This window comes from Motacilla alba, chromosome 2 (assembly GCF_015832195.1).
Source record: "Motacilla alba alba isolate MOTALB_02 chromosome 2, Motacilla_alba_V1.0_pri, whole genome shotgun sequence".
Lineage (NCBI taxonomy): Eukaryota > Metazoa > Chordata > Aves > Passeriformes > Motacillidae > Motacilla > Motacilla alba.
The window spans coordinates 3,475,273-3,619,451 of record NC_052017.1 but is presented as its reverse complement, the minus strand read 5'-3'; the positions used below and the strand labels follow the sequence as shown (position 1 = coordinate 3,619,451).

The 144,179-nt window shown below is 42.1% G+C and overlaps 1 protein-coding gene across 2 annotated transcripts; it reads left to right on the top strand.

The window, feature by feature from the left end:
- The first annotated feature begins 53,965 nt into the window (after nt 1-53,965).
- MINDY4 (MINDY lysine 48 deubiquitinase 4) lies at nt 53,966-125,731 on the top strand. Of its 2 annotated transcripts, none has more exons than XM_038128738.1 (18): nt 53,966-54,115; nt 55,661-55,780; nt 56,804-57,006; nt 59,858-60,116; nt 61,514-61,932; nt 75,223-75,281; nt 75,621-75,730; nt 76,717-76,833; nt 80,134-80,222; nt 83,863-83,964; nt 84,928-84,991; nt 85,999-86,064; nt 86,348-86,415; nt 103,356-103,419; nt 106,027-106,188; nt 116,014-116,194; nt 119,775-119,847; nt 124,587-125,731. In XM_038128738.1, the coding sequence occupies exons 1-18, from the start codon at nt 54,077-54,079 to the stop codon at nt 124,633-124,635; spliced, it is 2,244 nt and encodes a 747-aa protein (XP_037984666.1). In that variant the 5' UTR covers nt 53,966-54,076; the 3' UTR covers nt 124,636-125,731. The 2 variants fall into 2 exon arrangements, with proteins under 2 accessions (XP_037984666.1, XP_037984665.1); XM_038128737.1 differs by having other exon boundaries at nt 53,966-54,139.
- The last annotated feature ends 18,448 nt before the right edge of the window (nt 125,732-144,179 follow it).

The following is a 144,179-nucleotide window of genomic DNA, read 5'->3' as shown; positions in this document are numbered from 1 at the left end:
GATTTGAAGACTTTTTAGCAAAACTGCAGCTGCTGCCAAGCCATGGTGTCACTGGGGTTCGTTATCCACAATATTGGATCACAAATCTAATCACAAACCAAAGATGGCAAAGGCCCGCAGAAGAGCAGTCCTATGCAACAAAAAATAATCAATCCTTGGACAAAAAAGCAATCTGGATCATATTTTTATGATACAGCAAGAGCCTTGGATGCAAAGAAGTAGGAATAAATTAAATAAATCAATAAAAAATGGGAGCTCCAGTGATTTTGTTCTGGCCCACTTTGAATTTGCATTATGAGCAGAGGGAGTGGGGATGAGAGAGATGAAAGGATAATTACACAACCCCTTCCTAATTCTCTGAGCCACTCCACTTAAGTGACAGAGTGGGACCACTTGTGCAATTCAACCAGAAGCCATTTGGGTCACTGAGCTGTGTTGTCTCATGGCACCTCCCAATTACTGTGATCCCAATGGTACATTAATTGTGATGGTCACCAGCAGGGCACTTCTTTCTGACACCTTCCATTGAACATTGCTCCAGCATTTCCCAGTCTATAGGAAATATGATTACAAAATGGTTCTTTGCCATGAAACATTTGATTTCTTCCTAAATCCACTGCAAGGGCAGGTGACAAACTGTGCACCATGCAAGCCCAGAGCAGGGGGAAGGAGAACAGAGGTCATTGCAAGATGGGAGAGGCAGTTTCAGGTGGAAAGAGATGCTTTTTGGGGTTTTTCGCTGCCCCTGTGGGTTACTTGAAAACCATTGTGGTTGCATGCGTTGGTATTTTTGCATCCAATGGGATGATTTACTGGTCTAATTAATTAATAAGTAATCTGAGCTGAGAAATGAAGACTGGGTCGTATTTCAGTTTCAATGGGTGAAGCAGTCAGGGGCTCAGATTTGCCATGTGCAGGAGGTGAAGCAGTTTGGAGCTGCAGCTACTGGCAGTGGGAAAATTCTGGATCTTTCTCCATAGGGTGATTCGGGATCATGAAAAAATAAGGTTAATGGGAAGATAACACAAAGTCAAGGGCTGTGGGTGGGAAAAAAACCCTGTTATTTCTGATTCAGTATATTCCAGCATCAAATGATGCCTCAGATTTCAGCTTTTCTACTTTTCAGGTTCTGTGCTGCTTTAGTGTGTGGGGCTGGGTTCACATCAGGGGATGCTGAGCTCTCTGCACAGAGCAGGGAGACAAAACAATTCCTGCTCCAGCTGGGCACCAAGGACAAATGATCCAAAGCTCAGCCCAGGAGCACAAACAGCGTGGGCTGCAGAGAGAAAAACAAGCAGGGTGGGAGTGCCTGGGCTAAAGCTGGAATGGGACAATGAACTGCAAGGTGCAACTGGAGCAGAACTGAGCCAAGGGAGAGACCCCGGGAGCGCTCGTGCATTTTGGGACCATTTTTAAGTTATACCGCCCAAGAAAAATGTATTAAAACCTCTTAATAAATCCCTACTTTATGCTTTAACTCCATCTAGTCTCTGTTCTAGGTCAGCCTTCACAAGGCATCAAAAATAACCCCAAAAATTAATTCCCAGAGGAAGCAGGGCTGGATTGCAACATCCCCTCAGAGGGGACACAGATCTGTGCAGGTGTCCCCCTTCATGAAGAGCACACAGGGGTGGTGGCAGCTCATTTCCTTCCCCCTGAGCGTTCCTGGCTGCATTTTATTGCTGTCCCTCCACCTGAAGCTTTTGCAAATGCAAATGAGTGGCTCGGGAAGCTCCAGCCCTGGGGCGGGTGAACTCATTTCACCCGGACATCAGGAAGCAATGAGGATGGTTCTCTCCAAGCACAGGAACAGATTTCTTTCACCAGAAAGGCCTCACCCCCTCTAGAGAGAGATGCCTTCATTAGCTGGCTCTGCTCAGCTTGACACTCACATTTCTAACAGCCCAGAAAAAGCCAAAAGGAGAAGGAGCTTCCAGCTACAGGGTCTCAGCTGGTGTTTGACACTCAAGCATGCAAGTAATAATCAAGCTGTGCTAATTTCCAGCAGCCAAAGAGTTGACCTTAACAAGACGTTTTTAGGACTACTTGCTGTTCCTCATATGGACAGGACTCTTTGCCTGATGGCCAGGAACTGCAATTAGGTCTTTGTTGCTTAGAAGTGGTGAGAATTTGGACTGGACGTGGTGAAACCTTTCTTACTGTGTGAAGCCTCTGCAGAGCTTCAAAGACAGTTTGCAAAAATCCCACCAGGCATCAATAAAGGTCCAGGGCAACATCTCCCACACAACTTCCAGAGCAGCTCACAGCCTTCCTAGGGTGCTGCAACTTTCTCCACAGGTCTGGGGAGAGGTTTATCCCAACAGGAAGGACTTGATGGTCTTGGAGGTCTTTGCCAACACTAATGAGCCTATTTCTAAGATTCTATCCTATGAGCCTAGATACTTAAGCCTGAACTAGTAGCAGGAATTTAATTAGTAATTTAAGCATGAAGCAGAGCCCTTCTTCCTCCAGGGCTGCTCTCATAGTGGTTCACCTCAAGGTACCATTCCCAAATCTGGTCACTGAGGGATGAAGAGCAATGAGCTGATCAGTGTAAAACCCACTGGGTATTAGAGGCTGGTGTCCCACATGTCTGGGGAAGTTTAATTTGATTTAATGGGTCTGAAGAAGGGCAGGTTTACTTTAGAGATTGGGAAGAAATTGTTCCTTGTGAGAGTAGGGACCTGGCACAGGGTGCCCAGAGCAGCTGTGGCTGCCCCTGGATCCCTGGAATTGTCCAAAGCCAGGGACAGGGCTTAGAACAACCTGGGATAGTGGAAGGTGTCCCTGCACATGGCAGGGAGTGGAACTGAATGATCTTTAAGGTCTTTTCCAACCCAAACCATTCTGGGATTCTATAATTCTGTAATTTAAAAATTAAGCCATGAATTCTACAAGTGAAAAGGGACAACTCTGCTATCCCAGTATCCAACATGTGACAATATCCAGCAGCTGACAATATCCATTAGAGCTGAGCTGGGCTGCAGGGCCACTGTGGGAGAACTGCAGCAAGGAACAAAATTGATCCTTTGCCTGCCTTACAGCTTTGATAAATCACCTTAACATTGACTCTTGCTTAACCAGACACGATTAAGAAGGTGTGAATGTCACCTTTGAGGAATGAGGGGATAACTGAGAGAGTTTAAATTGAAAGAGTCAGCCCAGAAATGAGTCTGAGTGCACATTTAAATGTGCTAATCACACCATCCTCAGTGCCTGGCTGTGACGTTTCACTCTGAATTAGTTTTGTGTTTCAGATGAACAACAGGATCCTTTACTCAATTACAGCAGGACTCCTGATGAGTTTGTTGACATATTTGCTAATTTTCCCGTGGCAGTGTGTTTTGGAGGGTGCACATACATTATTAATGAACTGAAATTGGCTGCTATTCCATCAGTTGTCTTTTACCCAGGTGTTGATACCACAGAGAATCAGACTCCATTCCTGAATGGAATTTCCCCTTTGTTTTGCCACTTGTTTCCATTCAATGATCCTGGCTTGTTAAAAAATACATAAATAATTAAATCAATAAATTAATAGAGAAATAAACCCCCAACCTCCTCTCTAATTTTCACTCTCCAGACTAAAATTGCCATGGCAAAGATCTTTCTAAGAGTTTTGATCATGCTCTGTGTACAAGTTATGCTGATTTCAAGCAGAAATAAAGTGCATTGGATTGCACGAGGCAAGAGTTTCACTCCTTCTCCTGCCACTGCCTCCCTGGAAAACCCTGGTCAAGTCACTTAAAAGATATTTATCTACCCTAAGTTTAGACTTAGGCCCAAATGAGTTTCCCAGGCAATGGAAAGAGGCAGCTTTCTCCCAGCAGAGGTTCAGTTGATGCTAAAATGGGAGGGAGAAGAATTAATCACCCACTGGAAGAATCTCTCTGCCTCTGATTAACACTCACAACAAATAAAAGAAATAAGACAAACAAGCTGGGTGAGGTAAAACAGGTGGCAGAGCTGCCACCTCACTTGCTCTTCACTTCCAGAGAATTACCGATGAGTCACACAGTTATGAGTGAAAACCAGATTTGGTCAAGTTTTAACCATGAAATATCCTCATTCTGGGTTTTGATTTGATCCTGCTGGTAATTTAAAAAAGACAGACCCAAAAACAAACGTGGAAAAAAACTCTCCAGTGTAAACTGGAGATATTTAAAATTTGCTCCCAAACATCTTTGTTCCCAGCCAGATCCAGTTACAGGCTCTGAAAATAAATCTCACTGTTAGGAGATGCAGGAAGGAAAATGTGGCTACACGAGCTCTGCAAGAGCAAATAAAGAGAAAAGATGAGATGGGAGGGAAAAGACCTTTTCAGAAAGGTTTTAACAGGAAGATGTGGGCATGTGCAGCTCCCAGTTTAGCACCTATTGTAATCTCAGGCACTGTGGGTGGATCCTGCCCAGCCTCAGGAGCCTCTGCTGCTGCTCCTAAATCCTGTCACCTCTCTGGTGGCCACCCACAGGTCCCCATGTGAGGCAGTGCCACCAGATTTCTCCATTCAGGCAACGGAGTCCAGCCCTGGAGCTCATGGAATTCAGCTCCTTGAGTTAAATGGGGATTATTTAAGGACTGCCTGAGCATTCTGGGATACCTAGATCTCAACTTTTAGCAAGTTGCAAGAGTCTGTGGGAACATGGGAAGTATTTTAAGCAGGAGAAGGAATTCTCGGTGCCAAAGGCAGAGGGAAGCATCTGGGCCCCAGAGCAGATTGTGAATTTTCACTCCGAGCTGAATCGAGGCTGAGAGTTGTGCAAATCTCACAACATTTTGGTCCAAAGTGATGGAAACAGGCATTGCAAAGCTATCTCTAATTGGCACACTGATAAATTGTTAAATCTTTCCCTGGGCTCAAACACATCCAAGTGCAGTCCAGGTGGAATAGACCAAATTAGGTCAGCGCCTTGAATTCTCTGCTTCTCTCTGGCACATTTAAGACACTGATCAGACTAAGCCCAGATAAGCCTATCAGCACTAACAGAACTTGGCTAGACTTCAGCATTTATCATACTCTCCCCGGAGTGACTAATAAAATCAGATTATTCCATCATGGCATTCAAATACATTCATATTCACCAGGTAAATAGAGATCTTGTATGTAGGGCTTGTTGCAACATTCTAATTTTCATTCAAGTTATCATTAAAAAGCGTGAATGAGGTTGCTGAAAATTAGGATTTTTCATCCTAAGGAAAACATTTTAAAATTCCTTTTCAGGCTGCACTGGTGCCAGCTATTTCACTCTGACAAAACCCAGTCTTGTTGTTTGGATTTTGCTATTAGCCAGCAGGAAATGTCAGTGTCAAAGAAAAGCTGTTAATTTATTTTTGGAGTGCTTCATCCAAGAGATACATTTCTGCTGGCTACCAGAGTCCACTGAATCAACATGTTTAACTTAACTGATGTTGTCTCAGGTGTAAAACACACAAATTATGAATAACAAGGCATCTTCAGCACAGTGAGCACACTCATCACCACCCTTTGACATCAGCCCATTAACTGCGGGCTTGCAAACAGTTGGGGCGCATTTAAATTGGGGATTTGAACTGCAGCAGGCATTTCCTTTGCTGTCACTTTGCCTCGGATCCACATTTGGTGCTGGCAGCAAACATTTCCACCTGAGACAGGTGAAATTCAGGGTTTGTTTCCTAAGTGGAACAAAAGCCAAATGTGCACACCATGGCACTGGGATGGGCAGCCCACCTGCAGTGTGGGTTCATACCTCCTTTAGGACAAACCAGAGAGCCTGCCCTATAAAAACCTTATTAGAGAGAGCGGTGAACATCTCTGGAAAGGCCACAGAAGGTGACAGGGTGCCAAGATCACCTGTGCCAGGGCCAGATTCCCTTGGAGCACAACCAGTGCCACACGAAATAGACACAATGGCTCTTAACAGAGTGAGGGTCATCATCAGAAACTGGGTTCCGTCACCACCTTCCTCTTGTCCAGCTGGATGAAGCTTTTTGGATCCATGGACCCAGCAAGATGTGGAGATTGCCTTCACCTCCCCTGGTTTGGTTTGAGACAGACCTGGAGCACCTGGGAGCACTGCCAACACAGGAGTGGCTGTGACAAGGACTCTGTGACAAACACAACAGGATCCCCAAAGAACTCAGAATTTGGTAGTTTGTATCAGCATCCAGGGTCAGTTCATAATTCCAATAGAAAAATATTTTGATTTCTTTCCCCTCTTTCTGACTCTAAACACATTTGTGTTCCTGTTGGAACCCTGGCTGCTGAGAATTTCAGACTGTCTGTGCTGCCAGGCACTGACCCCCAAGAGAACACTGCATTGACCTGAGGCCATGGAGAAGATTTCCAAAATGGAATGACAGAACTGGGATTGTGGGGGTGGAGTTTGGATAGAAGTGTGTGATATCACAGGGTGGGAAACTCAGAGTTTAAGGGTTTAGAATACAGTAATAGATATAAAGCAAGATGGAGGTTTTAGGGTGGAGGCTGCTCCTTCTTCACCTTCTCCTTCTCCTCCTTCTCCTTCTTCTCCATGGGTTTGGGTGGTTTTGTGTAATTGGATAAAAAGTCCCCATTGTGGGCCACGAGTGGTTGGTTATTGGGTTAAAAGTAAAAATAATTTAGGTGTCATTTCTTAATTGGACAGTTGAACCTTAAAAGGCCTTGTAGAGAGAGATGGGGCTCCATTTTGAGTTTGTTAGAGTGAAGTGCTGCAGAACTCAGGGTTTGTGAGACTGTGACATGGATAAGAACTGATAAACATCTGAGTCCCAACAAGAAATACCATCTCACAGATTTAATCCTGACCCTGGCAGAGAAAAGAAGCAAAAGAATTGATTTGTTCCTAAGCCAGGTGATATTCTAGATGGGGAGAAGGGGAGTCAGCTTCACTCATATTTGCCAATATATCCCAACTCTAATGTTAACAACAGCAATTTCAGTTTTGGTAGACTTACAATTCTATCCAAGCTCCATCATTATGCATTTGTTGAGTGATTTCCTCATTGCAAGCACTTTGAGCTGGAACTTACCCATATTTATGGAGTTTTTTACCAGAATCACCACAAGCCATTTTGTTCAAGCTCTTTGATCTTGTGATGGGTTTCACATCTATAAAATCTGACTGTAATAAATTGACTGGAAGATGCATGTGCAAAGCACAGAACTTCAGAGAGGTCAGAAAGTGAGAAAGGACCCATATGGCATCTTTTTATGCCTCTACAGAGCACAGATTTCAGGCATAATGGGTGCTGGATTAAATTATCTCTTGGTCAAGTCAGTGGAATAATAAGAAGAAAAACAGCAAACAGTATCAAGTCACCATTTGTCCCTTTGGGTGTTAACTCCAGAAAGCCACAGTGGGAGGATCAGAGTGTTTGAATGCTCTAACCCCTCAAGACAACACCTTTAATTTTAAATGCAAAGCCCTTTTTACTCTGGCATCCAACACACAGTTACATTGTACTTACCCAGATGGGAAATTCACTTACCATCAGCTCTCTGAAAACAACCTGCCTTTTTCCTCCCAAGTGTGTCCTGCAGGAAAATAACATTTGTACTCCTAGATTTATCATCATGAACCACAGCTGAAGTTCTTTTGGAATTTTCTTATCAGGACATGCCAGCATCGTAAATCTCTTGTGAAAATGAAGAGTTAATTAGTTAATTAGTTTACCCCATTAAAAAGGAGTGTTTCTTGTGGAGGTACCACTGCTCCAGCTTGAGTTGTGTTTTTATTCCTTCCTGTCCCAAAGCTGTGTTACCCTGAGATTCCTTAATATCTGCCACATAATTACTGCAGCTGGAATAACAAGGAACCAACTCAACAGTGCAAAAGGAAGAGAATCTGGGAGAGAAACAGCTTTTAGAGCACAAACAAAACACTGCCCAGCCCCATCACAGCCACATCAAGGGGCAAACCCAGCATTAGGAGAGGTGACCATAAAACAGCACTGTGAATTCACAGGATTCACAGAATTCCCAGAATGACCAGGTTGGGAGAGACCTTCAAGGTCCTCAAGTCCAACCCAGCCCCAACAGCTCAACTCAACCCTGGCACTCAGTGCCACATCCAGGCTTTGTTAAACACACCCAGGGATGGTGACTGCACCACCTCCCCGGGCAGCCACTCCAGAACTTTATCACTCTTTCTGGGAAAAGCTTTTTCCTGCTATCCAGCCTGTATTTGCCTTGGTGCAGCTCGAGGCTGTGTGCTCTGGTTGTGTCAGTGCTGCCTGGAGAAAGAGCCCAGCCCCAGCTGAGCACAGGCACCTTTCAGGAGCTGCAGAGAGTGATGAGGGCAGCCCTGAGTCTCCTTTTCTCCAGGCTGAGCACCCCCAGCTCCCTCAGGGGTTGCTCTCAGGGTTTGTGTTCCCAGCCCCTCTCCAGCCTCGTTGCCTCCTCTGGCCTCTCTTGAGCGTCTCAACGTCCTTCCTGAGGGGTGTTACAGGGCACTGCTCGGCTCCCTTCCACAGCCAGTGCTTTCCCCCAGAGTTTTGGCACACAGCAGGTGAGAAAGGGCAGAGATCAATCAATCTTCATGTGCAGTGAGAGCTCAGGGAATTTAGGAGTGGCAGTACTGAGAGGAGCAAAAATCAATCCAAGAATCGAAGCAGTTCAGCTCCCTGCCGCTGCTCAGATCTTTCAGTTTTCACTTGGACAAGCACAGGGCTGCCTCATCCTCATCCTCCCTTACCCCCACGAGTGGAAGGTGATGCCTTCTTCTCATACAAATGGGCATTTGTATGAGAGCTGGACCAGAGGCACCAGTGAGCTCAGACTTGAATTTAGGAGGTTTTGACCTGCTAAAAGGGACGTGTTGGACTGCTAAAAGGCATCCCTGACCCTCAAGTGGTCCTTATGCAGCCCTCTGAGATCCCTTAAGGAGGTTTGCTTCAAGATTAAAAGGTATTAGGCATGTAGATTAGAGAGAAGTGTTTGATCCATTTCCTCTTTATCTCCACTTCACTCCTAAGGATTTTTCAGTGCCACTCAGGTTGCCTTAACTCGTGTTTGAGCTCAGGTTGTGCTGGCTGTAATGGAATTGATCTCACTGCAACCTGCAGCCCTGTTCAGCTCACCCTAAACCAGATCTTTAAATCTGATCAGCTGAACTGCCAAACCATGGCAGGGAGGGGTGGAACTGGATGATCTTTAAGGTACTTCCTGACCCAAAACTTTCCACGGATTCCCTGACACCCTTCCCAGAGTTCTTATGGACTGTGGGGCTTGTGCTGAACCTGGAGTTGCTGTGATGGGAAAAGGCTCTGCTGCAGCCCTGAGGCTGCTGAGATCCCCCTGCAGCACTCCTGGAAGGGCCAGGGACAGAGCAAAGCCCCCAGAGGCTGCTGGATTTGCTGGTGTGAAGTCAAGCCCAGCACTTTTCTGCCTGCCAGTCTCCAACACTGCCTGGAGACAAGGAGAGAGGGCTGTGAGCAAGAGGACGAGGCTGCTGTCTTTGTCTCTGAGAGCTGAGCTCCCCAGCCAGGGCCTGGCAAAGGGCTGTTCAAAAACACAGCACAAAACCAATTAAAGAGAAGCGTCCCAGCTGATCAGTCCTTGAAGTACCTCAGCACTGAGAGCTCTGACAGCTTCAAGTACTCTGAATTGCAGCATCCACTGGCAATGGCAGGTGGAGCAGCAGGGAACACAGATGAGATGCTGCATGTGGCTGCTATTGTTACCTCCTGCAACATCTTTGCTTCAGCAAACAAAGACCCTCAAGGTTTGAGGGGCCCTGATCAAGGCCAGGTTTCACTGGAGATGCCCTGAGTTTCTTCCTGGGCTTTTTGGCTGAATGGAATGTGAGGCTTTGTCACAGCTGAGGATTTGTGGATGCTCAGTGCAACCAGAAATGTTGGATCTGTCTACGCCAGGTGAGAATTAAACCAAATCCTTCCTGAAAATGTCAGACTTCCCACATTACGTGTTGGCCTGCCACAAACACTCCAGCTGACACCAACCCAGTGGATTTAACACACCAGACTCAAAATTAACTCCCAAACCTAACACAGATTTTTGTGTGAGACCCTGGGAGGCTTCACTTCATCTCTGCATGCCCTTTATCTCAACAGAGGAAATGCCACCTCTGGAGCCTTGAACCATCTGGAAATAGTTGTCAGCTCTCTGTATTGCCCAGAATATCATTTCCTTGAACTGTTAAACACATGTTACTGTAGTGGATTCATAAATAATATTATGAAATAGTCAAACCACCAAAAACTTTTGGATCCCAAAGTTAAAAGCAGGAAGTCTGGACTATGTAAGTTATAGTTACACTCACTTGTTTTGGTGTTATCATTTTCTTTGATTTTCAGCACAAAGAAATTTACTAGGATTTTCTTTAGAGATAGGTTTCCAAAAAAATAATGCTAATAAGAATCATGAACTTTCTGTTGAGCTCCAGCTTCTTGCAAACCTGTTGAACAGCCCAGGTGTGCTTCAAATTGGATGCAGCTTTCTCAGGAAAGGTCACGAACCTTGGTAATACCTTTATAACCATCCCAGCTTTAGAAAGATTTCTGGGGAGAATTAAGTGCCTAAAGGCTAAACTATATCCTGTCTCAGAGCTCCCACGTTAAGGTCATATTTAGAGGGTATAAATTAGCTGTGTCTGTTAGTAGCTCTCTGACCTTAAGCCTTCAATGCAGAATCCTGTAGTTTTTGGCTTAAAGTGAATTAGAAAAACACAAAGCAGGTAGTTAAGTGGATAAAATGACAGAGCAGCAACGGCACACAGATGTTGTTATGTTCCTGCAAAGACTGTCCTTTGCACCCTCCAAGCTGTCTTTTCTGCTCATTCTCCAGAATATGCATTATATTTAACATTAAAATGAGAGTTGGTAGCGCTGGGTATCTTTGCCCATCTGTTTCTCCTCTGAAGTGCTCAGTATTTTAGGAAACTAATAAAAATAACAGAGTGGTAAGAGCCAAGTTTTTGCCGAAGGGACTCGTTGTTTTGGAGCTGTGCTGGGAGAACTGGCCCCTTCCCAACGAGGTGCACACAAAAGTCCACCCTGGGCTGGGCTGAGACAATGCCCCAGCCTTGCCTGTGGGCTATAGAGGCACTCAAGCTGCTGGGTCAGCCTGCAGAGAGCTGGGGCTGTGTGCAGCGAGCTCCTCCTGAACGCTGCTCTTTGAAGTCTTTGCAGATGATGTGTCTCTGAGACTGCCTCTGGGACTGATCCACTGAAATCACTCTGAGCTTTTTCCATTTCCTCCACCCTCTTTTTACAGCTGTAAACACATGGCCCAGTGTCTCCTTGGGGGATGGAGGGAAGGGTTTGGCCTCTTCTGAACTGTTATTGTCCTCTCACCTCCACACTTGAAGGTGCCTGTGCCAGAGGGCTCAGCTGCTGGCTGAGGTTGTTCAGCTCCAGGCTGAAACCTTGGATGTTCCCATTTGTGGTTCTTCTCTCTGGCTTCTCCCTGAACTTCTGATCCTGGCTCTGCTGCTTCCCTCCCCTCTCCACTCACCTTCTCTCCACCCAAAGCTGTGGTATCACCTCACTGACTTCTTCCCAACCCTGGCAATCTTGTCCTCTAAGTCCCAAGAGGAGGAGAGCAGATGAGGAGGATGGAGGTGATGACAGGATGGCATCAACTGGCTCCCTGGATGCCTGTGAGGAGCAGCAGGCACCATCAAGAATGTCCTGCTCATGCTCCTCTTGCAATTCTCTCCAAATCCATGTTTGAGAGACCTTGACCCTCAGCCCTGTCTGTAATTTCCTCCTGAGGAGGAGGAGGAGGAGCAGGCACTGATCTCTTCCTTCTGGTGACAGTGACAGGACCAAGGGAATGGCCTGGAGCTGTGTCAGGGCAGTTTTGGGTTGGATATCTTCTCCCAGAGGGTGATGGGCACTGAAGAGGCTCCCCAGGGAACAGTCACAGCCCCAAGGCTGCCAGAGCTCCAAGAGCACTTGGACAACGCTCCCAGGGATGCCCAGGGCAGGATTATTGGAGTGTCCTGGGCAGGGCCAGGAGCTGGACTTGACCTTCTGGCCCCCTTCCAGTCAGGATTCCATGATTCTGTGCTATCTCCAGCTCAAAAGAGCACAGCCTTTACACTCCATGACCTGGAGCAGGTTATGTTTGGTGGGTGAAGCTGTTCCCAGTGGCCCTTCAGGGGAGCAGAGGTGCACTTGAATGGATGCTTCAAATACCTGATTAACCTGCAGGAATGTAGGACTCAACCTCAGCACAGTCTTATCCTAAGGTCACCAGAGCCACTGGAAAGTCTGACCTGAACCACAGCTGAGGGAATTTTGCCAAAAGCCAGAGCTGTGCAGCAAATAAAGATGGCTTGTGCTGATTTCTGCCATTCCCATCTTGCTGCTTCCATTAACACCATTTCCTCCCCTCCTTTCCGCACTCCTTCCTCTCCTCTTTCAGGGTAAAAACGAGCCTGCCAGACAATGCATTCACAAGTTAACACAGTGCAACAGACTGTGACTACATTAAGAGCAGCTCACAGGCAGGTTTTACATCCAGGCTCCGGGGAAGGAGCAATGAAATAGGAGGATGGAGCTTGGCACTGCTCTGAAGCTGAGCAGCTTCAGCTATAAAAAGAAGCCTTTTACACAGATATATAAAATGAAACAGCATCTGAAAGCCTCTCTGCTTTTGGAGAGAAGATGAAGCAGCAGCACACGAGCACCAAGCTGGGGAGAGAGCACCTGGGTTGGACATGTGCAGGAGAAAGCTGTCCAAAGGCCAGGGCTGCAGTGCTGTGCCTCAAAGCAGCCCTGCAGAGGGTGCACTCAGGCCCCTTGGGGGTTTGTCTGGGCAAGAGGGGTCCCAGGTCTGCTTTGCTCCTTGTGGGCAGATGCTTCACACATGGCTTTCCCCCTCTGTGGGTTTGGAAGCTGTTTCAGGATGCAATGTGAGCATATAACTGTTTACTGCACTCCTCTAAGCAATTTAATGACCCATGGAAACTCTTTGTACAAGCTCCAGCTCCAGCACTGTGACATTGCCCAAAACCACTCATTTTGTCTTAGGATTCTGGGCCAGGACTTCAAGCGCAGAGGCTCTGGAAGTGTGAGCAGCAGACAGGGCTTGTCACCCATCACCCATCACCCGTCACTTGTGAGCATCTGTCAGTTCCCTGCTGCCCTGGGTCACAGCCCAGCAGCTCCTGGGAGCAGCATCCCTCACCCAGAGTGTCTGGAGTTTGTTTTGAGACTTCAGGAGTTCAGTCCTTCAGCTCCTTGGCTGCAGTGATGATTTTTTTGTTCTGGGGTAAAAAACCAGGGGCCTTGCTGCCTGTGTTTTTCTCTGCCATCCTACACTGGATATTGCTATTTTGTGTTGGTTTAAATAACCTCTTAAAGACTTTGCTCTTTCTTTTGGAACTTGTAGTTCTGGGTTGCAATCAGGTCACCTCTCAATCATCTTTCTGACAAACTGAAGAGACTGAGCTCATTAAATCACTTACCAAAAGTGATTTCCCCAGCCTCTAATAATCCCATATATTGCTTCTCCTCCCTGATTGATTTATCCATATGCTGACACCAAAAGATATCATGTGGGTCTCACCAGTGCTCCCAGTTAAGGGTTTTTTTACCCAACTGCTCCTCTCCCAAAACACCTAAAAACTTGATCAGACACCTTCTCCAAACCCAGGCTGTGACCACCAGGGCACACTGAACTGCTCAGATTTATACCCACAAGATTGTCTTCAGAGTCATTGTTTTCAAAACACTTTGTGTTCTCCAAGAATTACCTGCATTCTTAGAGGCAGCAGATTGCATTTGTCTGCAATAAAAAGACCATTTGCACAAGCCTCCCTGACAAGCAGTCAGAATTGCCCCCCTCTAAATGTCTTGTCTTCATTATTATTTATAGGTGCTTCATCATTTTGACACCCAGAAATTTTATAGGCTGTGATTGCATATTTACTTTGGGATCATTAATGACCCTGTTGATAGTGCTGGGCGAGGAGCCAATCTTGTAAAGTGCCAGTAAAGCATCTCAAAAAGTCATTTCATTAGCTACAGGAATGCTGTTGCCCTTGTTCTTAATCATTTGAGAGTGTTTCTATGGATAAGAATATCTATTCACATGATCTATTGCTCATTATTGCCCCAAATATTGTTCAATATTAATTAAAAGCATTTGAAAGATGCTTTGGAGTATTTATACACAAATTTTTCCAATTTCCCTTGATCAAGTGTCCAACAGACCCATGTTCAGTAGAGCCATGCTGGCACATGGGATAATTGCATTGTGCCTTCATTAATCAAATCCCATATCAGCTTTTCCATAATTCTGCCCAGGGCTGGAAATCCAATAAACTGGCATGTAGTTAACCAGATTATTTGATACTTAAACTTCTAAAATTAGGTCCTTGCTGAGTTCTCAAAAAATCCTGTGATACATCCCACTGAATCCCCCAAAAATGTGACATTTCCAATTGTTTGGGCTTAATCCACTCTCAGAGATGCTCTGACACAGGGGCTCTGTCCAACTGAGCTGCAGTGGAGCTGCTGAGATTGAATAAATAATGAAAAATTGAATAAACTATGCTCCCAGCTCCACTTAAACACCTTAACACAAACCAAACTTTGTTTATCTACCTATATAATTCTATAATCTGCTCATCACCACAGCAACCAGAATAGGATCCCCTCAGAATACCACAAGTAACTGCATTTGGAAGGAACTTTTCCTCCAGAAATGTCCCTGCTTAGCTTTGCATTAATCCCCAAGGCCACTCACTTCACTCTAACACTGCAAGCTCAAGGAAGCACAAATGTGTGAACTCACAGCCACAGAAGAGGTTTCAAGAGATATCTGATGCTTACCACTTGAATTTATGGATGAGTTAGCCTGCTTCTCTCAGTGTGAACAGTTTTGTCTCACAGCTTTAGGGAGCTCTGCTCACAGCCCAGGATTTACACACTCCCTCTCATGAGAGCAGAAACACGTCTTGGGAAATTAAAAGTGTTTGTGACCTCCTTTCTTGATTGGTTTTTTGGTGGGCTGGGTTTTTTTTTTTGGTTTTTCTTGTGTGTTTTTTGGGGGTTTTTTTGAGTGTTTTTTTTTTTTTAACAGAAAAATTTCAGCTCTGTAGATAATGTCCAGAGCTAGAGACAGTACACAAAAAGAGTTACACTAGTATGACTGAATTCCACTCTCCTTGAATCCAGGGTTTCTAGTGTGCTCTATTAGGGTCCTGGACTCTTCTATTTCATGGCCATTATTGCCTAGATTGTCACAGAATAATTTGGGTTGAAAGGGACCTGAAAAATCATCCAGTTCCCAATCCCTTCCATGTGGGTCAGTTCACTATCCCAAGTGGCTCCAAACCCTGTCCAACCTGACCTTGGACATTTCCAGGGATGAGACAGCCACAGCTTCTCTGGGCACCTCTGCCAGGGCCTCCCCATCCTCTGGGTAAAGAACTTTTTCTCCCTAAAATCCAACCTAAATCTCTCCTCTTTTAGTTTAAAACTGTTCCCCCTCATCCTATCATTATCCTCTCTGTAAAAAGCTGCTCTCCTGCTTTTTTTATGAGCCCCTTTCAGGTACTGGAAGGCCACAATAATCTCTCCCAGGAGCCTTCTCTTCTCCAGGCTGAACATCCCCAACTCCCTCAGCCTGTCCCCAGAGCAGAGGTGCTCCAGCTCTCAGAGCATCACAAGGACTGAGCATCCTCAGAAGCCACTACCCCCCAAAACCCAGATGGAAACCAAGAGCGGCTAAAATTAAAGGCTTAGGAAAAAAGAAAGAGGAAAAAAAAATTTTGGAACAGATTATTTCTAAAATTCTTGATTCAAACTGTAGATTTTAATGTGGCATCAGACTAATTTGAGAGGAAAGTGCAAAAATCAGCAGGTACCCTTTCAGTGCCTCTAAAGGGAGGCAAACAGCACACACATTGCTGGAGTCACAACCAGGATGGGAATCCAGGAAAGGCTCATTTAGGCCCTACACTCCTCTCTATCAAACATTAGGAAATGCATTTGATCCTGCTTAAAGAGGCAGAACTGGAAGTCATCCTCTCATCTCTCCCCAGTCTAGACACGGCTGGCACAGCCACATCCACCAGGAGGAGAAGACAAATCCTCAGCTAAGCCCAAACACTGGACCAGGAGTTCTCAGACAAGGTACTTAATGGTAGAATTTCAATCTCTGACATCTGTAAAATGTGGATAAAGAGCCTTACACACTGTGTGCCAAAGCTGTGAGGGTTAGGCAAGCTCTGAGCCATGCCCTGCAGACACCATGCCCTTGCTCCAGAGCTCACTGTTCACAGCCTTTGATCCTGCTTTCAGAACCTCTCCAGCAAGCAGTCATATAAATAAATGTCAGGCTGCATGACTGCATAATTATACAGAGCAGGAAGAAGGCACAAAAGCTCTCAGTAAAAGGAACAGACACTTTAAATAATTTGTATTAGCTGGAGTGCAGTGAAATATTAAGCTGAAAGAAATGGCCTTCAGAAGTTGTAATCTTGCCCTTTGTGTCATTCCCTGTGGGTAAGAACACGCTGTGCCCTGGTCTGGAGTTTGATTTCTGGGCAAACTGCTGGTTCTTCAACCCAACCCAGGGCAGTGACTTCCTCTCAAAGGTGGTCCTGGAAACAGCAGGTCTTGGAAAAGGGCAGATCGTTGTGCAGTTCAGGAATCCAGATTAACAGCTGGCTTAAAGCTTGGTTCATAGAAGCACAGAACGGCTTGGGTTGGGGATGACCTTAAAGATCATCTCATTCCAACCCCCCAACTGAACACGTGACCCCAACATTGTTCTGTAGGTTTTGAACAACTGTGAACATGGCTTATAGTTCTGAGCTCTGTAACTGTGGCCAAAAATGAGACATCCACCACCACGTGCCATCATTTGGTCAGGAAAAATACTTCAGGTTCTTATTCCTCAGCTTGGAAAGAGAGTTCCACACCTGCCATGTTGTGACTCCATTTTTTTTCCAGCATTTTTTTTCCTCAACAACATCTATAATCCCTTTTTGATAAAACAGTTCTACACTACAAAGAGCCCCACAAAGAGAAATAGTGGGAAAATAAGAGAAGTTTAGGGAATAAAGGATTAAAAAGATGGCTATTAAAGAAGAGGGCTTTCAAGAAGAATTCCAGATGAAATAAGCATAGGAAACAGAGGGATAAGGTGAGGACAGGAGGTCAGAGCTGCTATGGGGAGGGGACCAGCTGAGGCCCTGGCACAAGAGCGACTGCTGACATGTGTCAGCATTAACAACCACTTTGTAGAACAAACACCAAAGGGCATCTCCTGGGTTCTGACTCGCTCATTCCCATCAGCAGGGCACTTTTCCTGTCAGTGTTTCTGTCTATAACAGCCAAAGCCTCCTGCTTAATTAGTTCCATGTGGCACCACCATGGACAGAGCCACCTGCCCCCCTGGCTGTGGCCCAGCTGGGTGAGAGCTGATTTCACTGTGGGCACATTTCCATGCCAGCACTGACACCCTCCTCCTGACGCTGTTTTCCACCCAGAGACTGCCAGCTTCCTCTGCCAGTGGTCATTCCCATCACCAGCAGCCACAGGCTGATGTCCCCTCTCTCTCCTTTGGGACAGGTGGTTCCATCAGAGCAGCTCTCCATCCCAAAATAACACATTGGATGGTGATGTGAGCAGCTTGGCACAGGAGACACTTGGAGGCTGTTCATCGAAGCTGACAGCCACTGTCCACTCCCCCAAACCTGCTCCTGCAGGCAGACACCCACCCCTGTCCAAACCAGCTCGGGGGCTGTCCCCAGCAGTGCCACAGTGTCACACGTGGCTGGGATGGCCGAGCACCTCTTTCCCCTGTAGCAACAGCAGGGTCTATTTTGTGTTTATTTCCTGGCTCAAATCACTCAGTTTGTTAGGTTTGGCTTGATGCCACGCTCAGCTGAAGAGCCAAAAAGCCAAGGGCAGAGGGCTGCTGTTTCACCTCTGATAGATGGGAACTGAAGTTACTCTTGGCAGCTGACTTGAGGCTGCTGGAAAGAAAAAAAAGGGACCTGGTTGCCACAAGGCAGTGCTCTGCAGGTTCTGGTGGCAGGGTTAATTGGGATTACTTGAGCTTGGCTTAATCAGCACCAGGAACATATTGTTTTCAGGATTATTTTGCTGAAGAGTGTTTAGAAATGTCGTGGTGGGTTTTGATTATGGTCAGAGCAGCTATGGGCTCCATGAATGAGTAAAAAAAACACCCAAACAACAATGAAACAATCTGATCTCTTCAATGTCATTCCAAATGTTCACTGGAAGTACAGAACTGCACAAAATGCACAAGTCTGATGTAAGACAAAAGTCTGACAAAGCCAGGGATTTTAAATCTTTTGGAGTTTTTTTTTTAATTCCAAGAGCTCTAGTCCCCAAAGTTGATCAGTCTCTCCCTGCCTTTTGTATAAATTTCAGAAACACAGCAAGTGTTTAAGGCACACATGCAATAGTCACATGTTGAAGTTTTGTAGGTGTTCACATGCTATGAGAAAGAATTGATAATATCATTTAACTTTTATAAGCTGTCTTTTTATCAGGAGACCTCAAAGACAGCCCTCAAGCAAAGGGCACCAGCTTTTGATTCACACAGTCAGAAACTGCAGCACCATTGATTCGTGCAGCATCTGCCCCCTTGCTCCTGGAAGAGCCACCACCACAAAAGGTGACTGTGGGGTTGAATTTATTGCTTTAACCTTCACCCAACGTGGCCTCTCAGACACCTCCTGCTACAAAACCTGTACCCCAGCCTCTATCAAACCTGATTTGGATCTCAGCTGATGGAAGCAGCTCCCCAAAACCCAGTGGAGCCGTATCTAGGTTTGCCAGATGAAGATCAGCTCCTCTATATTTCATGTAAATGTATCCCTGCAATTCACCATGTCTCTTCTAAGTGTTTCTTAATCTTTTATTATTTCTGCGTCAAGGACTGAAGAATTTTCTGGCTTTGTATAATTTCTCAGACGTCTGAGAACACCAAAACATTCAGTTTTAATTCCTCTTTCTAATGGATAAGTATTTAAACCCGTTCCTAATCAGTCAGCCTTACTTTGAGGGCCAATCTCTGAACAAGGAGACTGTGACAGGAACGAGCTCTGCCATCTAAGTGCCACAGATGCCTCTGGGCAGATTTAGACTTAATGACAGACAAACCCAGCTCCAGCCAAATCCGTGGCAGCCTGTTTTCATCTCAGCAGGCAGCAGGACTGAAATCTCACTGGAATCTGGGGTGGGGGTGGGACTGGATTTTTTTCACTCTTGAAGAAGAAAGAGGTGAAAAGTCAAGAATATTGAAGTCAGTTGGGAGTTAAGGTCTACCTTCCAGCAGATATCTTTATGATCTTTCCCCCACAAGTTCTAGGTCTAAAACTGTTGTGTGGAAGTGGCAGACCCTGGGACAGGTGGCAGGGACTTGTGTCAGTATGCAGTGGAGATGTGGGGGGACAAGAAATGATCTTTAGTCACTCAGATACCTTGTTAATCCTGGGCTCCACATTAATGTTGGAAATGAGCCACTGACCCCAGCAGGCCCTTAAGTGTTAGAAAATCCTCGTGTGACCCCAAGAGCCTGAACCACGCAGGCAGCCCTGTCAGAACCTGCTTGCCCACAGCTCCAGACTGTCCATAATTCAGGGGTTTGTTTTCTGGGTTATCTTTTGCAATGGTGTTCTGGTTTATTGGCTCAGAGGGCTGCTCTAACTTCTCCTACTTGGATACCCTGAAGGAAGCACAGTCCTGAGGGGACACATACACAAAACAGGCTTTAAAATGTGAATTTCATGAGGTCCTCATTTCCCCTGCATATAGCAAATTATGCAGTATTGCAGCATTACTCACATTTCAAAATTCAACAAATTTGATGAATTTTGAACTTGTCAATCTTCTCCTCAGTGCTTTGATTTATGATTAACGGCATTAAAGCCCATGGTATGGAGGTTGGAACCAGATCCACCCTGTCTAATGAAACTGTACCATGATCCACTGGGTTTTAGCATCTTTATTTATTCTCCAGGTTGGTTTGATCACTCCACAAATTCCATGTTCAGTCAAGGCACTGGGCAGCAGTTGCCAGAGGAAGCCTGTGCTTATCAACTCACTCCTCCATGAGCTCGGCAGATATTGTTTCCAGCTGGAAAAATCTGAATTGTTTCCAAACGTTTTCCTTCCTGAAATACCAGGAGCAATAAAAAGTTTACTTTGCTGGGCAAGCTTGGCTTTCTCAAATCTATCCATTTCCCTTCTGCAGGCCTTCCCTCTGTCTCACAGGACAAGAAAGCTTAACCCAGAAAGCAGATTCACCCTAGGCAAAGTGGGCTGTGGGAGCATCTGGGAGGTGTAGGTGAAAAATGATGAGTGGTTCAGGTCTGCACAGTAGAAATGAGCATTGTGATACGGCCAAATAAATGACAGTAACAGTAGAAATGATAACAACAGCAATAATAATAATAACAACAATGAGATAATGAAATAAATTACTCTTCCTTCTCCTCCAGATGTTCTACAAATGAGCTTGCCTGTAGCTGGAAGCAATTTCCCTCCATCTCTGATTCCTCATGCCAATATTACATCCGAGTTTTGCGGATATATTGGATTTTCTACCAGCTGTCACAGGACAGCATCAGGATTTTGCCTTGGGGTGTGCATGTGTGTTAGGTAAACCCTGCACACCCAGAGAGATGCCAGAGTGATGGAGGAGAAGCTGGACCCAGCCCAGCATCAATTATTCCTTTGGAGATGGAGATGGATTTCACCTCTCTTCAGCCACCTTTGAACTCACGTCTCAGGATTTCACAGGTACAGTGACAGCAAATGATGCTCAGGTAAAATGCTGCCTGCTTTGGGAAGGCTGTGCAAAGTTATTATTCCTTTCCACGTGGAACACAACTTCTGGAACGTTCCTCCTGCACAAGGAAGATGTTGAGAAATTTGAGTGAGGGACATGAAGGTGGTTTGGGGTCTACCAACCTTGGGGATGTGATGCATGAGGAGAGCCTGGAAGAGTTTTTTCAGCCTGGAGAAGGCCAAGGGGGATCTAAATTACTTCCTTTAACTATCAAGTCAGGGAAAATAGAGATGAGGAGCCGGACTGCTGAGAAGGGCACAGCAGATGGACATGAAACAGCAGCTACAGGGTGAAGGGAGGCAAACTCCCAGCTGAAAAATGAAAACTGGTTTTGCCATGACAGTGGTGGAGCATGGGAACAGAGCCTCTGAGAGGCTGTGAAACCCCACAGAATCATGGATTGGTTGGGATCAGCAGGGATTTCTCAAGACCTTCTAGCCCAACCCCTTTTTTTTTAAACAGTGACAACAGGTTTCCCAGGACCATGTCCAGATGGGTTTTGAATATTTGCAAAGACAGAGGCTCCACAACCTCTTGAGCCAATGGGTTCCAATGTTCAACCACAATGTTCAACCAACAATCCATCAGAGGAGATTTTCAGGACTGCACTGAAACCTTGAGCAGCCTGGTGTGTGATAGAAGCCAGCACTGCTCTGGGCAAGATTTTGGGAACAGACCCTCTAAGGGTCACTTCCAACCCAAAGAGTTTCATGATTTTCCAAATGATGCCCACAGAGTTGTCAAGGCTCCAGCTTTATGAATTCAAAAATCCATTAGATAAGACAGACTCCAGATAAAATAAAATAAGGCTATTTTTATTGGTATGAAAAACCACAAAATGCAGCATTAGGGGGTTCCTCTACACTCATTCCTGGCAGCAACAGAGCAAGAATTAGCTCAGTTTCCCAAATTTCACTCCAGCAACTTCCCCATCACCACCTTGATTCTTAACTTTCCATCCTACTTTTTGTATCAGCTTAAGTTCATGAACTCCAACTTCCCATGTGCCTTTCAGCCATAAGTGCACAGTATTATTCTTTTAAAACCAGAAATGGATGAGAAACATGTGCAAAGTAAAAGAATAATGCAGAGCAGGCAGCTGGGGTCCTGCATCTGACGTGTGTCCCACTGTGAGGAACCACCTGGAGGGGAGCATGACCTTAAATTTGTGCATCTAACCAGGGTAAGGCTGGGTGAGCATCTTGATTAGGACTCACCATGACCCAAAAACGCTGTAAAATGGGATTGCTGGGAAAGATTGTGGTGAGTCTGAACCATGAAAAAGCTTAACTGCTGCTTGAAAGCTGTTAATTTTGTCCCTGCTGCCAGCTGCTCTTGGAAGAGTGGCCCAAGTGGCCCACAGCTGTCTTGTTTGTGTCAGTCCCAGGGCATTGCCCTAGGAACACTGATAGAGCCAGTCCTTGAATTATTGACTGTTTCCCTCCAGAACAGTTTGGGTTGGAAGGTTAATGACTCACTTGTTCCACCCCCTGCCACGGGCAGGGACACCTCCCACTGTCCCAGGCTGCTCCAAACCCCATCCAGCCTGGCCTTGGACACTTCCAGGGATCCAGGGGCAGCCACAGCTTCTCTGGGCACCCTGTGCCAGGGTCCCACCACCCTCACACTGAGGAATTTCCTCCTAAGACCTCATCTAAACCTCTCCTCTTTTAGTGTAAAGCCATTCCCCCTTGTCCCATCACTCCGTGCCCTTGTCCCAGGTCCCTCTCCATCTCTCCTGGAGCCCCTTTAGGCACTGAAAAGAGCTCCAAGGTCTCCCTGGAGCCTTCTCTTCCTCAGGCTGAACCACCCCAGCCTCTCTCAGCCTGTCCTTGTAGAAAGGTAGAGCTGATATTCCATTTTTTTCTGAGTTATTTTAAAACAAGGACAAGAAATTACACTGACCCCACATGTTGTTAGAGTCATGAATGCACTCACTCCCCAAGAATAAGCAATTTTAAAAAGACATATTTAGGTAGCTACTTAGGAGAGAATAGAAGTGAAATTCAGAGAAGCTCATTATCACAAGTATATTGACACTAAGGCAGAATTATACACATCTGCTGAAGACAAAGCCACTGCATTGATTCCTTTTCCATTTTCTAGGTATTTAGCAGCTATTTAACCTTCCTTGCTGAGAGGATGATACCTGGAATTTGCATCATTTCTGTGTCTGTCCAGTACAGTTTGTGGTAGGACTGATTTTTCAGCACCAAGAGCACTGAGGTACCACTGGGCCTTCAATAAGTGCTTCAACAGCTGCTCTTAGAGCTACTTAGAAATTTCTGTGCAATAAATAGCACATTTTCCCTGAAAGCAAAAGCCTCATCATTTCCATGCTCATTCAGCCTGAAGGTTTTCCACCCATGCTGGTCAGTTTTACACCCAGCACTGGTGCCCTGAGTCACCTGGCAAAAACCTCTTTTGAAGCAAAAAAGTTGGTAACAACTGATTTAATTAAAAAGATACAAAAAAACCCCCAAACCAAACCAAAACAAACCAAAACAAAACAAACCCAACCAAAAAAACCCAACAACAACAACAAAAAAAAACCAACAAAAAAACAAAAACAAAAAGAAAAAAAACCAAAAAAAACCCAAACCAAAAAAACAACCAATGCTGCTGCAAAATGAAACACTTCCAGGAAAGGATGAAAATATCCATTAATTCTCTTAATTATGTCAGCATCAGGGGTCCTGCTGAGATGGGGCTTTGTTGCTCAGGTTGCTGTAGCATCCTTTGGAGATGGTGCCAAAAGAAAAGAGTGGATAAGAGCAAGACAAGGACATTTATTCTTGTTTTATACTGGGAGACTCAAGGGGCAAAATGATTAAAAGGCTTCTGCAAAGGGTCACCAGAAAATCTTTCAGGCTGAGAACAGAGTCCAGACGCCTTTGGTCTCTTCAGGGCACAGCTACAGGCTGTTTGTCCTTGGCACCAACCTGGTAAAGCTCTTTTTACTCTATTTTTGCTCAAGTCAGACAGAAAATTCCCCCTTTTACAGCCTGAAGCCTCCATATAATAGGTGGAAGTGTCTGACAACAGCCACAACACACAGACTGCTCCCCATCAGCGCCATCATCACCCCAGTTCTGCTTCACACACCAGCCACAGCCTCATCGCCAAGTCCTCTGCAGGAAAAATCAGCTTTGCACCCACCCTGTGACCCTCTGAGTTTTAAAGAATAGCAGAGGAAGGGTTTGTAACCGGTTTGGTGCTAATCCCACCCTTAAATGGGAGCTGCAATTGAATTAGTGCTGGTGATTTCCTCTCCTCTTTGTGGTCATTGTTCTCCACACAGCCTGGAATTTGATCTTCCAAATTCAATCAGAAATTGGCCACCAATTCATACTTGCAAAAATTACTGGGTTCCCTCCAAATCCTTTTTTTTTTTTTCTTTTGATGCAACCTGAGAGCTATCTCATCTCACAGCATCAAAATTGTGCGCTGAAATTTGAGTTGTAACAACCAATTTCCTCAGAACTGTACTAAAAATCTGATTATTTTCTCCTTCATCAGAATGGCTTGAGCAACTATATTCAGAAAAACACCTAATGTGCCCCTCAATGCAAACCCAGGCATTCATATTCTACATCTGCTCAAACGTGACACAGCAGCCCTAGGGCAGAATGAGGGCTCATGTGGCATCAAGAAAACTCTGTTTGGCCAACTCACTTGAGCACATCCCACCATAAACAGGATTGTTTGAAAGTGATACCACAAGTAGTTCCTATTTATTATGTGCGTATGATAACACTCAAAGCAAGATATAAAATATTCAGAAAACACGTGTTGCTCAAACAGAAATGCCAGACTTGGGGATGAAACAGATGAAGGAATTGAAGAAATGAGACGTGTTAAGGAGCCTGTGAAAAACACCAATCACTTGTTTTAAAATTTGAAAAGTTTAATAGTAATAAAATAGTTATAAAAATAGGAATAAAAATGAGAGCAATAAGAATTTGGACAATCAGAGTTAGGACACTAAAGGACAATAAAAAGCAAAGAATTGCAGATGTCGGGGTGCTGGGCACTCTGCCACAGAAACACATTTTGCTAACAAAGGGTTAACCCTTAAAAGCAACAGCCTGTTGCATATTCATATATCATACAGGATGCAAACCTTCCTTTCAAACTAGGGATTTTTCTGTTTATTGTCAACTTCCCCCCCTCATCTTGTAAATCCTTGGTCCCCACAAAGTCTGGGTTTTCCCAATAAGGAGGCAATAATTCTTCTCTTGGGTCTTGTTGTCTTGTTGCTGTTATCTCTCTGTGAAGAATTTCTTGATTATCTTATCCATTCCTTGAGCTAGTTACAAAAAGTATCTTACATCACATAGTTTCTATTTTAATATTATCCTACAGCCTAAAAACTATATTCACCACGCTACTTAAAAGAGATTAATACAGGATAACTTTCTAACATAACACATATAGTTTTCATTTTAATATTTGTGAAGAGCCAATCATATAGTATGCATTTTTCACAGACCCTAACCCCAATACCCCTCATTTTTTAAAAAAGTCATTCCTCCCTCTCAAAACAACATTGAACATAAATAGCATTGAAAGAAAAACAGTACAGCCAAAGAAAATTGCAGCAGGGGTAAGGAAGCCTGATGTTTCAAAACAATAAAGAAACATGATTTCCCTAATTCCTAAGTTCCCAGGTACAAGCTTTTTACATTTATGACAAAATTGATGGCAGTCATGCCTCACACAAAGGAAATAATTGAGAGGATGAAATGGTTCCACTCCAAGTGGCTGCTTTCAGTGCAGTGCTTGAAAACAAAACGAGATCCATCGAGACAAAGCAGCAAAATTACTACACGGTGATGGAAGAGCATCCAAGTGGTTGTTTGCTGCTAAAATCTCCAGTGCCAATAATGCAATGAAAACATGACATTCTGAGGGAGCTTTCCAGACTCCACAGCAGCATTCCCACTGCCAGGCCCTTTCCCTGTGTGTGGGTTGAGGTGCTGCTGTTCTGGTTGTTGGGAGGCTGGGATGCACAGTGGGTTTTTTAAAGGGGGAACAGCAGGAGAGGGGGGCACCACAGCTGATGCCTTAGAATTTTTTTTTTTTTTGGTTGTTTTTTGTTTGGTTGGGTTTTTTTGTTTGTTTTTTGTATTGAATTTTTTTTGTATTTTTCAGATCCTGTACTGCTTTAGGGTACAGCTCTAAAACTCCATAGCCTGTCAGCTGCTGTTCTCCCATTTTGTTCAGACAAAACAATTCCTCTCTGGGCCTGAAACTCAGGGACTGTCTCAGGCCCTGAGAGATGTAAACAGCAGTGAATTGAGGGGAGAAAACACAGAGTAAATTTTGGGGATTTGTGAAGGAGTTTTGAATGAGTTAGAGATGGAACCTCTGAGTTGTTTTTGATGATGTGGTTTATTGTTCTTATCTTCTACATAGGCAGGAAGGGTGAATTTGGCTCACACCATTGCAGCATGTTTCAGAAGGACACAAGACTCCTAGTTATGAGACCTTTTAAGGATTTATTCACCAATAAAACACTGCCAACAAGGATATTTGTGTGTTTGACCCAATTCTTAAATATTCTGCCTTATGGACTTGTGCTGCAGTGTAAGCTCTCTTAGCCAATCATGTTATGACACACAAACCCACAGTACCTCTGTAACTACTTGTTTACCTCTGTAACTACTTGTTTACCTCTGTAACTACTTTTATTTTTTTCCATATCTTAAATTCTAAAACTCAAAACTTTCCTCTTCTTAACGTGTCTCTGCTTTAGACTATAAGTCCACATTCTCCATTCTAGCACCTCAGTTTGGAAGCCTTTTCCAAGGTCTCAGATCAAATCCTGGGTTTAATTCTAAGCTTTGGCTTATAGACCCAAAGTTCTACATTTGGGATTCCAACCGTAAACGACTTCATTACCTGAAGCTGTAATTGGAGGATTAACCCCAGGTATGTAAATGGGCCAAACTTATAATTGTGTGAAAAACTTGTGACCATTGCCCATCCAGGGTAAAGCCCCTCTTGGGACTGCCCAAGGTGAACCTATTGAAGGCCCTCAATAAATACTCACCTTTATTCTCCTGGCCTAGCTTCTATTTTAGGCAACCACTCCAAGGCATCACAGCCCCCCAGACACCTCTGCCAGGGTACTGTGGGGCACAACCACCCACCCCAGAGACCACCCACCCTCCCCAAGGGTGCAGCTCAGTCTTGGCACCACGTCCAGCTTGCCACAGCCCACCCAAGAATGCCCTCCTGGCAGGCACATCCCCAAGGGCATAACCCAGAGGGACAATTGCTCCAGACCCACAGCCCCCAGTGTCAAGGGCAGCATGGAGATGGGTTATTTTGGGCACACAGAGGCCAGCTCAGGTGATTAATTCTTCTCCCACACTTGCACATGGGTGCATTCACACTCCTGTTAGTGTGAAAACCAACCTCATGCTGCCACTGGAGAGGAACAGCTCCTTTGTGAAGCCTGCCCAGGCTCCCAGAGACTGGAGAGCGCAGAAAACTGATGGGTTTGGGGAAATGGAGGCACCCACACTTCCTTTCCCAGGTGGTGCCTGGATGAGAGCACAGCAAGGTGGAAGAGCTCAAAAAATCCCCATGCTAGGGCAGGATGGCAAACAGAGGGAGAAAGAGGCCAACAGGCTGTGCTGGGGTAACCTGTGATCCTTACAGCTCCTCAGCAGGGCTGATCTTCCTGCATCCTGCCCAGGCTCCAGGGAAGGAAATGGTGCAGTGTCCATTCCATTCTGCTCCAGCAAGCTGCAGAAACTTAATTTAATAGATTTCTATTTCCGCACCTGCCTTTCCCTCTTTGTTCCCACTGAGAAGTTATCACAAGGGCAAGGGAGGGTTATCCACAGAATGATGCTCTCATGCAGCCTTGAGAACTGCTCCACCAGGGAGCCCAAATCTCACAATTTCTAGTCCACTGTGCCATGCCACATTTTGAGAGGGTGATAAAGAAGTCCAGATCTCAAGGAGAGAGATTTTGTGTTTCAGTTAATGCGTCTGAGGCTGATTTATCCTTATTTTTATTTTTCCTTTTCAATTGACTCACTTTCTACCTCGTCCAGCTCCCCTTGTGCTCTCTGTGCTCAGCTGCCACTGCATGGGGCAGGCAATCCCAGTCTGGGCAGTTTTCACAGCAAATAACCACACACCAAGAATGAGAACACAGTTCCTGAGGCTCATTCTGGTTTTTGTGTCAGGCAGCTCCTGCAGCTTCTCACCAGGGCACAGATTGGAAATTCTCCATTGTCCCAGTCTCAATTATTATAAAAAAGTAGTAGAGAGAAGGCAAATTCTGCTAACGGAGTCAGGAGAGCAGAAAAATTACCTGCTCGGAGTGATTCATCATCTCAGACCACTGATGTAATTCTTTCCCAAATTCAATTACAGCTAATTAAAAATAATTCTCTCATCTGAGTTGATCACTTGTGGTTCCAGGTTCCAGTTAAATCCTGCTGTAACAGCGACCAAAAAATCAAACACTCCAAGGGAAACTGCAAGGTCTGCTCCTGATGCAGCCAGGGTTAAACCAGAACACCCTGAGCTGGCAGCCTGCTGGCACATGGGCTGCAGCAAAGAAAGATGGAATTACAGTCCTGAGCATCCTTTTGCTCTCCTTGTGCCCCCAGCTGAGGTCAGATTGTCTGGGAGAAGCAGCACTCCAGAAACTGCTGCTGCACTTCACACACAGCATCACACGGACTCACATCATCCCATTTGTAAAAGGGTTTAAAAGCCAAGAATTCCTCTCTCCTGCATTCAGTAGGATCATGTTGGAACCCTGGCTGCTGAGAATTTTAGACTTTCTGTGCTGACAGGCACTGACCCCCAAGAGAACACTGCATTTGACCTGAGGCTGTAGAGAAAGCTTCCAAAATTGAGTGATAGAACTGAAATTATGGGTGTGTAGTTTGAATGGAAGTGTGTAATATCACATAGTAGAAAACTTAAAAGTTTTAAAATATAGTAATATATATAGAACAAGATAAAAGTTTTACAGCAGAAGCTAGTCCTTCTTCTTCATGAGTTTAAGTAGTATTGTGTAATTAAATAAAAAAATCCACATTACGAGTCACAAGTAGTTAGTTATTGAGTTAAAGTTAAAATCATTTAAGTGTTATTTCTTAATTTCTTAATTAAACAGTTTATCCTAAATAAGCTTTGTAAAGAAAGAAATACAACTCCATTTTTAATTTATTTGAGTGAAGTACTGTAGAACTCACAGTTTGTGAGACTGTAATATAAACAAACACTAATAAACATCTAAATCCAAACAAGAAATACCGTCTCATGTGGCTGTCATATTTTCTGGAAAAATCCCTTCGCCCAGGATTTTGCTCCTGGGAAGCTGAGAAGCCTCAGAGAAAAAGGAAAACAGTATTATCTGATTTGCTTCTCCTGGGTTTTGCTGCTTTGGAATGTGTTTGGAGATTGTTTACCCACAGGTGATTGTTTCATTGGTTTTATGTGAATTGTTTTAACTTAATGACCAATCACAGTCAAGCTGTGTCAGGACTCTGGAAGGAGTCACGAGTTTTTCATTGGTATCTTTCTGGCCTTCTGTAAGTATCCTTTCTGCATTCTTTAATACAGTTTAGTATAGTATTCTTTAATATAATATAGTATCATAAAAATAAATTAGCCTTCTGAGAACATGGAGTCAGATTCATTATTCCTGCCTTCATCTGGGGAACGTCACAAATACAACAGTCTCACACATTTAATCCCAACCTTAACAAAAAAAGAACGAAAGAATCCACAGGATCAGATCCCACCCAGGAATTAGGCATCCACATTCTGCACAGCAACTCAGGGAGCAGCTACAAGTCATAAAACACCTTCCTCTGCTTCCTGCCTGTGGCCATAAGTGTTTAACTCCTGGGAGTCTCTATTAGCAATTCTTTTATTGTGTTATGTGGGTAATAAACCAACTACTCACTGGCTTTTACTGACAAGAGCAGCTACAGGACTTGCAGCAGCAAAACAAAGCTGGTGTTGGCTTTCAAGCTGCCAAGATCAACACAAGGCAGAATGGCAGTGACAGGACATAAATCATGGAAGGACATGGTTCAGGAGGAAAAACAATATTGTGGTGTTTTCACCCTCAAGCCAGGCAAGACATGCTAATGACTGACCTTATTAAAATATTGGAATATGTTTCATCCCACAGGCTGCAGGACAGAAGCCACTGATTGTTTTCTGGGTGTATCAGGGCACAGAAATGCTTCTCAAAAATGTGATTTTCCCAGGAGGAGTCACTGTTCTCTGACGTCCCTTCTTGAAGGGATCAGAATATGCTGCTAGGAAGACAACCAGAGTGGATCTCCAATGCAAGGAAATAACACTTCACAGGGGGAATTTCCTCTGGCTCTTGCAGAGAACAATTAAGCCATGTTGCACATGATGTAATTATACACATTTTTACCACCTTTTGTGTCTTAATCACAATTACAGTGTGCTTGGCAAGGCATCACTCAGCAGCTCACAATCACAGCCTTTGACTGCATTATTTCATTCATTAAAAGATGAAAGCAGCCAAGGAAAGCTGCAAACACAGGCTCTGGTTTCTGGTTTCCAAGCACACCCAGCTGACTGGAGGGGCAGAACTCTTTACTCATTTTAAATGAATTACTCTCTATTAGGCTACACAGCATCTTTTTTGGCACACTTCTACTACAGCTGAGAAAATGCAAGAATCAGTCCCTGGGTAGATGCTTTCTTCGTCTTTATGAGGTGCTTTTTTTGGTGTTTTGAGATGGGAAGAGGAGGTTCCTGCCCACTCTCAACATGCTGCGTTGACTCCATCCCGAAGGAGAAACAGAAGTAGTTTGCAAGGTTATTAAAAAATAAATAAATAAAATATTCATTGTGATTTTTACATCTTCCATCCATGTTGTCCTGCTCCAAGCAAGGCTCAGCTTTGAGCCTCTCTCAGCTCTGGCAGAGTTCTGCTGTCAGGGTCTCTGTGGGGTTCCTCTCCCACACAGGATCTGCTGAGGCTGGAAATGGAGTCGGTCTTCTGCACCCACACTGGGGACAGCATTTCTCACAGATTTTCACAGAACTTGGAGGAATGCTAAAGATTTCAGGTCTCTTTCCTGCATCATCTTCCAGATCATGTCTTCCTAATAAGGATATTAAGGATTAACAGATAGGAAATGGAAAAAAAAAATAACCCCACAAAAAACGTTAACAAGACAGACGGAGAAGGACTTTTAACTAGGGCATGGAGAAATGGCTTTAAACTGAAGTGGGCAGGTTTAGATTTTGGCAAAAAAATTCTTCCCTGTCAGGGTGGGAAGGCCCTGGCACAGCCACAAACTGTGGCTGCCCAATCCCTGGAAGTGTCCAAGGCCAGGATGGACAGGGCTTGGAGAAACCTGGGATAGTGGAAGGTGTCCCTGCCCATGGCAGGGGAGTGGAACTGGGTGAATTTAAGGTCTTTTCCAACCCAAGCCATTCTGTGATTAAGAAAACATTACCTTTCCCAAATTGTATTTAAATATTGTTGTATAAATTATAGAATAGAACAGAACAGAACAGAATAGAATAATCTCAGATGAAGGTGATTTACAATTATCATCTAATCCAACTGCCTGACCAAAATGCATGTTAAGGTCATTGTCCAAATGCTTCTTAAACCCTGACAGTCTTGGAGCACCAACCACCTCTCTAGGAAGCCTGTTCCAGTGTTTGACAACCCTCTCAGTAAAGAAATTCTTCCTCTTGTTCCGTCTAAGCCTCCCCTGGCACAGCCTTCCATGAGAAATTGTTACTTTTTCACTAAAGGAATCATAATTCTCTCAAGCACTTGACAGTCCCTGGCACATAAGGCCAGATCAGCTTTTCTCCTGGAATCAGACTCATTCCTCCATCTTCACTTTGCTGTCAATTTATTGCGGTGATGAAAAAAAGGCAATGGAGAGGAATTCAGTCGATGGCAGTGCAATACATAAAGCATCCAAAAAACGAGTCTGAGCCAGAAATATTTTAGTTCTGGAGCACAGTGAAGGAGAAGGTGGCACCTGGCTGCATCTTGCCTACAAAGAAGATACAATCGTCTTACCAAGAGCCCTGGCAGTGGTGAGGTTAGAGGAGATACAACCAGAATTTGGCAACACATTAATATTCTATGGCTAAACTTTTCACCAGCTTGGTGATATTTCAAATATCAAAATGACATCTTTTCATGTTTTAGGGAGCAACCTCAGCCGACAGCTGATTTGTGACCCAGGAAACAGGAATTACAAAAGAGCCTACACCTTTTGTAATAGTATTTTACACCTCTCCACCATTTTGTAGTAGTTTCACCTTTCCCTGTTTTTGCAGCCAGGTCCTCTCGTTTTATATTGCACCCCAAAACCAGCTGCTTCTCTCACTTTCCACATCCTCAAGTCTTCATGGAAAGCTTCCTCTGCTCCTCCCAGAAGATATTTTCATAGCAGAAAATCGAGTCACAAAATTATTCCACTCTTGGTTCCAAAGTGTGCTTCAGTATGGTATAAATTCACTTCCCAGTAAACACAGAGGGCACCATCACTGATGTAAACTACAAATGTTTAGACTCAGTTTGATTCTGAGATTGATTGCCAAAACAGAGAGATGCTTGTAAATAAGGAAATTTAACAAATGCTTCTTAATAAATAGTTGGGGGAAAAAATATCTGCAGTTACTGGTCTGTTAACACTCTGCAAGTGATTGATTATGGACTTATGATAATGGTAGTTCATTTTAAGAGCCTCCACAGGGATGTAAATCAGCTTTAATTAAAAGATGATATGAAAAATCACTTGTTGAAATATGAGTTTGTGAATAAAATTCAGTGATAAATTACATGGCTGATTTAATTGGAAAGAAAGCTCTGCCACACTTAATTCAGCTCTGTTTATTTTCACACAAATGTATGCACTGAAAGCATTTTAAGGGTAACTCTGGTATGATTTAAGGAAAGAGAAGCTGCAGTCTGTGGCTCAGTAGTGGCACTCAGACAATATGGGGTGATTTACAGGACTTAAATGGGGCTGGGGAAGCACATCTAAAATACAGCAGCGTGTGCTGAAGGATTCTCACTTTAGCAATGGCACAGAATTTCCAAAGGCAACTCCTCTGTTTAAACATTTGGCTTTTAGGAAGTCTGAAAACACCAAGAGGTGTTTTTGGTGGGTTTTTATTGGATTTTTTCCCTTTAATCCTAATCCTCCTTCTGTGCTACATGCAGGCATACCAGGGAGCAACCCCAGGCTCTCAGAGAAACCCCTGGTGAATGGGCAGCTGAAAACCCTCTCATCAGAGAAATGCTTCCTCCTATTCCATCTAAGCCTCCCCTGGCACAGCTTTCCATGAGAAATTGTTGCTTTTCCGCTAAAATAATCATAATTCTCTCAAGCACTTGTCAGTCCTTGGCACACATGGCCAGAGTAGCTTTTCTCCTGGAATCATTTCGAGATGTAAATTAGAGGACACACGACACAGAGACCTGTCTCTACTGATTACAGAAATCCTGGAAGGAACCAAACCCAGCCTTCACTCCCAAAGGAGCTGATTTTTGCCTCTGCTGGAGGGCCTGGGAATTAACCAGCATGGTCAATAACAGATCAGAGAAAGCAGGGAGCCAAGATGATTAACGGGGTAGACTTCTCCCTCATTGGTATGGCAGAATGTGGAGTGATTTTTTTTCCACAAAAAAGCAAGTAAGACCATCAGGGATTGAGTGGCCCTGTTGTAACAGGAAAGATTCTTGTTTTTTTGAAATGTGTACAATACCTATTTTTTGCAAGTCAATCCTCCTGGGATAACCGGGCATCTAGGACCTGTCATTTTGCCATCCATGTATTTCATACTAAACACAATTTTTCAGTTCGTTCTGTTCTGAGTCCGATACCCCAAAAATATTCCTGAGAAAGTATGCAGCCCAATAATGTGGGTAAATAAATCTTTACATGTTTGGGCAGGACTGTTTTTGTGCTTGATTTCTATTGCCATAGCAATTTGCAGTGGGATGGTTGGTACTGAAAAAAACACTGGCTTAGAGGAGCCACCACAGGAAAGAGCGATAAAAGAGCTGCAATGTCAGTATCTAATAGTAAAAAAATGTCAGCACCTTGTATCAAAGTGGTCACAGCCTGACAGAGGTCAAGGAGTGTTTGGAATATGCTCTCAGGCACAGGCTGGGATGGTTGGGGTGTCTGTGCAGGAACAGGAGCTGGACTCGATGATCTTGATGGATCCCAACTCAGCTTATTCTGTGATTCTGTGGTCCTTACTTCTTCAACAAGCTTATGATCTTCCTTTAGGTTGTCCAGAGAAGCTGTGCCTGTCCTTTGATCCTGGAAGTGCCCAAGGTCAGGCTGGACGGGGCTTGGAGCACTCTGGGATAGTGGAAGGTGTCCCTGCCCATGGCAGGGAGTTGGAATTGTGATCTTTCCAGTCCCTTGCAACTCAAACCATTCCAGGGTTCTATGGTTTATTTAACTTGCTGTGGAAATATTTGCATCTGGGCCTTTATGCTCAAAAAGCAGAAAAAGCCATTTGGAGTTCAGCTTTAGGAGGTAAATCCATGACTTGGAGTGCCAAGAGGATAAAATCTTGATTTTTTTTTAGACTAGATCCATCCAGGTGTGGTCTAGTGTGGTATTTATGGGGTCCCCAGGACTGAGAATCTGACTCTATGTTTTCAGAAGGTTGATTTATTATTTTATGATATTATTTTATATTAAAGAATGCTATACTAAACCATATTAAAGAATAAAGGATACAGACAGAAGGCTTAACGAGAATGATAATGAAAATTTGTGACTGACTCCTCAGAGTCTGACACAGCTGATGGTGATTAGTTATTAAGCTAAAACAATTCACATGTTGAATAAACACTCTCCAAACCACATTCCAAAACAGGCAAACAGGAGAAGCTGAGGCTTCTCATCTTCCCGAGAAAAAATCCTGGTCAAAGAGATTTTTCCAGAAAATATAACAGTAACAGTCTAATGAAAGGTGTCCCTACCCATGGCAGAGTGAGGAAGGAGATGCTCTTCATGGCCCTTCCAACCCAAATCATTCTGGAATTCCTTAAGCTTTCAGTGGAATACCCTCGATAGGTGTTTATTTATTTGGTCTGACCAAAGATGGGTAAGAATACTCAAATGTGAGCCAAGAAGGTTCAATTTCATTGATTTTCACTCCTCTTAAGCTGGACAGTAAGCTCCAGCTGCTCAGCACAGGTGTATCTCATTGGATCCCAACTATTCTTCCAGGCTTCCATTTCCAGGAAATGGGGAGACTGGCACCTCCAGGAGATGCCTGATCCCAAATTTTTGAGGTCCTACTCTGGAACAGATGGCACAAATCCCTCACCAGATCCCACCTTCCTCCTGCACTGGCAAGGCAACCCAACCCAGAAATTCAGCACCTTGTTCCAAGTGAGATGAGTCCTGTTGCAGGAAGAAATCCACCCAGCTCCCAAAGTCACCTGAGGAATTTGTGATCTCCTCAACCCACTGGATTCACTTTGCAGGGAGAATGCAGCACCTGCACAGTTCTTACATCTTGCTTTCAGGGTATCTTGGAATAAAAGCCTCCTTGATTTGTTTTTGGTACAGATCCCATGGACATGCAGAAAAGCTCATTATTAGTTCTCCCAGCATGCCCATGGAAAAGGGAATCTGAAGTGATTGAACACAATAAAATTATAACTCTGTTAAACCCACCTGGCTCCAGGATCCCTTCTGATGTGTTGAAAGCAGTGCTAAAAACAGTATGAAATTTAGCTGGGGGCTGATTTCATTGCAAGGGGAATAAAATGCCACACGTAGGGAGTAACTGGGACCCTTCACTCGCACATCAGGAAGGGACAGAGAAGCCAAAACCCTGCTGTTTGATTTACAACAGCCATTTTGACATTTTACAGTTGTGAGGACAGTCAGAAAAATGCTTGAGCAGAATGTAACAATGGCAAGAGACAAATTTCCTATAATTTTGTATTTTACTATTTTGCTTTCCAATAAATGCACTTATTCTAGAGTATCCTACTGTTTAGAGAGCCCAAAAATGCTGCCAGTCAAAATGAAAGAGGACAGAGTGGATCAAATTCAACCCCGGGTCAATACTGCTGGAACAAGAAGTTGTTTTGAATGACTAGAAGTGGAGAGAAAAGTAGAAAAAAACCCCAAGAAGTTGGTTGGAAATTGAACTCACCTTGCTGATGAAGGGCTCATCAAGGTCTTTAAATCATTATTGTGGATCTCCTTACTTGTGTCCTACCACTTGTCCTACACTTCTCTTTGTACTGAGAGGTTTTATGTTCCAAGCAGCTCCAGTTCCCTGTGCTGCTTCCCCAGAGCTGGCTGGGCCAGAATCTAAACTGATTCTTCCCCAGTGCCCAGCTGAACTTCAGGGAACTCTAGTACAGCTAAACTGTATTTTTGAGGCATTATTCAAACACTTCCAATGAGACTTTCCTTTTCAAGACCTGATTTAAATCAAGAAATCTTTGTTTTCGGGAATGTTGCATCATAAAATCAGGCAATTATTCTTGTAAATCTGTCAGGACTCTAAGTAATTATCTAATTTAGAGCAGTTAAAATAAAAAAAGACAGGAAAATTCTGCTCTCTGGGATGTGTTGCTTAGAGGAATTACCCTGGGGTACAGGGATGTGCTGATGAAATCTGTTCCATGGGGTGAGTTGGGTCAGGAGGGAAATATCCATGAATATGTGGCCAACTTGAAATGAGTGATCCTTTGGCTGCAGTCATCCTCCTTTCCTGTCCCAATTGCCCCAAATTAGAAAGATTATTGCAAGGAATCAAATTCCTGCCTTCAGCTGTCTAGACAAAGGTAATGGGGAAGACAAAACCAGACTGAAAGGACAAGAAGCAATGGACACAAACTGCACCAAGGGGAATTTGGGGAGGAATAAGCCACAACTTTTTTCAATGTGAGTCTGGGGCAGCACTGGGACAGGTGCCTGGAATGTCTGTGGAATCCCTGTCCTTGAGGATTTTCAGCCCTCAATTAATAAAATCCCCAGGCCACATGATCTGACTGGGAAGTGTATCCTGCTGGAAACCAGGGTTGGACCAGGGAGCTCCAGAGATCCCTTCCTACCTAAAAGGCTTTATCATTCTAACAAGCAGAGACACAGATCTGTAATTCTGCAATTCTGTAATTCTGTAATTAATTCTATAATTCTTACAGCCTTCTGAAGCAGAGGCAAGGTTGATCCAAGCAAGACCCTTCACCTGTCAAGCTGAAACCACAGGAACAGGGTCTGTCCTGCAGGGACTGTGGAAATCCCTCAGCATCTGCAGTTGACATTGAACCAGGATTTATCAAAGCCATGGGTAGAGCAGGTCTTCAGTGACATTTTCAGAGAATCACAGAATGGTTTGGGTTGGAAGGGGCCTGAAAGATCATCTTGTTCCACCCCCCGCCATGGGCAAGGACACCTCCCACTATCCTAGGTGCTCCAACCTGATCTTGGACATGTCCAGGGATGGGGCAGCCACAGCTTCTATGGGCAACCTGTGCCAGGGCTTCACCACCCTGACAGGGAAGAATTTCTTCCTAATAGTTCTTCCTAGTATCTTCGTAACATCTCTTCATAATATCCTCATCTAACCCTGCACTCCTTCAGGTTAAAGCCATTCTCTCTTGTCCTGTCCCTACTTGCCCCTGTGAAATTTTAGGCTTTAGTTCTATGCTTTCAAATAACTGGAAAATAAGGAAAAAATAGCTACAAATATTTTAGAGCAACTTGCACATGCAATCACCCTTCTCCTTTTTCCCTCTTCTGTGGGGTGTTTGGTCAACAATTCCTGGGCTCAAATCTTGCTGCAAAACCAGCACCTGACATCACTGAGAGCTTGTCTTTGACAGCAAGGCTGCTGCAGGAAGCTGCCTTCTCCCCATCCATCAGGGCAGCACCAGCCCTATAGCTTCACACTGGCAGCCACACGTATTCCAAAGCATCCCTATTTTTCACAAAGCAGATGCACAGATTCCCAGCCAGCTCCACTTGAGAGAGTCCCTATACCTCCCTCCATCTGCTCCCTGGGCCTACATAGACAACAAACTGTGCAGCCTTCTATGAGGAGCTTGGCTCGGTGCCTCCACCAAAAAAAAAAAGAAAAAAAGAAAAAAAATAGGAAAAAAGAAGAAAAAACCTCCTCTACTTCAGCTAGCTTGAGTATCTATAATTAGCTTCCCTCAAAAAAAGCATGAACATAAGACCGTAGATATTTTTGATAAAGCTTGAGTGATGATCCTAAAGACAGCACAGGAATATCGTAGAGCCACAAATGTTTCCAAGCTTCCTTCTGGACGTTTGTAATTTAGAACAGGCTTCTAATATGGAAGGCATGCCTTCAGTAGGAAGGGAAACAGGATGAGAAATGCTTCCTAGGGCTGCTGGGAAGGCAGGACACAATTTCCATTGGAATTTTACCTTTCCATTCCCCCCAGTGAAAAATTTTAATGTTTCTCCAGAAGAGCAAATTCCAATACCTTTGATGGCTGGGCAGACCTTAAGGTCTTCATTCAAATGAGATGAACATGTGAAGTAGGAACAGCCCTCAGGCACAATACATTTTAAATCCAAATTTTAAATACCTCTGAATTTTGAAAGAGGCTCAAGGTCCAGGGACAGTCTGTTACAGAAGGGAAGAGCAAAACTGACATTGGAGACAACACAAGTTTGATATCATAGAGGATGAATGCTCTTATCAGCCAATTAACACTTTAATTGTAGGTTTACTGTAGGGGAACCATTTGGCCTTGCTTCTTCTCCAGAATCTCCACTAAAAAGAATTTTTACTTTCCCCTGCAATTTCACTGTACCTAATTTCAGTTGAATGTTCCTGGTGCAATCAATCCCTGCTCCATTTCCCAGTCCAAAACCACTCCCGTGAATGTTTTCACTGAACAATCCTGTACCACAAACAAAACCTCCCCACACATCTGGAAGGGGGAAACAGAGGCTCTAACAATTAGACATTATCATTAAACAACATCACACTAATGAGAGCAGTTGTTCAAAAAAAGGAAGAGCATTGTTAGAGGGGAATAAACACCCCGGGAAACAGAGCAATCAAAAGAAGTGACACTCATGCTAGCAACAACTGTGACCTTCCAGTCATGCTGGAGTAAATAGAGATTTGCTCATGCATAAACATTAGGAGGGAAACGTGCCTCAATAAATAAAGGATGAAACTTTGAGAACACCCACAAACAATAGGAGAAGACAAAGAGGCCACAGGCACCTCTTTGGAAGCTCGTGAGCAGCGTTGTTCTCCAGCTTCTGTGCTCACAGCCTGCCCCTGGGAAGCCTCTGTCCCTGGGAGCTTCAGCTCCATGAGGATTTGTCCCACTTAAAACACGGGGAAAGTGACTGGTGACATGGTAACATCCAAACCAGGTACCCCTTCTGGAGGCTCACCTGTGCAGCAAAACTTGCCTGACCCAGGCTGGTGCAGGACAGATGGGGATGAGATGTAAATTCTACTCCAGATCACATCATGTGCCCTTCACGGGTCTCATTAAACTCATTCGTGACTCAAATTCTCTGAATCTTTGTTTTTAAGGTATGGATGGAGGTCCTCACCACCAGAACTGTTGTTAAGAAGAGAGCATCCGATAGAAATGCGGTGTGTTGGGTGCCATTAAAATTTGAGAAGAGACGCAAGGTTTAGCCAGGCCTGTGCACTGCAGATCTTCTTGCTCCTTCTTTTGAAATATCCAGTACCATAGAAACATAGAATCACAGAATGGTTGGGTTGGAAGGGACATTAAAAATTCTCTAGTTCCAATTCCACTGCCAAAGGCAGGGACACCTTCCACTAGACCAGACCTGGGTAGATCTAGTCTAAACCCCAAGATTTTATCCTCTTGGTACTCCAAAACATGGATTTAAGTCCAAAAGTTGAACTTCAAATCTGCCATAAGGCCTGGATCAGTTAATCTGATTCTGAGTCAAACATATTTTAGAAGAACATGTGGGAACTTGCCATTCTCCAGGGTTGGGGTGCAAATATAGAGTAAAATTGCCTTGCTTTTGGTGGCAGCAATGCTGAGGGCTGAAAAAATGGTCAGGACGACAAACACAAAATGTTTTTTTCTTAAAAACGTCTACATACACATGACCACATACCCAAGGCCTACACATTTCTGTCTGACTTCAGCCTTATTTCTCAATCCAAACATTAACCATTGTCAATTATTTGGTAGTTCTGCAGGTCTCAATAAACTGAAATCACGCAGCCGGGCTACCAAACCCAAACAAGTTTGTAAACTTGTTGTAAATTTGTAAACTGCTGGGCTGGAAATCATTCAAATTGCTGTGTAACGAAAGGATTCCTGCAGGAGCCTGGGACAGACTTTAGCTTGGCTCTCAGCAAACATCCAGGCATTCCTTTTTTTAGCAGAAGTACTCATAAGAAATTAGTTTGGAGTTCTCAGGGGTGCATATTTGAGGCTCCAGAGAGGATCTGTACACACACAGGAATGTGATTCATGCAGAGCTGCTCATCCAATCAAGGAACGGAAATGCTGCTACTGCTTGTGGTTCATTTACCCAAATGCTCCCAAATACCACAAAGGAAATTTAGAATAGTTGGGACCACTGTGACAGGGAAGATATTCCAAAAATGCGTGGTCAAAATTCTAATATTGCAGTAAAACTCCTGTGTTGTTCTCAGAGTGGAATAAATCAAAAAAGTTGTGTTAAGTGGCTTCCCAACACCTGCAACTGTTGCTGGTAAGAAAAAAAAATTGGATTAGCAGCAGATGAAGATCTGTTAAATCAGCATTGTGTTAATTCACTACTGAGAAAATAGTTTCATTCTTGTATTAAATTACATTTCAGCTTTCACTAGCCACAAATTTGCTATGATATGGAGTAAAAGACAATATTCTGTTGAAAATTTCTCTTTTATTTGGACTTAGGAGAATATGAGGAGGCTCAGCTCTTCAAAAAAGCCTCTGGAAAAATGAAACCATGAATCAGGAGCTCTCCCTAGTGTTTCAGTATCAGACTGCAGTGAGGAGCTAAAAAACCCTTCATATTTTACTTGGTGTTTTCATAACTCATTTTAGCTGTGCACCTTGTCTGTATAAAAGCCAAAAAATTCCTTGCCAAGCTCTGATTTCTTTCCGTTAGTGTTTAACAAATATTTCCTCATCTGCTTCAATTTTACAACAAAATGGACATACTTCTGTGTTTTGATGCACATTTTGGTGTCAATTAATTAATATCAAATCACTAAATTATGGTTTGTTTTGCAGGCTCCAAGGACAGCAATATTTACCATGGACAATCCTTAGCAAATTGACAGTGAGGATTTTACTCTAAGGCACAAGACAGAAGAAAGGAGAGGGGGGAAAAGCACCAGTTAAAAATCTGAAGCATTTCATGTGGAATTTATACAAAAATCTCAATTCATTCATGACCTGGTTTTTAGAAATGAGTCCATTTACATAAATACAGCCTACATGCAGCTGTCTTTCTAATTTTTCTTCCTCTTTGTGCCTTTTAAATTTTAATTCCCAATAAAATGACATATTTTAGGCAGTCAGGTCAATGCCAGGGCATGTAGGGACTAAAAATAAGTCTTTAAGCTGAAGGAGGTCAGGGTTAGATTGGATATTAGGGAGAAATTCTTCCCTGGGAGGGTGGTGAGGCCCTGGCACAGGGGGCCCAGAGCAGCTGTGGCTGCCCTGGATCCTTGGAAGTGTCCAAGGCCAGGTTGGACGGGGCTTGGAGCAGCCTGGGATAGTGGAAGGTGTCCCTGCCCATGGCAGGGGGTGGCACTGGATGATCTTTAAAGTTTCTTCCAAGCCAAGCCAAGCCAAGCCAAGCCAAGCCAAGCCAAGCCAAGCCAACTCAACCCAACCCAACCCAGCCCAGCCCAACCCCACCCAGCTCATCCCAACCCACCCCAATCCAACTCAAGCCAATCCAACTGAACCAAACCAAACCTAACTCAACCCAACCCAAACCCAACCAACCCAACCCAACCCAATCCGACCCAATCATACCCAACCCAACCCAACCCAATCCAATCCAATTCAACCCAATCCAACTCAACCCAACCCAACCCAACCAACCCAATCACACCCAATCACACCCAACCCAATCCAATCCAATCTAATCCAATCCAATCCAAGCCAAGCCAAGCCAAGCCAAGCCAAGCCAAGCCAAACCCAACCAACCCAATCCAACCCAACCCAACCCAACCCAATCACACCCAACCCAACCCAATCCAATCCAACCCAATCCAACCTAATCCAACCCAATATAACTCAACCCGACCCAACCCAACCCAACCCAACCCAACCCAACCCAACCCAACCCAACCCAACCCAACCCAACCCAACTGTCATTCTGGGATTCCATGATCATGCAGACCAGCCTAGAGGGAAAAAAAAAATAGACCCATGGTTTTCACACAGCCTGTCCCCTGTAAATTGGCAAAGTGACCCCCTTCAGGAAGAGGACAGAAAGTACCAGGAGGAGTGGGACAGCAAACACTCCCATTCCAACAGAAGTGTGTGCTGGCTGCAAATTTGGAGAGAAAAGGAAAAGATGGAAGGCCAAGCCTTTGAAAACTACAACTTTTTAGGGACAGATGTAAAATCTGCAGTTTGCTTATTGCTGAGAGAGAAAAAAAAAAGGCAATTCATCACAGCAGGTGAATTCCTTAATAGTCAGAAAGTGGTTGGACTATTTTAGGGGAAGAAAAGAGTGTCTTGCAGCTTGCAGAGCGCAGAACAGCCACCCTGCAGAGATGGTGGGGGAACTTTGGCATTTACCTGAGACAAAACTGCTCCAAAGATGCAGGAAATTTGTTCTTTCCCTTAGAAAAGGGACAACAGGATGGCACCAGGAAGAAAAACACTCAGTGTGCCAATGCCTCGGTGTTACTGTGTATAAACCAAACTGAACAGCTTGACATAATGATAATAATTCATACCTGAATTCAAAACCCACAGGAAGAGGAAAAGCTTGAGATGCACTCAGAAATTTGAGGGCAAAACTTGGGGAAGTAAAGGCATTTGGTTCATTCTTAACTGTGTTTTGATGCACATTTTGGTGTCAATTAATTAATATCAGATCAGTAAATTACTGTTTATTTTGCAGTCTCCAAGAACAGCAGCATTTATCATGGACAATCCTTAGCAAAGTGCTAATGAGGATTTTACTCTGTAGCTTAAGACACAAGAGAGAAGAAAGGAGGGAAAAGAAAAGCAACAGCTGAAGGTCTGAAGCATTTCATGTGGGATTTACAGGAAAGTCTCAATTCCTGCATGACCTGTGACTAAGGTAGGTGGTTGCTCCATCTTAATTCCTTCTTAAAAAGCCCTCTGAAAGTAAAAAAAAAAAAAAAAAAAAAAAAAAAAAAAAAAAAAAAAAAAAAAAAAAGAAAGGGATCTAAATCTCAGATCAAAACCTCTTTTTTCTATCTCAATCAGAACAACTGGACACTGTAAGAAGTGATGTTCAAGGATAAAGGTTGACAGAGGAGATGTAAGAGCAAGGTTAGTCCAAAGTGGGGGCCTGACAGATCCCATCAAAGCCAGCAAAAGCATGATGGGGACAAGGAAACAGCTTATTCTGCTGACAATGATATGCACAGAAAAAGAAAACATCTCTTGTATTCTTCTGATTCACATTCTTGTATTAAACATATCTTGTTCCTTGAGGGAAAAAACCTTAAAAGAGAAAAAGGATGTTTGAAATCCAACCTGACAGCCAGAGCGGGTGTTCTGTCCCTCTAATTTATTCTGCATTTTGTTTATTTCTCAGTCTATGTGCCAAAAGATGTTATTGTTCACTGCTGGATTGGAGTTAATTATTTTCCTGACAACAGCACCAGTTCCTATTTAAATACCAAAACACATTCTTGATTCTCCAAGCAGCCACGTTGGAGATAATTCAGGAGCAGTGAAAACTCCCCACAAAGTTTCTGTGGGTCTTTGAGGGGCAGAATGTTATAAAAAAAAAGAAAATTATGTGAGCCACCAAACACAGAATGCTTCTGCTGAGGTCTGTAAGAAGTTGGGGCACTGGGATGAGGTTTGAGCCAGATGAAAAGACCATGAAAAACTGTTGGACACAATATTAGAATCTGATGAATAAAAATAACAGTGGAAAAGTGGAGAAATAGCACTGTGGGATGGCTGGATGTCCCTGAGAGCCTCAGCGGACATCAGGACAGTCACTGATAATACAGGATGGAATAAAAACAGGGAGAAGACAAGAAAAGCAGGCTGTCAGCTACCATGGAAGGGTTGCACAAAGACAGAGCAGCAAATCCTGCTGTTAGCAGATGCTCTGGGAATGCTCCAAGCACAGCCCCGCCGTGCAGCTGCATTGATTCCATATTTCCAACAGGATCATGGCCAACATTTGTCCATAACTATTTTCCAAGCATTAAGGTGAGACAATGATCTCTGCCTCATGCTCTCTATCACCTTGTATTAGCAAATTGAGATCCAAAATCCCAGAGATTTTGACTTAATTAGCTTTTAACGATTCAAAATGCAATGTTCACAGGGATATGACAACCTGATATTAGCAAACTAATAACAGCATTGTACCCAAAAGACACACTTGTCATTACACACAGGCTATATTTAACAGTGATTCAGGATTCCAGCAGTTCCTTAACAACAGGGCTCAGGAAGAACAAGGCATCCATCATAATCCTACCTGAAATACTCTTACAATATTATAAATTACACTGCTGCTTCCTCTCAAGGCCTTGGATGCAATTAAAAACTCAGTGGTGGGCAAGTACATATTGTTTGCTTTCATTTCTTCTAAGAAATTTAATTTTCACCTGTGTTTCATAACTCTTCTGTAATAGAAAGCTGAGATTGCCATTAAACCAGTCCTCCTTCACCAGAGGAGTGAGACAAAAAGATGGATGAAACTCCAGATTGAAACAATGCCACTGCTCACTGTTTATAAGTTAAAGAAGGGATGGTGATGCTGTATTTCAAACTGTGGCTGGCACTTCTGTGATTACTTGCTTGCAGTTTGTTAATTTGAAATACTCAGAACTGCACAGAGATGCAGCCAAGGCTACCAGGCAGTGTAAATTGAAGGGTTTTTGAAGGCCTGTCCTTTGTTCCCAATCCTCCTAAACTGATGGGGAGAGAAGAATGGTTGGGGAAAAAAAAAACCCTGGTGCCATGCCTTTTCCTTTTTACAGAATGAAACAGCTTTTTAATTCAGCATCAAAACAGTTCTTAAGGAAATATTGCCCAAAGCACACTGGAGGAATCCAAACTAACATGAAAGTTATCAAAACAGGTCTTTTGATTTGTTTTAGTATAAATAACAGGGACTACAATAATAAAAATAATGGCTTTAAACTAAAGTTGCTGGGAGAGGGGAACCTCAACCCATCCCATTCCTCACATCCAACAGAAGATGCTCAGGGTCTGGAGAGGGATTACAGTCAGCAGGAGAGCACCTGAAGAGCAGGGCAATGGAATTCCAGCCACTCACAGTGAGGCTTCATCAGGGGTCCTGCTTGGCTGGGACTGCCCCTGGATCCCTGGAAGTGCCCAAGGCCAGGTTGGATGGGGCTTGGAGCACCCTGGGACAGTGGAAGGTGACCCCATGGCAGGGGTGGCCCTGGATGGGCTTTAAGGTCCCTTCCAACCCCACCCATTGTGTGGTTCCATGATTCAACGCTGACTAAACAATACAACAAGAGAAACTAAAACAAGAGAAACTGGGCACGTGTGGCCCAGGCAGATCCTGCTGGTTTCAGTCAGCACAGCAGCAGAAAATTACCTTGATATTGAAGCGTTCAGAGAGTGGCAGGTATTTTAGTTTTTTTTTTTTTTTTTTTCCTTAAGAGTGCATTCTTCACATCTCATTGTGACAGGCTAATTTTTGCAGCATTGATTCACAGCAGCATTCCTGAGCAGGAAAGCAGTGTAACAGCTTTCAAGCATCAGCTTAACATCTCATCCTTGAAAAGCTTTATGAAAATTCTTGCCATTATTGTTTTACTCCTCCAGTCATTTCTAGCTTTGATTTGCAACACTTAAATGAAGGTAGCTCTGATAAACACAGGCAACAAGATGATACTTGGAAAATCTTGGAAATTTCATGACAGATTCTCTGGAAGGAAGTGCCAGAGCAGGCTCCCAGGGCTGGGGCTGCAGCAGCCTCAAACAGGCAACTTGTGCTCTGCTTGAATTCCTAGAGAACTATATATGTTTGCAGTGTAACAGCATGAAAATGTTGCAGGAAAAGAAAAGTGTGGAAGAACCCTTGAGGCAAGGAATCACATAATCTAATTCCAGCTTAGCCCTGGAACGGGATCCCCACTGTCAATGACAGTGACCAGGAAATGCTGAGCACAGAAAGGGCAAATTTTGGACTGAGAGCAGTTAAATCACCTATACCCAAAACGGGTCAGCAGCTCTTCAGGATGAGATGCAAACCCAAAACTTCTCAAAGAACCTATACAGGAATCCACAGGAAAGATGCTGCTTTGGATTTAGACTCAAGTGGTGCTTGGAAAAGAGTACAAGTGGAATCACTGGAAAAGCTGTTTTCTAGTGGTGCTCAAACAAAATTGGGTTGCTGTAGAAAAGAGCTGAAAAAAAAGTAACAATGTAGAAACAAGGCTGTTTGACAAGAAAATGATAAGAAGAACTGCTCCAGAAGCAGGAACTGTCACACCTACAAACATGCTAAAGACTACACAGAATACTGTGTTGGAAGGCCAGATAAAACATGGACCAAAGGGGAAGAAAGAAGAAAGAAAATCCAATTAATTTTTGCATGGCTCAACAGGGAGTTCAGGAGGCTGAAGGAAAAGGTCAGAATTTAAAGAAGTTGAAAACTTGCCCACATGCAGAGAGCAGAAAAGCATAAAACATGGCAGGTCAAAGCTAAACAAGGTATTAAGAGGGTGGAAATTAATTTGAACAGCACCTTAAGTGGACACTCAACTGCAGGGTAAGAAATTCTTGAAAAACATTAAAGCAGGAGGCCAGCTAAGGAATCACCAGGAATGCTTGATGGAGAAAATGTAGCAAAAACACCCAGTGAATTTCTTTACTGGGCTCTTGTGACACAGACCTTGGGGAGATTCCCATATCTCTGACACACTTTGTAGTGAATTAAAAATATTGGAGCAAACCAAAGGTGTCAATAAACCCCCAGAACTGATTCTCATTCTCTGCAATGTGAACCTGACAAGCTGCTGGCAAGGGCAGGTCACCCATCCCAAAAACACCTTCCCTCTCTTAATTCTTTTTTTTTTTTCAGTGTATCAGCAGTAATTTCCTGTATCACTGATCACAGTCAGCACAAACTACTGGACATTTTAAAATAAAATGTACAGTTGCAAAACTGAAATGGAATTTTTTCTAATCAATACCCACACTAGTGAGCCGAGTTCAAGCTAAATGCATCATTTTGCTCAAACCCAGATTCTATAAATTGAAGGGGGTGTCACAGCCTTCAGGAGCTTAAGCACCACTTTAAAAGACTCTGTCAATTATTGAATAGAGATTCTTCACTAGTAGAATGTTGCCAATCCATGTCACACATCCAAGGTTAATTTAAGGCTTGAAATGGAGCATTTCAAGTACTGTTGCATTAAATAATAAAGAACAAGGAGAAAATTCTTCATGTGAATAAAGAACATGAATCACAGAGGAGAGAAAAATGTATCTATAAAACACAGTCATGCAAAGATCAATCCTTTATATGAGGTGACACAAAGGAAGGAAATTTAAATTGAGGGTGAAACTATTACTACATACAGTAATTTATTTTTTTTTTAAGCAGCAAAGACTCTGGTTCACCACAGATTCTGGACCAATCAGTCAAGGTGCTACCAAGCCATCCAGAAAACCTCTGTAAATCCACTCAGGTGCATCTTTATTGTCAATACACTGAGAATCACAGAATCCCCTGAGTTGGAAGGGACCCACAAAGACTATGGAGGTCCAGCTCCCAATCCTTCCTTCCAAAGACCTCAAATTACCAAGAACACACACAAGGACACAAACACTTCCAAATTCCACAGGAGAACCCACCTCTGTGACAACTGGACAAAGGAAGGTCAGTCCCAGTTCCAGGGAACATAGGCATCATAGAATCATGGAATGGTTTGGGTTAGAAGGGACCTTTAAAACTCATTTAGTCCAACCCTCTTGTCATGATCAGGGACATCTTCAACCAGATCAAGCTGATCTTGTTCAAACTGACCTGGAATGTTTCCAGGGATGGGGCATCCACTGCTGTCTGAGCAATCTGTTCCAGCTTCTCTCATGAGGCCTCAAAGGGCAGTTTCATCTCCTTTCCAAAGACATTTCAGAAGGTGGCCAAGAATCAAACCACTTATCTGCCCACATTACTGCTGATCAGGACTCCAAATCATTCCAGAGCTCCTGCCCTGGGGCCTGGAACCAGAGCCAGATGAGAAAGAACCACCTCCCCGTCCAGGGAGAATTGCTGCTTCTCCTGGCCTTGGCTCAGGGATGCTGAGGAGAAGCTGCCAGGCTCACCCAGCCCTTGGGCACTTGCTGCTCCCTTGCATGGATCAAGGAACACCACGAGAAGATCAACACAAGAGGCCTGAACTACTCGGGCTCCGTGATGGATTGCAGGGTGCAACAGAGGGATTTAGAAATGCGGCCAAGGCACGTGGAGATGGTGTGAGAGAAGCCATTGCACCCACAGTTCATGTTTGTAGAAGATTTTAAGGGCTCAGAGAAGTGTTGCTTCTCTCACACCCATGACTGGGGTCATGGCAAGGCTGCTGTCCAGCTGTGGACATCCAAGGAGGTCCTCAGCCACTGATGAAAGATAAATGTTTCAGCTGCTTCAAGAAGAGGCCAAAAGTTCTACCCAGGGCCCCACAAAGTGCTCAGCTTCCCTTCAGTTTGTGGGGAATTGATGAAATGAGTCCTCCCAGAACAGATTTCTGCATGAAGGAAATGGTGGTGATTGTGAATAGTCTGTGAGAAAGGACGTGGAGGTCTTAGCAGTCAGCAAGTGATGTGTCCTGGCAGCAAAGGCAGCTGGCAGCATCCAAAAGGAGCATGGGCTGTGAATGGAGGAGAAATGCTGAGGGGAATTATTCACCCGCTTGGCTCTGAGGGGTTTACATCACACTGGGTCACATCCCCATGATCTGTGCCGGGGAAATGTCACATTTCTGGTACCCTGGTACAAGGCAAATAGAAAGGACAGGAGTTAGAAGGGGCTGGCTGTGAGCAGCCAGGGCTGCTTGTCTTTGTGCCCCAGGTCAGTGCAGTCTGTCCTGTGCCCTCATGAAGCTTTATTTCCAACTACTGTCCCAGGTAAGTTACTCTTTGTTCTGTGGCTTTGTGTATATTCAGAGATCTCACTCATCTCCTTCTTTCTCGTGCTTTTAACTCATTTCTCCCCCAGCTCCTCTGAACAAGCTAAGGGGTGAAAAAAAGACACAGGCAGTAGAAAAAGAAACAACAAACAACTGTGGACCAAAAAAAAAAAAAAGCTTTGGCATCAAGGTTACACAATACCACTCAAACTCATGGAGAAGAAGCTGAAGAAGAAGGAGCAGCCTCCACCCTAAAACCTCCATCTTGCTTTATATCTACGACTATATTCTAAACCCTTAAACGCTGAATTTCCCACCCTGTGATATCACACACTTCTATTCAAACTCCACCCCCACAATCCCAGTTCTGTCATTCCATTTTGGAAGCTTCTCCATGGCCTCAGGTCAATGCAGTGTTCTCTTGGGGGTCAGTGCCTGGCAGCACAGACAGTCTGAAATTCTCAGTAATCCATCACAAGGTGATCAACCAGCTTTCTTGCTCATGACCACAAATACCAGCCAATTCCTTTCCTGTACAAATCAGCCACTCTCCAACCCCATTTGTTGGTGAGCCAACTCTCCATTTACAAAAATGCCTTTTGTTCACAAAAAGTTGTTGGATTTGACATTTAAATTTCTTTTAATGCATTTCACTTTCTGCTGTTGCATACAATGAAATGTTCTGCATTTCAACAAAAACCCACAGGAACATTAACCAGACAAATAAAGATCACCTTAAACAGAGCATAAAACATCAAGCTAAGCGCAATTATGTTCTCCAAAGCACAGAGCAGAGAACAAAGGAGTTGACAAAGTGCAGCACACACCTAGCTGTGCACAATTACACAAGCTATACATAATTACTTTTGTTCTAATTACTTTGCATTACTATCAGGCTTTATTGTATTCTAAATTCTCAGCCCAAAAGTTGTCAGCCAAATACAGGTGCCTCTTAAAAGCCAGAGCTATTACACTCATTGAGTGTTACCCACTCTGAAAAATAATGGTATTTACAGATACACCAAAGCTCAAAAGAAAACTTGAAGGAGTCTTTCCAGACCTCCCATTTGCTGGATTGCTGGAACTGTCAAATTACTGGAAGCAGCTCCCTTAGCCCCTAACCAGGAGAATGTTTTTAGACTGCACATGATCAGCAGCTGGTGATGCTGAACCAGACAAATTTTCCTGCAGCTGCAGCTGGTGAGTGACAGGAGGTGAGCCTGCCATGACTGCCACCCACCCTGGAGCAGGGACAGGGACACTTGAGAGCTCCAGGACTGAGCAAAACCAGAAACCCACAAGGCAGCCCCAGTTCCTGTTGATTCACAGACCTGCACAGACAGCAGTGCCACCTCCCCAGAGCGTGGCTGCTCAGCAGCCCTTTGCTCAGCCACAGATTGGGGAAATGTGGGAAATGTGCCTCAGGAATCCCTCTGCAGCAGCTGGGAAACTGGAGCCAGTGGGACACAGCTGGTGGGTTAAGAAAAAAGCGATTTTCTTCTCAGTGAAACCATTGTAAGCTGGTTTCTTGTCTGTGGATTACAGAGCATCGTGCTGCCAAATTTGGCTTGCTGCACTGGAGGGGCTGTCACTGACATGAAGGAGAATAATTAAATCTTAGCCCTGCAGGGATGAGGTAGGCAGGCACCTCTGTGCCTCAAGAGCATCACACCTCAGCAGATGCTGCTACCCAGTGCAACCAAAACTCATTCTGAAGGCCTTGGAGAAAGGGAGTCTCAGATAATGTGAGCCTCATCTCCAAAAAGTCATGTAGGAGGTTAACACCAAGCCCGTAGTCCACCACAGCAGCTCTGCAGAAGACTGAACACCTCAGACTCAGCTTAACTTGGCAGCAGACTCAGTTCTGGTGAAAATCTGCACACCCTGGCCTCCAGAAAGCTTTTCCCAGGGCAGGGATGCAGCTTGCAGGGCTGGAGGCTGAAAGAAGCAGTGAGCCACAACCCTGAAATAAATTAAACAACACTGGGAACACCTACTGCACTCCAAAACTTAAGTAAGAAAAGGAACTGAGCTTAACAACACACCTGGAATTATTTGGGGAGCTCTGAGGGGACACAGCAAGCCAGGTCAGGTACACAGCAGTGACAGAGTGTACCTGTCATGATGTTGGAGCAGCAGCCACTATAAAACCTCAAACTCTGCCAGATCCTCTGTTCATCAGAGGAATTTGGATGGAGTCTGTGCATCATTCAGTGAAAAAAGTGGAATAAAGGACTCGGGAAGGCTTTGTAGGCTGTGTGCAGCTATTGACTGTGGGGGAAGTAAAACACAGAGTAAAACACTCCCATCGCAGGTGTTTTACTTCCCCTGCTGTGGAAATTTGAAGCAGACAGGGAAAATTATCCACACAAGAGGGGCCAAATTTTGGAGGAGGTTGGCCAGGCTGTGGAATCTCAACACCCAGGGGCACGGGGTACTTTAATCAGCTCCCCTGGCTGAAAAGGGGCACCAAGATCTCAGCCTTGATCACATTATATCACGGCCTGATGCAGGTGGAACCTGAAAGGAAAGGCTCAGCTGATGAATCTCCCACCCCAGACACTGCCAGTGGGAGAAATTCAGCTTTATTTAGCAGCTGCAAATTTTTTTTTTGCAATTTTTGCAAATTTTTTTTTGTTTTACACAGTTTTACTCAGAGAGCGTCACTTTACTGAAGGCACTAAATAGTTAAAAGTTGGAATTTGACTGCAGGTAACTTGTGCATAGTTCTTACAAATAAAGAAAGAAATCATCATAAATCCACTCCCTATCTCAGAGCTGAACATTCATTAAATAAATATTATTATTATTATTTTAATAATATAATATAATATAATATAATATAATATAATATAATATAATATAATATAATTCGTGAGAAACACAGCTCTATTTGAAATTTTTATAAAAGTTTAACTTTTTAAAAGTGTATTTTATTGAAAATAATTATTTTTATAAAGTTTATTAAAAGTTTATTATAAAATTTTATAATTTTATAAAAGTTTATTAAGTTTATTAAATAAGTTATTTATTAACTAATAAACTTTAAAATAAAAGTTTATTAGTTAATTAAATTAAATTCTCTAATAAAAATATTAATTATTAATAAAGTAATAATTTACTATATTTATTAATTACCATTTTATAAACGTTTCTTAAGTTTATCATATTACAACAATATTAATAATATTAGTATAAAATAGATTTAATATATATTATTTCTATAACATTTATTAATTTTTATAAGGTTTATACACATCTTATAAAAGTTTATTTTTATAAAAGTTTATTAATTTCTATTAAAGTTTATTGACTTTTTATAAAAGTTCATTTAATAAGTTTATCCCTTATTTAAAGGGATAAAAGGCATAAAATCCAGCACTGGGGTGTTTGGCTATTTGCCAAAAGCACACAGCTTAAGCCATGTTCTCTATATACTGTTACATTATATGTGCCTGCATTTTCATAAGAATTTGTACATTTTCAAGCATTCTTTTTAGTTTAGATATTATTTTGCCTGGTTTTATATTTTATATTTTTAATGATGTTTTTATAAAATAGATATTTTATGTTTTTATATTTTATTATATACTTTTATACTTTCACATTTTGTTTCTTTTTGTGGTTCCATCCTGTTGTATTTTCACTCAGGATAACAAGGGGCAATAAATCCTGCTTTTTTTGGTGCTCTGGTTTCTGTTTCTGTTATCTTATGTTTTAGATAAGATAGGCCCTGAATGTAGGAAATCACCTAATTATTTTATTTATTCTTATTATTTTTTTATCATTTTTATCCTATTACATTATTATTATTATTATTATTATTATTATTATTATTATTATTATTATTATTATTATTGAAATCCTAAGCAGTGAATTCTGTTTTTCACAATTCTAACTTGCAGAACAAAACGTAATACATAAATACAAAACCCAATAACTATATTTGTTATTTACAATAGAATTTATCATTTAATTATTTTATTTCAAATTTAAATTTCGTTTGGTTTTTTTATTGGTTTTTTGCGTTTTTTGGGGGGGGGATTTTTGTTGGGTTTTTTTTTTAGGTTTTTTGGGGTTTTTGTGTTTTTTTTGTGTTTGCATTTTGGTTTTGGATTTTTGTTTGGTTTTGGGGGGGTTTGTTGGATTTTTGTGGGGTTTTTGTGTGATTTATTTTTTTTTCTGGGGAGTTTTTGTGTGATTTTTGGGGTTTTTTTTTGCGGGGGTGGGGGTTTTTTTGTTGGTTTTTCTGTTTGGCATTTTTGCTTTTTTTGTTTTTTTGTGAAGCGTTTTTTGGGTTTTTTGGATTTTTTGTGGTTTGTTTTTATGTCATTTTTTGGTTTTTTTTGGTTTTTTTTGGTGTGGTTTTTTTGTGTGGCTCTTTTGGGGTGTTTTTGGTTTTTTTTTGGTTTTGGGGGGATTTTTTTGTGGTTTGTTTTTAAGCGATTTTTGGGGGTTTTTTGTTGGATTTTTGGCTGTTTTTGTGGGGCTTTTTGTGGATTTTTTCTGTGTGGCCTTTTTGGGGTTTTTTGTGGGGCTTTTTTGTTGTTGGTGGTTTTTGGGGGTTTTTTGTGGATTTTTTTTGTGTTTTTTGGGTTTTTTGGGGTTTTTTTGTGGATTTTTTGTGTGCTTTTTTGGGTTTTGGTTTTTTGAGGGTTTTTTTTTTGTTTGTTTATTTTGGTTTTTTTAAAGTTTTTTTTTTTTTTCTTTTTTTTTTTTTTTTTTTGGTGTTGGTTGTGGATTTTTTTTTTTTTCCCCCGTCCTCTACAACTTAACTTCCCTCCATCCCAAATTTCTCCCCGCCTCCATCCCTCCCTCCGGGGGCGGCGCTGGCGCTGTCGCTGTTTCCTCTGCCGTGGTACCCAGCGCCGCCTCCCGCGGGCTCCGTCCCGCCGCGGGGCTGCCATGGCCTGAGCAGCATCCCCGCCCCAAAATCCGCCTTTTCGGGCTTCAAACATGGACAACGCCTTGGTGGAAGAAGTGGCCGCATCACTGGTGAGAGAGTTTCTCAGTAGAAAGGTAAACTTGTGCGGGTTTCCTGCCGCTGGGGATGGCAGCGGGGAAAAGGGGGATTGAGGGATGCTCGGGGATTTATCCGGAGCGAAATCAGCCGCGGGGGAACGGGGGAGGCTCCGGGGTGAGCGGCTGGACTACATCTCCCACAGTGCCCTTTTATTCCCGGAGATGGAGCTGCTTCCTCCCGCTCGGGGGAAGCCCATCCTTAACCACGCGCGCCTGCGAGACTGGAAATTAAATCAAGAGACGCACTTTCAGTTTGGTTTTTCTTGTTGTTTGCAGGTTTTTGGGTTTTTTTTTAAAAATTAAAATTTTCTTTCTTTTTTTTTTTCCTTCCTTAATTGCCTGTTTTGCTGTTGTCCTGTTTACAAGAGCCATGCAAGAACTAATTTTTAAAAAATTATTTATTTATTTATTTTAATTAAGGCGAAAGGTCACAGTTTCAGAGAAACCGGTCACATGCATTTTCCTCCCCGAGTCTGCAGTAATAACTCAGCAGAAAACCCATTTTTTGGCGTGGGGGGGAAAGGAATTGAGATAAGGGGAGGAAAGAAACCATTGTACCTGTAACACATGTAAACTATAAAGTGAATTTTGGACTACACAGGCATGTGGGGAGTGTGAGATTGAGCAGACTGGAACCACCTTCTCATGTCCATGTAGCAGCACCTATTACATTGTATTTATGTTTAATCCTTAGGAAATATTGCTGATGTTAGACCCCCTGTGTCAGGAATGAGTTCTATCAGAAATTAAGCAGCCGCTGCCTCATTAAGTGTTACACGAACCTCAGTCTTGTTTTGCATCCTGTCTCCAAATTCACATTTTCAAAACAAGGGGCACTGATAATCCTTTGTTCCCCTGCTCCCCCCACATCTTTCATACACATCAGAGCCTACAGGGATCATGATCCTTTATTTACCACAACTTGCCCTCAATTTCATACCTCCCAGCCAGACACTCTGTCAGCAGAAATAGAATTCCTCTGTTGTGACAATAACCCTCCAGAGAAGGAATCAGGGCTTTCTCTCTCAAAATAGTAGCCTGGTGTTGTACCACTTAAATTATTTTGGGATCCAACTCACAATAAATCAGTGTCTCCCCCCAGAGAGTGAGATGCTCATGGGTTTTGTCTCCGAGGTGCCCATGGGTGCTGACCGCAGACTGAAAATCGAAGTTGGAAGACCCCAAACCAGCTGATACCATGGAGATCTGACTGATTTCCACCCTGAGGCTGCCTGGAATAACTTCAGCTCAGGGCATTTCATACAGACCATCAGCCTTAGGAGGCTGTTTAGCAGCTGAAGTCACCTGCATGGAGGTTTTTGTTTTTTTCTGTTCAGCAATTTCCATCTCATGTAGCCACCTTGATTATTTTCACATCTGTGGGTTGCTATAATTTGAGATTGTACCATTACAGCACAGGTTCTGAGGGTTTCCTGGCTGCTGCCATCCACAAGTTTCATGTCACACCCTACAAAAACCAGAGTAAAAGCTTTGGGGTCTGACACTTTTCCTTCTCAGGGTTTGAAGAAAACCATCAGCACCATGGACCGGGAGCTTCCCCGCTCTGCACTCAGCATCAACAACAGGAATGAGCTCAGGAATGTCCTGCACCTGCACTCCCTGTACAAACAGAACAAGGTGAGGGAATACCTGGTGCCATGTGGAAGTGTCCTTGCATGCCCATTTCCATTTGCAGCTTTATATGTGGCACAGCAGATGGAAATGACACTTCCAGTATTTATTATCCTCGGAAATGCAATATAAACAGCTCACTCATAACCTGAGTTATGAGTTACCACAATGCTTTTGGTATCTTCATATAAAGTCTATAAGTGCCACTTCAAAAAACCCTCTCCCAGTGTAGAAAAGGTGCATCCTAGCACAGTTTCCACACTTTGGAATATTTAGCTAAAATGAGGGTCAGGAATCACCGTGACAGGTTGCTTTTTTGTGTCCTGCTTCCTTCACTTAACACAGCAGCACCTTTGAGCTCTTGACATTCTCCAGCTGCCAGGTTCCATTTCCCTGGATTGTTTGTACAGTCACTCCTGGGATGCACCCTCAGGGAGCTCTAGGGATCAGTTAAAATGTTCAATAGCTGTACACTATAAAAATCATGCCCTGCAGCCAGACTAACACAGCATTTCAATAGTCACCAAGAACTTTTTTTGTTGGATAATTCCCTTTCCTGACCCAGAGCTGGGCCAACTGAGAGGTGTTTCCAAAACTTTTATTCCATTTTCAGTCTCATGAGAAGGGTGAGACAATACAGATGTTATAATTCACACCATCACAATCAGAAGCCAACTATTTCCTGATTCCAATACACTATAAAGTGTTTCTGTCAGCTTTAACCACACCATGCTGTAAATGCTTTAAGGCAAATCATCTAAAATTACCCCTCGTGGGTCCTATTACAATGCACCTTTCCCAGTTCTATTTCTCCAAAGCATCCAGTCCTATTTGCAAGGCCACCCTTTGAAACTTGCTCCTGGTTCCATTTCTCTCTCAGCAATGTCTGTCCTATTCCAGGGCATTTCTAAGTCAGCATTTCTCATCTCAAGGTTTGCATACAGATGCACACACTGTGGGAGCCTTCTGCCAGGCTTGGAGAATTCCCTACAAATTAATTTCCCACACTTTCTCTCTCTTTTTGGCCAGGCAAAGGAGAACCCACTGAAAACACTGCTGGAAATTATTACTAATTACTTCCTGGAGCACCGTGGCACTTCCAGGAGCTCTGCTTCCAGCTCTGCTCTGGCAGCTCCTCAGAGTAAGAGCTCAGCATCCCAGCCACCTGACCTCCTGGATGAGGATCATGGCAATGCCAGTGCTCTGGATGACAGCAAATCTCAGGCCTCCAGGTGCAGTCTGATTTATTTCTCTTTGCCTTGTGTATTCGCTTATTTTTTCTTAAAGGAAGGAAACAGTTTTAAATGTTTTGTTATTTATATCTTGAGCTCAACTTTGTTTTATTAGTTATCCTCCTAACACAAAGCTTAATTTTCTAGATTATTAAAATTTCCTGTGCAAGCCACCTTTCAAAAATGATCTTTTATGTTCCCTGCCAATTATGAAGACTGATAACCTCAATTGCATCTTTTGGTCACTGAAGCACATTGAAATAGGAGATTTCACACCTTTTACATTGGAAATATTTGAATTGGAGCAAGTTTGGAGGTATAACAAACCACCTGTGCTCAAACTCCAGGTATATTCATGCCTTACTTGCCTGCAAAAGCAGGTTTTGCTGTCTTAAATTAAGTGTTGTTACAAATTGTGTAGGTTCAGACCTTGCAGAATACCTGAAAATAGCTTGTAACCAAGTTTTTCATTTATTGATGCCTCAAAGAGGATTAACAGCCCTGCACCTCCATAGAAAGCTTTTAAAATGGGCACAGAAGTGTAATTCAGCTTCCCAGCCTCCACCCTCAGGGAATTAATCAGGTTTTCTTCTTCATCCTAAATGCGACATGCCCAAAGCAGCCAAGTCTGAGCATCAGTGCCTGAAAAAAACCCATGAAGTCATTTCTTATAGGGGAAGAAAGCCAGGATGTTTTAAGTTGAGCTCAGAAGTAACTCTTGAAAAGGAGCCAGTGCAAAGGCTTTTTTTCTTTTTCCTTTTTTTCTTTCTCTTTTTGTTTTTTTTTTAAATCCCTTTTTCTTTCCCTTTCATGGATCTCTCCCACAGGGGAGTCCCTGACACTGCTCTGGGAAGGCACAGCAGCACCCAGCAGTGTTAATGTTGGAAGGGACCTTAAAGATCATCTCATTCCATCCCAGGCTGCTCCAAGCCCCATCCAGCCTGGCTTTGGACACTTCCAGGCATCCGGGGGCAGCCACAACTTCTCTGTGCCAGTCAGGGCCTCACCATCCTCACAGGGAACAATTTCTTCCCAGTATGCCACCTCACCCTGCCCTGAGGCTCATCCTCACCATTGCCATCCCCTTTGGGCAAGGGAAAAGCAGGGATTGCCAAGGTCAGCCAGGCAGGGCCTAAAATCACTTTTAATTTCAACTACCTCTGTAACTTTTAACTGTGCTATCAGGGGTGGAGACTTGAATCAGACAGAACTCTGCACTGGTTCATAATTAATGAGTCTGCTTTGCTTTTAACTTTGCTCTTGGAGGTTGCTGTCAGTGTCTGTAGCTTAAAGCAGCCTCTGAGCCAGCACCCCTTGGCAGTGAGGAGTTCTGTAGAGCTGGGCTGGGAGAAGCAGTCCTTACTTTTCCTGATGATTCCAGAGGCAGATCAGGCTCCCTTCAGTTCACATACATGATGCCTCAGGTTTTAGCTTTTATATTTTCAGGTTCTGTGCTGCTTTAGTGTGTAATTCTGAGCTTCATATCAGGGGATGCTGAGCTCTCTGCACAGAGCAGGGAGACAAAACAATTCCTGCTCCAGCTGGGCACCAAGGACAAATGATCCAAAGCTCAGCCCAGGAGCACAAACAGCGTGGGCTGCAGAGAGAAAAACAAGCAGGGTGGGAGTGCCTGGGCTAAAGCTGGAACGGGACAATGAACTGCAAGGTGCAAATGGAGCAGAACTGAGCCAAGGGAGAGACCCCGGGAGCGCTCGTGCATTTTGGGACCATTTGGGTTGATCTTGGGTGCAGCCCTGGCTGGGCTCTTGTGCTGCCCAAGGTGCATCCATGGAGGCCTTTGAATAAATCCCTGCTTTATTCTTTAGCTCTGTCCAGTCTCTGTTCTAGATCAGCCTTCTCAAGGCATCATGCACAGCATGTCCTCACCACACCAGACACACTCCTGGAAAAATGGGTTAAATAACAGGAACATTTTTGTGGTACAAGATGTTTCAACTTATGGAGTTGCTTTACAATGAATTAGGATGGAGGGAAAACATCCCAGAGGGAAAAACAAGTTCAAGGACTTGTTTCCTTGTATTAAGGAAGGCGACTGCTTTTGAGTTACTCAGAATTTATAAATTTATAAATGGACACGGAGCTGGGAACTACTCAGTAAAATAATTACCATCACAAAAGTGCTTTTGTTTTTGGACTAAAGAAAGGGTTCTACAGCTGAACAAAGTGTGAGAGGGGTCAGCAGAGTCAGTCTAAGTTACAGGAGAACAGAGGATGCGAGCAAAAGTGTTAACAAATTTTTAAACAGATGGAGAAGGAACAGGAGCTGCTGGGTGTAGCTCAGGACCTGTCTGATGTAACAAATAAATTGTACTTTCTGCTGTGATACACAATCACACAATCCCAGAATGGATTGGGCTGGAAGGGAGCTAGAAGCTCATCTCATTCCACTCCCCTGGCATGGGCAGGGACACCTTCCACTATCCCAGGCTGCTCCAAGCCCTATGCCAGCCTGGCCTTGGGCACTTCCAGGGCTCCAGGGGCAGCCACAGCTTCTCTGGGCACCCTGTGCCAGGGCATCACCACCCTCCCAGGGAAGAATTTCTTCTCAATATCTAATGTAAATTTCCCCTCTCTCAGTTTGAGCCCTTTTTACATCAAAATAAGTAAGCATGGGATGGTGTTACTCATAACCAATTGTGACATATAATAATGATGAAATAATGTTCTGAAGTCCTACATCCAGATGTTTAGGTGAAAAGTGACTGCATTTGATTACCATTTCAGGATAAAATACAACTTAATTTGGCAGCAGTGCTCTAATTAGCTGGTTTTATTAATTTCCTTGTGCATTACTTTGCTGTTCTGAGCTTTGCCTCTTTCTTCCCTCTAGGTATGATGCTGAGAACCCACTGGATAAAATCCCTCCACCCAGAAAACATCAGCACAGAAGTGAAAAATGCCACACAGGGACAACCCACAGCAGTAACTTACCCTGTGCTTGGGACAAGAAGTTCAAAGACAGTCAAGAGGATTTAAAAGCAGCTGTGATTTCTGAGGAGCTGAAATCCACAGGGAAGGAGAAGTCCAGGCCCAGGGCTGGTCTCATTGCCAGGGGAATGATGGCTGGACCAGTGGCAAGTCCACCAGAGGTGATTCCCAGCACTTTACAAAATGTTTGGCTTGCCCATGGATTTTATATCCAGCCTGCTGGGATAAAAAAGTCACTTGCAAATTGTTACAGATATATTTTATGAAAATCCTTTTGTCAGGATTTTTTTCTCTTGAGAAGTTGAGAGGCTTTAGGAATAAAATATAAATAATGATTATTTGTTATTGTGAAATGCAACAAGTGGATCTATGATTGGTCCCATGTAATTATTTCTAATTAATAACCAATCACAGTCCAGCTGCCCAGACTGTCTCTGTCAATCACAAACCTTTGTTTGTTGTTCATTCCATTCTATTCCTGTCTCACCTTCTAATAATTCCTTTCTCTCTATTCTTTTAATATAGTTTTAGTTTAACATTTTTAATATAATATATATCATAATACAATAAACCAACCTTTTGAAGCGTGGAGTCAAAATTCTGCATCTCTTCCCATATCCTAGCTGCCCTAAAAGCCACAGCAAATAATGTTCAAATGCCTTCTGCATGGTAATGCATTAAATCTGCAGGCTGAAAAGAAGGGGTGAGTTAGGGAAATTGTTGTGCTTCATTCAGAATTTCAGATAAAACCACTGTAGGCAACTACTCCCTGCATGTCTGTGATCACAGGCCACTGAATTCCTTTATAGTTCTTTCCTGTTCTTGAAACCCCTTGACAGATTTGGCTTTCCATTTTCCTATGAAAATTGCTTTGTTACCTTCACAGTATCTGTTTTACTCTGTTTTTTTCAAGACCCCACATTTAATCAGTAGCAGTTTGGAACTGAAAATTGCTTTCAGTTGAAGATATGTTTCTGAATTGATCAAATCAGACCATATTCCATCAAGAAGTGCTTTCAAAGCACAGTTAAAAATTTCTTGCCTATTTTTTTTCCCTTTATGCTTCTTTTATATAATGTCAGGGACTTGTCCAATGTAAAATTAAGCTTATGATAATGAGAAATTAAAATATTTAACTACTATTTAGGTAGTACTGAAGAGCATATGGAAATTCAATGAATTAGTTGGATATTTGTAAATATCTCTGATTTAGAAGTAAAGACTAGATACCTGTAGTGGTTGATCTTACATGTCTTGATTTCCTGAGCTGGACAAAATCCCAAAATTAAGCTCTTAGGAGGTAATTTGTTGTTCTTTCTGTTAAGACCATGGAAAACATGTTTAATGGTAGGTAGCATCTTTGATACTGGTCAAATTTTAAGTGAAAGTGTTTGTCTGATTTTTTAAAAAATCTGATTTACTCTCCAAGCTGGTTCCTAAAAATTAATGAATAGGTCAACTCAGAAATCAGTGCTAGAGCTTTCCTTTGCTTTTTTTTTGTTTATTTAAAGATAAAGGTGAAATTTTAATCTGTGGTTTTCATGGCACTTTCTTCCAGGATCCCCAGAAAAGGAGGCTTTCCAAAAGATCCACGAGCATCAGCAGCACAGCCCAGCCCAGGGGTGAGGAGCATGAGGAGCACGACCTGAGTGTCCCAAGCCCTGATTTGCAGGAAAGCAAAGCATCCCCAACAAAATCCCACCTGGAATGTGCATCGAGAACTGTGCTGAGCTCACACACCGCTTCTGCCTCTGAAAAACCAAGGAACAGCCCCAAAGATCCAGAGGACTTTTGTTCCAAGCTGCTGTCTGAGAGAGAGAGGGCCAAGACAGAAGAAAGGAAATCTCTTCCAAGCTCTGGTGCAGACGGCAGTGAAAAAAGCCTTAAAGTGAGTGCCCCTCACAGACATTCAGGGGCTGGCAGAGAAAAGAAGGAAAGATCCCTCAGGAAAACTGAGAGTCGGTTGTCAGGCCACAGGTGAGAGTATTTCTGGGGATATTATGCTAAAACAGAGGTTTTATTATTTTTCTGCACTGTTTCATGGTATAAAAGTTTTAGAAGTGTCTCCCTCAGAGAACTCCAAATATTTATTTTTGGCTTTTCTCTCTCTTACGTTCTTAATTGATGTTTTTAATACTTTTTTCTTTTTCTGGATAAAATGTAAGAGTGGGAGGTGTAGCATTTTAAAATTTATATGCTAGCACTGATTTCTTAAAGTTATTATTGCTATTTTGTTTTCTAGTTTAATTTTTTATTGAGATACCATATGTGGAGACCCTATTGAGAAGGAGGCAACTATACATTAGGTATAAGTACCTTTATAAGTTAGGGGCTGGGGGAATTATCAAACTGGGGATCTGCTGGAGCTGCAGATGGGCCAAGAGTGGCACTTGCTTCCTGTCTGGAACAAAAAATTGGCTGAAAAGAGCATTCCACAGTGCCAGCATTCCACATTCATTTAATTTGTAAAAGATTAAGGTGTAATAGGCCAAAGTACCGCAGTCTAAAGTCTTAAAACTCTGGTTTCATACAGCTTGGGTGATCCTATAAGGTAGTGCTGATCCTATATGTGGTGTTACCAGTTGTTGGTTTCTCTGGGTCTGGATTGAAGGCACTTGAGACAGCAGTTCATGCTCAGACTCAGGTATTTATTATTTCATATCAGTGAAACAGTCTCACAACCATGAGTTCAGCAGCTTTTCATTAGAAGGCACAAAATGGCCAACAGTCTCTTGTTCCAAGGCCTTTTAAGACTAAACTGTCCAATTAAGAACTGACACCTGGATTATTTTCCCTTTTAACCCAAGAACTGATCCCACAGAGCAATGTGGACTTTTCTGCCCAATTACAAAATGCCACCCAAACCCATGGAGAAGGAGGAAGAAGAAGCATGAAGAAGAAACCCAGGAGGACACCCTGTGCCCTCCATCTTGCTTCCATCCACAACACACTAAAAATCCCAAAACCTCCATTTCTCACCCAGTGATTCACCTACACTACTGTCTATAATCCATTTCACACTTTTGTGGATCCTAGTCCATCTTGAAGTCTGGGAACCTTTCTCCATGAATGAGGGTCAGAGTCAGTGCTGCCCTGGGGGTCAGGGCACCCCAGAGCAGACAGAGAAATATTCCCAGTGCCCTGGGTTTCCATACCTGTAAGGCAGTGCTGCCCCATCCCTTCATCCTTTCCACTCTAGGGATGTTTTTTTCCTCACTCTCAGCTTTAATTGAGGTAGAGAAGAAAGCTTCAGTGGCCTTTGGCAGCTCCCCAGCAAAGCTGAGACTATTGAGTGTATTCCTGATATTGGCTAATCAGTGAATGAACAGTTCATTATGGATGAGGCTCAGAGGTGTGGTGCAATTCCCTGGATGGAATTCCCTGGGAAGACTGTTGCTAAAAACCAGTGAAAAGTCTGATACAAACCTCCCTTGTTAACATCTGGGTCCTACAAGGGGGTCACAACAACCTCAGCCAGCACCACACTTTTGGGAAGAGTGGCTGGACAAGCTGCCCAGTGGGAAGGGACCTGGGGGTGCTGGTGACAGTGGCTGAACTCAGCCAGGAGTGCCCAGGTGGCCAAGAAGGCCAATGGCACCTGGCCTGGGTCAGCAATAGTGTGACAGCAGGGCCAGGGCAGGGATTGTCCCCTCTACTCAGCACTGCTGAGGCCACACCTCAAATTCTGGAGTCACTTTGGGGCCCTCATGACAAGAAAGACTTTGAGGTGCTGGAGTGAGTCCAGAGAAGGGAACAGAGCTGAGGAAGGCTCTGGAGCACCAGGAGTGGCTGAGGGAGCTGGGAAACGGGCTCAGCCTGGAGAAAAGGAGGCTCAGGGGGGACCTTTGGGCTCTGCACAACTCCTGACAGGAGGGGACAGCTGGGGGGGGACAGGCTCTGCTACCAGGGAATAGGGACAGGAGGAGAAAGGGGCTCAAGCTGTGTCAGGGGAGATTTAGTTTGGATATTAGGGAAGATTTCTTCACTGGAATGCTGGTCAGGCATTGGAACAGGCTGCTCAGGGCAGTGATGGAGCCACCACCCCTGGAAGTGCTGAAGAGCAGTGTGGACGTGGCTCTTGGGGACAGGGTTTGGTGGTGGACAGGGCAGTGCTGGTTGGACTCAATGATCTGAGAGATCTTTTCCAACCCAAACAATTCTGTGCTTCACTCAGATGTGTTTGGACATGCTGGCACTTCCCAGCCTGTGGAGAAGCTGGGCTGGAAGGAAGGTGACCCACAGGATGTGCTGCTGTCCTGTCTGTTTGGGATTTGGGAACAATTCCCTTCGCTCACAGAGCTGCTTTGGTCTCAGCAGGAGCAGGAGAGGGAGCCCTTTCCTAAGCAGAGCCCTCTCCAGAGTTCATTCCTGCTGGGCAGTGGGAGCTGAGCCAGCAGAGCATTTGGATCCCTGCTGAGCTCTGAGCTCCTGGAAGCACCCACAGAACCCAGCAGGGCTGCAGGGGCTCCTGGAGGTCAGGGGGAGGAATAGAGACACCAAATAAACTCCAAAACGCCCACAATATCAGGCCTGGCTCTTGCAAAACTTTTATTTCCCTTCAGCCAAATCCTGCAGGTTTTGGTCAAAGTGATTGAGCATTTTAAAGAATGAAAAAATTACAGTGGTAATACAATATATTACAGTGGTAATTATCCCTGGATTACAGTGGTAATAAGTGAAAAATTGCAGTGTAAATATAGCAGGTATTTGTCTGGATCCTCTTCCATTCTCTGTTACTAAATCCTAATCTCATTATTTAGATGAGCAGCTGAAAACCTCTGTAGGATTAACCACAGCTGGCTCATTCCCAGCATCTGCAGTTCTGGTTTTGTTTCCCATAGAAAACGAAAGAGAAATCTTATTTTTCCTTCCATTTACTTTACTTTTTGATTCTCTTTTCTCCCATGCCAAAAGTGCTGTAACAGCACGTAAATTGAAGGCATCCTGTGCAACATATGAGAAAAAAAATTGGAAGTAAAACTACTGCCAAGCTTTAAAAGAATACCTGGCCATAAAATATCCTAGGGAAAGGCAGATGCACAGCATTTTGACTCATACCTTTTAATGAAAGAAATTACAGGGGTCAGTGATGGTTCTTTATTGCCATGATTATATTTTTTGCTGAGTCATGAAGGGTTATCTCATTAAAAAAATATATTATGCTGTAGAGCTTTCATACCTACCCAGATTCTACAGGTGGGTTTTTATTTTAGAATTCTTGTGTAATTAATCCATGAGAAAAGCAATACATAGGTGGCAGCAAATCTTCATTTATCCTCAGCTGTAAGCAGCCAGCAGCCAGTTGAATTTCTCAATTCACAGAATCCCAACACCAGGTTGGAAAGGACCTCAAGGATCACCTGGTCCAACCTTCCTTGGCAAAGGCACAGTCTAGACAAGGTGACCCAGCACCCTTTATGCCAAATCTTAAAAGTGTCCAGTGTTTGGGAATTCAACTCTTTTCCCTGGGGGATGGCTCCAATGGCTGATTGTTCTCTTGAAAAATTTTCCTCTTGTGTCCAATTGGAATGTCCCCAGGAGTAATTTGTACCCCCCCTTGTCTTTTCCATGTGATTCCTTGGAAAATGGGAGTTTCCATTTTATTTGGAGCCCGGCTTTCAATGCTGGGACGTGGTGATGTTGTGCAAGCAGTGCACACACATTTTTACAGGAATGTGTCAGTAATTCCTTCACGTTCCTCCTCAGCAATTTTATTTTACTTAACAAATTAAAAATGACATTTATGTCTCAGTGCCACTTCAGTGGAGAATTTGAAATCACTTTCAGGTTATTTTAATGCTCTTGTTTATTGTTCATCTTCAAAGGAGTATTCCCCTTTTCTTGTTGAGTCTCTGTTCCTCTCAGTTGTGTGCAAGGCCAAATAAAATGAGGATTATTTGCTACCTTTTCTTTTCTTTTTTTTTTTATTTTTAAGAGATTTTGAAGGGAATAAACCCCTAAATTTAAAAGTACCCAGTCCGAGTGACTGAGCCAAGATTCCACCTAAAAATTGCTGTGTCTGTGGTTTCTTAAGAGTTGTAGGAACTTGGGAGAGATGATGTTGAGGGAACATAACTCAGGTCACAGGGAGCAAAATAATAGACTTTCCTGAATCTTTTATCCTGGGTAGAGCCTTGAATGGCAGCAAGGAAAGGTTGTCTGCTTCCTTTATTACCTTGAGTAGGGTTGGGCCAGGTGACCTCTAAATCTTCCTGTGATTCTCCTTGGTGCTGAATCCCCTACTGGAGGGGAATATTTATCATTAACCTCAGCACACAGAATAAAGAATGAGTGGAATGGAATTCATGATCTTTATAAATTGTAAAGAAATAAATGGGTGTTGAAGTTGATGGCTGTCCTTGCATTAGATACTTTCTATTGCATTTCTGGAAAAAAAAACCATGATGAATAATGACTTTTTTGGGAAGGTTTCATGGGGTTAGAAGGTCAAGATTTCCCCATTTCACAGCTTGAGCAAACAAAATTGGGGAAAGGCAAGAAAAACCCACTTCAGAACAGTTGAGAAACAGTTCTTGTGTCTTGACCACAGAGGTGTGCTGCAGTTGTTGCTCCTGCAGCCCCTGAAGTGTTTTCCTAATTTCCCGTTAAGTCTATCAGGGCAAAGTGGTGTGGCGCTGTGGAAACCCTCCAGTTGCCAGCTGAATAATTTTTGGATGAGTAAATCTGAGCTGACAGTTCTGCAGTGGGATGCAACCAACTTCTTGTTGAGTTAGAGGGGCAGATTTGGTCTGTACAGCTCCATTTCTCTTCTGGTAGTTACAAAGAAGAACATGTGATGCTTGAAATTCTTGTTTTCACATACAAAGCCAACCAACTTCCCTCCCCCAGTTCCAGGGAAAACAGCATAAAATTAAAATCAGAGCACTGAAATCAGAAAAAAAAAGGGTAAAACTGGACGGAGGGAACAAAAGGACTTTGCAATCAGGACCTGAAGTTAAGGATATTTCCTAGGAACTCCAAGGGAATGGCTCAGAATCAGAAAGGCACAAAGAACTGGGAGTATCATGACGTCAAAATAAACATTTCCTGCTGTCATTAGTGAGCAGAGGGATGCAGCAGTGAATCCCATTGTCCAGAGGCAGAGATGTGTGCAGCTCCAGGAGCAGGGAGGTTAATTGATTCTGCACTCATCCTTCCATTGTGAACAACCCCCTGGATGACAGCTGCCTGATTGTGCCTGGCCACCAGTGCTGGCTGCAGCCTGGATGTGCTGCTGCTCTGCTGCCAGCATTCTGCCAGGGCAGAGGGGTATTCCAGGCACCAGGGGCTGGGTTATGGCTGTGGAAATTGGATTCAGGTGCCTTTTCTGATGCCTTAGATTTTAGCTTTTATATTTTCAGATTCTGTGCTGCTCTAGTGTGTGGGGCTGGGTTCACATCAGGGGATGCTGAGCTCTCTGCACAGAGCAGGGAGACAAAACAATTCCTGCTCTAGCTGGGCACCAAGGACAAATGATCCAAAGCTCAGCCCAGGAGCACAAACAGCGTGGGCTGGAGAGAGAAAAACAAGCAGGGTGGGAGTGCCTGGGCTAAAGCTGGAATGGGACAATGAACTGCAAGGTGCAAATGGAGCAGAACTGAGCCAAGGGAGAGACCCCGGGAGCGCTCGTGCATTTTGGGACCATTTGGGTTGATCTTGGGTGCAGCCCTGGCTGGGCTCTTGTGCTGCCCAAGGTGGATCCATGGAGGCCTTTGAATAAATCCCTGCTTTATTCTTTAGCTCTGTCTGGTCTCTGTTCTAGGTCAGCCTTCCCAAGGCATCATTTCCAGCCCAAAGCTGAGCCCCTCCCATGCACTGTGGCTCCAGGAGAGTGCCAGTGAGCTCAGAGCCGGGGTTTCTCCTCCTGCCACAATCTCTGCTAAGTTCACCACAGCTGGGCACTGTTCAGTGCTTCCCATTCCCAAAATATCCCTCCTTGTTTGGTAAGAAGCCTTTTTCTGGCAGTGCCCTGTGTTCTAACATGGATGGGGTTGGGTTAGGGAATTGCCACAGACACCAAGTGGAACATTTCTCATATTTCATAGAATCTTAGAAATTATGGATGGAAAAGAACTTTTAGGGTCATTTCTTTCTGTGGCAGATTAATCACTGCTATGTATATTTATATTTGCTGAAATACTTTTTCCAGGTTTTCTCTGTTTTGGTCTTAAATGACTCAGGTGATGCCTCTCCCCTGGAAATACATTTACTTTCTAGCAGTTCTTATTATAAGGAATTTTTTTGTTGTATTCACCTTCCATTTGCTGTGTTTTGCCCTGTTATCCATAGCTGAAGTTGATTTTTTGACTGATGTTTCTGCTCCCTGCTACATATTCCCCTCTGTTAAAATACTCTAAATATTTTTCATGTTCCTTTAGGCATTTTTTGTCTGAAGCTTGTACTGTCTGCTAAATAATTTTATCTTTCCTGCTCTGAACTTTTGCTGTTGTTCTTCTATTATGTTTTGCTGATTTGTTTTATATTTCCCCATGTATTTAGGGGTGTCTCTGGCATTGTCACACTGTGACTCTCAGATAACAGGGCAGGAACTTCCACCTTCTGCTCCTGGCCTGGTCCTCAGCATTATAAAATCATAGTACTGGTGAACTCATTGTGTTAGTGAAAATTCTGCTTTTTCTCTTTCATATGTTCCAAAAAAGGGCCCTGAAAACTTCTTTATAGAAATAGGAAATCCCTTGAGGTAAAAAATTACAGATCTTTAAACAAATTCCTTAAATCCTTAAAAATATATTCAGGGTTGTTTAGCTGTTTTGGCTTTTTATTCTTTTAGATATCTGACACTTTCAAAATATTGTTGTATAAATATTGTAAGGACCATAATGCTTTCAGAATATTATTTTAAAAGTCTTATGATACTTAAAGGATTGATATTCATGCTCTCTGTTATTAGCAGGAATAAAAAAGCTTATTTTCCATGTGAGGACTGAGCCAAAACCTGTCAGTTGTAGATGGTTGACTGCCTAACACTGTGAATATCCTCTCCTGTCTTTTTATCCTGCATCATCCCCATCCCCAAACTGGGCTGATTGCATTAGGAGATTGGCAGAGAACATTGGCCATGAGTTTCTGAGCATGTCCTGGGCAGGATTTGGTGTTCCCTCACTCAGGGTAAGCAGCAAAGCAGAGCACAAGCAACCCAGGAGGTTTCTGGACTGCACTGATAACTTCTTGACACAGTGAAACAGGAGAATCCAATGCCTGTTGAAGGTTAATATGTGAATGTCTCATTTCATAAGGAATACTAATTAACAATCCAGCTTTAATGCTGTTTCTTTAAAATAAAATTGAATTTTCAAATGAAAGGAAGAATAGTTTCAGCAAAGTTAGGTAATGTACATTATTTACCCAGCATTTTAGCTTGGCTTCCGTCTTTCCTAGTGTGAATTTTGGTGTAAAAGTAGGTTTTTTGGGAATATTCTGTATTGTTTGCCTGGTGGGCTGCAATATTTCAGTGTTACGCACAAAATCGGTGTGTGAGATGGGCTGGCACTGTCTAAAATAATACCTGGCAATTTGGTGAGTAATAAAATTTTGATCCTGGGAGGTGTTGAGCAGTTCCTAAAAGTCCTCACCACCTGGATAGCCAGTTCTGTGGAATGAGAATGAGCTCCCACGGCCAGGTCATTTTGGACTTGATCTCGTTTAAAAACCAGCCGGAAAGCCCCAGATTATTCCAGGATTCTCAGTGTGTGTGTGAGCAATGCCTGAGGAATCAACTTCAATTTTTCCCACTGTGAGAGGAAGAGGATGCATTGGGCTGGGGTGGCGTTTCTAGAAAGTAGGAGTTGAGTCAGAGTTCCAGACGAAAGAGCGGAAAGGAACGCGGGGCTGGAGCAGCCCAGGAGTAAATTACGTTGGTGCATTTCCTTCCACCTTTGTCTGGGATCTCTGTGTTGTCCTTCAGGCACACTTTGCATCATCTCCAGTGCTTGGAGTGGGTTTGGAGGCAGGAAACACAGTGAGAACAGTGCTGGAGCAGCCCAGGAGTATTGCATTTGCTGGGAATGCCTCGACGATGGCAGGGATGATGAATCTGACTCCATGTTCTCAGAAGGCTAATTTATTACTTTATAATACTATATTATATTAAAGAATACTATACTATCTATACAAAAGAATACAGAAAGGATACTTATTAAATGCTAAAAAGGTAATAATGAAAACTCATGACTCTTTCCTGAGTCTTGACACAGCTTGACACCAATTGGCCCAAGAGTCAAAACAACTCACAGCAGAATCCAATGAAACAATCACCTGTGGGTAAACAATCTCCAAACACATTCCACATGAGCACAACACAGGAGAAGCAAATGAGATGAGAATTGTTTTCGTTTTTCTCTGAGGCTTCTCAGCTTCCCAGGAGAAAAATCCTGGGTGAAAGGATTTTTTCAGAGAATGTGAATGCCACACAGGAGTAAATCATGTAGGCACATTCCCTTCCACCTTTGTCTGGGATCTTTGCATTGTCCTTCAGCCACTCTTTGCATCGTCTACAGTGCTTTGGAGTGGGTTTGGAGGCAGGAAACATGGTGAAAACTGGAGCAGCCCAGAGGTGAATTAGGGGGTCACATTTCCTTCCACCTTTGTTGGGGGTCTCTGCCTTGTCCTTCAAGCCCCACTTCCCATCATCTCCAGTGGTCTGGAGTGGTTTTGGAAGCAGGAAACATGGTGAGAACAGTGCTGGAGCAGCCCAGGAGTAAATTAGGGTGTCACATTTCCTTCTGCCTTTGTCTGGGGTCTCTGTGTTGTCCTTCAGCCACACTTTGCATCATCTCAAGTGCTCTGGGGTGGGTTTGGAGGCAGGAAACACGGTGAGAACAGTGCAGCCACACCTTCCTAGAGAGAAGAACCAAACCCTCCTGGAGGGGCTCTGATCCCTTGCTCCAGGGGCTCAGCCTGGATTTGACTCATCCAACTGGCAGCAGAGGAATGTCTGTCAAACAAAATTGGCTCATCCATGGGGAATATGCATTTAACTCACCCATGGATGAAAACGGAGGCTGTGGTTGCCAAATCAGGAGTGAAAACCTTCAAGTGCCCGGAGTTGCGTAACACCTTTTATAACATAATGCTTGGACAGGAAAAAAGGGCCTAAAATAAATTTATAAACTATTGTGACTTTCGTGTGGTGCCAACGGATTTATGGCAGCAGAGCCCACGGTGTAACATCTGTGGGGCTGCCATTTGCCCTTTTAGTATTTTTCCAGCACTCCATAGGAAGAGGCACTTGGCAATTACTGGAAATGACAAATGGCTTCTGTATCATTTCTTTATTTTTGGAAAGGAGGTAAATCTGGAGAGGTCCAGCCTGTTGCCTTAAAAGCAGTTAGTCAGTTGAGAGTTTGCATTAGAGGATCATGGAGGTGTGTTCCAACTCAAACTGTTCCATGACTCTGTGGAATTACGTGCTCCTTAAAAAATCAGTTGTGTGCAGGTAGCACAAGGAAGTATTTTTTAGCCCTATTTACCCCTCAGATTACTTCACCAGGAAGCAAAATCTCTGTGGGTTCACCAGTAACGTCTTTTTTTTTGAATTCACCTTTTTTTTAATAATAAGATAAGAGAATACCCCATCCTCAGTGTAAGCTTTTATCTCCTGGTTTAACAGTTGATATTAGTTTTCAGGAAGATAATTTTTATTGTTACAATGGTTTGGACTGTTAAAAATCAGAGGTTTCTGACAGGAAGTGGAAGACCACAAATATTCCACATCCTCAAAATTTAAATGGCCTAAGATTTGAAGGCCCAAACCAGATAGAGTGGGTACTTCATGGATGGTGAACAGAGCAGAGGGTTGGATTCATCTCCAGTGATGTGAATTGATTGAGTGCCAAAATCTGGGAACCATTTTCTATGCTTTAGGTAGTGTCTTGTGGGTGCTGTGCATTTTTATTTAGTGGAATTTTATCTGCTTCCTTTTAAAATTTTGTTGATTCTTGTTTATTTTGCTGACAGCAGTTTAGAGCTGCTGAACATAACGGTGAGTTCACACTGAGCTCCTTGGAAATTCCAGTGGGAATTTCACACTCCAAAATCTCTGATGGAGAATGGTAGGAACAAAGCAGCTCCATTTTTATTATAATTCTGATTTTGTAGCTGGAGATAAATATTAATTCGTAGCCTATGGATGAACTTTGTGTTGGCGAGCCCAACTTATCAGGAACCTCAAACCATCTTGTAGCTCAACTTGTGATTACAGTAATTCTTTTTTTACATTCAAACCTTCCCAACAAAGATTTCACATTGTCACAGTTGGTAAAATTCAGCAGGACAAATGCAGACTCATGTGTGAGGGAATCTGTTTCTATCAGAAGGGACCACTTCTATTAGAAATTACCCTTTCAATGCCAAATTTCTCATTTACCTGTTTTGTATTTGTCAGTGTTCACAAATCTATCTGCCATCTGTTCACCAGTTAATTTTTCATATTGCAAGTGTTCAAATCAGATGCAGGTCTTCACTAAAAAGGAAATTAGGGGAAATTAAGTGCATGAGCCTCTGTTACCTTTGTCAGCCAGCCTTGCCAACATGATAGAATTCATATTAAGTTCTCATGACACAGCCTTTTTCCTGTAGAAGAATATTGCCTGGCATTGATTGTGATCATGTCCTCTGCATCTTTACAATTTCTTTTAATAATTCTGATTTTATAATTGTGCCCCAAAGCAGTGACAAGGAATGGCCTTTTTTTACCCTTTTGCAAACAGCAATAGAGGCTACTTTTTACTTATCTACTCTGCAGATTTTATTCACTCTTCCAAGAATATCAGATATGTCAGCCTATTCTACATCCAGTAGAAAAGCTGTTGTAATCTGGCAATGAAAATGGGTTTTACTACCACCTTAAAGCCACCAATGTTTAATTTTTAGGCCCCTCTGTTTATTTGACCTCTTGTGAGTGTTGGTGTAAATAGGAAATGGTGGAATGCACATCCATTATTGTGCCAAGGAGCTCCCACTCTGTGGGTTCAGCTCTTCTGTGTAAATCCATTTTCCTACAATGCTTGGAGGCCAGAGAGGAATGTTCAAATATTTAGAGAAAGTACTGTATAGTATGTTTAGAATTAAACATATTTTCTTCCTGTCCCATTTTCCTGCCATGATGGATGACTTCCTCATTCCCTAAGTGTTCCAACCAATTGGTTTTACACCTACAATAAATTTTCCTGGAACAGCAAGCCTCCGCTGAAATGGAAATTGCAATAAATGTCCTGCCTGTTTTGAGAAACACAAGTTCCCCTCAAGGAGGGGAACCTCCACCTGCAAAAATACCCCACTTAAGCAGAAAACACCCAACATTAATCTTGGATGTCAGCACTTTCCTCAGCTTGATGAGAATTCTCAGCCTTGAGAATTCCGAGCACTTTGCATCCCGGGCTTGGTTCTTCCTGAAATGGGTGTAAAACCAACACCTTTTAGACTTTCCAGAGAGAATTAACAAAAAAACAAATTCAAAAAACTACCAAAACTGGTGCCAGGAGAGCTGTATGTGAATTGGACCTTGGGTGGCTGTATTTTCATTTATAAATGGAAACCGTAGTGCTTCATTGTGTCAGAATCACAGGATCACAGAATCACAGGATCACAGAATCACAGAATCACGGAATGGTTTTGTTGGAAAGGACCTTAAAGATCATCCTGCCATGGGCGGGGACACCTCCCTCTAGACCAGCTTGCTCCAAGCCCTGTCCAACCTGGCCTTGGAAGGTGCTAAAAACTCTTCCAGAATTAGATAGAAATGGATTGACTGGGAAGAAGCTCTAGAAAAGTAGAGAGAATAGTGTGCAATCTCAGGCAAAACAAAAATGTGGCTTTTGGTTATGCCTGAGTGACATGACTTGACTGAAAAGTATTTTATTGGTGAATTTATTGTCATTAAGACCCTTTCCTTGACCAGGAGAGAGGAAAATAGTAGCAAGCAGCTGTGGGAAGGGAATCTCAGCTGAAATTCATGTCAGGAAACACCAAGGGAAGATCTGACTGTGTTGTAAAATATACCACAATCAACTCTATTCAACTCTATATCAAATAAAAATACAGTAATACTCAGTGGGAGCTCAGGGCTGCTTATGCCACTACACAAACTTATTTTTATTGACCTGCTGGGCCTCCCATTTATTTTTACCTGAAATTCCTAGAATGTGGGTGATTCATTTCCATTCTGTCTGGCCTGAATCAGGGCCACCCACATTTCATTGCCTCCGTCCTTTAACTTATTTATAGCTAAAAAGAGAAGTGTTACTGTTCTTATAGTATCAAATACTATCTGTGAGAAAGCTGCCAAAATGCCTTTAAACTGGGCAAATCCTGAGTGTGATACGTCTGTGTTCTGGTTTTATTATTTCATACTCTGAAAAGGAAATTAAGCTCATGGAAAGTATGTGACATGACAGCAGTTGTTGCTGTAATATCGTGCATACGAAGAATGCTGCTGAGGAAACTATTCCATTCTATTTTTGAAAGGATTGTCAGTGCAATTCCTTTTTTTCCAAAGCAAAAGCCAATGATACAGTATTTCTTTTTGGGGAAAAAAAGAGAAAAATGGTCAGTTTTTGCCATTTTTAGAAACAGTTGTTCAGAAGTTTTCCTTGATTCGGAATTCGTTTTGGTGTGATTTCAACAGGAAGAATAAAACCCATTTCGTCTCCAAAAATCTAATGTTTTATTTCAGCTCTGACTTCACAGCCAAGTTTAAATGCTTAGTCCTTTCAGCAGTTATTCATAAGAATTTTAAGCTATTAATTGTGTAATACACAATTAAATCACAAGAGGAGTTGAACAACTGATCCCTCTTAATGGATTAAAAATATACCCTGGTAAAGGAGCCAGTCTAAGACCTATTCCCACTTTTATTATTTGGATAGTTCAAGTAGTTTAATGACTAATTTGAGTCTTACCCTGATCCCTGTCAGGGATTTAAATTTTATGTTATGATCAGATCTGTCATATCACACAAATGAAATGAGATTGATGCTGGAACAGGACTGAAATCCCAAATCAAACACAGGGTATTGCTCTGTGCTGGCTGCTTTTCCTGATAAACTCCTGGAGTGCAGCTTTCTTCCACTGAAAAAGGCTTTGCTCTAAGACCATTTACTTCTTACAACATATAAATATATATATTGTAACATAGAAAAGTTATATCCTTGTGTGGGAATTCTCCCTATTTCTTATTGTGTATTCAAACACCTTTTCTCATTTAAAATGAACATTTTATCATTAATTTCTTGATTCATTTTCATGTAGGAAGTCTCCAACATCCACTGGCTGTAAAGAAGACCAGATGAAAGAAGCTCTAGAATTGGGTAAGTTATGTCAAGTTTCAGCTTGGCTTTTGCCATCTTTTGTATTCTTCAGAGCAGCTGTGGCCAAATAAATACATGGGAGTGGCTTCTTTTGTAACTCTTAGTTGATTTAGAGCAATTGCATTTGCTATAAACTTCTAAATAGACAAAGAAATCATTAAGAAATAATCAGACGAAGGCTGGCTTGTGTATTTTTATCTGCCCTTTCTGGCTAAAACTATTTTCCTTTTTTATAAAGACAATAAATGTTAATTTTCATGTTGACAAGCCCCTATCACTGAGTGTGGTGGGGAAAACAATTCTTTCCATCCAACACTTGATTTTTTTTTTTTCTTTCAGTTGATGTTGAGGATGAAGAGACAACTGGAGAAGTCAATAAGATCCCAGATCTTTCAACACTCTATATGCTTCAAATAGTATCAAAGGCAATTGATATTTCTCTTGCAAAAGTAAGACTAATTATGGTAAATATAAATTTTAGATTTGTGAGGTTGTTATTTGAGTTTCCCTAGCCAAAGCTGCAGTGGGTTCCTCTGTGTTGTATTTTTGAACATGTGCTGTATTCCTGAATCTATACCTTGTCCAGGTGACTGAGTAATTTAGGGATGCCTGAATTCAGAAAAACACTCTCATGCATCAGCCCACTTGAAGCACAGAAAATAACTTTAATTAATTAAGCTTGTATTCTTTCTTTAATGCCCCTAGTCAGTTATTCATGTGCTTATTCTCCATTCCTTTCAGCTGACAGTGGTTTATTATTCCCCTCTCACTGTTTCTGCCTTTCTTATCTCCCCTATTTTGAGCAGAGATAAAATTATTAAATACTTTTCCTTCCCATTCAGACAGAGGAGAAAAAAACCCAGACCAAATAACGAGGGTATCTTCCAATTTAATTTCTAGATCAATGAGCTTGGACTAACTCTACCAGCCCTGAGTATTTTTTTTATTTATTTCCTGAGTTCTGCTTTAGCATGAATGCAGTTTTTTCAGTGTGGCTGTTGCTGGTCATGGTCTGCAGTTGTTCAGGGCCAAGGTCTGGATTTCTGCCACCTGAAATACAGAAATCAAACACTTAATTAGCATTTATCTTGTAGAGGGTCCTTTTCTCCCTCATGGCACCATTGGTTGCCCTTCCAGCTGTTAAAATTCAGGCAGTGTACTGGGATGCTTTCATGGGAAACTGTGCCCCAGACATTAGACATAAATATTTTCCAGGGCTGAGCAGCTCCCAGCATTCTGAGTGGAAGGAATATGGCAGGAAAAGGAAAATATTGCTCCTTTTCATTGGGGTGTTGCTGTTTACAGTATGGATAAAACAGAAGAGGATGGTTGTACAGTTAGTCATTGCCCGTCCACACTCCTCCTTTCTTTTCCACAAATTACTATGTTTTGGATTTGTTTTTAAAATGAGAAAATTTTTTTCTTTCTTTTATAGGAATTAAAAAATCTTCTGTTTGGCTCCAGTCTTTGTTGCTTCAGTGAAGAATGGAAAATCCAGAGTTTTACATTTAACAATATCCCACAGCTAAAATATGGCATTGTGCAGAAAAAGGTACTGTAAATTCCTTCCTAACAGTGATCTTTGCTTTTTACAGTGACTTTACAAAGGCTGTGTGTTTCAGCACTGAAAAAAATTGCTTTTCTAAAGACTTTTCTCTTCCTTTAAACTCCGGTTACCAGTGGATGTTGTCACCTTGTGAAATCATGATGGGAGACTTGAGATGGATGGAGGAAAATGTGAAAAAGCTGCAGAAAGTGTGCAAATGTTTGTGTGTGTGTGTGATGGGGAATTATTCACAGGGAGGAGGAGGAGGAGGAGGAGGAGGAGGAGCCACTGCAGCTGAAAGCTCGTGGTGGTAAAAGAATAAAAAAGCATAATTCAAGGGTGAAAAGGGATAAGTGAGAGAAAAGGGATAAGTGGGGCCAAACAAATTGAAGAGGCAGCTTGATCTGACTCAAAATGAGATGTAGCAAGACTTGCCTGGAAAATGACATGGAGATTTTTACTTCCTGAAGGTATTGGGGTCAGGTGACGAGGTTCACTCCTGAAATGAAAGGGACAAACACCTTGCAGGCTCCCTGGGACACTGGCACTGCTGGTGGGCTCACCTCTCCTGCGGCCACAAGATCCCAGTTCCTCCCTACAATGAGATTTTCATCAATTCCCTGGCAACATCCAGCAGGGGGACACATCTGGAATGTCCAGCAGGTCCCTGTGGTGACCACAGCTGGTAAAACCACCGTGCCATGACTTGGGCCAGCCTGGCCAGCACGTGCCCAATTGTGCTAGTTTTGCATCACAGAACATTAACAAGAAAGACTCCTCTCTCTAAGTGAACTAAAGAAAGACTATTCTAGAGGTGGTAAACTGACTGAGAATTGAAAGTTTTGTCTCTTTACATTGTCAGTAAGAAAGAAGAAGTTGTAGGTGGAGAAGTGTCTTAAAAGTTTTGTTCTTATTACTCTTTCTTTTAGTTACTGTTCATAAATTTTTCTTTATACCCTTTTAAATTTTTGAGCCTGCTTTGCCTTTCTCCTAATTCTACCTCACAGCAGGAAATAAATACATTCTAGCACATTCTAGTGAGTGCAGTGATGCTTGGCCAGCACTGAACCCACCACACTCATTGGTGCATTGGCCAGGAAATCTCAAATTGGTGAACCACAACCACTACACCAATCCAGAGAGATTTTTGGTGCTCTCTGATCCAGTGACTTCTCTGAGCTCTCCCTTTCAGCCCTGCCTGAGCACCTGGCTCCCAGACAGTGCTTCACCCCTCTCTGCTCTGTGTTCCTCATCTGGATTTCACAGGCTCAGCTCAGGGACCGCCCTTGTGCCACAGGGTGATGGAGCTGCCTCCAAAATCTGTCCTAGTTGAGATGGTCATGGTTGAGATGGAGACAATACAAAGCAACCCTCAATTTTCAGAAGACTTCAAACCCTTTTTCTTATAGCCTGCATGCTCCTTATACATTTTTTAAAAACTCCTAACTTTACACTTTACTCATTGGTCAGAAGAGACAAACAAAGTGCTCATTGCAGGTTTCTCTTATTTCTCCTTCTCTCTTTCCTGGTTTCCATGTCAATGACCTTGGCAGGAATCTCTTTCAGGGGTGAGCTTGGATCCTCCCATCAAACTTCTCTGTGGCTCACAGAATCTGCTGTAAAATCTCCTCCCAAAAAATCCACCAGATCCCTTGGAAGAATGGATCCTCCCCAGCTTTGTGATGGCTTTGTGCCAGCCCTGGGGCTGTGCACCTGCTCCTGGGGTGTCCACACAAGGTCTCTCCCCTCAGGAGCAGGGATCTGAGGAATTCAGTAAACCCTTGTAGGCTCCTCTTTCCAGAACACTCATTAAAGCCTCTGTGCTGATGCAGAAAATCATTATCTGGCCTGAGAGAAGTAGACCATTACACAGAAATGAGAGGAAGAGAGGCTTTGAGGCAAGGACAATGGCTAATAAACATGTCATTAGGATGTTTAATTCACTTACCTCATCTAGTTAAACATTTCATTAGGCTGGTGATCTCAGAAGAAAGCTGCTTATCTCACAAAGCCTAGTGGAAAAAGATGATGTGAAATCTTCATTTAAACTCCAAAAGGAGCCGTGGCAGTGGTGGTCACTGTAAATGTTACTTTGGTGTTTCCAGCCTGCAGAAGGATATCTCATCACTTCCAGCCACTCACTGGTCTTTAAATTCCCCACCATGAAATCCAGTGCAGGAATTATGTTTTGCTTACATTGTGCCTGTTTCAGCTCGTTCATATATTTCCTCCAAAATTCCATTCAGCTGAACAGCTGTTCAGTTCTTTCTTATGTTAAGCTTCTGTGGTGCTGTAAGTAGATATTTAGAATAAATCCTGTCATTTCTTTTTGGACTGGGAGGCTCTCCCTGATAGACTGACACAAACCTTGCTTTTTTCCTTGATGTATTTCAGATTATTCACTCATCAGTTATTTAAAGTAATCTAGAGAGGCAGAGTATGTATCACACAAATGAGAAATGAGAAGGTGTCAATATCTGAGCTATTCTAATTTCCATACTGTGTTTACCTGAGGGTTCCCTTCCCTTGGTGCTGCATTTAGGACAATCAGAGAATTAAACTGATCCTTTAATCCCATTGCTGTGTGAAAACAGCAGGGCTGGCTGCCCTTCCCCTTCTTCCCCCTTTCTCCCTTTCTTCTGCAGGGTTTGAGAGGAGTTTGATGGGTGGCATTGTGGTGTCTGTGGTGTCAGCCTCGTGTCCTGCATGTTGCCCAAAACCAGCTGTGAATCCATAAAACTGAAAGTTAATATGGCATCTCTTGGTATTGTGATTTATTTCCTCCGGGACTGATAATTAAAAGATTCAAACTTTCTTGGTTTCCTTTCTCTTCCCCAGTGAGAGGGAGAGAGGGAGGATCTGAGGGGCAGAACTGAAACCTGAAATCTTTGTGTGGTGATGCAGGTGGGAGCTCCAGGTTGCTGAGGGGAGCTGCAAGAGCAAGGCTTGTTTTCAGTCCTTGGAAAACACTCAGATTTGGTTTCTCTCTGAAAATTAAACTGCAGTTCGGCAGGGATCAGGAGGTTTTTAGTACATATATCCCAGATTTCAATAAAACCTCACATTTCTTTTGACATTATAGATGTCTTGGTCTTTTCAGAAAAAAAATGGGCAGGAACCACAAAAACACTTAAAAATCCTGATTTTCATTGGCTTGCACAAAACCCCAGAGCCACAGAGAGCACTGTAAAGTCCTGGCTGGAGAGAGAGGGAGGAAAGGATGGCTTTGGGCTGGGTGGGAGCTCCCAGGGGTTTTCCCCAGCATCCAGCAGTTTTTTGCTCATGGAGTGTCCCATTTTCCCCCAGGGTGGCCCATGTGGGGTTCTGGCTGCTGTCCAAGCCTGTGTCCTGCAGCAGCTGATCTTTGCAGACACCAACAGGAACAAAGACACCCGGTAAGGCAGTGAAACTTCAGGAGTTTTGCCTACAGAAGTAAAAAAAAAAAAAATTTAATTATAAATAATAATTTTATTATTATTAATTTTATTTCTCTGCTGCAGCCACTCAGGAGCCTTTTGAGTTTGAACTTACTGAACTTCTTTTTGTTACAGAGAGAGAGAGAGAAAGAAAGCAGCTTCTGATTTACTTGTGTTTATTTCCTGTGGAACTGTAGGAATGTACAAGTTGGTGTCTTATTTGTGTAATTGCTTGTGATTAACCCAAGAACCTCTACAAAAACCAAGCAATTTGAATTGAGGCCAATGAAAATTATTTAGCCTCGAGGTCCTCATGGAAATTGGATTTCAAACAAAAAAGTAATCAAGATTTGATAGACCATGAAGTTCATCCAGTGTTCGACACTAAGAATCTCAACAGGGCTGAAAAATTAAAGTTACAATGATTTTTTTTTTCTTGTAACTGCTTTTGATCATTGCTGTTTAGACTCCTTAATGGAATTTGAATTTATATTCTGTGTATTTTCTACTTGCTTTAAAGGAATTTTGTTAGGTGTTGCTGCTGACAAGGAAATTGCTTGGACTGCTATAATAATGATGTGCTTGTCACGTTGCTAGAGGAACATGGGTTACTGAATTAAATTCTGCAAAATAATGCCTCAGAAATTACTTTGTTACCAGTTTTCATGTATTTACCTCTTGTTTTCAATAAGACTTAAAGTCCTTGACAAAAGACAAATTCCACAAAGCCTCCCCGTGCCTTAAAGGAACAAAATGTTTAAGAGGGAAAATTATTTTACTGGTTTATGCTGCCACCACCTTCTTTTATTTTTCTTTTATTTGTGACCTTCATTAGTCTGACTTGGATTTAGTCTGAAGAGAAGCTTTCATGCTGACATCCTTCATTACCTTACAATATAAAAATGTTCCTCTTGTATTAAATTTTGGCCTTAAATACCCATTTTTTCTGCTTGGAACTGTGTAGGAAAATGCCGTGATGTGTGTTGATATTCCTTAGTGCTGTCTGCCTCACCCTAATTGTAAATTCATTGTTTGGGCTGTTTTTCATCAATATTGGAAAGAAACAGGTGCCTGTAGAGCATCATGATTTGTTTTCAGCATCCAGGATGGGAAGTGACAGAAGTTATCCTGCAAAACTTTAGGATTCTAATTCACATTATAATGAGGGCAGACTTTTCAAGGTTCTTGTCTGCATAAAAGAAAAACCTCAGAACCTTTCTTGCAGGAAACTCAGTGCATACTTAGATTTTATGACCAGGAATCTCCACAGAAGAATTATTTCTGGCTGTGAAAGCCAAGAATTTCTTTCAGCTTTGAGGACAGCCTTTGATCATCTGCTCCTTGGTCCCTTTGTGTCTCAGGTCATCCTTAGTGAAAACAGAGATGATAATTTCCCTCTTGCAGCATGGTTCAGGGATCATACATGAAATAAAATTATGTGGCACCCAAATAAGTGGATGGAGGCCAGGTTGTTTAAACTGGGTGTCCCAACTTGTGCCATCTCCAACAAATCCTGTTTACTTGGCAGAATTTGCCTCTCCTGTTTTCCCCCTCTTATTATCCACATGGTTTTAAAAGGTTTTTGGTTTTTATTCATGAGATAAACATACTTTTCTTACGCTGTGTTTGCCATGGGCAGAAACTTTCAGCAGGCAGCAGGAAAAGGAAGCCTCAGAGCTTCAAATGAGAGGATAAATATTCCTTTCTAACTCTAACCTGGATTTTCAAATTATCAACCACTTCACAGGAAGTGTTTGATTTCAGGCTTCTTCAACATTCAAGAAATAATTATCATGTCTCCTTCTTCCTTTGCTGCCTCTCTCAGACACAGAAATTACTTGTGATTCCCCTGAATTTCTGGGTGTCTATATTAGAGCACAGGCAGAGATAAGAGAAAGTTGTGATTATAATTTTTTTTTTCACTTGAGGAAACTCTCTCCAGTTATTTTCCATATCTCACATCCTTCAGAGAGGGAAACATTCTCTAAATTATTATTTTCAAGGCATAGATTGAACTTGAAAGTCTGTTTAATTTTTTGGACGTTTGGTGTTTCTTGTTTAGTCTTGTGAGTTATTAGATCTTTTACTCAAACAGTGGGAACAGGTTTTATCCTCATCTCCCATGCTGGTAACACTCTAAAACTGATAAAATCTGAATTTCAAAGACTGCCATTCTTGGAGCCACTGGGGAAAACTCCAGTTATGTTCTTCCCAGGGGCATGGGATCTTTTGGCCACTTCTTCAGTCTCATGGATATTGGGTTTATTCTCAAATCTGCCAGTTCTCCACTTTGGAACTTTCATCCTCCTGGTTCTAATATGTTTTAGGTCCTGACTTTGGGGCACACCTTAACTTAAAAAAAATGTCAGCAGGATTTATTGCAGATTGTACTTTGGAGAAAGTTTAGTAGTGGGTAAAAACATCATGGTGTAGATTTGTTTAAAAGGGTTAAGAAGTAAAAACTTCAGAAAGAAATTAAGTATGAATGCCTTTAGAAACTAAAAATCAAGTTTAAAACATGAAACAATCCTGTTGGAGAATATTGAAAGCTTTATTAGAGATTTAAAGATGAAGTAGCTTCTATTGTCCAGTATTTGCCAGTATGTTCTTGTTCCCTGAAGCATTTACCTGCTTATTTGTCCAAGCAATTAAAAAATATGTTCTGTGGAAGAGGAACTCCTTCTTTTAGAAGATCAGGGTGTGATAACAGATCTGTGCTTAACCAGTTCCTGCTGTTGATCATACCTTTTTTACTCTTCTCCTGATTTTCATCCATTGCTTTTAATGACAAAACCAGTTTTATTTTAATCATTCCTTATAAATCAGACACCACCTGAAGTAAAGATCTCCTGGAAGTGCAGACTGTGAATTTCATCACTTAAATTCACCTCTACGACAGGAGCAGTGTCACAGAACGCAGAGACATGGGGAGCTTGCAATTATTTATAATCCTCATTAGTAACAACATAAACTCATAGAGGTCCCCCAAAAAGCAGCACAAAGCTGTTAACACTTGACTTTGGTGAATTAATGTCCTTCCAATGCCTGTTTTCCTTCTGCTTGAGAAGAAACCCACCCAGTGTGCCCAGTTTGTTCTGCAGCAACCCAAAGAGAGAGTTTTTCTCCCTGCAGCTCCCTTCACTGGGTCTGATTATCTTCAAAGTCCAAAGCACCTTCTTGAATTCCTAAAATGAGGTTTCTCCTCGGAGAATGATTCCAAAGAGTCCAGTGGTGACATCAGTGGCCTCTCCCTCTGCAGGTGCTGAGCACTCTCAGCGCAGGGTGTGCCATGGGTGCTCTCCTGGTCCCTCATTCTGCTGTAGATTCCCAGGGAAAGGTGAGGTTCAGCTCTACCTTTACCCCTGGAATGTCTCCCCAGTCACAATACCAGCTGCCTCTCCAATTCACAGATATTTGGCCATCCAGGTTGTCTCCTCATCTGTAGAAGAACTGAAGTACCTAAATAATGATTTTCTGACACAGCTCACCGGAGCCTTGTTATTAATCATTATAAAACTCTCTCTAAAGATGCTTTTGTTCTTTTAAGGTTAAACCTGCCCTGAATCTGTTTTCCCTCACATTTTGGTGCTTTCTCTCTCCTTTATTTCCTGGACTGCAGTTGTCTCCAGCCCTCAGAAGCTCACAGGACCAAGTGCCTCTCCCTGGCTCTTGCTGACATTCTGTGGCGTGCGGGGGGCCACGAGAAAGCCCTGGTGGCACTGTAAGTAGGAGGAGCACTTTCAGTCCCTGTACACTGCCCTTGCACCTCTGCCTGTCCCAAATCCACATAATTTACAATAGAAATGCTTCCTAAGCTGCATTTATGCCACCTAAAACAGCCCAAGGTGCAATGCAGAATGTAATTTCTGCTGCCCCAGTAGCTGGCACAGAATAGACAAAACACTTTGAAGTTGCTGTGAAAGATCCTGGATCTTTATTTAATTGATGGGTTGGATTTAATTGATTGTAGGGATCCTCCAAAATCTTCTTATTAAGAGTTATTTTCCCAGATGCAGCTCCTGTATTGCAGGATATTCCATTGTGGCTGGAATTAGGCTGCTTTTGCTGTATTTGCCTGCTTGGTTTCTGCAGTGCAGTTAGGCTGCTTGTACACAAAACATCCAACTTTTAGATCCCTAGCTTTGGCCGCACTGCAAGCTAAAGGACATTTTTTAAGTGAGTCAGGTTTTGTGGTCATAATTAATTTCCTTTATTAGATCAACTAAAATAGCTGCAAAACAACAGAGAGGCTTTGGGACACAAATCCTTCATAAACCTGAAATAGAAGCAGCAAATTCAAAGACATTTCAAATGATATTTCACATATTTTACATCTCAAACCTGCTTCCTCTGTGATATTTTACGTGTGTTCTTCTGCTTGTATGAATGTCATTACTCTAAAAATATTTTTCAATAAAAACTGTCGTTAACACCCTAAACTTATATTTATCTTCTTTCTGTATGGAGAAATTTGTAATTCATGTAAGACTGAAAGTGTTTGTTTCACCAATAGAAGTTTGATTTGCAATATAAACTTATTTACGAGAAATATTTTTTTAAAAGCCATTAAAGATAATAATAATGCAAATATTTGGCACATCAATCAGCTCATATAACATGTTGATTTCTCTTTAATGCCATTTTCTTCCTTTTAACATGAGTTTTGTCCGAATATCCCCTTCAGGCCATCAGGAAGACAGCAGTTCACTCCCACGGGGAAATACAAGGCAGATGGAATCCTAGAAACTGTAAGGCTCTGTGTGACTCCCATGCTCCAGTTCCTCTTTCTTGCTTTCCCTATTTCAGTTCAATAAATCTGATTTCTGTTGCTCTCCTGCCATTTTAAAATCAGATTAGTTATGATCCAAAACCCAGCAGGAGATAAAATCCCATAGCCTGCCTGGCTCTGAGTTGTCCCAGTGGCTGTGGGCAGTTGGGCTCTCTGAAATATTTTTTTTTATTATTTACCTTCCAAACCTAAAAACTCTGCCTGCTTTTAATGACAGACCTAAAAACTCTGCCTGCTTTTAATGACACACAGTAAAAATGAACACGGACCCCTCCAATTGACCGTGAGCATGAAAAGGCTCTATTTTCTTCTTGTCTTACACAGAAGTCTTTGCCTTTTTTCCCCTCCTCCAGAAGCTCCAAATGGCAGAAGACTTTCCAGTTATGCCTTGTTTCCATCTGAGGCTCTCAGAGGGTGCCCTCTGCCAGGCTTCAGTGGTTGCAGGAAATGTTTTTGGCCTCCTTAAAGGGGGAATGGATGTCTCAAAAAATCTGAGGATGGAAAAACAGGCAAAGAATATTGAAGTGAGGGCCTGGATCTGTGAGCTCTCCTGGATTTCATGTTAAATAGGAGTACTCATATTTTTTGAGTGTGGTAGATACCTCACAAGATAGGTACAAACCCCTGAGCCTCTTGCCCATCCTGTGTTCAGTATTCTTCTGTCCTAGGGATTGTTCTTCATTGCATTGACAATGCTTAAAATTGAATCAAAGCGTCTGTTTGAGAAACTTGAAAATCATCAAAAAGCAGCATTGAAAAATTCAGACTATATCAGGTTTTGAGGTGTAATTCTATGACAAATGACAACAGTAAGAGGTAGATTTCATTAGATCTTTATTTCTTTTTGTTAGTTCAGATCTTTCCAGGCAGTTTGAAAGTTTTGGCTCCTTCATTTCAGCTTTCAGGTTATAAAAATGAGCTGCTGTTTTTTGAGTCACCTTTTTTCCTTCTTGTATTCCTTCCCAGCTAATACTTCACAGTGCCACGAGATATGAGGACCTGATTGTATTTCTACAGCAGAATATTCACCAGGTACTGTGTTTAATGATATTAATTAAACAAATTATGGTTCAGCTGCCAGCCTTTGTGTCTATTAGTCTCACACAATGTGTTCTGAACACTGTTTCTACCACTCCATGGACATGTTTTGCATTTCAACAAATTCAGCTTTAGCATAAATCACAGCAGTTCCTTCAGTTCCATTTGCATTTCTGGAGAATTGGGCAAAAAAAAAATATACACAGCAAACGAAATAGCACCAAAATCCTAGACAAGCAAACAAAACAACACCAAAATAACACCTTTTCTTTTTCAGTTTGAAATCGGTCCCTATGGCTGCATCCTGCTGACTGTGTCTGTCATCTTATCAAGGTCCATCAACCTGTGAGTGCCTCTCTAGCCTTGCTTCATGAACTGCAAAGTGAGCTGGGAAAATGAGGAGAAATCCATGCTGTGCTTCAGTCTCTGGCCTTTTTAATCTGTCCTGGTGTTTGCTCTGATAAATATGGGGGGGGCTTGTGCAGATTTACCCACCTAATCTTGGCTTTTCTTGTTGTATAAACACATTTGTGCGTGGGTATAATTATATATATATTTATTGTAGTGATCAGTCCACCACATCTGATATCAAATGCTCCATCTAAACATTAGGTGTCATGCCTGAGGTTGTTCTTTGTTCTCTCTACCTTGACAGCTCAAGCAAGACTCGTTTAAAGGATTATTTATTTTATATAATTCAGGTATCTTAGGTAGGGGGGAGTAACTTGTGATGTCTTCCCCAGTCTCTGTCAGTGATAGTGAAAAGGAAAATCCAGAATAAAATGGGTGAGGCAGCTCATTTTTAGGCAGCTGTTAGGAATGCATGACAAATCTGCTCTCAGCTTATTGCTGTCATGAATATTCTGACTCCAACTCCTGGGAAGTCACCACAACCCCTTTAAAAACTCCCTGAGGCTTGCCCAGGCACAGTGGCATTTGACTGAGTTTTTTACCCAGGCTGAAGGTGTTCCTGTGGTGCTGTGAGTGTCAGTGGGTCAGAATATGAAGTCAAATTTCACTGCTGTGAAAAGCCCCAGGAGCAAGGGCAGCTGCTCCCTGCCAGTTTGCAATAATTAAGTGACAGGGAGGGAGCAGCTGCACTTGAGAGCAGCACGAGGCTGATTTATGGAAGCTTTTATTTCTTACAGCTCTGCATTGTCTTGGCAAAAAACAGCAACTAAGTCCAAATTTGAGGTCCACAATCCCAGCTCACCTGCTGGGATCCCAGCAAGGGTTTGCAGATTGAGGTTTTTTGGTTTTATTGTAATTTCTTCCTTTCTTTTGCTTATAGTAACACTACAGCCCTTGGCTTGACTCCACTTCTGTACTCTAACACAAATTATTTGATAATTTCAGGGCACATGGCATTTATTCTGAGCTGGTTACAACAGAGAGGTTCAGATTAGTAAAGTCACTTGTGCAAGTAATGATCTGTAGGTTCATAATTGCTGCTGTCTGCACTGCTTTGCTTGCTAGAAAGTGATAAATATTCTTTAATCATTTAAGAATATCACCTCCCAGTTCCTACCAGATGGATTATGACAAGGCCAATCAATCATCTGGGTTTTTATTTGGGGGAGCTGTGTCTAAACTGAACATGACCATTCCTTTTGGTGCCTGTTTGCATTTTAAACTATCGAAATATTTTTACAGAGCTGATCCAGAATGTCAGAGCAGTTTATGAAGTGCAGTTCTATTTTGAGGAATTGCCATGATTTTCTCACAAAACTTCATTTTAAAGTGCTGTTTCTCCTCTAGCTTGTACTGTGTAAGACACTGCATTGGCACCTTTTTTTTTTCCCAAGAAATTGGAATTTTTCTGGTTTTAAACACTATGGAAAGAGGTTTTAGACCTTTGCACAATTTTTTTTTTACAAGTGCAGACTGAATTTTGTTTAAGTAATCTTCAGCAATTGATTTAGCTGCCTATGTCACCTTGCTTCTCTTAGGATATTAAAAATATCAAGACAAATAACTCAGTGCTGATATCCTCAAGAAAAATGTACCATTCAGAGAGTGTTACCAGCATGGTAAGCAATTATTTACATAACTGGCATAGTTCTGGATGAACAGCTGAAGACAAACAAGAGTTGGTTTAGATAATGGAATTTTCAGCCAATAATAGATCTCCCTGGGATTGTTCTGCCCCAGTTTTTTGTTTTTTTTTTTTTTTTTTAAACAGAAAAATCAGCAGGTTTTTACAACAGAAAACTATGGATGTTTCAGTTGTCTGGATTTTTGTGTGCATATTGCACTGAAAAAAACCCCTAATTTTAGTTGAGGAGTTGACAGCACTTAGATTTTTCCTATTTTGAGTGTAATTATCTATTTTAATGATCTTTATTACCCAGAGAGGTTGGGGAATCTCCATCCCTGGAAGTGTCCAAGGCCAGGCTGGAGCACCCTGGGTTAGTGGAAGGTGTCCCTGCCATGGCAGGGGATGACACTGGATGGGCTTTAAGGTCTCTCCCAGCCCAAACCATTCCAGGATTCAATGACTGATTTACTTTCTATGTAAATATTTGCATTTAGGCCTTTAAACTCAAAAAAGAGAAGAAAACTCCCATGATTAGTTTCACTTATTTTGGATGTCTGTCTTAGAATGACATAAATAATCTGCTGAAGTGCTTGGTTATATCCCCTATAAAGTGAGAAAATCTAAATAACCTACTCATAAAGAAATTTTGCACTGTAAATATCAAGTCATGAAATGAAATCTGCTTTTCAGTGACAGGTCAATGAAAAATGGGAGATAAAATGTTAATAATGCAGAGCACTATACATGACAAAAACACTCTTAAAACTGTACTCACCTAGTGATGGGCTTTAAATAGATTGCTATAAAAAAAGGAGAGAAATTCTGGCACTACCACTAGAAATTTAATTATCTGAACCCATCAGTTGAATTTTCTGTGATACACAAGAGATAAATCATGCGTTGAGGGTTGAGAACAGAATAAAAACACCTTAATGGATTCATATAAATATATGATCTTTCATATTTGATCTTGCATGTAGCCCTGTCTCCCCAGGCCAGTAAAGTCACATTAGTACTGGATTAAAGTGGAAGACAAAAGCAATAAATACAATGTTTCCTTTTAATTTGCACAGATTAAAAAAAAAAATCTTTTTTCTTCACCAACAAAGAGGAATAACTTGGAAGTAATAAAAATTCAGGCACTCATGACAAGGATGAATACATTATTCCTCAAAGTCCAAAATCTTGGGTGCTCTTGGAGAAGCACTCAGGCTTGGATGTTAAAAGAAGCATAATTCTAATTTTTTCCACAGCATAAATAACTTTCAATACTGGGAGATGAGGAGGCCAAAAGTATCAAGATGTTCAAGTAAATTTAGAGCAGTTAATGGAAGGTGCAAGCTCCAGCATCCCTAAACCCCCTGGCCTTGATGTTATCCCCACGTCCCCCATTTTTGTGTTCTGCATTGATGTTTCCTGCTGCTTTTGCTGCTTTTTTGGTCCAGCTCCATAATTTTTACATTGTTACAGATCTTCCCCTGCAAATGGAAATTCCAGCTTTCAGCCAGGTCTGCTGGGCAGTTGTTCTAAGATCCCTGGCAATCTGAAGCATTTTTATTTCAGGGGGACGCATGCCAGGAAATGCAGGAGTTTGTGCTGCTTTGTAGATTTTGGGTAATGAGTTTTTCATGCTCTGAGCACTAATGATCATCACTGCCTGAGCTGATAACAAATGGCCAGAGAGGAGTGAGAATTCCTGAGGAAGTTGCTGAGAACGCGTTGTTGCTTCTGGTACAGGAAGGAATTCTGGTCCCTAACAATTGTTACCTGTTTTGGTTTTTTTATTTTAATTTTAATTTAGGGTTTTTTTATTATTTTTTAACAACCAGCAAAATTTTTTTTTGTAAAAAAAGTCATATTATAGCAGCTCAAGGGATTAATCTTTCTGAGTGTGCAAGATGTGTGCTGGGATCTTCACGTTGATGAGAGCTACAGGATATTCTCCATGCATGGGAGAGAGAATGAGCTCAAAATTTGGGCTGCAAGCCCCCATTGAGCCTCACCACTGAGTGCAGGAAAGTTGTGAATATTCAGGAGTGGTCTTAGTGAAAACTCAAGTGATCCCCACAGTCTGACTGTGTGGGTTTTTGAGCACAAAATGGCTAACTGTCTCTTGTTATAAGCTCTTTTAAGCTAACTATCTCTTGTTACAAGATCTTTTAAGCTAACTATCTCTTGTTATAAGGTCTTTTAAGACTAAACTATCTAATTAAGAAATGACACTTAGATTATTTTTTTTAAACTCAATAACTGATCCCTCAAAGCCTGCAATGCAGACTTTTGTGTCTAATTACAAAACATCACTCAAACCCATGAAGAGGAAGGAAGAAGAAGGTAAAGAAGAACAACTTGTCTCTGCCCTATCTATCTTGCTTCATATTTTGTTCTATATTCTAAACCCCCAGACTCTTAAGTTTTCCACCCTGTGATATTACCCACTTCTAACCAGTTACACACCTGTAATCCCAGTGCTGTTAATTGATTTTGGAAGCCTTCTCCACAGCCTCAGGTCAAATGCAGTGTTCTCTTGTGGGTCTGTGACTTTAGCACAGAAAGTTTAAAATTCTCAGCACCCAGGGTTCCAGCATGTCTGAATTTCCAGGCTGCAGTGGGGCTGCAGCACAGCTTTCCCTGCTGGGTGATGCCTCATCCTCCCCCAGCCCTTGGTCCCTTCCTTGCTGTGCTTACTCATCAAAGCCATTCCTGGAGTGGGATGTGGCTCCTTTGGATGCACTCACTGGATTTTCAGCTTTCTTTAAATTCCACCTCCTCACAACCCTTTTCCCACATTTTTCCTAATCACTGCAATAACTTGTTGTTAAAACAATACAAAACAACACACTCCATTTTCAGAAGGCTTCAAACTGGTTTTATTCTAGCTTGCATGGTTTTTATACATTCTTACAAAACTCCTAAGTTTACACTTACTGGTCAGAAGAGAGAAACAAAGTGTTTATTGGAATGAGCAGTTGCAAATTTCTCTTATTTATCCTTCTTTCTTTCTTGGTTTCTGTGTCAACAACCTTGGTAGAAAATTCTTTCAGGAGTTAACATGGATCCTCTTATCCAACTTCTCTCTGGCTCGCAGAAGTCACTGTAAAACCTCCTCCACAATAACTTACTGCATAAAATCATCATTGCTAGAGCCCAGGAGAGCAAAGAACACGTGGAACAAGAAAATCCCTCGGGTGGAAAACCAATGTGCTGCCATTTTCAGGCCACCTGGAGACAATGCAGAGAGCGTGATCTGAAACACAGGCTCATTGTGCTGCTCACAAATCAAAATGCCTCTGTTGGCATCATTCTTGTGACCTGGGGATATTTTATCAGTTACTGGTAGCGGGTCACGTGTCGCTCTCCAGTCAGGATTGGCCACTGGGTGCCTTTTCCCTGTTTTCTCTGAGGTGTTGCTGTGAGAATAAATAAAACAATGGCTTTAGCTGTGGGAAAAAGAAGAAAGGAGACTGATTTTGCAAGTCAAGAGGAGGCTGTGTACTTCATTAAGGTTGGCTGCTCGTAAACCTTGGAAAATACACGTCAACATCTTCTTCCTTGCTGTGATCCCACAGCTCTATTAACTGCATTTCTGTAGCCCTTACTGCTCCAGAGAAGGGTGTTCAGACCTGTTTCAGAGTTATCTGTGCTCTTCCCATTTTGGTGTTGTGGAATTTTGGTTGTTTGGAGGTGGTTTTGTGCATTCCTTTATTTAATTTATTTATTTCAAAAGCCAGTTGCTATTAAATCAAATAAATCACATTATGGCTCCTTGTCAGTGTAGGATTTCTCACACCCAATAATTCTATCCTTGATTATTACCAATTCACCTCATTCTCTGAAATCTATTAATGAACAGTTTTTCACTTGAGGAAATAAAATTATTATAATTATGTTGTTCTGTGCACTTACTCTTCATTCCTGTGGTACTATTTTGCTTAACTGGAGAAGTTAAATCTCCTTTATCTGCCATTCTGCTCCATCTTTGAAATAAAAACATGCAGAAGCACCAAATCATGTTAAATGCTGCCTATTATTATGCCCTTTACCACGGTCAAATATATCTTGATATATATAAATAAGGATATAATCTTATATCTATCAATATATATAAGTAATATATAGTATAATAATGTAATTATAATAATATAAAATATAATATTTATTATAATATATATCAGTATATCCAATATAAACAAATATATATGTTTGTCATCTTGGGTTTTCTTCTGTAATCATTTATCTGGTTGCAAGCAATCCTACAAGAATCTTCCTCTTGTGGCCCATTGGCAAACTATTTTTACTTTTTTCTTTTTTTGTAATTTTAACAGTTCTGTCTGCCTTTACTCATCAAGAGAAGTTTTTATTCTGTTACTTTTGATTCTATTTTATTTATATTCTATTATTTTTAGTAGCAGGAGATGATCATTACTGCAGTAATAATTTTTTTTTCTGTATCCTTTCCTATATCCTTTCTGTATCATTTACTGTAAAATAACCCCAATTCTGACACATTACTGCACTTGAAATCTCTTTCAGTCATGCAGGGCTTTGAAAAGGAAAGTGATGCTCTGCTGGCTCATGAGCTGTGGGTGGAACAAAGGGTCCCCCACCCTCAATCCACTTTCCTTTGCTGACACCTTTTCCTGTGCCAGAGCCAATCTCTAATTTGGAGTTCCCCTGGAATTCACCTTCTCTCCTGATGCTGAAGAAAGGCTTTCTGTGAAATAGCCTTTTGGCTGGGCCAGGGGGAATATTCCAATTCCAGCTTCTCTTGAAGGTTCCCATCACTTGGGGCACTCTCAGCTCTTGATGGAAGTAGATTTTCCTGTGAGCCAGTTTTCTGGGAAAACCTTTCTAAAGGTAGTTTCCCCTCCACTTGAGAGTGCCTGGGAGAGCAGCAGCAGGGGGAAGTTGTGTCTGGGAGCAGCTTGCACTCAGGGCTTGCAGTTATGTAATATAAATAGGTGTCATAGTGGTTTTTTACAGCTTTTGGTGTTTGGAAAACACAGGGAAGCTGCTGGTTTTGAGGGGAAACAGCTGTCAATTATGTTACAGTGCTAAAATACAAGGAGCTGGACACAGAAGAATATTAAAAAAATGTATTTGAGAACCTCATAGCTCCCCAAGAGCCACTTGTGATTTTGCAACATGAGAAAAGCAGGTTAGATTTACCAGGAACTGGGGGAGGAGCAAACGGGAGATTTTGTGGGATCCAGACCTTGGTAGGGAAGAATTCAGCCCTTTTTTGTTGGGGTGAGTGAACTTCTGTGCCTCCTGCTCGATGGGCTGCATGCAATTCCTAATTTTCAGGATTTCCCCTGCCTTTGAGGCTCTGTTGTGGGGATTGGACAGAGGCCCTTGTAGCCAAAATGTTCACTGGGCAAGAGCTGCTTGCAGGATTAATCAATTAATACATGCAGAATAATGAATGCAGCTGCTAAAGGGTAATAAAGAAGGGAGTTTGCTTGAAAGAATTTAATGTTTTTCCTTCAAAAAAAGAGGCAAGAATACAGGGGTAATCAGTGACAGCCTTAGTAACATCTGTCAGAGGGTGTGAGACCAAGATTTGAAGCTCTGTGCTTTCAAAAGGGGATAGGCAGTGGAATAGATTGATGGGTGAAATGTCATTTCTAATGCTTGAGAGAGAGGGGACCCAGGGACAAAAGGTGGTGGGAAAAGAGGGTTTGGAAGACAAGAGAGAGGAGAGGAGGGTCTCACTCAAAAGAAATGTGTAGGATTTGCCAAATAAAATCTGAACATAAGGCAGCTTTTTTAACATTGTAAATAAGGAACGTGACCCAGGTGGAAATGTGACCACAAAGCCAAAGAAGAGGAAAGGTTGGATTAGGTTTGAAGGTGTTTGCTGCACTGGAGGACAAGGAACAAAGGTTAGTGGTAAAGAAAAGTGAGTAAATGAGAGACTCAGCTAAGAAAAAAAGGGCAGAATCAAGAAGACAAAGATGTTTTTGTGCTAGTTCTACTTGTTGTCTTGATAGGTAAGGGATTGGGGAACTGGGAAACAATGCCAAAAATAATAAATGGGGGAAAACATGGAGTTTGCCCAGGTCATGGAGACATGTGACTCTTGTTCCCCTGGTAAGGAAATTCAGGAATTTCAGCTGTGTCACCAGCTGGGTGCACAGAACAGAATGGAGGACTAGAGGCTGAGTGGCAGCAAATTTGGTGTGGATGTGCAGCAGGAAGGTCACTTCTGTGCTCCCCTGACACATCCAGCTCCCTGTGGAACTGATCAGGATAAATCAAAAAGCTGAGGAACTGAAGAATGGGAAGATTATTAGCTCATTCTCTGGGGAGTTTTCTGACTTCTTAAAATAGTGCAGAGGAATGAAAAAAGTGTGGTGAGCAACAATCTTCTCTGTCCTCAGTGGTCTGGGTCCTGGTGTTGGAAAATGGAAAAAAAAATGTGGTTTAGATGAGGTCAGTGAGGAAAGGAAACAACAAATGATTTCCTTATCATATTAATACAGAGATATCAGGAAGAGATGTGAGGTTTCTGTGTAGAGTGGAGGTGGCTGATATCAGGAGTAATGGAAAGAATGCTCCGAGTCTAAATTAATATTCTGCCTTTCAGTAAGGAGAGCAGCACGGGGCAAAGCCAGCATGGCTGCTTGGAGTCCATGCATAATAACTGCATCAAAATTGTGGCAGGTGGAATTTAACCTGAAAAAGTGATGATGGCTACACAAAGGGAAGGAAAAAATAAACCAGGGACCTTTGTACCTACACCTCATTGCTAAATTTATTCAGCACTTTCAAGCTTTCTCTTGCTCTGCCAGACTTCATGAATGGACCTGATCCTGAAGCTTTTCTTTGTCATGCCTTATTTAATATAATTATTTTATATAATAATAAATTTAATATAATTATTTTACTCTATATTTATATATAAAATATAGAGTAGCTTGACTTGCATTTGTAGGAGCAAATTGAGAATTGGTAGTTAAACTAAAAAAAAAAAGAGAATAAAATTAGTTAATGGGGACTTAATAAGAGATTTTTATTTGATATGTCAATTGAAAAATCATTTACTAATGTGAAAAAACCACATCTTTTAAGGATTCTAAAGGTGATAAGGAAAGGGACTCAGTAATGGGTTGTTAGCCTGGGCAAGGTGACTGATGGAGTTTGTCCATGATCAGTCTGGGATTAAAAATGTTTTATTCCCTACAATAATATTGGTGATGAAGAGGGAGATGGGGACTCAGTGTGGTGGTCAAAGAATCTGATTTTATTGTGGACTACAAATACTTATAAACTGTTCTAGGAAGGCTGGTGATGTTTACTACAATGACTGGGTTAAAGATCACATAAACAAACTTACACATTTTAAACATCTCTTGCTTGCAGAAGTCTGATGCAATTCTCTTTTTTCCAGTAAATCCATCTAATTTGATCTTCTTGCAATCTTGATTTAATCCTCAAAGTTCTGTTTGCTCTTACCAAAGCATCCTGTTACCAAATCTCTTACGCTAATGAGGTCCAAAGTGCTCTCTGTTTTGTGTACCCCAGCATCTTCCCTTTTTCCTTTCCACCAAAACTACTCTTTTAATGGCATTATTAATTAATCTCTGCACACATTGAAAGGTATCACGATTAATACAATTATTATCAAATATTATCACATACATACCTATCTTAAAAAGATTCTTTTAGTTATAAAACTCCAGCCATTAAAAGGCTCAGGCTTGATCTTTATAAACTGCAAACATTCCTGATGGGAGTCCCAGGGTGGTGGGCATTACTGGATTTAGAAAGGATGCCAGAAGTAAAATTGCATCAAAAGGTTTGATTCTTGTACACAGGGGTGATAGGGAGAAAATTCTTTAAAATTTTAGACTGATTCCTTCCTGTGTATTTAAAAAAAAAAATCCAATTTCACAGAACCCAGGAGCTCTAATTCTTGGGGTTCCAAGGGCGTTTCAGGAAGGTGAGGGGCCAAATTTGATTTGATTTGATTCCAAAATTTTTAGTGTAAAGTTCTGGAGGAGCCATATTCCCCCCCTAATTTTTTTTAATAAGATGTGGGACACTGAGATGGAAAAAGGGAGCGGTGTGCTGATGAAGTGACCTGATGACTGAAAAGCTGAAAGGCCCTGTCAATACAGAGAACAAATTGTGCTGTAAAAAAGAGCTGGCTCACGATGAGAGCAATAAAAAAGGAATTTATTTTCACTACAGAAAGTGCAAGGTCTTGTAAACAGAGCCTGCTCACTACTGTACTGGGGGTTCATCAGCTGCAAGTGGCAGGATGAGGAGCAGCAGAGCGCACAGTGCCTCTGAGCCAGCATTAAAAAATAGCCTTGGATCTGCTCTGAGGGTGTATCAGAATAGTTTTAGGAGGTGAAGAAATGTTAATGGATTGTGCAAGGCACTGATGTGTCCTTGGAGAAACACCATGGCAGGCTGGGTTCACACATTAAATCTGGGGGAAGTGTGGGAAAAGCACAGACCAGGGAAACAATCTGTTTTGTCAAAGAAGAATTCTAAAAGGACAGAAGTTTTTATGTTTTCTGGCCTTAAAAAAAGCAAATTTTGAGGTGGGACATAACTGTTTCCTAAAAGCTGGGGTGGTGGGGGTTGTAAATAAACAAGAAAGGCAGAGAAAGTGATTTAATTTAAAGATCAGTGTTAGTACAGAGAGAAAGTGCATCAGTAAATCTCATCAGAGTGTGAGCAGATTCCAGGGTCCTGAGCTACCACTGATAAAAGTATGGAAAGCCGAGAAAACAACCAAGAAATGTGAATTTCTGTGAAAGAGAGTAACTGGGATGGCTGGGTTTTACCTGCCAGATGCAGAGAGCATCATCTTCTCCTCTCCTTCTCCACAGTTCTGCTTTATCCCAGTGGGGTTACGGCTGTAATCCACACCAGGGCTGATATAAACATGGAATATTCTTCTGGGGACATCCTGAGATTGGGGGTTTAGCTGCCCCTTGGTACCATAGGGCTGCTCCAGTAGGATCAAGGAAAGGTTCTGCAAGCCTGGTAGCTTGTGTTTGATAGAGAAAAGACAGGGAAATCTCTAAGAAATGCAGCAAAGGATCATTCTGCTGGAATATTCTCCATGTTCCCAGCAGTAATCCCAGGATTTCCCAAGCTGCCAGTTGTGCCCAGGTCAGTGAGTTTATTATCCCTTGATGAAACCTGTCCTCCACATATTTCTTTAAACCCTTAAATCCTTTTGGCCTCCACAACTCCTATGGCAATGAGTTCCCCACTGCAGAAATGTGTTTTGTGAAAGAGTTTTTCCTTTTTTTTTTTTTTCTTTTTTTTTTTTTCCTTGAATTGCCCAGTAAGTTTAAGGAGTGGTGTGGAATCCATGTTTTGAAAAGTAGTGAGGAAATTTCCTTAATCATCTCCTTACCTTGGAGTCCATCACTTGTGTCCTGCTGTAGTGAAATGATGCTGGTTTCTGCAGCCTCTTCCCACAGGAAAACTGCTCCAATTTTTTAACTCTTCTTCCTTCTGATCATCAGAAATTCCTCTGATCCTGCTATATCTAAATGCTCAGATTCTGTTGAGCTAAAATCTGTAGTAAGTTAACTTAAAGAAATTGAACTTTTAATTGGTTTGTCCAGTGGAGGAGTCTTCAAAGAATGGCTACAGGGTGTTTTGATTTCTAGATCAACCTTATTTCTCACTTCTCAGCTTTTAATCTAAAAAAACTAAAGAATAGACTCATTCTGTTTTCAGTGCCAGAATATTTGTGATTTATCCCTCCAGTCCTTAGAAGTTTGATGGCCATGGCCAGGTTGTGGCAGGCTCCGTTTACTGTGTGTTCATCAGATGGAGAAAAGGAATTTTCCTGAAGTTTCTTCCTCTACTCTGCAAATTACCTGAGCAAGGTCGCCTAAATGGCCTACCAGTTTCTCTCCATGTGCACAAATCTAAAGAATTCCAGAGGGATTGCCTATTAATGTGTTCATCTTTAGATATAAAAATCAGTGATATGAACCCTGCCCTGCAGTGATTGATCAGCTTTTTCATCTTTCCAACCTTGTTTTTTCCCTTTTTCCTTCCCTTCAGTGAATCAAAGCATTTCAGAAATTAATTCTTTTGATTTTAGGGAAATAAAGGGTATTGATTAAAAGACTGCAGAGGTGTGGAAGAATAAGTGTGATTCTACTACAAAATGTAGCAGTAACAAATAAATTGCTGGATTTTGGCCAAATTTTAGCAGGTTACTTTCATACATTCAGATTATTCAGGGTCAATGTGGTGAGATAAATGCAGATTTAATATCTTTGCTTGTTCTGTTGCACTCAGGAGGACATTGCATTCAGTCAGTAAGGTAATTTCTTTTAAAAAATTAAATAGTGAGTTGAACATGCCAATAGGTGAATCATTTTTCCCATCAGATCTATCCCTGTGAAATATAAATACTTCCCATATTTTGTCAGCACCGTGGAGCAGCAGAGCTGATGAATTAACCTGCATGAGTGCCTCAGACCACTTTAAGAACTTTGTGAAATTAGCAGGTATGTGGCAAAAGTGATAAATAAAGAATGAAGCCACTTCCTTGCTTCCCCTGGTCTGAATCCCAAACAATATTTTAGTTTTTTTTTTTTAGAGAGGCTCTTCCCTTCTTCTTTGAACATTCATTTGAAACCTTTGCCATGTGCCAGCATTAAAAAAAAAAAAAGAAATATTCTGGAACATTTACACAATAAGGCAATCACCCATCCTGTCATTTTCCATATCCCCATTGTAATTATTCGAAATCCTTATGCTTGAAGATGAGTTTTTTCTCCCTGCCAGCCCCAAATCTATTTTGGGAGTAGACTTGTAATTGTGTGTTTGTTAATGTGGCTGTCTGTTGCCATGAACAAAGTGAGGTCACCAATTTTCTGTGGCAGCTTTGCCTCAGAGTTCAGGACTGTAAACCAGCCAGCACTTACTGAAATGCACTATTTTTTTCTTTCATACTACTTTATTATTTTATATTATTTTTCTTTATATTATTTTATTTTGTTTTGTTATCAAGCCAAGTGATACCTATGGCATGAAGTGACTCACATTGTGATTGTCTGGGATTATTCCTATTTCAGTTTGTATGGGACTTTTGTATTCAATATTTAATTATTCTCCATTGAAAACTTGTCAAGAACTTTCCTGGAAGTAAGTTGAGAGTAAATGCATGTGAAGCATTTGAAAAATATTTATTTCACTTCGTTTTTTGCTAAGGAAAAGTTCATGTGATGGCAGGTTACGTTACATTGGAGAGTCCAGTGCTCAAAAAATTTATATTTTTGATTTGTATTTATGAACTTTTAAAACTTTATTGAGTCCATGCCGATCACTGAAGTGTATTTTATCAATGCACCATCAGTGCTAAGGTTTTCAATGACATTACAGTTTCTTCTATCAAGTGTGGTTTGGTCCATCTGTCTTTAGCTTTTAGATATTTTTCTTTTTTTTTTTTTTTTCTTTTTTTTGCTATTTCTATATCCCAGAATGGATTGATTTCTAGGCAGATTTCTAATAAGTGCCTGGAAGTCAGCAAATGGTGTCAGTGTGGCTGTGACAATTCAGAGCAGTCAAAGCTTTGGCTCAGAACATCTGTCCACCTTCAGTACTTAATATCCTTTATAAACACATTATTTATAACTTGAAACCAACACTTACAACCAGGCTGAACATAAACACAGATTCACCAACAGGAGCATGGAGAGGAAATTAATTTATAATATAGAAAGATATTTTCTGGAAGGACTTTCAGGCATCCCTGCCTTAAACCCAGCAGCATTAAAAACCATTAAAATATAGATAACATTCACACCAGCTGGTGTGATTTGGTGATTTCTGTCATGAGGAGATTTCTCCAGATGCCATAAATTAAATTTTTACTCTAAAGCCACCTTACATATCTTTTGGTTTCACCACATAATGATGTTTGTTTTGTGTGATCTGAATGTGAGAAAAAAAATGTTTGCTTGCATGAGGACTGAAAGGACAGTTAATCCTCAGTATAAGAGCTCACAATTATACTTTTTTGGGGGGGAAAAAAGGCTTTAATACAAATATTTTTTAAAAGAACAGCTCCGAGTGAATAAACCATGTGAAGCTGAGTTTTGCCATGTTTTTTAAGTTCTGTGAGCATATTAAAACACATCCACATTCTGTACATATTTTAGAATCCAAACTCTGTCTTCCCTGGTTTCATGCAGGCATAAAGCACATCACACACATTACAACTAAAACTAAAAGCCAAGCTGGGAGATTTACAAGTGACCTGAAATTTAGCAAAGTCTCATTGTCAACTTTTGGATTCATATCAGCACAGGGAATGATTTCTGCTGAAAACTGCCCATGGAGCACATGCTTGATTTAAAATTTTTATCCAGGAGATTTTAAAAATCAGTATCTTGCTTTATGCCTGAACATTTTTTAAACAGACTTTTTAATATTACCAGGAGAAGCAAACCCCACTGTTCTGCTCTAGCAGCCAGCATTCTCCTACCCCACTCCTCAGCTGGGATATGAACTATCACAGCACTGGAAAATGGTGATAATACTGCACAGGAAAGTAATATTTACCATTAACAATGTTGCTTTTTAATGTCTGTTTACTGATCTGTGGTGCTGTTGCAGCAGCACGTGGTGTGTTGGGCTGTAAATTAAAAGGGGATTCAGGGAGTCAAGCCTTAAATCGTTGTCTGATGGTCATTGGGATTGTTAAAAGGCTCCTGGTTTCAAATCAATGGGTTTTCTTCCTGTCCTAAAGTGATTTTAAAATTATAAATGGAAAATTTCACGCTGGGGGAGTCATGTTGATGATAATGATTTATAGATTATGTCTGCATGGGCATCTGATAGCCAGGACAGCAGAACGAACAAACACTTCAGATTTGCCGGCAGCCAATTAACACCTCCACACCCCGGCAGAAACCACCCACAGAATTGTGACCATCTGACATTTTTACAGAGCATGAGGTGCGCTTGCACCTGAAACACATCAAACACACCTGCAGGGAGCCTTTGGCAGGTGGGAAGAGGAGCCCCAAGCGCGGTGAGCGGAGGTGTAACTCCTGCGTTGAGCGGAGGTGTAAATCCCGCGGCCGCGCGCCTGACGTCGGTTTCCTCAGCAGCGGGGCTGATTGCAAAGGCAGATGTTGTCCTCCTTCTGCAGGAGCTGAGATCCACCTCTAGACTCCCAGATTGTTTGTGCCTACAGATGGAATTAGAGCTTCCTGCCATTGTGTGTGGCGTACGTCCCCTCGTCCCCGACTGACGCATGTTGGACATTCTGCCCGCGGCGCTGGCGAGATGAGGCCGTTGCTAAAACTGAAAAATGGCCAAAATCCAAAGATTTTTATCATCCCATCCCTGCCTTGCAGTGGTGCATGAGGGAGTTTTCCGTGTCACGGGCACACTTTCCCCAGCCTTTCCTTTGATTTCACACGGGCAAGAGACGTCAGTGGCACTTTGTTATGTCTGACACTGACTTGTGAATTGTCTTTAAAATAAGTGTTTTTAAAAGGGATGAAATACGTTTTTACAAAAGGGATAAAATGCATTTTTCAAAATGGGAATCATGATTCCGTGACTATGACATTATTCTTAATTATTTTAAATACTCTTAGGGCTGTAAACCTTGAAATTATGTGTTACATTCAAAGAAATCCTATGAGAAGATAATCATCTAAAGTTTGGGAATTGTGATTCCATGACTGTGACTTTCTTTCAATTATTTTAGATACTTTTAGGGCTGTAAACCTTGAAATTATATGTTACATTGTGATTTTAGCATCCAAAGAAATCCTGTGAGAAAATAATTATCCAAAGTTTGGGAATTGTGATTCCATGACTATGACTTTTGTTGAATTATTTTAAACTTTTAGGGCTGTAAGCCTCAAAATTATTTGTTATATTCTGATTTTGGCATTCTGAGAAAACCTATGAAAAATAGTTATCTAAAGTTTGGGATGAAGACAGGAAACGTCCTGGCTTTTTACTTAATAAATACATTTTTATTGGAGCATGTGTGTCAATGTTAAGGGGAAATTTCCAGCTAGCTTTACCCTGACCACATCAATTCAACTCCTGCTTTGTCAGAAACAAAATATTTTCATTTTAAAACAAAATTAATTGTGCCAGTTGTCAAGAAACATGGATATTATTAGGCATAGATTTGCCAAATCAAATGGGAATAAGGAGATTGGATGTGTGTAGAATAACTAAGTTTTAATTGATCATTATTCAGGCATTCTCTCTACCTCAGTAGCAATATCAAAATAAGGATGGAGTCAAAACAATTGAGATCAGCATATTTTATACTGAAGGAAAATAGCTTTTTTATGACCCATAGAATTAATCAGTGGGTTTTATTGCCACAACTCTCCCAGAACATAGCAGATTGATTTTCCTCAAACCTAGATTAAGCATTTATTCATGTGTAACATAATGTTTGCAATTCCTTTATATCTGCAGGATGAAAAATGATCACAGTTACAACTTTTATGGTTTAGGCCATAAACCAATCACTAATTCAGTAATTCCAGGAGTTATAAGATAGTGAACTTAGGTTGGGGACACATTACTCCATAATTATGGGCAATGCAGTTTCACAGACTTTTCTCTTTGGTGTCACAACATATAATTAGGGGCCACACAGCACCATTATAAATGTGTACACCTAGAGAGTTTTGGGGTTTTTTTTTTCTTTCTTTTTTTCATGGACAATGCAGTGTATAGATTGGATGGATATATTACAAGCATTTGTGATAGGAATATCAAATAGCAGATCTTATCTGAGTACTGGAATACTCAGGTACTTTGTGGAGTCTGTCTCCTTAGATGCAGAAACTATCCAGATGTGGATGGGTAAAAACTGGCTTCAGGTACCGGAGGTGGGGTGGGCAAAGGGACCTCCAGAGGTCCCTTCCAACCTCACTGATTCTGTGATTCTGTCATACAAACAGTGCAGCAATTCTAATTTCTAAAATTCTAACTAGTGGTGACAATGACTTCTTTTCTTCTCTACAGCTGTTTCCTTCAAGCTCTACCAAACTTCTGCTTCCCACAGGTTTAGTTGAGTTTCTAATTTTTTTTTTTTTTTTTTTTCCATGTAAGAAAATCACCTTGTAAGGACTCAGAAAATACAGGGCTGTATTCATGGTTGGGAAACAGTTTGGTTTTTGTTTTTCAGTAAGATTTAGAGATGAAAAGAATGAAAAGAAGCAATTGTAATGACATTTGATTGGTTTTAAATTTGTGTTTTCCTCTGCAGGGTGCGCAATGACTTCGACGTGCTCACAAACCGCCTGATTGGCAGCCACGGCTACTGCACCCAGGTGAGCTAAAGGTCCAGGTTTGGGGATGTTCTGTGCCTCTGCTGTGAACTGACCTCTGGGAAGAGATGGATTTCTTATTTTTGAGTCAAAGAGTCATGGAATCACAGAATGGTTTGGGTTGGAAGGGAGCTCATCTTGTTCCAACCCTTCCAACCTTCCACTATCCCAGCTTGCTCCAAGCCCCATCCAGCCTGTTCTTGAACATCTCCAGGGATGGAGGTCCACATCTTCTCATGGCAACCTGTGCCAGGGCCTCAGCACCCTCACAGTAAAGAATTTCTTCCCAATATCAGCTAAACCTTCACTCCTTCAGCTAAAGGTCATTCCCCTTTTTCCCATCACTCCATGCCCTTGTGAGAAGTCCCTCTCCAGCTCTTTTGCAGCCCCTTTAGGTATGGGAAAAAATGATTTATGAAAATAAATTGGTGGAGATTTATGCTATAAAATCTCCACCAATTTCCTTTTTTTTTTCCCTTATTCCCATATCCTCAAGAACTTTAATAATTTTTTTCTTTTTCCTTCTGTTTTGGCCTATTGTTGTCTTTGCTTTCAGAGGTTCTGCTTTGCAGGCTGTTTTTTTGGCCTGCATGTGCCTGTACCTGTGTGTCCATGTCCTCACACTCATCTCATCTTCCTCTTTGGGACTCCTTGGTTGATTTCAGGGCTGAGCTATTGCTGTCTTCCCTCCTTGCCCTCTCAGAAAGGTGCCTGAGTTTCCCTGTCTGACCCTAGTGCTCCTCAGGGATTCCAGGATCCCATCCATTGCCCTTCTGGCTGCCACAGACAAGCTTCATGCTCCTCTCTTGTTGCTAGAGGACTTTTGCACTGTGACCACACAATGGTTCACCAAGAAGGTGGTAGAATATCAGTGATGGTGAATAAAAGTGCTAAAAATATCAGTAAAAGCCTATAAACTCTGGGGAATCCTTCAGGAGAAACGCAGAGCTGTAATTGTGTGCAGTATTTTTAAAACCAGTTCCAGACTGGCCATACCAGAGTTATTCATGTCTTTGGGCATGGTAATTTGCAGTATTTTTTCTGGAAACTTTCTCTTTGTTATTTCCCCTCCTGGTTTTAGCCATATGTTATTTATTAATAGTGAGCTGGTTCACTGCTGCAGCTCAGAGTGCTGTTAGCTCTGCTTTCATGCAGCCCAGCTGGCCCTGGTGGGATGTTAGCTGAGAAAAATATCCCATATCTCTCTTCTTGAACTTCAGGCACACTCACATGTGCAAATGCCACCCACCCTCTCACGGATAATTAGCCTCTGACACACCCCCTGCTTCAACTGGAGAGGAAATAATCAGCAATCATCTCTAGGAAATATCAATATCTTGGTGATCAGAGTCCATATGGGTAAATGTTTTACTGAAGGAGACTTTAATTTCATCCAGAAATAATCAGTGAGAAAGAATCATAATGTAACAAATCTTGTCCAACATACAAAATACATCACTAAGCACATACAGAAATGTCACGTAGTACTGGACAGGCTTTGAGTTCATATCATTCATGCTGTATTTTTCATTGTGCAGAAGAGGGGACACCTAAATGTTTTCATTAAAAAAAAAAAACCACCAAAAAAACACTTAGATGAGGTGTTTGAGAGTTGGATGTGAGAGTAAATAAATTATCAGCAGTTTACCTCCAGAGGAATGAAAATTGAAAATTCCTCTAATATTTGGACTTCAACAAAGCTTTCAGTACTGTCTCTCACAGCATCCTGATGCCTTGAGAAGGCTGGCCTAGAACAGAGACTAGAAAAGGCCTCAATAGATCCACCTTGGGCAGCACAAGAGCCCAGCCAGGGCTGCAGCCAAGATCAACCCAAATGGCCCCAAAATGCACGAGCGCTCCCGGGGTCTCTCCCTTGGCTCAGTTCTGCTCCATTTGCACCTTGCAGTTCATTGTCCCGTTCCAGCTTTAGCCCAGGCACTCCCACCCTGCTTGTTTTTCTCTCTGCAGCCCACGCTGTTTGTGCTCCTGGGCTGAGCTTTGGATCATTTGTCCTTGGTGCCCAGCTGGAGCAGGAATTGTTTTGTCTCCCTGCTCTGTGCAGAGAGCTCAGCATCCCCTGATATGAAGCTCAGAATTACACACTAAAGCAGCACAGAATCTGAAAAATACAAAAGCTAAAACCTGAGGCATCAATCTTTTTGGACAAGAAATCCAACTCACAGCTGGAAAAGGTTTTTTGTCCCAGAGGGTGCTGGGCACTGCCCAGGGAATGGTCACAGCCTCGAGGCTGCCAGAGCTCCAGGAGGATTGAGACAAAGCTCTCAGGGATGCACAGGGTGGGATTGTTGGGGTGTCTGTGCAGGGCAAGGAGCTGGACTGGATGATCCTTGTGGGTCCCTTCCAACACAGGATATTCTGTCATTGTATAATTTCCTCATTTTACTTTGGGAGACTTTGACCAAAATATCTAGAATCTTTTTATAATCAATTTTGATCCTAACCATAAACCTTAAGCCACTCTGTAAATTAGGAGTCATGTACATGTGTAACTTCACATCAATGCTGAATCAGTCTTCTGCTGATCAACTACTGTTTGGTTTTGGTTTTCTTTTTTTTTTTTTTAATTTATTTCAAACATGTCCCAAACAGGAATTGGTGAACTTGCTTCTGACTGGCAAAGCTGTGTCCAATGTTTTCAACAATGTGATCGAGCTGGACTCTGGGAATGGCAATATCACCATTTTGAAAGGCATCACGAGTCGCAGTGATATTGGTTTGCTGTCCCTGTTTGAGCACTATGATGTCTGTCAGGTATGCTTTCCATTAAAAACGCAATTAAAAAGAAAACAATTTCTTTTAAGATCAGCTTGGAGTAGGTAAAGCAGCAAAGAAATTACTGGCTTGGTTCAGTTTGTCTTTGCTGTGCTGTAATGGTGGTTCTATTCCCAGTAAAAAGAAGTTAAAGACAATTAAAATAGCTGTTAGTCCAATGGGATTGTTCATTTTAATTGCTTTTGATATTCATATTTTAATTGTAGTAATCAGGAAAATTAAAATATAGATTAAAACTTTCAAAGGAGTGACAGGTATTCATTTACCTCAGGAAAAGCTTGTATAATGATTTCACTAGTTCTCCATCAACAGGAGATGGAGGATGGCAGGATGAACATCTTTCCTAAAGACCAGTTCTGTCCCAAACAGCCAATCTTATGTTTGATGCAGGAATATTATTTGAAATTCTCTTGCCTTTGTTACATACTTGTAGCAGTCCCACCTACATTTGCAGCAGCAGCAGCACCCCTATAAAAGTTTGAAAGTGATTGCCAAAGGATGTGTTTTTACTGACCTGATATAAACGTGAGACTGAAAACAAAGCTTGATTTTAACTCCTTCCCATGTGGCTGTAGTCAGCTACATCCTCCTGCTACTGGCAAACTACAAATTTTGTTATTTTTAATTAACACAATCATTTACATTACTCACAGGATTACAAAAGGCTTGAATGCAGTCAAGACAACTTATCAGTGTACCCAAATCAGATTAATTCAGAACAGAGTGGACTAAAAATAAATAAGCTCCTGTGTCTAGTTCACACTTCTTTTTCTTGTCTATAAACAATGTGACATTTAAACCCTCAAAAAATGGTTATGCACCACTCCAGCAATTTTTCCATTCTCCAGTGAGGAAAATGACTCAGGAGAAGCAAAATGGTAAATGAGGTCAGGGCAGGTAAGAGCTATTTCTTACCCACCTGCCCTCTAAAAATAAAATAAGTTACCCAGAGATTCAGACACCGTTTTCCACTTATTCTGCAAATTATATGGTGGAGGGGATCTCTTTCCACTGCTGGGCTCTTGCATGGGAGCTGGACTCATGAGCAGGGATCTGTTTTTCCAAGCCAGTGACTTAATCAGTTGCAGAAACTCCAGTAGACATAGTTTCATTTTTTTTTATTTTTAAGAGTCTACACTAGTTGGGCATCTGCTGCAAATTGTCCTGGTTTTTATTAAGAACATCTGGGTGTTCTCTGCATTTCAGTTCAGAGGCAATGTCTGCTTAGGTCTGGGACAAAAGTCAGATTCTGGTGGATTTTGGCCTGAAACTGGGGAGTCTCCACTGTGGCTTCTGCATGAGGGGCCAGATTCTGCTTCCTGTTATAAAATTCAGAGCAGTTCAGGAAAAAGAAATGTCAGTGGCAGTTTGCAGAGGTGGAACTGAGAATAGAATTTGTCTTTCAAAGTGACTCTTTTATTCCTCTCAGCATCCAATTACAGTGTGGCTCTGAGGCTGGTAACTGAAGCCAGCCATGGAAAAGGACTGTCATTTTTGGTTGGGTTTATTTTTTGTTTCCAGGAGTAAGAAAATCCTGAGCGTGCTATATGGTGAATCATGGACACTGGAGTCAGAAAACTCCCTTTAGGTCACATCCAGCCAATCTCTCAGGGGATAACTCAGGATATTTTTGTGTCCTGTTATATAGCAGGGTTTCTTTTAAAAATCTGTATCCTTGAAGTTCCTGCCTTTTTGTTCAGATGTCCATTTTTTCATTGATTTTAGTGCATATAACTGTGATCTTGCAGTTCTTCTCATCCATCTCTACTCTAAAACATGAATAAATTCAAATAAAGATTTGCAGGTCCTTGTGAATTTAGAGATTTTTCAGTGTTTGGAGTGTTTGGAAATACTATTAATAAATCAGACTCTTAATTTACTTAGTTTCCTCTAATTATAATTTCACTCATAATCCAACCTGCCCCCTGAACAATTGATCCCCATCCGCTGGGCATTTGCAGCTGATGTAAGAGTGCCTCCCTTTTTCATCAGCACATCCTGTCCAAAGTTTGTTTTTATTCCCCTGCTCTAGACTTGTTCCAACTTACCAACACATTTAGGATGGGATATTCAGGATTCCAGGCTAGATGCAGTGAATCCACATGGAAGAAGACTTTTCTACCATTTTATTCATTTTTCTAATATGTGGAACATTTGTGTGTAATCCCTTGGCTTGGCTTCTGACTTGCAGATATTGTGAAGGCACAATTAATCCTCACATTCCAACAGTGGCAAATCCAAAGAAAATTATCCATCCCTTTTCTTGCAGCCTGGAGAATCCCTCTGTTCCCCATCCATTCATCTCCCCCAGTGGATCCTGTGTTATCTTTGCTGATGAGAAAAACGCGCGGCCCGAGTAATTTGTCTGGAATTGTTCATGTTCAGTCATCACTCTCAGTCCTGACATATCACCAAACTCTGTGGAGTTTTTGCAGTGTAATTACTTGCTGCAAATTGTTTCACAATGACAGATGGATCCATTCCATCTGTTTCATGTGCAAACGTTTAGTTTCACAGTGAGATTCTGGATTTTAATGGGGGAAAAAAGCTAAAAGTCCAATTTTGCTGCTTTTCAGTCAAGTTACACATTTTGGTGTTTCTTTTCTTTGTGCCCAGCAATATCAACCTCACGTGATCTTACACATTTAACTTAGAAGCCCAAATTGAGATTTTAGGTTCCCTGGGATTTATTTAGAGCATGTCAAGCAATAGAAACATTTCCACATGAAATCGCTGGGGGTTTGCTCTGTCTGCTGAGCTGCAGCATGCAGCAGTTCAGTCTCAGGGAAGCTGAGTGGTTTCTCAGCAGGGACAAGACCTTGGAGAAGGGAATGAGGCACAGGACCAATTTTAGCACTCCTGGGTGAGAAAATCCCTGTGTTTGGGTCAGAGCCTTTGGCCTAAATGCCACATCAAAATTGCAGGTGAAAAGACTTAGAATGATGAAATTCTTCCTTTCAAAATGTTTTGAGATGTTAAAAGTAGGAAGAGATGGAAGGAGAGGCTCCTCGTTTTCATGCCAGGTCATTAAATAACAGTGAAAAAAATGGAAAAGTAATCTGCATTCTCAGGTAATAAATGTAACAGATTATTATCATTATTATCATTCATAACTTGGTAATTCTTTAATAATATTAACAACCAATTAACTAACACCACAGTGCTAATTAACATGAATAATGATGATAATAATAACAATAACAAATAGCATTTACATGCCATTTCCTATTAGCAGATTTGTGCTTTGCAAGAGTGGCAAGTGTCATTTCCACTTTTCAGAGAGGGGGTAATAGGTAAATAAAAGTCAAAGTAAGCTCCTGGCTGAACTGGGATGAGTACAGGTCTGAATCTCTCATTTTAAAGGCAGTGTGGTGCTGGCTGATGAATTTCACCACCCTTCTGAAATGTTTTTTGAAGCTGCCTTAGCTATGTGCTATTGTATGTGAAGAAATGGAAATATTCAAAGTTATCACTTTTGAGCCTTCTGTCTGATTTGTCTTTGTTTTCACCAATTCTCTCCTGCATTAAGCTGTTCTGTCAGTTAAAACTCCTGTTCTCTGACCTCCTAAATTCACCCTACTCTGATTCCTGACTGTCCCAGCACTCAAGGGACCTGGTGCTTTTTAGTTTTTGCTTCTCCGAAAATGGCAGTATTGTATTTGTGGGGTGCCCCATGCAGGAAGGCACAATGAATCTGACTCCATGCTCTCAGAAGGCTAATTTATTATTTTATGATACTATATTATATTAAAGAATATTATACTAAACTGTACTAAAGAATACAGAAAGGATACTTACAGAATGCTAAAAGGATAATAATGAAAACTCGTGACTCTCTCCAGAGCCTGACACAGCTTGGCCCTGACTGGCCAAAGAGTGAAAACAACTCACAGCAGAATCAAATGAAACAATCACCTGTGGGTGAACAATCTCCAAACACATCCCACATGTGAGCACAACACAGGAGAAGCAAATGAGATGAGAATTGTTTTCCTTTTTCTCTGAGGCTTCTCAGCTTCCCAGGAGAAAAATCCTGAGTGAAAGGATTTTTCAGAAAATGTGAATGCCATTGACAAAGAAGCTGCACATATTTTTCCTATTTCTTTTCAAAAAGACAGAGCAAAGCAACAGAAACAAACAGAATTTATTCATTAAAATTCCACGGATGGGAAATATTATCTTTGGTCCTTTTGAAGAAACCACTCTGTGCTATGACAAGGCCTGAATGATGAAATTCAGCACACGTGCTCTGTCTCCTGGCACCTCACCTGTGTTTTTGCCCTCCTGTAACCTTCTTCCCAGGGAAATGTGTCCCCTAAACAATCCCTTTTCCCCATCAGATGGGCTGGATTCAAGCCAGGCCATTAGCGGGGTTGTGGAGGGGAAAGTTTGGAAAGAGGGTTTTAACCACCTCCTTTGAGAAACCAACCACAAAAACACACAAGTGCAAAATGGAAACTGATGGTTGGCTCCAATTTTCCATTTATTTTTCAGGAATAGGGGTAAATGTTGTGCCCTGTAGGTGCAGCAGAGGAAGCTGCTATTTATATAAGACTTTAGTGAGCATCACTGTGGGCAAAAACATGGAGTACATTCAGATTTGACTGGAACAAGGCTGACAAAGCATTGGTCTTTGAGAAAATCTGTTCTTCATTCCTTGTTTCTACATCTCTTTTCTAGTCTGGAACTGAAATTTTCTTTAATGACATCCTATTGTCCCCTGAGTTGTGGCCAGTTGTTTACCCAGAGGCCAGTCACTGTTGCTGGGGTGCTGGCATTGCTTCCCTGTCAACACCCTTCCAAATGAAATAGGAGCATAGAGTTTTATTTAAGACAATAAGGGTAACAAAGCCCACATGTTTAGAAGAGCTCTGAGTGCTTTGCAAACAGGTAAAACAGAAAAGGATAAGTCAGATATTTCCCACATGTCTCTCTAGATTATAAACACCTGCATGTGGCACTGGATTTATCCCATGTCACTTTAGGTGCTTTTTAGGCTGAAAATGCATCAGGTAGGAGTTCAGCCAACTCCCTGCATCATTGGTGAATGGGAGGGTCTGAATTTCTGACAATACCCATCTCTTACTTATTTGATTTTACAGCCAAAGCCCAAGGGCTAACCTTCTTTAGAGGACTTAGAAATAAATGCAGAAGTGTTCTGTGGGCTGAATCCTGCCCTGTCCTTGTCATTGCAGTGATGTAACTCCCTGAAGTGGGCTGTAAACTTTGTGTGTTGTGAGGAGATGGCAAAATGCTGAAATCTGAGGGAGGGTCTGAATCTCCCTCAAAATTTCTTCATTTTTTGGGACATTCCAGAAGAGCAGCTGAGTGGGAAAGGGATAAAGAAAAGATCTTGAGGCTGCCTGGCACCCTGAGGTCTGTTTTCCTTTTCCTTTCTACATCTGCTGCTTTTTACACCATGGCAGTATAAGGGAGCTTTAATCAGAAGCCAGTGCTTTCCAGAGTCTCTTCTTTGCTTTGGGAATCCTAGGATTTAACACACATCTCTTTCTGTTCTTCAGTCCATGTCCTTTGTTTTTCCTCCAGTTCATTATCAGAAAGATTTCCTTTTCCACAAAAAAACCAAAAAAAACCAAAAAAAACCCAAAAAACCACAAAAAAACCCCCCAAAAAAAAACCCCCAAAAAAACCCACAAAACCAACCCCCCCAAAAAAAAACAAACAAAAAAACCCAAACAAAACAAAACAAAGACAAAAAAAAACCCCACAAAAAACCCAAGAAAATAAGGATCCAAAGCTGCAGAGAAATTACCTAAGGCTCCAGTGTAGCAGTAGTGTTTGCTATTATTTTATAAAGCTAAAATTATTTCTTATGGCTACGATTATTTTATATGTCTATTATTTTATATGGCTAAAAACTCCTCAATTTCTGTCTCACCTGACATAGTGCATACTCTGAATGTCAGATCTCATAAGCATTAATTTTATTTTTCTCAATCTGATTGAAATCAAGTATTTTGCAATAACGTCACCCTCACAGTGTCCCTTAATTGTCTGCAGATACAGCAGTGATGTGGCTGGGCTGGTGTTTCAGGGGTGGCCTGGTCAGTGGGGTCACAGCTCCCCCAAGGGCTGCTGAAAAGGTGTTTGATTTTACACCACTGACACTTCACTCTGAACACCCCTGGAACATTGTTCAATATTCATTCAGAAAAGGTCACTGCAGCTGTGGGGAATAAAACACTGACAGAACAAACAATGGGGTGTTGCCTGTAACTCTGAAAGTTCGGTGTAATTATCTTTTTGCCTGTCAATCCTACCAGAAATTCCTGACTTTGGCAGATCCCAGCCCTCTGTGGAACCATTACATGCTGTAATTACTTCTCAAATAAACATCTCTGGCAGCTGTATTCAGGGAAAGAAACATAAAGCAAGGAGTGATTGATTATAACTAGAAAATGAATAGTAAAGTCCTACAAACAAGGAGGGGGGGAAATTATGTTAAATAATAAAACTCCTGGAGAAAAATGCCAGCAGATCGTATCCAGTAATCCTGCTTGGTTTGAGTGTCACATTCTCTTGTTTGTTTTTGGTTTTTTTGGTTTGGTTTTTTTATTATTTTTTTTTGTGTGTGTTTTTGGTTTTTTTTTTTTTTGTTTGTTTTGTTTTGGTTTGGTTTGGTTTTGGGTTTTTTTTTTTTTGGTTTTTTTTGAATACACGTGGAAAAGTTGGCCTTGTTCAAGGGACAAATAAGGGCTGAATGGTGAGGTACCATCCACTCACTCTGGCAGATCTGTTGGGATAATTCTCCAGCAGTAAATACTTGTCTGTAGGGTGAATTTCACCATTGTGTGAATACACAGAGATATCAGATGGAGAATGAGCCCTTTGAAGGTGCTTGCTTTTGAAAAGTTGATGTTTCCCAAATATCAGAATGGTGTTTCTGACATTTATGAGCATTCTTGAGGGCTTTTTAAGTGAGAGGATCAGGGTTAGGGAAGTCTCCATAGGAATTGAAGAAATGCAGCTCAAATGGACACCTCATTCATTCTGCCCTTACTTTCCTTTTGCCTGAAAATGAGTAATGAGCCTGCTGGAAAACCAACACTTAAATAGTGATAAAAACACAGCCATTGAGCTCTTATTAAAAAAAAAAAATCATAAAAAGGATGCAAGTCACATATCCCTGATTTGCCTTTGGAATTCAGCCCTACACATGTAGGGAAGACTCTGGAAAGAAGGGGTCTCAGTCAGCTCTGTTCTCTGTCAGGCTCTTGTTGGATGACACGGACACTGCTGAGTTTGAGGGGTTTCCTGAGGAGTCAGAATCCTGGGTGTTCATGTCTGTTCTTCCCTGTCCTGTTTCCAGGTTTTTTTCCAGGTTTGATCCAGTATTACTGCCACCAAGCAGGCTGGTCAGGCAGCTGAGGAAGCACTCAGGCCTCACCAGCTGGAGCAGTTAAATGAAGGCATAATTCTGTGTATGGGAAGGGTCTGGAGAGTCAGTCCTGTGAGGAGCTGCTGAGGGAGCTGGGGGTGGTGAGCCTGCAGAAAAGGAGGCTCGGGGATGACCTTATTGCTCTCTAAACTTCCTGAGAGGAGGTGTGGTGAGGTGAGGGTCAGCCTCTTCTCGCAGGCAACAAGTGACAGGACAAGAGGAAACAGCCTCAGGCAGGACATCAGCAGGAATTTCTTCACTGGAAGTGTGGTCAGATCCTGGAATGGGCTGCCCAGGGGGGTGGTGGAGTCCTCACTCCTGGGAGTATTGAAGAAACCACTGGATGTGGCACTCAGTGCTCTGCTCTGGTTCTCGAGGTGTTGTTCAGTCAGAGGCTGGGCTCAATGGTCCTGGAGGTCTTTTCCAACCCAAATGACTCAGTGATTCTGCTTGAAGAAGCAGCCAAAGGAGTCCTCACAGTGAGGGTTGCCCTTACCTTGTCAGCAATGTGCATCCACATTATATTTTGTACAAAATATGTTCTGCATCTTGGTGTCAAAGGCAGCAGCTAATCCTCGGCTGGTTAAATTGATGTGACCAAAACAAAGACTTCTCCCTTCTTCTAGGAGAGGAAGATTTGAGCTACAATATTTTTAGACTCTCTGAGTTGTCTCAAAGTTCATGCCCTCGCAGCTTTCTGCAAAGATTGTAATTGAAAACTGCACATTTTTGGAGAATGTTCCTGCAGCCCTCAATCATCTGAACAGTTTGTCCTGGCTTCAAGGGGATGGTTCATGTGAGTGAGAGCTGGAGTGGACGTGGCTTTGAAAGTTCTGCATCTCTCTAATCTTTGTCAAATGTTGTTTGATGAAGCTGGGAAGTTGCTTTTGCAGACAAACGTAGGAAGAACATATTTTTAGGAGGAGACTGGCTGTTCTTTTTGGCTTTGACTTATCTGCATATTAAAATATGCATGTTTGTGAGTCTGAATCTTTTCATCTGTGTCCCTCTAATTTGCCATCTTTTGTTGAAACTGCGTATTTTCTTTTTTGATAACTCCTGTTACGAGTGTTATTGGAAGCTTGTAAAAAATTCTTTGCTTCTAAGCCAAGAATTTAAATAAACAGCAAAACTGTTGTATAAAAGGCTGTTTTAAATAGATATTAGCAAAGTAATGAGTCAGGGAACAGTTACTTAATTAGCTGGAGACTTGTTATCTAACATCAGAAGAAATTCTCATGGAAGGCAGCTGAATTTGCACTTGTAGCACTTCAGATATAAATTCGAAACGTCCATCAAGATGAAAACACAAACTGCTTATCACTTAGGGTGCTGGTTAGAGTTTTGATTACAGCAGAATTAGTGTTGGCTTCTGCCTTTTGGCTTTTGCCATTTGCCCCTGTGCCCACGGTGAAGAACTGAGGGCTGCACTGCAGGAGCTGCATCCACAAATCTATTTCTAGAAATCAGGTATGAGAATTTTTCTGTTAAATTCCTCAGTTTCCACTAGGGCTTTTTCAGTGAAAAGCAAAATGACTGAAAGCAAAATGATTTCACTGAAAGCAAAATGTTTAATTTCAGATTTCAGATTCCCTAAGCAGTTTCTCAAAGGTAGAAAACCCAGCTGCAGTGCTGCTGGTATCCCCTTCCTCCATCCCTTATAGATTAAATCTCTTAAGTATTCTAGTTTAAAACATCTATGAATGAATATGAAAGTTTTTATACATTTTGTTAGAGAATATTCAGTTTATTTATATATATATTTTCAAAAGAAGGACAAAGGCTTAGAGAAGGCTTTGGTTAAAGTTATATTTCCCATGAGCATATTTCATTTCTCAGAATAATGAAGCAAAACAAATGCTTCTGTTATTGCTTTCTTCTGTGGCTGAAAATACATGTTTTGACTGTGAACTAGGAGGTGATAAAGTGAAGGGAATACATTGCTTTCTTTACTCAACACAAGATTTTGGGCTCAGTTGAGCTGCCCAGGCAGGGATGTCTCAGGGCACTTGAGATCCTGTGAGTCTCTTACCTGGTTTCCAGTCATTCTTGAATGACAGTACAGCCTCCCATTGATCCTGTCATGCATTCCTGTGGTTTTACAGCTGCTGCAGAGGACATGCTTCCTGTTGGTTCAGCTCATCTGGGATCTGATCTTTGAGCTGTAAGAGCACTACAACTGCATTTCATTACCTGCCACAGCTCAAGGCCTAATACTTGCTTTATGTGCTCCATGATTTACCAGAGTTGTACTGGTCTGCTTCATCAACAGTCTCTAATGAGCCTTCTTTAGTGCTTGTAGCCTAGAATAAATAAATGATCTTCCAGATTTTATGTTTTCCACAATGAATTGTTTCTCCCCCCCAACCCCAGTGCCCTTCTGCTATTTTCTATTTCTCTTCCAGGTCGGTTGTTACTTGAAGACCCCCAAGTACCCAATTTGGCTGGTCTGCAGTGAAAGCCACTTCAGTGTGCTTTTCTGTTTGGAAAGGGATTTGCTCAGCGACTGGAAAACGGGACGGAGGTTTGACCTCTATTACTACGATGGCTTGGCCAACCAGGATGAAGAGATTCGCTTGACAGTGGGTATGAGCAGCCCCCTGACTCTGCATTTCACCTCTGGGGGGGCAGAAAGGAGGATCCAGTAACGCAAACAGTGATGGCTGCAGGCAGTGAATGTGAATTTGTGTGCTGTTGCCTTATTTCCATAATTAGTTTTGGTGATTAATTATATTTCACAAGGAAGTTTTGAGGGTAACCTCTTGGAAGGTTTAACAGTGAGCATATGTCACTTTATACACACTGGCAAAAATTCCAGTGGCACTGATTCCCAAGGAACAGGTCGTGATCTCTGGCTTATTCATACTCCCAGGATTACAAAATATATTTCTCTACTCCCATTCTCCTTCACATCATCTCACCGTAGCAGAAAGTGCAGGTCTCTAGTTCCTCACCCAAAATGCCTGTAGGAAAATGAGCAGAGAGGGTGAGGAAACATGAAATCCTTGCCTCCAAGGCAAGAAGATGCCAGTAATCTGCTAAAGAAGTTTAGTCTCTTACCTGCCTGGAAGCACAAGCCTCCAAAAGATCTTCCAACTTGTTACACTCCTTCTTTCAGGAAGCCATGCCAAATTACACAGCTGCTTTTACAGTAAATACTTCTTCAACTGGAAGGCATTTGGATGAGTATTCTGATCCTTAGAAAGCACCTACTTCAATACATTCTCCACCACTAAATCCCTGTTTGCTAATAATATCCTACTCACCTTTTGTTTTCTTTTCTTTGGTACATTTATACAATCTTGCCTGTGATTCTTTGATAACCAAATTCCTTCTCAATCTTAAGGAGCCACTCTACTGCAGTTTACTCTTCAGAAATAAATTGTGTCTGTTCCTTATTTGCACCAACATCCAGGTTTTTGCACAGGCTGGGTGTTGTACGTTCTGCTTGATCCATGTGCCAAAGTTGTTTCTGTGCTGGGAGTGCTGGGGGTTTGAGCCCCTCACAAGATTTGATAGTGAGTTCAATCATCTTTCTGCCTGTTATTTATCCTGTTACTTTAAAGAGAATCCCTGTCATTCGATTGCAGGGGTTACATGATACATTAGCTCCAAAAATGATCATTTTTCACAGGACTGTGGTTGCCAGCTGGTTCCCACATCCCAGATAAAAGTGACATGGATGATACAGCTCAGCACAGGCCTAGAGACACATTTTTTCTATTGTGTTGTACCACATAACATCTGGTCCAAAACAGGTATCCTAATGTGCCTTTCCATCACCAGGAATTCTTCCAAAAGCAAGAGCTGCCAAGCCCTCTAAGATCCTGGATGAGAAATTCCCCAGAGCACCTATAAATTTTTCCCTTTGCTGTCCAACTTGTCATGGCATTCCTTTGTGTTTCTCCTCAGAGCCAAAATGTACATGGAATTTGTTGTGGCCGAAGCCCCTTCCAGGGATGTGTCCCAGTAAATCCTTTGTTATCTGTGAAATTCTGCAAAAGGCAGTAAAAATGCAAATACTTTCATCATTCCACAAAAACGCTGTCCTGGTTCTGGCTGTGCAGTAATCCCTTGCTAGGCCTGGAGAAGACTGTAATTACTTTACATCCTAAAAGGTAACACTGGCCAAACATCTAAACCCAGCACACAGGAGCAGATGGAAATATCAGAATGCTAAATATTGCTGGTATTTCCCTTGTGGAAATCCCAAGGAGAGGTGATGTTTAGGCAGCATCACCTGGAGACGCAGCATGAGGAGCTGGGTACATCTCCCTGCTGCTGGCTAGCAAGGTTGTTTGCTTTATTTGAGCAAAAAGTTGAATTCCTTAAAACGGGAATCTTGATTATAATCAGGTAAAATAACCATCAAGGTCACATTTCAGGAAATATTAAAGAAATTGAGCTGGGCAAGAAAGGCAAAAGAGACAGAAGAGTAGAATTATATTTTGGGAGTAGCAGCAATTGCTACTTTATATTGAGAATTTGCTCTGCTTGTCACACTTAACCATTTGCCAAAATGTAAAGAAGAAACATAAAGTTCCATGATAAAAGCAGGTTAATGACATCAACATACCATCATAAAGAGAGGAAAATAATAATAACTGTTTCCATTGGGGTAGAAATTCTGGATAGGCAAAGAAGAGCTGGAACAGTGCTGTCATTCAGTTTCTCACTAGTTAAGGGTAGAATATACATATTCCTTTTCTTCTACTCTTAGATGCACCTTTATGGTCATTTTTTTTCCTGTTTCTTTGTATGGAAACACTCCATTCAAACCTTTTGAATGGAAGAATTCAAGTCTAAAAATGACAAAATTCATCAAAGTTGGCCGTGAGTGGGAAAAGCAGCCCCACCAAGTGCCTGTCCTGCTAGCAGGGCTATGGTCAGGACAGTGGCTTAGGTTGCACCAGGAGAGGTTTAGAGAAAAGTTTCTTCAGACAGAAGGGGCTGTCAAGCACTGGAACAGGTTTCCCAGGGAAGTAGTGGAGTCACCATTCCTGGAAATGTTCAAAAACTTATAGTTGTGGCACTTGAGGACATGGTTTAATACTGAACATGGTGATAGTGCTGGATTTATGGTTCGACTTGATCATCTTAGAGGTTTCAGCTTTTACTGTTCTAAAATTCTACGTTACAAACTCCTCAAAATTATGATAAAAAAGACTCTTTCAAACTTAAAAGATTCCTGCGTGCCTCTAAGTTCCTGAGGATCTAGAGGAAAACCATCAGTACTTTATGTACTTTTAAATATTGTCCGTTTCCCTCCGCTCCATCCCTTGCAGTCATCCAGAGCTTTCTGCATGTGTTTGTACCCATCAGATCAACACACAAGGGAGAGCCAGGTCCTCTCTGTGACATGAGAGAGCCAGATAGATCTGAGACTGGCAGCTGTGAATGGTCAGGACAATCCCCTCCCATCCTGTCTCACTGAAGCAGACCCAAAGCCTGCACCCTGCCTTGGCATTGTGCACCATTGGCTGGGCGACAGACAGAAAAGGAGAAAGAAAGAAGAAAAAAAAAAAAACCCTGGTCTGCTGCAGTTTAAATGTCTGACTCCAAAACAGGAAACAGCTGAGCAGACTGACATCCAAGCTGGTGGCAGGATGTTTAGTCCCTGGGAAGTTCAGCTCTACTTTCACTGTTGACAGATGCCGTGGCTCAGACAGGAACCTCTCTGTTTTCCCCGGAGCACTGCGATGGCCTCTCCATCTCCAAGGAATGCTCACAGCCTGGGGAGCCTCCCTGGGGTCCCACACAGCATCTTCTTCTCCTGCCTGTGCACTGCTTGCTGAGCAGTAAAGGGACAATCTTCTTTTCCAGGGTGGAATAGTCCCAACCCAGTTCAAACTGGACTTGGGGTTTCCTGTTCAAGTGTAGCACCACCACTGTCCTTAGCGTTTGAGTAACAAAATTACTCAGTAATTACAACATCAATTGCAAAATAAAAGCCTTGTGACAGCCCTGCAGCACATGATTTCATTTTCTGATCCATGGTTTTCCTTGAAACCATCTCTGTATGAGCAATCCGACCTGGCTCAGGCACGGTGGTCAGTGGTGGATGGGGCAGTGGTTGGACTCAAACCATATGAGAGGTCTTTTCTGTGGGGTTCTGCAGGAAGAAAAGGTTCCCCAGGCACTAACAATGTCTGTTTTGTCTCTGCAGATACAACTCAGGTGTGCCCTGATAATAAAGAAAATGATCTTACTCCTCCACTTGAGCACTGTATTAGGACAAAGTAAGTGAAATTACAGTTTTTTGTACAGATACATTCAGTTGTTGACACAAGTAATTTATGTGAGGAATGTAAAAAAAAAGTATTTCAGCAAGTAAAGCTGAAAAATTAATGCTTAAAAATCAGAAAGGATCTGAATGGGCCAGGCTGTGATAATATATTTTACTCATTTAATTGTGTGCTACTGTAATTAACATTGAACTGTCCGAGGTGTCCATTCTTAGAGGAACCTTCACTTCCATCACCAAGAACTGACTGAGCCAAATTCAGTCTGAGAGCACAGCTTGATTGCAACTAAATCTAACTCTAATCTACATCTAAATCTAAATCTAAATCTACATCTAAATCTAAATCTAAATCTAAATCTAATTCCCAAAAGTGCTAGATTGCAGAGGTATAATGTGAAAAGGAGACAATTTATTCCATTTTCATCAGTCTTTTCTGAAGAGCAAAAGGGGGACCTGGGTGTTATTTCCAATGCATGATGGCTCACTGAACAGTCTCAGTTTTCTGTGGAGAGCACAGGTTTGTCAGGTTTTGTGCACTCATTCCTGACAGGCCTTAGCTCGTGTTCCCTCCTTACAGACAAGGCTAATTCCTCTCGTGTTGGGATTTTCATGGCCATTTTGCGGTTTATATAAGCAATTCATCCAAATCCTACTGAAGTTAATGGGAACATTTTCAGCTCAGTGAGACATGAAAGAAGCAGAATGGAGAAATTTAACTGGGCAGAAAATTCAGCTTTATATCAATTCCAGCACAGCTTTGGAAGTTATTATCTGAATATCTCTGGAGCAAGAAGTGAAAGCCTCATTGTCAGAGACCATAACATTTGTTAAATCACAAGCCAGGCAGCTTCAGGTTTCTCTTGCAGTTTTCCTCCTGTCCTTGCTACAATTTACTCTGAAAAAAAAAACCTGAAAAAAAAAACCAAACCCAAAACCAAAACCTAGCAAAAAATAAATAAATAAGAACAGTGGCTGCCAGTGTGTTAATCAGAAAATCACTGAAAGGTAGAAAAGGCATCCTGCAAGGTGACAGCAGTGACATCAGTCCAGCCTTCCTGCACATACAGATTTTATTGATTCCTCATTTCCAGTGACACATTAGCATGATTGCAAACTAAAATAAATAATGTATAACCTCAGAAAGCCCCACAGGGAGAACAATGCATGCAACTACTTAAAGTCTTAGAATATCTTCCATTCCTGGCATCGTGTCAGAGTTACACAGTGTTGGTGGTGCTGCTGTTTGTTTATTTTAAGTTCCCTGCTTTCATCTGTTTGAGAGGTAAATTACCAGCAAATTCCAGTGTCAATTTATTTTGTTTGTAGCATTCTCAGTCTGATTTACCCTGGGCAGGCTGGCTCCTTGTTCTCAGTGTTCTCCCTTTGCTTTGAGGGTATTTATTTAAGCTTGGCCTTGCTGCAAAAGGTTTTTCATGTTAATTTTTTTTCCTTTTTGTTTTAAGACCTTTTTCTTCCAACTACAGAACAACATATAAGGAAAAGTAAGAACCAACCCAAATAACCAAAATTTTAGCAATTTAGGGGACTAAAAAATGAGGGTTTTTTTAATGATACAACTGTGGAAAACTTCCCTAAACTGATTTTTATTAAAGCACAGAGCTGTTACTTATTTTGATGAAGAATTCATGATGAAGACTTCTCTCTTCAAAAAATGCAGGGTAATTTCTCAGGCAGAGTGGAGAATTCCAGTCTGGACAATCAGAGCTGAGACAATAAACTACCATTAATTGGTTTTATTGTTAATTGAGAGTTTTGCTTCTATTTGCATGCCTCAGTTCTGGCTTAATCCATGACAATGGAATAAATTAAATTGATTAATTAAATTAATTAAATTAAGCCCATTGCTTACCCCAATACCTGAGCACCACCGTCCTGTAACATTCTGAGTTCTGTGCCTCACATCTGCCTGCTTTTTATTCTCTTACCCTCTCCTAAAGGGGAAAAGTGCACTGGTAATAGATTGGCTTTGCATTTAGTTTTTAATTTAAAAATATTATTATTATCAGAAGAGAAGGGTTGTTTTGCTCCTGCAGGAGGAGGAGGAGGCTCCTGTTTTCAGTCCCTTTCGTATAAAGAGTTCAGTTCTGAGTTTAGAGCAGGGAACTCTTCAGCTGCCTCTGAATGACCAGTCACCACCAGGTACCAGTGTAACCTGCAGGTGCCCATAAAAAGGACAGGTGAAAGTGCTTTTCTTGTGGCTCTCAGCCCCAGACATGTGTGGCAGCAGTTGGATTCTGCCCAGAGATGTCTGGAATGTGCATCCCTGCCTTGTTTTGGAGATGCCGTGCAGACAACTTATCCTGTTCTTCCCTGAGGAATACTCTTATATCACGGTGCTGATCCTCACCACTGGAGGAAATAACATCTGTTAGCTCTGCCTGAGGGGGACCAAACTCTCATCTGCTCCTAGAACCTGAATTTAGCAGGATTTTTATTAACCCTCTGTGGTAGGGGGCCTGTGTGATCCATGAGTTCACCTGTTGGCTGTGAAGGGAAACACCCAAAGGGGATTTGGTGGATGAGAGAAGAGCAGAGCCTGGGCATTTCACCCTGAATTTTTGATATGCTCCAAAACAATACCAAATTGTCAGCACAGGAGATGCTCACTGAGTGCTATTCCAGACTGAGCATTGTTCAGGGCCTGACCTGTTCCTCTTCAGTTCCCGTAACTCCATGACCCTTGGGTGAGGTTGTACTTGAGGCAGGTGGGTCAAATGTAGTTTTCCTTTTGTTAATCTGATAAATTATAATTGAATCAGCAGCTAGAAAATGCCTCACATGCCTCAGACTATCCTGCCTCACATTACACTGTGGCAGGATAGTTTGAGGAAGTGATCACCTGCATTGTCCAGGAAGTTTTGTATCTGTTTGGAAATAAAATACTATTTCAGCATCTGTGAGTGAGATTCCTCACTCTTTGACATCTTTACTTGTGCAGATGCAAGAGGGGAAAAAAGTTTTGGACCTGTCTCATAGAAGCAAACAGCCAAAGGCTGCTTTTTGGGCAAAAAAATGGTTTGAAAATAAAACCAGGAGATGAGGCTGGTTCTGAAAGTAACCTTCAGTCCTGCTTCAAAAATTATGTTCTGTTTAAGCTCTTATGGAGCTTTTTAAAAAGGCCAATTCCTTACTGCACAGTGATTAACAACAACTTTACCAGCAGCAGAAAGAGGTCAGCAATGTGAGCAATCCCACAGGGCACAGTGCAGCATCATTTGGTGTGTTTTGGCCTCTGTGGATCCCTCTCAAAGCTTTATTCACCCTGGTGAGATAGCAAGTTGCACCTTGGGAAGATTGTACTCAAAGATGACTTGTTGGCATTGCCTGACAAATCCAATGGGGACAGAAGGTGGCAGTTGTTTTTTTTCCCATTTGGTTGTTTAAGGGTGACATTCTGAACTGTCTGACAGGGACAGCTCTCACCTCTGGCAAATGCCAGATTTAGGTTGAGTAACCCCAGAGGAAACAAATTCTGCTTTTAATTTGTGAGGCATCTCTGCTGTGTATTGCTGGGATGGAGACAATCTTTCTGCAATTCTCAATTATAATTTTCTCAACAAAGTAAAAAGCAGAAGAAAAAATTTCACAACAGCCCTCAGATGGTCACTTCCTTTGAGACATTGCCATGAAGACTGCAAGAATTCAGCTTTTGGTTTTCTTTTACACTTAATTGGCTTGCTCAGCTCAAGGACTGAGCTGCCATACCCTTGCTGAAACATCCTGTCCTCGGTGACAGAAGGAATGTGACACTGGCAACTCACTGTTCCCTCCACCCCCCTCACCAATGCCTTACTACTCTGAGACAGATTTTCAGAACAGATATAAATCCTCAGCACTGGGAATGCAACAGTTTAGTTCCCAGATGACCTTGCAGATGAGAAAAGCCATGGCCAAGGGTGAATCCATGCCATGAGGGGTGAGCTGACTCACTTCAGGGAGGTGACTGGAGGGCACCATCCTGCTTTCACCAGGTTTTGGGTCAGATCTCTGTCTTTTGCCGTGGTTTGAAGACACTTTTTGTGGCAGATTCAGGATTGATGCCTCCTTTGCATTCAGTCACCTTGCTGAGGTGGGCAGCTGAGCTGTGGCAGCCAGTGCAGAGCCAGGAATGAGAAATGGGGAAGGTTCCAGAATCATTCTGTTCTCAGTGTTCATCTTCAGGATCATTCTGAAGGAGGAATGAGGGCAGAGAAAAGCCAAACTTTAGCACAGGAAAAGCAAAACATCACCATTGAAGTGATCCATGGAGTGCTTGGAGGAGCCAAGGTCAGGAGCAAAGCTGGGTGCTCAGTGAGGGGATCCAGGCACAGGATCTCAGAGTCAGAGAGTTCCTAATCAGAGTTAAACAAAAATAACAAAATAAGCAAATTGCCTACTGACAGCTGAGAGTGACTATTTTGGTTATTTAGGGTTAATTCTTGTAGCCATCTTGGGAATTCCCTAATTATTCTGTCCAACATGAAGGTCTCTGTTGTGAATCAGCTGCTGCTCTGTTGCCCAGAGAGGCTGGAGGAAGGGTCAGGACAGAGATCTCCAACCTTGGCACCTAAAATCGGGGTACAATTCCCTCACTTCTGCTCCATTCCCTTTGAGATGGGATCAGTTACCCCAAACAAGTCCATCCCAATCTCTCTGTGCTTCCCTGGGTGGTTCAGGGGTGTGGGTTTGCCTTTCCAGTGATGAACTGATGGGTGTAAATGATTTCATTTGTAGGTGGCAAGGAGCTGTCATCGACTGGAACGGCACAGAACCCATCTTGTGACTGATCTGACCTGCACTTTATTTGGGAAGACCAAAAGGAAATGACTGAATGAGCACATTCCTATTCCCACCAATACAGGAAATAGGGCAGTTTGAGATGAGGAAGAATGACAAGGTTTACAGGCTGGCAGAGTTTCACCTCAGTCACCTCGTGCTTCAGATATTTTGCTTTTAATATAAACAACACTGACGTAAATTCCTTGTCATTGCCCTCAGCATAAAGCTCCTGAGGGCAGGCTGGGTTCCCACCACCAAATCAAGGTTACAGATGAAGCTCTGAAGTCATCAACGTCCCCTTGAGGTCTCCTGCTGGATCCACGCTGTATCCTGCAATTGTTTGGAAGCATCTGATGGGAGATGCTGAACCCAGATTTCTCTCACTTTACAGCCTTCTCTGTCCTGCCTTGTTCTTCCTTGAAAAAACTCCAATGCCACTATAAAACATCATCCAAGGAATGTACATTCACCTAGTTACCTGGTATTAGCAAGCCTAAATAGGTTGGTGACCATCTGGGCTTTTTTGGGGACAGCCTGGCCTACACCAAGTTCTTGTTGTGTCATAAATTTGCAGTGAGGATTGTGGTCGTGTGTTACCAAAATAATCCCATTGATAGTTCCTAGGTGCAGCTGGTGTGTAACAGTGCCTCGTGCTGATATAGCTCATTTTTCTTTCTGGTAGGAGGCAGCTGTATCAGTATCTTTACCTTGATGCCCTTATTTCTTCATGAGGGTTTATTCACACCCAGGTGACAGATCAGATCTGGGATTTGCTTCTTCATAACGACAAGAAAACAGAAGAGTTGTCAGTTTTGAAATTCAAATGGTGCCTATCTGTGATAAGTACCAGTTTCCATGGTTAAATAAAATGCATGTGCTGGAATGAGGTACTGTGGAGATGGATACTGAGGTACTGAAGCCACAGTTTGTACTGTGATTAATTCTGCTTTAGCAACACTTTACCAAAATTGGGGAAAGTTACTGTACAGAAGGTTGGAAAAATGCCTCAGGGAAAAAGGCAGATAAACGGTGTATCTAGAGGTATTCCTCTCTTGAGAGTGAATATTTCATGAGAGTTCAATAAAGGACTTTTGCTTCCTGATGTTTATTGTAGCACCTTCTTCCTAGTCAGTGTGGAAACTCCTCTGGAGCCAGAAAAATGAGTGGAAAATCAATTTCCAGCAAAAATTCAGTGTTGCTCTGGGTGTAGGTGCAAACTGACTGTGCAAATGGAGATCTCAGGGAATTAGCACTGGAGCTAGATTTGAAAACTGATCTGAATAGAAGTTACAAAGGAGTGCCAGAAAGGTTTTGATGGCCTTTGGATGAAGATCTGCCTCCCCCTTTGCTTCTTATTCACATCAGACTGTCACAGAATCACAGAATGGTTTGGGTTGGAAGGGAAATTAGAAATCATCTTGTTCCATGCCCCTACCATGTGCAGAGACATCTTCCACTATCCCAGGCTGCTCCAAGCCCCGTCTAGCCTGGCCTTGGACACTTCCAGGGATCCAGGGGCAGCCACAGCTTCTCTGGGAACCTGTGCCAGGGAAGAATGTCTTCCTAATACCCAATCTAAACCTGCCCTCTTTCAATTTAAAGCCGTTACATGCAGTGAGGCATCTCAGGGTTGCAGTTATTTTAATTTTATTTATTTCAGTGTAATAAAATCTGTTTGCTTTAGATCAGACAGATAACAAGTTAAAACCTTGTGAGATCCAGATCTCCCAAAGAGATTCAGCCTCTGAGACACCATCAGCACCAGATCCATGCTCATTCCTGGCTGCTGGCTCTGCCATCCCTGTGTATTTAGGGATGTTTGTGCTGTCAGCTGCAGCTGGATTCAGTAATGTCTTTAAGATACCTCAGCTTGAGCTTCAGTGTTTCTGGCAAGTCCCAAACAGCCAAAGATCCCAGATGTAAAACCTTTTTTTTTCCCTCTTGGAAATTTCTTTATTCTATAATCCACACTTTGTTTCATGAAACAAATACAGTTTGATTTTCCCACCTGCTTCACAGGGCATCCATAGTATAAAATTTTGAGGGGTGCATTTGGACAGAAAATGCTGTGGAGATGACAAATGTTGGAAGATTTTTGGAACCGAAACAATTCCTTTCTGGTTTTTCCAGTCTAGTAAACCCACACCATTTATTTCAAAGCTTCAAACTGTGTCAGGTTGGAGATAAGGCACAGATAAGGGCTGCTCTGGGGCAGGAGGAGCTGCTGTGGGACAGGCAGGTTTGATCTGACTGAAATCTGGATGTCTGCAGTGCAGAGGTGTTCAGGGGATCTGTTCTCTGTCCAGAGGAGGGGAGATTACCAGGGTGTGGTGGAGCTTTGTTTTAGGATGAGAGAGTTGTTCCTAGAAAGGGATCCCAAGAGGATTGTCTCTAGTGCATCACACCCATGAAGATGTAAAGATTTTTAGGGTATGAGAAAGAAAATGTGTTTGGAAAATGTGGTTTTGGGGTTCTTGTGGAGGGTAAACAAAGATGAGGAGAGGCCCTGAACTCTGTCCCTCTTTCTAAAACAGGCTCCAAAGAACTTTGAGGCTCCTTCATCACTGGTTATGGAGAATATTTATTTTGTAAAAACAGATTTTCCTTATCTATTCTATTTCATTGTGACCTTGTATATTTGTTTGCAAAGTCCACTGCCCACCTGACAGAGAATTAACTCCAGATTCACCCAGGCCCTCACTCACAAAGGAGGAAAAAGAGAACCTGAACCTCCTCCCCAAACCGGGGCACCTCAGCACTGCAGAGCTCCTTCCACCAGCCTTGCTCCTGGACCCTGAGAGCTGCAGGTTCCTTCTGCAGGGCTCAGTGTCCTCACCAGGCAAAAGGGAATGGCTCCTTGGAAGGAATCTGCAACCAGAACACTCATTTAGACCTGAATAACTCTCAAAAAGTAATGCCAGAGCATTGCCTGGTCGCTGCCTGCATCAAGATTTGCATGTTTTTATTCAATGTAAAGCACCAGAAATTACTTCTCTTAAGACATGACAGGGCTTTTTGGGTCAATCACGTGAGGCAATGCAAGATGTTGTGTGGCAGTGCAAAAACCTTAGCACAGATCTGTGTAAAAACACATCCTGTGCACAACATGCATCCAATTTTTTAAATTATAGTTTCCTCTTCGTGGTTTCTCTTTTTTTTTTTTAATTTCCCAAATCATGTGGCTTCCTGAACTGAACAAAGCAGTGATCATTTGATAATTGAGCTTTAAAAGGCACCAGGGATGTTGACACTTAGATCTGCATGGTGTCTTCATTTCATTCTCTTTTCTTCTGTGGAATAAAAAAGTGCACCCTGTGCTGAAAATTGACCCCTTAACTAATAACAAACGTGGCTTATTGTGTATGGAGATGAATATGGAAGCAGAGTTACTGTTTTGGCAGGGTGTCATATCTACCACCTTTTTCCAAAATGTTTATTTAGCTTTGTCTTGTACATAGTGTCCCATACAAATAAAACATTTAAAGCAATGGTCAGGCAAAAGCCCAGATTTCCTCCTCATTTTTTAATAATTGATTGGCTAGTGGAAATTAATCTGGGAGATTGAGTTGTGAATGTTTCATGGGCCTCATCAGCTCAGTGGAAGAATAAAGGCAAGAGTGAGAAGTGATGGTTGTGGGTAAAAAATCCACTATTTTATAGACCTTCTGATGTTTGTTTTTTTACATGCCTGTCCTTATTCTGGTTAAATCTGGGAGAAGTTTATGATATGATGCCTGATCCCATGAATGAATCCCTGCAGTCACTCTTGAGTTTGGCTCCCAGGTAAACTAAAAATGACAACTTGAGTCTCTCGCTTTCAAGTTTTCACTTTCCTGGGGCAGATTTCAATTTGTTTGTGCTTGCAATGTATCTAATGGGCTAATTTGAAATGGCAGGAAATGGTCACTTCAGTAATCAAGGAAAGCTGAAGAGCTTGGAAGAATGACACCACCATAAGCCAAGTTTTCCATCAGGGAGAAGTGATTTAGGGGCTCTGAGGATTCAGTTGCTGAAAGTGAAGTACTGGGAGAAGGCAGGATTTTTTCTGGTGCTGGTTGGGAGCTGCATTAAAAAATGGAAGACTTCAAACCACTGTTTTTTCCTGAAAATACTTGCACCAATCTTTTGAAGCAGTAAAATAGTAATTTTTCAGAAGGCCTACATGATTTGGGGTATGATTGCAATAACATAATGTAGTAAAAAATATGGATTTCAATTCTTTTGTTGACTCTGCTTTATTTTCCTGTCCCAGGGTAAGTTTATATGAAGGGAACTGCCCTGAATTTCACATTGTCAATACATGGGGTATGCACAATTATGTTCTAGATGACAAAAACTTAACCCTCACCAAAGTTTGTCCTGTGATAATTTGTCTCTTCAGTTTGTGTTTTCAGAAATGTCAAAATTAAGAGTCAAGCATCAAAGCCTTAATATGCATAGTTTTATTTTATTTTTTCATCAAAATTTTCATTATTTTTCTCTGTTGGAAACAGAGATTTTTTTTTATGGAATGAAAATGGTTGCTCCTGCATCTCTGCATGATCCCATCTGCTGCACCTCCAGAGGAAAAGTCACTCCATGAAGGACACTTTGTGTACACTGACACTCTTCATTGATTGTTTTCATTGGCTATAAAATAATAAACTCAACACCAGCTCTGAAATAAGGAAGCAGTTTCTCCTTAGCAGCCTTGTTTATAAAACTAGAAAAGGAAAAAGGGCTTAATCAGGTATTTTATTTGTCATTTCAACCAGGGTGGGGAGGGATTGTTGGTTCTATGGAAAACAACCAGATTCTGTGACATTCCTCACTAATAGTTGCTGACTATATCAGCAAGGAATCAAGCACAGATTTTACAAGGAAAAAGTTGGGTTTTTTCTAAGATAAATAATTCAACATTTTTCGTTTCATCTGCTGTGAAGTTTTTTTCTTCAATGTCTTTTTTTTTTTTTTTCACTGAAGGAATTACGGGTAATTCCAGTTTTAAGGCACAACTCAAATATCCATGCAATGATATCACTGAGACTCTTCCAGGCCCTCACATTAAAACACTTTCTCTGATCTCTGCCTCTTGGCCCACAGTGAGTTTCAGGTGGTGTTTCAGTGTTTTCCATGGCACCGTGCACATCCCATGCATTCCACATCCTTGCTCAACCCTGATTAAAGTGTCTATAGCAACTCCTGGATCTGGGTGTCTCTATTTTCAAGGGCAATTTGTGAAAAAATAGAGCACCAAGAGTTGGCTGTGGACCTGAGCTGAGATGGAGTCTTGCAGAGATACTCAGAGGTGATAAATCTGCAGGGTGACTTTAATATGGATCTGGAGCAGAATTCCAGCTGAGCTGGAGTGAGTCCAGAGCAGGTTCATGAGGATGGTTAGGGAAATAAAACACTTCTCTTTTGAGTAAAACTGAATGATTTGGGGTCGTTCAGCCTGGAGGAGAGAAGGCTTAGAGAAGGGGAGACCTCAGAGCCCCTTTCAGGGCCTGAAGAAGCTCCAGGAGAGCTGGAGAGGGATTTTGGACAAGGGCATGGAATGACAGGACACAGGGAATGTCTTCCCACAGCCAAAGGGCAGGGATGGATGCGATATTAGGAAGAAATTTTTCCTGGTAAGTGTGGTGAGGCCCTGGCACAGGTTATCCAGGGAAGCTGTGGCTGCCCCATCCCTGGAAATGTCATCAGCATCATCAAAGTATCTCCCCACAGGTGTTTACAGGGTGGATATCTCCATCTAAACCAGTGACCCAGGAACACCTTGAAAGCCCCTGGTGAGAAACAGGCACTGGTGGACTTCAGCCACCTGATCTGGTTGAGGTGCTACAGAAGGAATTGCATTTTGCTCTTCCCTGCCTGCTGCTCTCTGGATCTTCACAGGTTATACTGATTATTAGAGGAGTCCAGGATGACTGATAGAAATGAATCCTACTGTGTGTGAATGATAAAGCCTGGAAAGAAGGAAGTTGTGTTTATGGAGCTTGGCAGAACAAGTGAATGAGTGGATGGGTCAGAGACTCCTCCTGCCTCCTGCACCATCCTCACCTCTGGCTTCCACTTCAAAGCTTTCACCTGTGAGACAGAGAATCACCTCTGCAGAAGAAAGCACAGGGCTGAGGAGCAGGAATTTGCCAGCTTTTGGAAAAGGAGTTGCTGATAAATCAGGTTGCCCACGTGGGCACACAGGAGCCATATCAGAGGTGGGACCTGGAAGGTGTCATGGACGTGAGAATTTGTAAGCACAGATTTCTTGTGGAACAGCACTGGGGCTGTGTCAGAACCCTAAATCCTGATAAAACACACAAGATAACTGTACCTTGTGTGCATGTTCTGCTTACTTCCTTATCATCATCTTATCTTTTGGCAAGGCCTTCTGAATTAATCTAAGAAATATTCTGGGCATTTGTAAAAATACTCCGTGCGCTGGAATTCAGCAAATATTTATTAATTGACAGAACACCGGCAAAGAATGTGTAACCAAAAAAAGAATACAAGTGTTCAGCTCCTCTCTGTAAAATACACAAAGGATAGGAGGTTAAAAGTTACATTCCACAAACATACCTTTTGCTGAGCTGTGCTTGGTTTGGTGAGTGGTGTGGATGGGAGCCAAGATCTCCAGACCCTGAGTTCTGAATCATTGCTGCAGGGAGAGTGGAAAAATGTCTCTTGTGGCTGAGGGAAGGGAGCAGTCCAGGGTCTCCACCTGTGCAGGTCTGGGGGGACAGTTCCTCTGAGGATGGATGAGTTTCTGAAAGGCTGTTTCCCAAGAGATGGGAAAATCCAAGCTGAAGAGCACAGGTAGGGAGCAGCCACTCGGCTGTGGATGAGCTGTGAACATGTCATGGGTCACATTAGTGGGGTTTTGGTAGGTATTAAATCCCAAACATTATAAAAGCATATTCATGGGGTGGGGATGGAAGGTGCAACAGTAAATTAATTTTAGTATCTCAAGTAAGAAATAAAAATCCACCTTAAAAATTAAGCATTGAAGATGATACAAATTGTTTTACTCTGAGGTACAGGACATCACCAATCACTGACTTCTGTGTTACTCAGATTATTTTTCATTTGTGATGCAGTTTTAGGCCTTTGCTTCATTTGCCTTATTGACCATTAAAGTCAGGAGGAAAACCTACGGAGGGCCAAGCTCATTCCAAGTGTAGATCTGGAGATATTCCAGAACTGTCTGGACACAATCCTGTGCCATGAGCTCTGGCATGACCCTGCTGGAGCAGGAGGTTGGACTCACTGTGCTCCCTTCCAATCTCACCCATTTCTGTTGAAATCAGCTGAACACTGTGTTCAGTGGGCTCCACATTTTTCTCTTTCTGATGGGACATCACTCCCTTGAATGCTGTGACATCTTGGCTGAGGGAAACCTTCATGGTCCTTGCCTTGATGTTTTATTGTCAGTGACACATGGCCGTATTCCTGTTTTGAAGTGGCTGCAGCACGCTGTTGATGCCATCTCAGATCTGCTGTCAAGAATTGTTTACATTTGGTCAATGGAAGCAAAAGGGGAAGACTATCACAATGGCAAATTGCAGCTGGTAAGTGTCACTCCCAGGCAGGGTGACAAATGAGTAACGAGTGCTCTGCCATGGCGTGTGAAGAAAGCCGGTCTTTTACGAGCACTTCAATGCAGAGCAGTTTTATTATGACTGACATCCTTCTCAGGGCTGAATTCCTATCACCATATCCTTCCTGAGTCCCTCTTGCTCAGGTCAGTCCTGTGAAACAATCCAGCATTTCTCAAATTGTTATTCCATTTTGCAAACCTGGCAAACACAGCACGAGCAGTAGAATCTGCTCTGGGTTCGTTGGGGTTGGTTCTCTGTCAGTAGCAGAGGAATATAATAAGTGAAATCTGAATATTAGGCTTCTGGAAATTTTTTTTCCACTATGAAATATAGCTCTGGATATGCAACTGTTGAGTCATCTGAGAGAGAAAATAGGTTTTTAATAGGTGCATTTGAGAAATGCATAAAGTCACAGAATATCCTGAGCTGGAAGGAACCCACAAGGATCAAGTCCAATTCCTGGCCCTGAACAGGACACCCCAAAAATCACACCACGTGTCTGTGTGCATGAGTAGCAGGGGCCACAGAAAGAGGAATTCAAACTATAATTATTATATTTATTTTAATTTGGAGTAGAATCTAGAAAAGCATTCAATAAAGCAATAGTGCTGAGGCACCCACAAATTAATTTTTAACAGAAACAGTGAGTGAAAACATAGGGAAATGTCATGATGAGTGAGAGGCCATATTGAGAGCTATGAGGAAAGGCTAAAAAAATTGGGATTATTCAGCCTGGAGAAGTGACTTAATTGCAGCCTTCCAGTACCTGAAGAGAGCCTGCAAGAAAGATGGAAAGAGAGGATTTACAAAGGTGTAGAGTGACAGGACAAGGGAGAATGGCTTTACCCTGAAAGAAAGAGGCCAGGTTTCAACTGGATATTGAGAAGAATTTCTTCCCTGTGAGGGTGGGCAGGCCCTGGCACAGGTTTCCCAGAGAAGCTGTGGCAGCCTCACTTCCCCCTGGAAGTGTCCAAGGTCAGGTTGGACAGGGCTTGGAGCAGCCTGGGATAATGGAAGGTGTCCCTGCCATGGCAGAGGGTTGAAACTGAATAATCTTGAAGGTCCCTTCAAACCCAAACCATTCTATGATTCTGTTGGAGCTCCTCTAATAGCACCAGCCTGGGTTTAAATTCTTGTAGCAACTGGTGCTCTCTAAATATGCATTGCCCCTGTGCCTCCTCCTTCCAAGTTTTCTCAGCTGCTAATAGCAAAGAAAGGCACTTTGGAACTTGAAGTTTAAAAACAGCATTAGTTTTTACTCTCTTCTTTTTTTTTTTTCCACTTCACATATTCTATGTTTAATGCGTAACTGGAATAAGAAGCTTCTTTATTTTGTGGACAGCAAAATGTAAGCATGGTCTGCGAGGAGAAAGGTGATTATGTGGTTTCCAGGATGCAGGGAACAGGTGACTTTTGCTTAAAGGAAAAAAAAAAAAATCATGTTCCTAGCTTAAAAAAATAATCAAGTAAAAGTAAAGCCATAGAGAGAATATATGTTATCTACAATTGTTCCAGAAAGCATTTCCTACAGAACAACAATTACAAGTCATTGTGAGTCCCTTGGGAACAGCAGTCAAAAACATCAGCAGTTAATTACTAGAACTTCCTAAATCAACCTTCTTTGGCATGACATGAAGTGAATGAGAGCAATAAAAGCAAGGAAGTGCATTGTGCTTTGTCCTGTCCAACTCCTGTTCGGACAGGCGTAGGTCACAAGCACAAATGTAACCAGGCATGAATTGTTGGGGTTTTTTGTTGTTTTTGGTTTGTTTTAATATTTTAATTCTTGGCCTTGGGTTAAATTAAACCTTGGAAAGGCCAAGGTAAAATGCAGGGCCAGGTCTTGAGGCTGCGTAAATCCTCTGAGTTGTGCCATGGCCACACCTTCAGAGCAGAGTCCCTGCTCCAGTAAAGCATCAAAGAGTACAGAAAAAAATGTGTCCTGGAGTGGCTGGTGAAATGAAGGGGAAATAGAACATTCTGTTCCCATTGGGGTTCTCAAGGCTGCATATTGGGGGGCTGCTAAATTTTCTGATATGCAGCTCAGGCAGGTGGAGATTTTTCTTTGCCTTCTGTGGTTCTGTGGCTGCTGGCATGAGTCTGGAGGGAAGAGATATGCTTAGCTACGGAAAATCAAAAATATTTCATGTGGACTCTGCTTCAAAATTGATTTATTTGCTTTAAAACCAGTCTGAAAGATCAAGAATATTTCTCTGATAAAGCAGTTGCTGCTGGTTTTCACCAATCTCCTCATTCCTGCCCTTCTGTCTCACAGTGGGGTGGAGAAAATGTTTCACCAGCTGATTTGCTGAGTCTTCCCAGGAAAAGGAGCTTTGAGTAGGGATGTGAATGGGGCACAGCTGTCAGCATCACACATCTTTGGCTCCGAGTGAATGAGAGGGAAACTCAGAAATAAAACTCGTGGCTTAATTGGAGGGAGGGAGCTGCAGGGAAAGGCACACACCAATAAACGGAGCAGAAGCTGTTTATCAGGAAGAGGTTTATAGGATCTCAAATCTTCACAGATGTGGGTAAGGAGAAGCTGCTGATTGATATTGGGTGGCTGAAAGGAAGAGAGCACAAGATGTTCACCAGACAGCGCTCCCCAGACTTTGGGAATTTTTTTATTTTATTTTTGTTTTTGATTAGCAGCTGTGCAAGTCATGCTTGGTGCCATGGAAGGGCTGGCCAGAAAGAGCAATAAACCAGGCAGAATGTTTCCCTAAGTCATTAGCATTGGTGATTAACAGCTAATCACCATAAACCCAAAGGCTCATCAAGGAGCTGAGGAACTACAATTAGGTGGAGGAAACCCCAATATTGTGACTGGTGCCAATGGGATTTTCTGTCTCAGTCACACTGGGGCTGGTGAGCAGCTGAGCCCCACTGAGATGGCTTGGCTTGGCCAAAGGAATGCTCCCAGAGGGGATCCTGAGAGCTGTGGGGTTTACTGCCCTCACAGGAACAGGAATGCAAGGGAGGAGCATTTGAAGATTACATAAAACTCACAGTGAGATGATTTTACAGGAGTTGTGAGAGTGTGTGAAAGTTATTATAGGATATTTACAGAAGGACCAATAATGTTGCTTGGGGAGGAGCAAGTGTGGGAAAACAGAGAGATAAGGGGATAAAAGCTGTAGAACATGCAAAAAGCCTGGGCTGGCTATGCTCTGCTCTTGCTCAATCTGCCCTGTCTCCTTATTAAACTCCATTTCCAGCTATTTTCCTGGGCAAGGGGCCCCCACAGGTTTGTGTGGGGTCTTAGGGCCAGCAGCTGGAGAAGGGGCTGTGGCTCACAGGGCTGGTGTGGTTCAGGAACTGGAGAGAGCAGGCTGTGAGTGTTCCCTGAGGAGCTGCACTCCTGCACTCATGGATGTGCCTGGTTTGTGGAGAGAACTTGAGCCCAGCTGGAGACAAGGGGAGAGGTCTGTGAGCTGGGTCTGGCAGAGACTGTGGCCCTGGGACAGATACTGGGGGGGGCAGAGGGTGTTCCGATCAGGAAAGTGATGATTAGCCAGGAGATTTTATCTGGGTTTAAGTCAAAATCATGGCTTATCTATTTCTTGTAATCAGTTTTATGTTCAAAAACAAGTGTCCCTTCCAGCTGAAGCAAAGTTGCATTTTGTTTCCTGCAGCATGGGTCTGTTTTCCATTTTATACCAAAAAATGGGGCAAAACGTGGGGAAGAGCTTCACTTTTCCATCCCCTCTGACAAACATAAAGTTCTCTTGGGCTTTGAGGTTGTGTTTGAAGAGCTGCTCTGACAATCTGACCCCCCTGACACAGACTGATACCTGAATATCAGACACTGATTGGTACCCGAGTATCAGAATTGTGTGAAATGCTGCTTTCCTTTTGAGGTAAAACCTGTCCATTTTAGTTTTATCCTTGAAAGGTTTATTGGAGCTCTTCACCTGACACAACGTTTAGGGCCAGATGAACGGATGGCCCATCCTGACCCAGCTTCTAGAGTTGCCTTGGGAATACACAAAAGCAGAGCACGGCACACATGATGAATCATAACTTCAGAGGCATTTTCTCTGTGCTCTTTCTGAGTTTGCACAGTCTTGTTTCAGCATCAGGGTTGGTTTCATTTACGCACGAGGAGCCCTTTATGATCTCAGGGCTCAGCAGGCTCTTTTCCAGTGGGGATTTTTGAGCAATCCCAGTGCTGTGTGTAGGAAACGGCCTCTGGTGACATTTCTCTGCGTTTGGTGCCAGTGCCAACCTGTGCCAAGATGTTTGCTGCTATAACAATAAACTCAGCCACGGTGCAGTTGCTCTTTGTGTAAATTAGGAGTGAGAAGGGTGAATGCTCCACCATCCTCCAGAGCTGGAGTGTAAAACTGCTGCTTTATCCAAAATTAGCAGCATTTGGCAGCCACAATTTAGCCTGCACATCCTTCTGAAAGCACTCATGTTGTAAATGACATCCAGTTATTATTAAATTAAAAGTGACTACCTCAAATGTCCTGTCTTCCCTTCTCTAATTTGAAATTGAAATAAAAGATATAATGACAACAGCACTACATGATTGCAGGAAGGGGAAGGAAAATTGGGAAAAGAAAGAGAATAACTTCAAACTTCAAATAAATTCAAATAAAGTGCCCTCATGCAGGTTTTTTGTTTTGTTTTGGTTTTTTGGTGTTTTTTGTTTGGTTTTTTTGTTTGGTTTTTTTTTGGTTTGGTTTGGGTTTTTTTTGTTTTTGTTTTTTTGTTTTCTTCTGTCCTGATATATTTAAGGATATTCAGGAAAGTCTTTATTGACTGAGTTTAATTTTTCAGTTCCTATTTCTTAACAGCAGGGAGTTTGAGAACGAAACTGGCATCTTTGTACTGCAACATGCACGATCCCACTGCAAAATAAAATGCAAAATTCCCCTGTGATTTTGAGTGGATGCTGAAAAATTAGAAATGAAACAGTTCAAGACCAGGTTGGGTGGGTCTTGGAGCAGCCTGGGATAGTGGAAGGTGTCCCTGCCCATGGCAGGGGATTGGAACTGAATGAGCTTTAAGATTTTTTCCAACCCAAAACATTTTGGGATTCTCTCAGAATTAATCAGGGAACTTCTGTCTTGTCTTCAATACTTTTCAGTATCCATCAGTATCATGTCTAAAGGGCTTTCTGACCCTACTGGCACAAGATGTTTGGAGTAATTCATAGCAGGCCCTTACAGGCCTAGGCATTCACAGAATCACAGAATTCCCAGAATTACCAGGTTGGAGGAGACCTTCAAGATCATCGAGTCCAACCCAGCCCCAACAGCTCAACTCAACCCTGGCACCCAGTGCCACATCCAGGCTTTGTTAAACACACCCAGGGATGGTGACTCCACCACCTCCCCGGGCAGCCATTCCAGAACTTTATCACTCTTCCTGGGAAAAGCTTTTTCCTGCTCTCCAGCCTGTATTTGCCTTGGTGCAGCTCGAGGCTGTGTGCTCTGGTTGTGTCAGTGCTGCCTGGAGAAAGAGCCCAGCCCCAGCTGAGCACAGGCACCTTTCAGGAGCTGCAGAGAGTGATGAGGGCAGCCCTGAGTCTCCTTTTCTCCAGGCTGAGCACCCCCAGCTCCCTCAGTGGTTTCTCTCAGGGTTTGTGTTCCCAGACCCTCTCCAGCCTCATACCCTTCTAATTCTTAATTCCCAGATGAGTCTGACTGATCTCCACCCATCACTTCTTCGAGGAGAAAAGTTGGTTTGAAGGTTTTGAAGGTTTGAAGGAAACTCAGTGTGAAAGATAATATATCCCATGAAAAGGATTTAAAAGTGAAGCTCCACTCCTGTTGAAATCAATATGATTTGATTTCAAAACAAAGAGGATTTCACTAAAAATTGGCTTCAAGGTACCTGGAATCAAATAAAAATCCGTAATTGAGAAAATGTTCTTGATTTGGTAGCTCCCAAAGCATAAAATAAATTAGTATAATAGTCTTAAACCAACTGACTGTGTGTTATTCCATTGGGCTGGCCTATTTCAGCTGGAGTTTTATGGCCATGGTGCACTTTCAGTGCTAAGTCAGTGATGGATGGTTCCTCACAAAAATTATCATATGGTCTTTTTCAGATTAATTAACTGGGTGTGCATTTACAGATTCCCAGACAAAATGTAGCCTTGACTTAAACAGAAAAATTATGTTCACTTAATATTAAAAAAAAAAAAAAGTACAACCATTTGGCTACACCAAGATCTTGTTTTTTATCTGTTAATTTGGGTTCCCTATCAGGGAATAAATGTCTACGCCCTTGAAGTTTTTACCAAAGAAGGAAAAATGCAGAGTCTTTATCCAGGTGAAGAAAATCAGTCAGGACCTGACAACTGAAGGACTGTTTACCAAGGTTAGCAGGGTAAAAAAAAAAAAAAAAATTAAGAAAACTTGGAACTGAAACAACCAAATCACTGATTCAACAGAAAGCAGAAATGTGAAAAAGCAGTGCTGCTGCCGAGGCAAATGAGCTGAAAAACCAGCCTGGGCCAGGGGAAACGGGACCTTTCCCTGCCCCAGGAGGCACAGGAGGGTCATTAGTGCCTAATCACTCCCTCAGCATTCCCTGGGAAGCACTTTTTACAGTGCATGCTCCTCGTCTCCTTTTTAGGGAAGTGGATGATCCCAGAGCCTTCTCTTGCCAAGGAGCCAAAAGAATATTTTCTCTGTATTTACTCAGCCTCCTTAGGCTTATTCTGTAAGAGTGAGGACTGAGAAGAGGCAGGAGCTCGTTGCATGTGGAACACTTTAATACTGGAATCCCCAAGACATCCCAGCTTCCTGCTTTTAAAAGATATTTCTGAAAACTTAATCACAATTTTAATTTGTTCTCACAATTTTAGAGCTGTCAAAGTAAGGGGAACTTTAGGGACTGTTGGTATAAGGGCAGAAGTCCCTTGCTTTCTGACTTTGTGCTTGGAAACAGCAGACCAGGTTGAACCCATTTCCATTTTAACCTCTATTTGAGGTGTCTCAGTTATGCTATGGCTGCCTGAAGCTTTCAATAATGTCCAGAGCTATTTTATTTCCAAAAAAAATGATGTAGAATTCACATTCTCCTCTAATGACTGAATCATTAGGCTGAGCCAATCATACCCTGGGCAGTGTGGGCAGGAGATTGAGGGAGAGGATTCTTTCCTTTTGTCCCCTCAAGTGAGACCCCACCTGCAGAGCTGCTCCAGCCCTGGGACCAGCACAGGGAGGATGTGGAGGTGATGGAAAGAGGTACCAAGATGATCAGAGGGATGGTGCAGCTCTGCTGGGAGGAAAAGCTGGGAAAATTTGGATTGTTCAGCCTGGAAAAGAGAAGATGTCAGGGTGACCTCATTGTGGCCTTGCAGTGCCTGAAGGGAGCTACAGGAGAGATGGAAAGAGACTGTTTGCAAAAGCCTGGTGTGACAGGACAAGGGGGGATGGCTTCAAACTGACAGAGAGCAGGTTTAAATGAGATATTAGAAATAAATTCTTCCTTGTGAGGGTCGTGAGGCCTTGGAATACGTTACCCAGAGAAGCTGTGGCTGCCCCTGGATCCCTGGAAATGTCCAAGGCCAGGCTAGATGGGGCTTGGAGCAACCTGGGACAGTGGGAGGTGTCCCTGCCCATGGCAGGGGGATTGAAAGAAGATCATCTTTCAGATTGCTTCTGACCCAAACTCTTCTGTGATTCTGTTGAAGCAGCAAGATCTTGTTCACAAATAGGGTCTGACTGTTTTGGTTCCATATTTTGAATCCCAATCTCCCAGATTTTTCTTTTCTAAAAACTTAGATGTGAGTAGGTAAATAATGTTCAAATTCATACCAAATACAAAAAAAAAATGTACTGAAAACTAAAGGTGCAGCAAGCCTAGAAGAAGCCTTAAAATTCTTCCTTTTTCATGCCTCTCTGCTGATGTTAAGTCATAACTAAAACTCAGTAACCACAATCTAAACTACACCATAGTGTCCAGCACAGATCATTCTTATCCATTACTGGCTCCACAACAGTTTGGAAATGAAAAAAACTATATTTCCCTTTCTCTTCCCATAAATCAATGGTAACTTCTCATTAGGTTTTAGTTTACATGTCAGAATAAAACTGGAATGAGGCTCCAGGGTGCAGAGTCCCAGGCAACACTTTAATTTTAGTAAAATTATTTGCATCTGTTAGGATGCATATGAAGATTACTTGATTCTTTTTTTTCTCTCTTTCCAAAATACTTGGCACTCAACCTAAGTGATGGAATTTAGAGTTCTGACCCTTAAGACTCCTGTCAGCAAGCTGAGGATGCAATTTGCTTTGGGGTTATCATAGCTCTGAAAAGAATGAGCTAGATTTAACCTGGTATTTAAATCAGTTTGCAATCAAATAGAAAACCAAAAATAGAATAACGGGCTCATATTTTTAATGAAGGCATTTGAGATTTTTGTGGGTTTTTTTAATCATATAGACCCGCACTGTTTGAACATTGGAGGGCTTTACAGATTATTTCAGTTTTCATTTACCCAACAGTTTTGGTCAGAGATGTTGAAGATTTTTGTTAAGTACTTCTGGAGAGATATGGTTTGGCAGTTACAGAAGATCTTACAGGGAGGCCTGAGGCTGAACAGAACTCTGTGTGCAGAGAAGATCTGTCTGTTCCCAACAGGTAGTTCTTGTCAAGGATGTGCAGGTTCACATCAGGTGATCCCTCAGAAGTTGATTATTCAGGTTTGAAACCTAAATGCCTGGAAATCAGCCCGGAACCTGCATTTAAGGACAAAACAAAACAAATAAAAACTTTCTGGAAGTTACTTCTGAGGTGATTGCCATGTTCTGTGAATTTAAAATAGAACAAAGCTGGCTTAATTGTGTTGACTGGGTCTGAAATACCACGAATCCTACGCCTTCCGCATAATCCTGGCAGGTTGGTGCTCTGTCCTGGCCAAATCTCAGTTGTACCAAAGAAGGAAAACATGTAAGAAAATGTTATTTCACAGAATTAGTCAATTTTTCACATGTCAGGAAAGCTGCAGATGAAAACTGAAGGAGGTTTTCATTCGTTCAAAAGTGGATTATCATCAAAAGAACAGAGCAGAAAGAAAAGTCTGTTTTTCTCTAGAGCTGAATCTATAACTTGTGAATAAACCTTTGACAACATTTCAGTTTATGTTGAGCTGGTTCAAATTATGTGCTCAAATTTTGTGCAATATTTGGCTTCCAGAAAAAGAGAGAGCATGAAAGTGGGAGATAAATTGACAGACAAACCACATACTCTGCCTAGAAATGCAGAATGTGCCTTGTGATTTCTGTCAAAGGTGTTTATGAGACCGTGTTATGTGCAGGTAATTGCAAGAATCTGCCACTAAATTCACAAAATGACTAAATTAAGAATTCTGAGCATTCCATCTGGGTTTGGGGAAAAATGCTCTTTTAGATAGAGCAGAAATAATACTTTAAGAAAAATGAAGCAGTAGAAGCAGAACAGATTGTAAGTGAGAAATGTATCCCAACAGAACTGCAGTAAAGAGTGCTACAAGCAAACCTTCAGCCAGACTGCCTCTGACAAAACACTTTCCCAACTGCTCCCAGCTATGTTCTTCTCTGCCAAGGCACATGAAGCAGTTCATTAGGAAGAAATGCCTTTATCTGTTGGCCCAGAGTTGGGAATGTAGGTGGGGACACCACTGTGTCCCACAGAAGGGGCCAAGCTCCCATGAGAGGTGAGGTTCGTTGTGTGGTTGCCCCTTCTTTTTCCCTGTTTTTTGTGGTCAAACCTGCCACCTTGGCCTCTCCTTGTCCTTTTCCCTTTGGAAGTCACCTCCAGCTATGTCTCTCTATGTCTCTCCTGCAACCCAATCTGCTTTCCTGGTTCCACGCCTCACACTACAGAACAACATTTCATCAAAACCCATTTCTAATTAATATGTGCTGGATTTGGTCCCGCCTTGGAGAGAAAGTCCAACCGATTTGGGTGGGAGGAGGATCAATCTTTGTTGTGTTCTTTTCGGTTAGGAATGTACCAAGATCCTGTGAAGCCTAATCAAATAAAGGGATTTGCCTCTGACAGTCTCTCTGTCTCTCCTGAGTCTTTAGGAGGCTGTTCAGTTCATTAAAAGCACCTTGGAAAATGTTGCTCTTGGAGACGGCGAAAGGCGCAAACATGATTAGCTGCAGATGAGCAATTTCTTTTTAAAGATCAGGAAATTAGAATCCAGGCTTTGGAAATCTTTTCTGCTCTGTGGCACCAGCAGTTCCTTCTCGCTGCGCTTGGGAAGGATTATCTGAGAGGTGATTCTTTCCATGCTGTGTGTTTGGAAGTGCACCACAGCCAAGCCAAGCAATGCACACCAGCACTGCTCTGTCAAGAGAGTCACACTCTTTAATGGCATTTCCACCTCATGAACTGGTGTAAAATATTCTGCTGGAAACACATATTTGCAGGGCTGGAAAACCAAGTAAAGAATGGCTGGGAGTGCACCAGAGCATGTGCTGGATTGTGTAGGGGCTGCCTGCTGCCTTCGAGTTGGTATTTTCCTGCTGGGAGGTGCTCATGACCAGGGATTTGAGTTAACAAAAACCAAAAAGAAAATTGAAAAATCCCACTTCTTTCTTTCTTTCTTTCTTTCTTTCTTTCTTTCTTTCTTTCTTTCTTTCTTTCTTTCTTCCTTTCTTCCTTTCTTCCTTTCTTCCTTTCTTCCTTTCTTCCTTTCTTTCTTCCTTTCTTTCTTCCTTTCTTTCTTCCTTTCTTTCTTCCTTTCTTTCTTCCTTTCTTTCTTCCTTTCTTTCTTCCTTTCTTTCTTCCTTTCTTTCTTCCTTTCTTTCTTTCTTTCTTTCTTTTCTAGTAATACCTACAGGTCCAAATCAACCTTGTGTCTTTTTGTCTTGGGCATTGTACACTTAAGCTGGGTTTATGTTGTTAAAGATGACCAGGGCTGGGCCTGCAATCTTCCGTAGTGACCTATTCCCTGAAACATTTTCACTCCATGCCATTCTTCTCTTTCCCAGAAAATGCTCCGAGATGGTTCAAATACTACCACGGGTCAGAGCCTGTTCCCAGGAGGAGGTGTGGGTGAGGCCACTCTTTTTTTTCACATGGACAGAAGTTTAGCCATATGTCCATAAGATGAATCACACCACTTGCCTTCAGGGCCAAAGAACAGGTCTTGGACTGTTTGTCCTGCTTGTGTTGGTGTATCCTTTTGTAATCAGATAAAGAGCTTGCCTTTTAATACTTGCAATCTCAACTGAAAAGGAAATCAAAAGGGAAAAATAAAAGAAATATTATTTTCCAGATGGTACAGAGAGATTAAAGACATGTTTGCCTAGTGCAATGGAGCATTGTGCAGATGTCCTCGAGCTAGTGCTGACCTGTGGTTGATACATGCTCACCACAATGATGAATAGAATATCTTTGCTGGCCTGGCCAACTTTAGAAGTCAGCTCAAATTCCATATAAACCAAAGACCACTGAGAAGACAGTCAATAAAGTAGCAAGAAGACAGTTGAAAGAAGACATAAAAGGAGGAGACTTTATTATAATCCTTGTATTTCATCTGGAGTGTGACTCCAGCACGTTTGGTTCCATGCAAAACCTCAACTGCTGAGCAGTTGCCAGTGTCATTTTCTGGTGGCATTTCCCTGCCTCAGAGTTGCAAGTCCCCTCAGCTTTTCACAGAAGGATCATCAGACCACAGCAGTGCCTGTGATGTCCATTCATCACCTTCCTTTTTTATCTCCTAGAATTGTAAGCTTTTTCACCCTTTCAGAGTTCTGAAAGAGTCTGAATCCTGATAGAACAGCAACATGAACTCTTTAATGTGAAAATTGCATATTTATGCTCATCATGGGCCATTCCACCCTTTTTACAGAAAGGCACCTCTAATCAAACCAAACATCCCAGCTCAGTTTCCCTTTGCTGTGGGTGGATGAGCTGGGGATTTATCACCCCATCCTACAGTAGTTTTAATGCTGACCACATTTCCTTGATTTTTGCCCCTTTGCCTTAACCACTGGTAATTTTCCCTCAAATCTTT

What these genes read in the sequence shown, in the direction of transcription:
- MINDY4 (XM_038128737.1), top strand. Translation starts at nt 54,077, where the DNA reads ATGGACAACGCCTTGGTGGAAGAAGTGGCCGCATCACTGGTGAGAGAG. An exon ending in CAGTGGCAAGTCCACCAGAG is followed by an intron (nt 60,117 to 61,513) that starts GTGATTCCCAGC and finishes ACTTTCTTCCAG; the next exon opens with GATCCCCAGAAAAGGAGGCT. An exon ending in AACAGGAACAAAGACACCCG is followed by an intron (nt 80,223 to 83,862) that starts GTAAGGCAGTGA and finishes CCTGGACTGCAG; the next exon opens with TTGTCTCCAGCCCTCAGAAG.